Below are 122,872 nucleotides of genomic sequence, written 5' to 3' on the forward strand. Positions count from 1 at the left end.
TCCATTCCTTTCCCCCCCATAGATGCTGCTCGACCCGCTGAGTGTTTATTGCTGCATTATATTTTTCACATTTTTTTACACTTGGCGATCTAATTCCCGAAAGAACTCACGCCATCACTGCTCTACTTTAGTGGTCCCACAATTTCTGGGAGGGTCAGCACTGCTGAATAGGCTGGTGAAAGTCCAGCCCCGTTACATCTCTACTAACAAAATATAACACCTGGAATCTGATCTAAATGTCACATTACTCTGTTAATGTATTTATTAATATTTCCCAGTATAATGATTTTCCATTGATATATTTCCGGTTTTATAAGATGAATAGCAAATATGAAGCAGCATCTATTATATCATTCTTAAAATACTTGTGTAATTCTATAATAGATTACTTATAGTCAAGCTTATGCAGCTGTTTAAGAAGGATTATTAAGAAATAATGAAAAATGCAATTTGATTATAGAGATTAAAGTTCAAGGATTAACTATTAAATCTTTTCCTGTCTGATATGTTTTCATTTGCTATAGACTTTGCCTGCATTTGACCTTGGCACAAGTTTTGCCTTTGTTGGATGTGTTGTAGGAAACTTCTGCCTCCTATGGAGCTTTAAGGACTATCATACTTACACAGCTTGCAGCAAATGTCACCTGTTGAAGTTACTGGACATCACTTGATTTAAAGCTCCTAAGGCATGGTGTTTCGACAACAAACACTGCCATGGGTGGTAAGCCAGCAGTTTATATTTCAATACTATTTTTTGCAGTTTATGATCTTGCATGCTATATTTTGTTGAGTGTTTTCCTATTATTTAATTGCAGAACAATTTAAAGAAAGGTGGATAATAAACTGTTATTTTTTTAAAATACTTGAGTATGTTTATTATCATTTGAAAGAGCAAATTAGGCAAGGTGTAGTATATTTTGAGTAGTTTATTTGCATTTTAAAACAATCCAGCACAATGCAAAAATCATTTATTTATCTTAGCAGAATTAGAATCTACAAGCCACTTATTGGTTGTATATTTATTTACAGAGACTATATTATGCACCCAATTAAAACACAATTCAGAAGCTGCTTATATTAAACGTTATATCCTTTGTAGTTCTGTGGAGTTCTGCGTGTTTTAAGACCAAAAGATGTTGCTTGTGGCATAACATAAATTAACTTCTCATGCATTACCCATTATTTTTGGGAGAGCCGTCTCATTATCACGGCACATGAACAGGCAAATCACTTGTGAAAAGCTGGGCTGACATATTTAGAACGATTGTTATCCAGATAATCACATTATGATATTTTGGTCGTAACAATATTAATATAGGCAAAGTTAGAAAATATTTCCACAAGGTGATATACAAGAGGTCGAAACTTGGGAACAACAGAATGAAACACGCAATATTCTATTGAACAAGAGATACGGAATGGGAGGGAGTGTGAATTTGTTGTAGGACTAGCAGAAAAAATATACTTTTTGGTTTATGAGAAATGTCATGATACAGTATACCTTGAAATTACACGATGGTTACTTGTGTGGCAGTGTGTGGTGTGGTGATCCAAAATTAATTAACACATCTACAATTCATTTCAGGGCAGTGTACATTTGCACATCATGAAGTGATCTCTGACGTTGTATAAATTCTAAATAAAATACGGCCTATGCATTGTGTAGGATCAGGCGCATCATCTCATGCACCATTCAACTGAATCATCCATAATCTATTTTATGCATGTATAACACATTTCTGTAAATTGTATTTCAGTTCTCTTTACAGTGACAATCTGCATTTAATACAACATAACTAACACTTAGTGTTCAAGAAGGAACTGCAGATGCTGGAAACACTTAACACTTAAATTGATTTTTTTATTCCGTGCAAACAGTTTAAGAACTCTTCAGCACAAATGCAAGTATTATCTGGAGTTGGTTAAAGATCCGTTCTTACAATATTTAAAATACATGTCCCTACCGCGATTGCTACTGGGTTGTCCAGTAGTGGACCTTGTCTGGACCTTGAGTCTGAAATAAAGTTTAATAATAATAATAATAATAATAATAAAAATTGTGAAGATTCTATTGGAATCACCATTTTTCCTTCAGTTTAACCGTGTTTCCTGTGACATAGAAACAGAGAAAATAGGTGCAGGACTAGGCCATTCGGCCCTTCGAGCCTGCACCGCCATTCAATATGATCATGGCTGATCATCCAACTCAGTATCCTGTACCTGCCTTCTCTCCGTACCCCCTGATCCCTTTAGCCACAAGGGCCACATCTAACTCCCTCTTAAATATAGCCAATGAACCGGCCTCCATTTTGCTCCGTTTTTGCTTCAGGAATGGACTCCACTCTTTTTCCACTCTCATAGTAATGTCTTCCATGGTTCCTTGGACCTCTTACTTCATCCACCTTCCTTCATCATGCCCAACCAATCATCCACCCAACATTACCCCACCCCACCCCCATCATCTCCTTGCCTTCAATCTCCCAAACAACCTGTTTGGTTGTCTGACCTCTCCACATTCCACCTCTGGTTTCTCTGATCTCTATCACATCATTGATACATCTGCTCCATGTGCAAGCTTCCTTCACAGGTCATTCAGGTCTACAGTACGATAGAAACATAGAAAATAGGTGCAGAGTAGGCCAGCCTGCACTGCCATTCAATACGATCATGGCTGATCATCCAACTCAGTATCCTGTACCTGCCTTCTCTCCATACCCCCTGATCCCTTTAGCCACAAGGGCCACATCTAACTCCCTCTTAAATATAGCCAATGAACTGGCCTCAACTACCTTCTGCGGGAGAGAATTCCAGAGATTCACCACTCTCTGTGTGAAAAAAGTTTTCCTCATCTCGGTCCTAAAAGATTTCCCCCTTATCCTTAAACTGTGCCCCCTTGTCCTGAACTTCCTTGTTCTGGAGGGGTCCTCTCTGCCTTTCACGGCCTAATCTACTCCTATCACATAATCTTCTTTCCAATCACTCATTCACATTCTGTCGATTGCCACCATGACCATCTCTGTCTGGATTGATGCCGCTCCTATACAATCTTCTCAGCACTAGTTTCCCTGTTGCCCTCTGTTATTCAATTATCAGCTGCTATTCCAAGTCAAACTCTGCCTGAAACGTTAGCTTTGATGGTTCTACCATGCACAAACTATTGAATACAAGGCTTAAGCAGCCTCAATCCAAACTGGAACAGATCAGTTGCTGTTTTGGTTCTAACCTTGGAAACATTTGTAAAGGAATGGAATAAGAAGAAGGGTCCTAACCCAAAACACCTATATTCTTCAGAGATGCAAATTACTCCAGCACTGTGACTTTTTTTGTAAACCAGCATCTGCACTTACTTGTTTCTTCTTCCTAGCTCATCTTGTTTTGGTACAGATGCATTGGAGTTAATACAAGAGTGTTATACACTGTAGATGGATCGTCTTGTTCCATTTCGTACACTTTTTTGTTCCGTTTATAAAGTTTATATTTTACTTGCGTTGTGGTAAATTTGTTTGACAATGCTAAAGAATTGTGAAAGGGATTGGTTTCCTCAATACATTAGTTTCTTCAGTGTTGAGCAGAGTAATAAGACTCCTTGGAACTACAGAATGGAACTTCATCAAGATAAAAGCAAGGGCCAATCTGATAACTTTGTCTGAGCTGGTGTGGAGCAGCGAGTATAAACAGCAGAGGGTCCCTGAAGAGCTACTGTCTGAACTGCAGTAAGAGAATAATCTCTGTGGTGTCAGAGAGGTGAGTGTTCAGCTGTTCAGGATCACAGACTGTTCTGCCAGTGAAGACCGAGTTCAACTACCGACTCCAAAAGCCAACGTTTTAGTGCAGAACATTGGATCAGAAATAGAGATAATACAGGAGGAATAATAAAACATTGCAAAATGCAATAATGTGCATACTTTAAATACAATATATTTACTTTAAAACCAGACACTATTTGCACAACAAAAAGCACACTACAATCTTGCATATATGCACCAAAGCCACTCGGTGCCATGAAAAATAAAATGTTACATCTTATTTGGCTCACTTTACATTAAAATTGCAAAGCTACAACGTATGCAGTACAAGTAAAATAAACCCTAGCAATGTGCAATAGCTATATTAAGTGAGGAAAGTCAGTACTCTATATGGAATTATCCATCCAAGCCAAATGGAAAAGTGCCAAGAAACATTTGATAAAAGCAATGGTGGGAAAGTATTCCATCGGGTAATTCAGCATTGATTATCTACAGATTAATTTTGGCCCTTGCTTGTAGAAGCTCTTACATTAATTGCTCAAAGTAAGTTTAGTGAAACGTTATTAATGTCTTCAGCAGTATGTAAGAATTACATGGTTGTTTCTTCCCATTCCAACTCCACATCACCTAAAATAAATTAATAGGATTATCAATGCAGTATTTATAATCCCATACAAGAGCTACCTATTCTTAAATGGCTAACGGTGCATTGTACAGTCAAAATGACAAAGGTGCGTTGCACATAAAAATATGCGGGGACTGTTACAACCTTGGCTTGTGAAGTTTAAAGGAAGCAATGTAGTTCTTCAGCGTAAAAAGGGCCTGAATATTTATAGTCCTGCAGAGTAAGTTGGCTGCGATGCTTTAATCCACTGGGGCCATTTGTGGCCTCAACTGTTTCCTACTTGAAGGCAATGAGAATGAACATGATATTGAGTTGTAATCAGAGGTGGTGGGTCATTGTTGATCAGAACTGAAAGGTGGTCCACAGAGTCTACACTTGAGGGTGTGGAGGCAAGCCTAGGCAAATGGACGCTACAACAAAGTAGACTTACAACAAAGAACTTATATGGCACTGGACCCTTAATTTTGCTAATCCTTGACACTGTTAGGTTCAATGTTAAAACCGTTGATGGGTTTTAGTGACGTAATGAGAACATAACATGGTCATGTCAAATAGACCTTGGCTTTTCTTGAGTAAGATAAGTTGAACTGGCTGGGGACATGACTGATGTGCAACCTACACATGCCATCTTCCACTCATAACCCCCTTACTAAAATTACTTATAGCATTCTGCACCAACTCAGCGATGATTGAGTGAACCAGCATTACCTGTGACTTTCAAGTCTCACAGACTTATTCATAATAATTGGCAAATTACAAATGAGATGACTAAAGCACAAGTTCAAATTGTGATACTTTAACCATTGTGTGGTACTATCATAAAGTTACTTTGCAAAAAACAATCTTAACTGAAACAAGAGTTGTTATTTTTTTTCCCTAGATCCCATCCGAATACTCATTTACTAATTTTCAACAAATAATTAGGAAAAAAGAACACCATGATTTTTGAATACCCACGTGTCTTTTAGACTTAAAGTTCATTCAAAGTAAAACACATTTTTTGATATCTTCCTTTATGTAGTTCATTATTCTCCCTTTACCCGAGTAGGAGGAATGGTCTGAATTTTAGACAGTTCACTGCTGCTGCCAGTTTCATTACACGTGGCAAGAGTAAGCCTGCTGCACTTGAATGGCCTTGTACTATTAGAATTTCTGCCCATTTGATTGATGGTAAAGACTGTGATTTTATTGTAACTCTGTCTCGAAGACTTGGGAGTCCAGCAGTCACCCCTGTGGTTATTCTCAACCGCAAGAAATCCAATATTAAGCTCCAGAAATCACCATGCTATGTTGTCGCTGCAAAGACTACATTGTAGTTAGCACTTTATATATATATATATTTATTTTTAGAGAGTAAAAAGCAGGGAACTTAGTGCCATGGGATCATTATATCAGATCACAATTTGACGTTTTATATTTACAGTATAAAGAAAAAAACATTTTAATATACGTCCCAAGTTCCACTCTCTCTCTGAACAATGGTGGCTTGAAACTGAATTAAATGCGTGATGTCTGGTTAAAGTAGTGGAGAGTGGAATGAATGTGGTTTAAATATACATTCAGTTATTTCTAGGAAATGTTTCCATATATTAGATCTTAACTGTATGCTTTGCTCTAGAAATGTTACAAAAAAGTCAAATTTCTATGTCAAATTCACACTTAGAGATAATGAGATCTATTACGATCATCTCTATTATTACCTTCCATCGTATCTAGAGAGTCCATTTTTTGTAAAGCAGCATAATTTACGAACCACAGTGAACGACTGTTTCCTTTGTTATTCAATAGATCCAAAGCGCACTGATGTAAGAACATATACTGAGCCTGCAATAACACATTAATATTGAAACATTCAAACAAAGTACAACTGAAATTGGAACCTCTGGTCAGTTATATTTAAAACTTGCACTGACTTTTGTATCACTATTAACTTACCATTAGAAATCATTTGGTTCCATATAAATTCTTATATAAATTCAAGGTATTAATGACGATAAGTTCAACACAAATTCTTGAACAGTGGACTTCTTGATTTCATTTCTTTATGATGTGTTGGTTAATGGTAACAATGGCAATTGAATGTCAATCACCAATGTCAACTAACTGTGGCAGTGGGAGGAATGGAATGGGCCTGTCCCACTTAGGCCTTAGGTGAAAACCCAGCGACTGGAACGGCGACTGTCAGAGTGGGAACACACACACATATATCACTTCCTTCACCAGCTGGTTATGCAGGCGGGGGACAGGGCAAGCAGTGGGAGTGCTGTCTGAGTGAAATTCACACAGTGCAAAGCCAATGTGATACAGACATATGCCACGATGAACAGGAAGGTTGGCGCTGTAATTAAGAAGGTGAAAGCACAGTGTATGGGAAGCTTCGCTTAAAAAGAGGGGGGAGAGAAGGGGGTGAAGGGGGGAAGACGGGGTGGGGAGACGGAGTGGAGACAACTTTTAAGAAGCCAGAGATACATGGCTGTGAAGCTCGGCGGACATATTACCAGTCAGTTATCCTTGGTTCTGAAAACTACTCTTTACGTTTTTTCCCCCCAATGAGCCAATGAAATTCACCGGTCAGCACCAGCTACAACCTACGTGAACCTGCGACCTCCTGACGACCCACTAGGACCTCCTGGCGACCCACCTATGGAATGAGAATTCTCGCTGCTCTCCATGGCGGCTTCATTCTGGTCGGCACAAATTCTTCAACGTTGAAAAATTTGTGCCGACCAGAATGAAGCCGCGACTAGTTCTGAGAATGCTGGAACTACTCACGACCATGAAGGCGACTACCTGGCAACCACCCGCGAACACGTGGCAACCATGTGGCGACCGCATAGTCTACTGTAGTCACCCAAAAAGTTGCCTAAGTGGGACAGGCCCATAAATGAATGTTTGAGATACAACTATTGAGAGATTTAAGAATGGTCAACTGCATGCTAAGTTTATATTCATTCTTCAAACAATACGCATAAAGGAAAGGTTAAACTGCAACATGGCCTACTATCTTGATCCACATTTATTTTAATCCTTAAGTTTAATAAGATTGACATGGCCCATCAACACTGATTGACAGAAACTAAAAGAAAGGCAGTGACTGAAAAAATTTTCAAAACCAAGTCAGTGACATTTTACTGCAGCAAAGGTACAGTCACAATAAACACAATTTGTTGTAAAATAAAACATTTAGAATGAGATGCTTAAAAAGGAAGTATTTTCTGTGTGGGAAAAGCTACTTAGTGGATTGTTGCAGGGATTTAAATGGAAATGTTCCCTTATATTGCTACTGAGGGAGGAAACCATTTAGTATCCTTAAAAATAATACTTAAGCAGTTGATAAAATGATGCAAAGATATAAATTGCAGTTGCATGGCTGCCCTGTTTTGCACTACTAATAGAGCAGTGGTTATCGAGGGAAAAGCTGTCTACATAATCTATTTCTATGACTAGAAATGTGGACCCTCGGAAAGTTGTCAAATTAAGGCTGTGTAGCTCTTTGATATATATACTAAGTAGATTATTTAAGCATCTTTGTCAGCCTGTTGTATTATTACATGTGCTGCTTCCTGAAGGTGCATTCACAAAACTATACATCTCTTATTTCTTAAAGTGCATTCTATATTGCAGTAGGAGCAACAAATAATTGAAAAAGTCCACACTGACATTTTTAAATGATTACATCAAAGGTTAGGGCACTGCTCCATCAATGGATGTTCATGCATGTAATTTCATCCATGCTGGATTGTAGAATGGACTCTCAATTTTTATTTTACAAATATTTTTAATTTGGGACATTTCCACCCTCTCTTTTTGTTTACTGGACAAATTAGGTATTTGCAACATTTTTATTAGGTCCAGATCCAACATCAACATTATAGAATCTATTCTGTCGCATGAAAGAATGCAGCACAAAAGAACGCCCTACTTGGCAGCAATATTGTTTCTATGCCGAGTAACATTAAGCTGCGTATATAAGTAACTGCAGATGCTGGTTTACAAAAAATAGGTTGAATACCTTTAGATATAGATGGAAGGGGATGGGAGAGAGGGCAAAAGAGGGAAAAAGTGTGTGTGGGGGGGGGGGGGGGGGGGGGGGGGTGGGAAATGGTGGAAGAAATGGCTGTGCATCTATGCGGAGCACAGAGCAGAGAGGGATAAAAGGGATAAAATGGGAGTTGGGTTGTTATCTAAAATTGGAGAATTCAATGTTCATAACACTGGTTTGTAAGCTATCCAATATGGTGGAGTTTCTGCAATTTATATGTGGCCTCACTCTAGCAATGGAAGAGGCCCTGGACAGGAAAGTTGGCATGGCAATGGAAAGGGGAGTTAACTTGGTCAGCAACTGAAAGATGCAGCAGATCCAGCAGACCTTGAGAAACTGTATGATGAAACGGTGGCTCAGTCTACGCTAGATCTTGCCGATGTAAAGGAAGACCCATTGGGAACATCAAATGCAGTAAATGATGTTTGAGGAGGTCCATGTGAACTCATCTCATGTGGAAGATCTGCTGGGGTCCCTGGATGGATGTGAGGGAAGAGATATTGGGATAGCTGTTACATTTCCTGTGGTTAAAGCAGAAAGTACCTGGGAGGTGGTAGTTTGGGTGGGAAGGGGTGAACCAAGGGGTTACTGTGGAGATCAGAAAGGATGAGCGTGGGAAGATGTGATTGGTGGTGGGATCATGTTGAAGGTGAACACATCAGAGAATGATGTGTTGGATAAGGAGGCTGGTGGGGTGAAAAGTAACACCAAGCAGTAACTCTGTCCTGAGGGGATGGGGAGCGAGAGCAGAACTACAGGGCACAGAGGAGACACAGGTGAGGGATGTATCTGCAACAGCAGGGGAGAAACTATGTTTACTAAAGGAAGAGGACATTTCAGATGACCTAGAGTGGAAAGCCTCATCTTGGTAGCAGATGTGGTGGAAAATGAAAAATTCAGAGAAAGGGATTGTGTCTTTGCAAAAGGAAGGGTGCAATAAGTCAAGTCAAGTTTATTTGTCACATACACATACGAGATGTGCAGTGAAATGAAAGTGGCAATGCTCGCGGACTTTTGTGCAAAAGAAAAACAACCAAACAAATTATAAACACAGTCATAACACACATATTATTTTACATAATAAATAATGGAAGGAAAAACGTTCAGTAGAGTTAGTCCCTGGTGAGATAGACGTTTACAGTCCGAATGGCCTCTGGGACGAAACTCCTTTCAACCTCTCCGTTCTCACCGCATGGCAACGGAGGCGTTTGCCTGACCGTAGCAGCTGGAACAGTCCTTTGCAGGGGTGGAAGGGGTCTCCCATGATTTTATTTGCTCTGGAGTTGCACCTCCTGTTGTATAGTTCCTGCAGGGGGGCAAGTGAAGTTCCCATAGTGCGTTCGGCCGAATGCACTACTCTCTGCAGAATCTTCTTGTCCTTGGCAGAGCAATTCCCAAACCAGATGGTAATGTTCCCGGACAAGATGCTTTCCACCACCGCTGCGTAGAAGCACTGGAGGATCCTCGGAGACACTCTGAATTTCCTCAATTGCCTGAGTTGGTAAAGGCGCTGCCTTGCCTTACTCACGAGTGCTGAGGCGTGTGATGCCCATGTCATATCCTCGGAGATGTGGACTCCCAGATATTTAAAACAGTTCACCCTATCCACAGGATCCCCATTTATCCTCAATGGAGTGTACGTCCTCGGATGATGTGCCCTCCTAAAGTCCATGATCAGCTCCTTCGTTTTTTTGATGTTCAAGAGGAGGCTGTTATCCTGGCACCAGAGTGCTAGATCAGCCACCTCCTCCCGGTAGGCCTTCTCGTCATTGTCTGAGATCAGGCCCACCACCACAGTGTCATCAGCAAACGTAATTATTGAATTGGAGCTGAACCTAGCCACACAGTCATGTGTGTACAGGGAGTACAATAGGGGGCTGAGGACGCAACCCTGGGGCGATCCTGTGCTAAGGGTGAGGGACTTCGATGTATTCCCTCCCATCTTGACTACCTGGGGCCTGGCGGTGAGAAAGTCCAGGACCCAGGCACACAGGGAGGTGTTGAGCCCCAATTCCAGTAGCTTCCCGGCCAGTCTGGTGGGGACTATCGTGTTGAAGGCTGAACTGTAGTCTATGAACAGCATCCTCACGTAGCCCCCCTTCTGGCTGTCCAGATGGGAGAGAGCGGTGTGCAAGACCTGGGAGACCGCATCGTCCGTGGACCTGTTCGGACGGTATGCAAACTGCAACGGGTCCATGTTCCGAGGGAGGAAGGCGCAGATGTGATTCTTCACCAGCCTCTCTCAAAGCATTTCATGACTACCGAGGTAAGGGCCACCGGACAGTAGTCATTCAGACAGGCTGGGGAGGCATTTTTTGGTACCGGTACAATGATGGATTTTTTGAAGCAGGCAGGGACCACGGACTTGTCCAGGGAGAGGTTGAATAATGTAATGAGCACTGGAGCTAGCTGCGTAGCACAGGACTTGAGTACTCGCCCCGAGATGCCATCGGGGCCTGCAGCTTTTCTCGTGTTCATCCGTGTCAGGGCACTCCTCACGTCGTGCTCGGACAGCGAGAATGTGTGCACATTCCTCCCTTCAGCTTCGGTAGCCAGCCCACTGGCGGTATTGTCGATAGTCGGCAGACCTGGAGTGGTGTTGCCCCTCTCGAAACGAGCGTAGAAGGAGTTCAGGTCGTCAGCTAGGGAGGTGCCGGCACATGCGGATGAGGGTGGGGTGCTCCGGTAGTTGGTTACAATCCGTAACCCCTGCCACAGGCTTCTGGTGTCCTGCTGCTCCATCTGTAACTCCATCTTGTCCCTGTACCTTCTCTTTGCGTCCTTCACCGCCCTTCGCAGTCGGTAGGACTCTGCCTTGTAGACGTCCATGTTTCCTGATGCCAGGCCCGAGTTGTAGGCAGCGGTGCGAGCATTCAGGGCCACACGAACAGACCTGTCTACCCAGGGCTTTTGTTTCGGAAAGGTGCTTACCCTTACCGTGGGGACGATGTTGTCGGTTACTGTTGCGATGAAGTTCCGCGAACTCACTGACGTCACTGGAACTTGCTTCGAACATATTCCAGTCAACATCACTCAGTGCATCTTGCAGCATGGCCTCTGACTGGTCGGACCACCGTTTTATGTCCCTCGTCTCTACCGCTTCCCGAACTATCCTCTGTTTATACTCCGGCAACAGGAAACTGGCAGCGTGGTCAGATTTTCCTAGGGGAGGGAGTGAAACGGCCTTGTAGCCTTTCCTGAACGGTGTGTAGCAGTGGTCCAAAGTTCTCTCCCCCCTGGTGGCACACGTGATGTGTTGGTAGAAGTTCGACATGACCTTCTTGAGATTTGATTTATTAAAATCTCCAGCCACCACCATAGCCGCATCCGGGTACTTGTTTTGATGTCGACATAGCACATGGTGTAGGGCCGATAGTGCCACGTCGGTGTCCGCCTGCGGTGGAATGTAGACGACTGTGACGATCACTGAGCAGAACTCCCGGGGAAGGTAGAATGGGCGGCATGAGATTGTCAGGTGCTCCAGGATCGGCGAGCAGGATCGGGAAAGGAACGGTGCTGACGGAACAGAAGCTTGTAATAAAAGTAACATCTCGTGATGTCTTAAATTTTGCACAAAGTTAAGGTGAAACAGAAACAATGTTTTAAATATCAACAGGAACCCAGAGTCTAAATGTTTAAATATTACTTTTCAACACTCTTACCAAGTTCTGGACCACGCACATTCGTTCACCTCGCAAATCTGTCACAAATCCAAAGATATCCACAAAGTCATGGTGGTTCACATGTTGTATAAGGTGATCAAGGGCAATAAAGACACCAGTCCTCCCCACACCAGCACTGAGGGGGAGAAATAGAGAAAAACAAATCTTGTTCAGCTATGTACAATATTCTTCCACTGGAACATTTTATTTCAAATGTTTATCCAATAGCATATTGGTATTTCAGACTCTAATTCCGAATGCAAGATGTACTGTGAATCTTTCTGTACAGAATAGTAGTTTTGTTATTTACAGTCTTGCCTCCTTAAAACGAATCTCTTAAAAATCTATATTTGGCTCTAATTTTTTGGGTTTTCGGTATTTGTGCTTCTTCATGTATTATTCAAGTAAAACACATATAGGACCAGGACGAATTTTTAAAAAAAAAAACATTTTTTCAAAACCTTTCTTGAACTGTGAGCTAAACTAAGGTCAGGATTCTTCTCTGAAGTGAAGTAAAACTGAAATGGACAACGGGGGGGAAGTTAATCGTAGTGGTTTTTGCTGTCTCACCATGCAATATTCCAACAGATTGGTCTACTAATTTCATAGATCATAGACATTACTGGAACAAAGTATTTAAGCAAGGTTCTGTCTATATCTCATTGAAAATTACAATGTACTACAACGAATTACAATGTGCAAGATACTTAAAGCACAATTGAATAACAAAACATGTATTTAATTTATTGATCCTCCAATAGTACTATTATGCATTATACCAAAATCAATTCAGTCAAGTCAAGTCAAGTTTATTTGTCACATACACATACGAGATGTGCAGTGAAATGAAAGTGGCAATGCTCGCGGACTTTTGTGCAAAAGACAAACAACCAAACAAACTATAAACACAATCATAACACACATATTCTTTCACATAATAAATAATAAATAACTACTTACCTGCAATGGACAACAATAGGAGTATTATCATTGGCTCTGTTTCCTCGAATTAGCTTCACAAAATGAATCAAAGCTGTGCTGGTTTCAGGAACACCATGCTCAGGCCAAGATGTGAAGTTGAAATGTGTCACCATCATAAAGTCACCATACTGCTTAAATAGTTATTGAATTAAAAGAATGCTAAGATCATAAAAAGACTCAGGAATGAGATATTATACATTGTTCAGAATTTCTAAATGAATTTTAAAAATAGGTTAGACTAAAATGTAATAACAACATTTTGGAAGCAGACCATAAAGTAGACCCGTCAGGAAAAGCACTATCACTTTCTAGCACTTCTTGAACTGAGATCAAGTGGATTAAATCATACTTTGTGTCACTGCAATGAGAAATAATTATTTCCTAGCTCTGACATCCATTCTCTGATACCTACAAATTCAAGCTATAAGAAGCTACTTATCTATAAGGTAGACGATGAAATTCTACAAAACAGAGGTACGAGATGTCTTACTGGGCTTTAAGATGGATAGATCCCTAGGGCTATTGAGGTGTATTCCAGGCTGCAACTAGGCAAGGAAGAGGTAACCCTGCACAGACTTTAAAATCTTCACCGGTCACTGCTCACGTGCCAGATGGCTGGAGGACCATGAATATGACACACTTATTCAAGATGGGCACCAGGAGTTGGCAGGTATTTATGGACCAGTGAGTTTAAAATTAATGAATGAGAAGTTACTGGGAAATAAATCTAAGGATGAGGACTGCGGATAAGAATTTGAATAAGTAAGAAAGTATATTTGAGAATGCAGTGTGGTTGATGTCATCTACATGGAACCCAGTAAGGCCTCTGACAAGGTACCATTTGGAAGATTAGACCATTTGGGAAAGGGAGAGAAGGGGGCATCTGCCTCGTGGTCAACTCTGCGTGGTGCTCAGATGGTACAGTCCTATCCAACTCCAGCTCTACACACCTGGAACACCGAGCTGTGAAGTGCCGTCCCTTCTACCTACCGAGGGAATTCACCTCCATCATCCTGACCGCGGTGTACATCCCACCCCAGGCAGATGTCCATCTGACTCTGGGGGAGCTGCATGCCGTGGTCAACAAGCACCAGACGGCTTACCCCGAGGTGTTTACCAACATAGCCGGGGATTTCAACAAAGCCAACCTTAAGAAATCGCTCCCTAACTTCCACCAACATGTCTCCTGCAGCACCAGAGGATCAAACACCCTTGACCACTGCTACACGACCATCAAGGATGCCTATCGATCTATCCCTCGCCCTCACTTCGGTAAATCCGACCATACTGCGGTGCTGCTTCTTCCTGCCTACAGGCAACAATTGAAGTGCGCACCCCCAAAGGTGAGGACTGTATAGAGCTGGTCGGGGGGGGGGGGGAGGGGGGCAGAACAACAACTCCAGGACTGTTTGGAGTCTGTAGACTGGGCAATGTTCAGGGACTCCACAATGGATCTGAATGAATATGCCACAGTTGCTACAGACTTCATAAAGAAATGTGTGGAGGACTGCATCCCAACAAAAACCTTCCACGTGTTTCCTAACCAGAAGCCTTGGATGAACCATGAGATCCGCATTCTTCTGCAGACCAGATCCCGGGCATTCAGGTCTGGAGATACAGAGGTCTACAAGAAGTCCAGATACGACCTTGGTAAGGCCATCAAAAAGACCAAAAGGGACTTCTGCTCCAAGCTGGAGGATGAGACGGATGTTCGGCAACTGTGGCAGGGCTTGAATGCCAGCACCTCCTAAAAGGCAGAAATCAGGAGGCAGCTCAAATGTCAGCAAAGCATCACTTCCTGATGAGCTCAATGCGTTTTACGCACGCTTTGATAGGGAGAACACTGATGTGCCTTCCCGAGCCCCCGTTCGCCATGCAGGTATTTCAGTCACAGGGGCCGACGTCAGAAGGGGTGAATCCTTCAGAGAGGTGAATCCTCGAAAAGCGCCTGTACCTGATGGTATACCCAGGTGCTTTTTAAAAACCTGTGCAGACCAACTGGCTGGAGTTTTTATGGACATTTTCAACCTCTCACTTCTGAGGTCTGAGGTCCCCATTAAAAGGGCATCAATAATACTAGTGTCCAAGAAGAGCAAGGTGACGTGCCTCAATAACTATCGACCAGGGGCACAGATGTCTGTGGTGATGAAGTGCTTTGAGAGGCTGATCATGGCACAAATTAACTCCTACCTCGACAAGAACCTGGACCCACTGCAGTTCGCTTACCGCCACAACAGATTAACGGTGGATGCGATCTCACTGGCTCTCCAATCCGCTCTGGACCATTTGGACAACAAAAACTCATATGTCAAGCTGTTATCCATTGATTACAGCTCGGCATTTAATACCATCATCCTATCCAAGCTGGTTACCAAGCTCTCAGATCTGGGTCTCTGCGCATCCCTTTGTAATTGGATCCTCGACTTCCTCATTCACAGACCACAGTGGTGGAAATGTGTCATCTCGATAATAATCAGCACGAGAGCACCTCAAGGCTGCGTGCTCAGCCACCTGCTGTGCACACTCTATACTCATAACTGCGTAGCCGGACATAGTGCGAATTCCATCATCAAGTTCGCCGACTACACCACTGTTGTGGGACGTATCACTGATGGGGATGAGTCAGAGTATAGAAATGAGATCGACCGATTGACCAAATGGTGCCAGCAGAATACCACCAGCAAAACCAAGGAACTGATTGTGGACTTTGGAAGGGGTAGGATGGGGACCCACAGACCCGTTTATATCAATGGGTTGATGGTTGAAAGGGTCAAGAACTTCAAATTCCTGGGCGTGCATATTTCCGAAGATCTCTCCTGGTCCCAGCACACTGAAGCAATTATAAAGAAAGCACATCAGCGCCTCTACTTCCCGAGAAGATTACGGAGAGTCGGTATGTCAAGGAGGACTCTCTCAAACTTCTACAGGTGCACAGTAGAGCGCATGCTGACCGGTTGCATCATGGCTTGGTTCGGCAACCTGAGCGCCCAGGAGCGGAAAAGGCTGCAAAAAGTTGTAAACACTGCCCAGTCCATCATCGGCCCTGACCTCCCTACCAGCGAGGAGATCCATCACAGTCGCTGCCTCAACAGGCTGCCAGCATCATCAAGGACCCACACCATCCTGGTCACACACTCATCTCTCCGCTGCCATCAGGTGGAAAGTACAGGAGCCTAAAATCTGCAACATCCAGGTTCAGGGACAGCTGCTTCCCTACAGCCATCAGACTTTTAAACACAACTTCAAACCAACCCTAAACTATAACAGCCTATTGAATTTTATCTGTTTATTTATCTGTGTATATATATATATATTATATATATTCTATGGTATAAGGACACGCTGATCTGTTCTGTATTTATGCCTACAATATTCTGGGGTGCTGCAGCAAGCAATAATTTCATTGTCCTATCTGGGACACATGACAATAAACTCTCTTGACCTGACTTGAAATGTTAGAGCCCATAGATCTAGGGCAAGTTGGTAAACTGGATGCAAAACTGGCTTGTTAATAGCAGACAGAATGATGGTGGAGGGTGTTTTTACTTGTGAATTTAAGCCTATGATCAAAGTGTATAACAAGGATCAGTACTGGAATCCTTATTATTGGTTACATATACATTGATGCATCATGAATAAGTTTGCAGATGACATGAAAATTGGTGGCTTTGTTGATTTTTGTTAGATAGTTACAGGCTATAGGATATTGATCAACTGGTAAGATGTGCAGACTAAGGAGAGAAGTAATTTAATCCTGAATTGCAAAGTAATAAACTTTGGGAGAAGTAATGAGGACAGTACATACACAATGAATGGTAGGACTGAGGAATATTGACGAAAGGAGCGATCTTTGAATACAAGTTCAAGAAAGAAGGCACATGGCATACTTGGCTGCATGAGCTGGCACACAAAATATCAGCCATGGAATATGGATATTTTATAAAACATTAGATCAGCAGCATTTGGAGAACTGTCTACAGTTTGTCTTGCCTATTATAAGAAGAATGCATTGGCACTGGAAAAGGTGCAGAGGGGATTCACCAGAATGATATAGACACAAAAAACTGGAGTAGCTCAACGGGTCAGCCAGCATCTTTGGAGAAAAAGGAATAGAGAGATAAAGTGCTCAGAGCTGAGGGATGACCTGATATAGATTTGCAAAATTAGGAGAAGCACAGATAAGGTAAATAGTGGGAAACATTTCTCCATTGCAGAGGTTTCTAAAACTAAAGGCCAGAGGTTTACAGTAAGGCCTGAGCAGTTCAGAGGGGATCTGGGGAATATTTTTTCACCCCTGAGAATAGATGCAACCTGGATGTCACATGTAACAAACATCCAGCCAAGCACTTGAACCTCCAAGGCCACGGAGTGACCATTGGGAAATGGGATTTGTATAGTTAATTGATGATTGGCATGGAAATTGCTGGCCAAAGGTGTTGTTTCTCCAACTATCTGAGTCCAAATGAGCTCAACGTTGGAGCTGCTCAGTGTGCAGCAACTAGCCATATGCATGCTCTTGATAGGGAAGTGAAAGTTTGTTAACATTTGCATTTCTAATCACCGCCAACAACCAAAGAGGGAAATACACACATAACCGTGTGAAGACTATGCGTAGCTACAATACCCAAAGGCAATGTACTGTTGACATGATTGCAGGCTGCAGATTAGATGGCAAAATGGTGCAGCTGGTAGAACTGTGGCCTCACAACACCCAGGTTCAATCCCGATCTCGGGTGCTATCTGTGTTCAGTTTGCACATTCTCCCTGTGACCGTGTGGGTTTCCTCAGGGTGCTTGGTTTCCTCTCATATCCCAAAGATGTGCAGGTTTGCACGTTAATTGGTCACTGTAAATTGCACCTGATGTGTTAGGAGTGAATGAGAAAGTGTAAAAACATAGAACTAGTGTGAAAGGGTGATTGTTGGTTGCTGTGATCTCAGTGGGCCGAATGGCCTGTATCTCTAAAATAAACTAAATAGAATCTCTCTGGGAAGTGAACTGTAGTTAATGATAAAATGCTGAACATACAGCAGCAGCAGTACCCCATAGTTGACTGTTACTATTCTTAATACACTTAGCAGTGTAAAGAAAATACAGATTAAAGGAAAATGTTGGGTTATTTGCGGTTTTAGACTTTGGTCTTTTTTTGGTTCTGATTATGCGAGTATGTTGATGTCTATTTTAATTTAATAGACAGATTCTACTGAAAACCATTGACATTGATCTTAGATAAAGTAGTTAAATATGTTACAGAGATTCCATTCATTTACTATATAGTTAAATGGAAAAGGATCTGGAGTCCATTTTTATAATGTTTTATAATGTTGGTTAATTTATGATACAATCAAAAATTAACCAAATAAAACTTTGATCTACTTCCGTATAAAATCAGTCAAGTACCTTTTCAATTTTCAGTTCTCGGATGGTCCAATCTGATTGTATGTTTTCTGCTAGTTTAGTGATCACAATATCTCCAAATACAGTTACTGGCTTGTTGTCCTCAGGCCAATATTGGTGACACCTTATCTGAACAAAAATAAAACATGTCAATACATATTGTTGTGAAATTTCCAGCATGTGTAGTTACCATTATGTAATATTGTATGCAAAACCATTTTTCTGAACCATTTGGCATATGATTGGCCATTTAATTACTCAACATTTCTTAAGTCTCCTTGTAACCGTGTCAGCCAATGTGAGGCAGTGATGTATGCTCATTGGTAGGAGAATTAAAAGATAGTTGAGAAAATATATATTTTTCCATAAGAAGGACAACAGGGCATTAATCATACAGTCTGCCATGATGCTGGTGCCAGAAGCATGCATAATATTTTAAATATGTTTGGAATGAATCAACAGGCCAGAACATAACAAGAACAGCATTAAGAAATGAGAATTACAATTAGTCGAGAGAGCAGTTTTGGGTTAACTAAGGCAAAATGGACAGAATTGTCCATTTGGTGATAAATATCTACAACCAGGAGTTGGGGTGGGCAGTAAGGAGCACAGTCTGAAGAAGTGTTTTAAAATATTTTTTAACTACTGGCAGATTACACCAAAGGATACTATCAATTTAGCACATAACTGATGTATATCCGAATGGCCTACTCCTGCACCTATTTTCTATATTTCCATAAAGCAATTATAACTGTATGGCTATGGAACAACCATTGAGAAATGGGATTAGTATAGTTAATTGATTAATTATATAGGAATGGTTGGCCATTCTAGCTAATCAGGTTAACCAATCTGCCTCGATGAATTGAATTGAATTGAATACATTTTATTAGCCAAATATGTATACATACAAGGAATTTGCCTTGATGCTTTGCTCACAAGTAACAACACGATATACAGCAGACAATTAAAAATAAAACATTATCATTTAAACATGTGAAGAATGAAATAAAATATCAGAGCACAAGGAGGCTACAGACTTTTGGTGATTGAGTAAAGCTACGTGAAAAAAAGCTGCTGCTATGTCTGACGGTGGCAGCTTTGACAGTCTGGAGTCACCTTCCAGAGGGAAGCGCTTCAAAGAGTTTGTGGCCAGGGTGAGAGGGGTCAGAGATGATCTTACCCATTCGCTTCCTGGCCCTTGCAGTGTACAGTTCGTCGAGGGGGGGGGGGAGGGTAGGTTGCAGCAAACAATATTCTCGGCTGATCGAACGATGCGCTGCAGCCTCCGGATGTCATGCTTGGTGGCTAAGCCAAACCAGACCATAATGGAGAAGGTGAGGACAGACTCTACGATGGCAGTATAAAACTGGACCATCATTGCCTGTGGCAGATTGTGTTTTCTCAGCATCCTCTGCTGGGCCTTTTTGACTGTGGAGTTGATGGTGGCCTCCCATTTAAGGTCCTTGGAGATGATGGTTCCAAGGAACTTAAATGACTCCACAGATATGACTGTGGTGTTGTTGATGGTGAGTGGGGGGGGGGGGTTGGGGAGGAGGAGGGGGGGAGCTCTCCTAAAGTCTACAATCAATTCCACTGTCTTAAGAGCAATGAGCTCCAGGTTGTTACGATGGCACCATGTCGCCAGCTGTGTCACTTCCTGTCTGTAGGCAGATTCCTAGCCATCCTGGATCAGTCCAATCAGGGTTGTGTCGTCCACAAACTTGAGAAGCTCGACAGAGGAGTCTGTGGAGCTGCAGTCGTTGGTGTAGAGAGTGTAAAGGAGAGGGGAGAGTACGCAGCCTTGTGGTGCTCCTATGCTGAGGGTCTGCGGGTCCGAGATGTGCTTTCCCAGTCTCACATGCTGCTTCCTGTCTGTCAGGAAGTTGATGATCCACTGACAGAGGGGTTCAGGCACAGTCAACTGGGAGAGTGTAGTAGGTCTGGCACAATGATGCTGGAGAATGAAGTGCAGGCCTAGGTTGACTGTGTCATCCACTGATCTATTGGCCTGGTATGCAAACTGCAGGGGAGTCCAGCAAGGTGTGTGCGATATTTTTCAGGTGGGCCAGCACAAATCTTTCAAGGGTCTTCATGATTCCAGAGGTCAGTGCGACAGGCCTGTAGTCATTAAGATCAGTAATCCTTGGCTTTTTGGGTACGGGAACAATAGTGGAGACTTTGAAGCAGGCAGGGACAGTACAGGTTTGCAGGGACCGATTGAAGTGTTTACATAGTGCATAACACATAAAGTCATGTTCCAGGAGCGACTTACTCTGCCCTTCTCAAAACAGTGTGTCAACATAACAATAGTTTGGGATCTTGTCTCCCAAATCATTCTCCAAAAGTCTGCCACTGTTCCTGGTAAGGGACCTTGAGTTGCAATGAATTCATTTGGGCAGAGGTAACCCTACAAAAACAATAAAATAATTAAATACATTAAAAATATAACGACTCTTTTTAAAATCTTTTAGGTATTATAAACCTTATATTCCTTTGCATTAAATTCCTGGGTTTTAACATCTCAGGTGACATGTCGTGTTCTTAGCACATGGACGTAATCACGAAGAAGGCACGTTAGCGTTAGCCCCTTCTTCGAGGTTGAAGAGATTCATCATGTCTCCAAATACTCAAACAAATTTCCATAGATGGACTATAGAAAGTATCGTGACTGGTTGCATTATGGCCTGGCTTGGCAATTCCAATATACAAGTAGCTGCAGAGAGTGTGGACTCAGCATGGTTCATTACAGCCCTCCCCGCCACAAAAGCATCCACATGTGGCACTGTCTCAAGAGAGCAGCATGTATAATCAAGGATCGCACCATCTAGGCTATGCCCTCTTCTCATTGCTACCATCAGGCAAAAGGTATAGGAGCCTGAGGTCACTCACCGCTAAGTTCTGGATATCAACTTTTCTACAACTATCAGGGTCTTCAACCAACTTACACAAACCTAATCCTACTTCAAAACTACGTCCATATCTTACCATGGACATGTTTTTTTTTAATTGTGTTTTGCACTGTGACTTGTTTCTTTGCACAGTCTTCTTTATTTTAGAAATTGTATGTGTAAGTTAGGCTTTGATGTGTTATCTGAGGCTCTATGCCTGTGATACTGCTGCAAGCCAGATTTTTTTATACCTGTGTCTCTCCGTGCTTTTGCATGTGCCGACAAACTTAACTTGACATTTCATTACACTCCAGCGGCAGTATAAATACAGGATCGCTACACCGAATTATTGGTCAACAGTAGGACTCTTTGATATGAAAGTCGTAGAATCAAACCTCACTGCATTGTTGCTATCATACTTATGATTATAAAGTGACTTTTATCATTGCACCTGAGAACAGATATTGAGAGGCATTCAGTGAAAAATGAAGGCAGATTTAATTGATGTGGACACCACTCTGCACAAAGTCATACTGATGGACATTTGATTAAGGGGATACAATGCAGAGAGAGAATTTCTTATCATTGTTAAGTGGTAAGGATACTGATAAAATGATACCTGGATGCAAGAGAATTTTTGATGGATAACTAATACCGAGTAAAATATGTAATCAAATAAATAATGAGTGTGAAACTGGTGTGAAAAATTAATTAGTAAATCGATCAATCAAATTGCTTAGACAAGGAAGTGAAACCCATGACATTCAAATAGTGAAGCAAACCACTATCTGAAATCAAGAATCTTATCACAAGGCAGACCCTTGGACATGTTTTGAGATAGGAAACCCTTGTTTCCTAAAGCATCCAACCCTTGCATCTAATGGGAAAGAATAGGAAGCCCACAAAATATGTTGTATGTTTTGAGCATGTTTTTCTGTGGACATCAATTCCCAAAAGAATGTGCCTTGGTTGAACAGACTGTAGAAGTACGAGTAAAATTGTACTTACCGACACGTAGCTAGCATTGATGAAATCAGATCCTGGGACTCCAGCCTCAAGCATGAGTTTCACTCGGTTGTTATGCCTGACTACAGAAAAGTCAAATAATAAAATTCATTTTTTTTTTGCATAGTTTTGCAAATAATCTTTCCCAAATTATGCTGCTGGTCTTAACACGTGGAGCATGCTAACTTTGAACACCTGTTTCAAATGGTTTATATTGCAAAACAAAGTTACATTAGATAAGGAACACTCAGTTTTCTATCCTGCACACAGCTAATGCTTAAAACAATAAGGGCAATTCTTCTTTATTAAGTTAAAACTGAAATAGCGATGATGATGGAGACACAGATCCAGTCTCTACTCTGATAAGATCTTAGTCTTAGTTCATAGTCCATGACAAACACCATTGCCATCTTTGATCTGCAGCGGCACACTCACAATCACCTTAAACACTTTGTTATTCTTCTAGGGAGCACTAGAATGCAAGCAATCAGATTCTGCATATCTTACTTTTCAATTGGACGGGTGGGGGGCACTACTGAAGAATGTTAAATTTGGATGAACAGTTGGATTGGATGACAAATCTTAAAAGCTATTAAGTATAAAGTTTCATGCACCTGTAGGTAACTATTTATGTAAAAGGCATTAAAGTTAGATTTTACAGTACTAAGCATATCTTACCGCAACAGATCTGGAGAAATCAAAATTGGAAAATATTAATTCCTGATGCTTTATCATCAAAATAAAATGTCATTATCTAAAACACAATTCATGCATTAACAACAATGTAATGGGTCTGTCCCACTTACCCAACTTTGTCGGCAACTGCTGGCACCCGTCATAGGTCGTTGCAGGTTGCCAAATATTTTCAACATGTTAGAAATCCCAGCGGCGACCAGAACAAGATAAGACTCTTTGGGCGACTACTCACGACCATACAGGCTTCACCCCGCGACATGTCACCGGGATGTCGCCTGTATGGTCGCGAGTAGTCTCCTCAGTCGCCCAAAGAGTCGTAACGTCTTTCTGGTTGCCGCTGGATTTTCAACATGTTGAAAATTTTCGACGACCTGTAACGAGCTATGATGGGTGCCGGCAGTCGCGGAAAATGTTGCGTTAGTGGGACAGGCCCATAAGGTTATGGCAGCACACACAAGATTTCTAAGAATGAGGTGATAAGAAATAATTATTCTTGGAATATTGACAGGATAGATGCAGCCAAGCTGCTTCCTCTTGCTGGAGAATCTAGAAGAATTTGGGCGGGGGGGGGGGGGGGGGGGGGGGGGGGGGGGGGGGGGGGGGAGGGGGGCAGAGAGTCATATGGCAAGGATTTCTCGATTTTGGACATAGATGAGGAGAACTGTTTCTACTTACGATGTTGTAAATCTGAAATTCTTTACCACAGATGGCTTTGATGTTAATAAGATTGGTAGGTTCTTGGATACCAAGGGAAATGACAGATATACATGCTGGCAGGAAAGCGAAGGAGGTATGGCATCAGCTATAGTCTTGTTAGATGGTGGATTAGGTTCAAGCGGATGTTTGGATTACTCTTATTTCTGATACTTTTCTGAAAAAATCATCATATAACCATATAACAATTACAGCATGGAAACAGGCCATCTCGGCCCTACAGGTCCGTGCCGAACACTCATCAACCTGAAATGTTAATCCTATTTTTCCCCACAGATGCTAACTTGCCTTCGGAGCATTTCAAGCAGTTTCTATTGCGATCTCTATTCCTTCTTAAATCAAATGCAATTTAACACATTTTTCCCTTATTCCCCAAATCCCACAATGCATTTTCTTTCAATTCAGTAAAAATGCACCAATCATACACCATTTTGTTGTACTTTACATTGAAGTTTTCAGAAATTGTTTGGGGAAACATGGCTGATTTTCCTAATTTGTTGTCACTGTAAATATTGCAGTGTTTAAAATTATTTCCGTGTATCAAGCACAGAACAATTGTGAGAAAATACTGTTGTGAAATATCATTATTATTAAGATCAGAAATTAACAGCTATCATCAAGATTTATTTGAAATAACCTGGGCTGTGGGACATGATTCATGGTAACAGAGTAATTTATCTAATCCTGTTTACCAAACAGACCTAGATAGCAAATGTGCTAACTTCATTCCTTTTCGATCTTGAATGATGAGACCAAATTTAATCTCCAACACAGATCTAAAATCAGAATAGCCAAGTTGCTATGCATCATGTCACAACAATTGCCGTGAAACTGGATTTCGTCTTGTGCTAATATATATTTATATATGCATAGCTCTAAGGCTAAAATGGGGTTCATTATAATTATTAGTACACTCTCACTTTAGAAAGATAATTGCCATAGTGCTCTTTCATTTAGTAGAATGTGACCTGCATATTTAAAGATAGCACATAATATGCATGCTGTCCTATGGGAACCGGCCATCTATGTTAAAGCATACTTTTCATTGCAGTTACTATATTATATGGTTGAAAATGGTATGTAGAAATCTGTGGCATGGGGTATTGGTGGTGGTAGTAAATAGGTGCAGGAGTAAGCCATTCGGCCCTTCGAGCCAGCACCACCATTCACTGTGATCATGGCTGATCCTCCACAATCAGTACCCCGTTCCTGCCTTCTCCCCGTATCCCCTGACTCTGCTATCTTTAAGAGCTCTATCCAACTCTCTCTTGAAAGCATCCAGATAATTGGCCTCCACTGTCATCTGAAGCAGAGAATTCCACAGATTCACAAAATGTTTTTCCTCATCTCCGTTCTAAATGGCTGACCCCTTATTCTTAAACTGTGGCCCCTGGTTCTGGACTCCCCCAACATCGGGAACATGTTTCCTGCCTCTAAAGTGTCGAAACCATTAATAACCTTATATGTTTAAATAATATCCCCTCTCATCCTAAATTCCAGAGTATACAAGCCCAGCCGCTCCATTCTATAAACATATGACAGTCTCCAAATGGGAGAAGCAGTATTCTTTCATGGAGATTTCTATTCTACAGGGTGGCATAACTATTCCCAGTGTGACAATGTGGCTCCCACTCACTATGAGGAAGTGAATCATCGGTGCCTCTTATAGTGAGGCGCACACAAATATTGTCATCAGAGTCAGCATCGCTTGTGTTGAAAAGGCTAGCAAATAAAATGTAGCATATCAGAGCCGATACCAAAGATGGTCCCTTATTTCAAGTAAGGTTCACAACCTGCCATGTCACTTCCTGCTTGCTTTACCATGAGTGAAGATCAAAAAAAGTTAGTCAAAACCTTTTGATCCAGTTTCTGCCTGAGAAAGAAGCGATGAAGCCCATACATCTTGATGAAGTCATTTGTACAAATAGTGATGGGGAAATGGCACCCACACTTGAGTGAATCACACCTGGAACTGCGTGGTCCAATTTCCCAATGGACAGGACAGGAAAATTTTCAAATCTTGTGTAAAATGATTTTTATGAGTATGAAAAATGGGGACAAATGGTTTCCAGGCATACATGTTTTTTTAGAGATACAGCATGGAAACGGGCCCTTCGTCCCACTGAGTTCGCACCAACCGGTGATTCCCGCACATTAACACTATTGTAGCGGGCCGCCACACTATCCTACACACGCCAGGGACAATTTTATTTTTTTATGATTGTATGAAGTACAGGAGACAAATGGCTTCAGTTTCTCCCTTGAAGGCATAGCAAACGATTTGTTTTTTTAGAGACGTTGTTTAGTAGAGTGACAGCATGGAAAGAAGGGCCCTACGTCCCACTGAGTTCGCACCGACCGGTGATTCCTGCACATTAACACTATTGTAGTAGGCCAATCAGACTCAATGTAGGGGAGCGTGGAACCGGTGATGCGTTGGGCAATTTTCCAACACCACCCTCTGCCACCATACCATACTGTGATGCAGTTGGTAAGGATGCTCTCGATGGTGCAGCGGTACTATCAGGATACACGGACCTTCTTCAGCCCTCAGGGACAATTTCTTGATCATTTTTATATCAAGCCAATTAACCTACAAACCTGTGCGTCTTTGGAGTGTGGGAGGAAACCGAAGATCTTGGACAAAACCCACACAGGTCACAGGAAAATGTACAAACTCTGTGCAGCCATTGCCCGTAGTCAGGATCGAACCAGGGTCTCTGATGCCTTAAGGAAGGAGCTCTATCACTACGCCACTGTGCCACCCATTTGTTTATTTGTTAAACAAAAAATATTGATGCATTGTCTATGTAAAAGGTGATATCCTGCTTGAGTTATTGACTAGATTGCATAATTACAGGTAACTAATGAATAAAAATAAGGTGCTGCACAAAGGGAGGTGCAAAACCAGAGAATGAATTATTCCATATGGCTCCTGTGCACCTCCTAGTGGTTACTTTAATAGCAGCATTGTCAAAAACTGCATGTAATTTTCCCACTAGACCTCGTAACTGGGGAATAGTGTGTGGTCTGTGTGTATAAAAGAAATTAAAAACAACTTGCAAAAATAAAGAGAATGGATAAAATAACTGCAAGCTAATTCCTGAGCACTTCCAGATGTGGAAACATTTGATTTGGAAACCAGCATGTGAAAGTGGAGATGGAACTGATTTTTGGCATAACTCTGCCTGACTTGCTGTGACAGTTACGGTTATTCTAGTTTCAACTCCAACTAAGCAAAAGTTAGCAAGAATTTAGTCCAGTGAAATTTGTAAATATTTTTCTCAATACTGACCCATGTTCTTAGCAAAAAAGATTTCTCCAAAAGATCAACATCTGATGTAATTTAGCTTGAAACTTTATTGATATGTACTGTAATTGGATGAAAAGTATTGCGAGTTGATCTTATGAGCGTGTCATTTAATACAAACACATTATAGTTTTTGTTCGGTCAGTTCAAAATTAGAATCAGTTCTAAATATTTTCTTGAAAATATACGTTAATAGTTCTACAAAATCCTGAAACCATATAATTTTATACAACTTACATGGTTTTATATTTGCAAAGCGATTCTTGGTCCGGTTCCAAGGCAAATCAGCATCAGATGATGTGAGTTCTTGGCCTAACTTGGGGAGATCCTGTAGAACAGAAAGTTAAAAAAAAAGATTTATAAGAAATAAGAGCAACATTAAGGCTTCTGACCCTTTGAGCTTGCTCATGCTTCTTAATCATTCACTAAATCTGGTACAATTAACTTCCTGAATGGGTGTTGTACTTTGAAATTTAAGCCCTGTGATATATTATACTATTTTTAAAACATATTCTGTTTGCCATTTTTGTTTTAGCCATCATAAAGTATTGTCAAAACCAAGGTAAAGAGTTTGAAGGCCATAAGGTGGAAGAATAAATGGATGAGACAAGAATGTGGGATGTGATTTCTTCATCATCAGCAAAGTACAGAACGAATTATCAACATTACAATTAAGGAAAACATATCCACAACCTAATTATGAGGACCAAAATACAGGGCGGCATGGTGGCATAGCGGTAGAGTTGCTGCCTTACAGCGCTTGCAGCACCGGAGACCCGGGTTGGATCCTGACCACGGGTGCTGTCTGTACGGAATTTGCACCCCCCCCTGACCGCGATGGTTTTCTCCGGGATCTTTAATTTCCTCACTCCAAAGACGTACAGGTATGTAGGTTAATTGTCTTGGTGTATTTGTAAATTGTCCCTAGTGTGTGTCGGACAATGTTAATGTGTGGGAATCGCTGGTCAGCATGGACTCGGTGGGCTGAAGGGCCTGTTTCCATGCTATATCTCTAAACTAAAACTACAGCCTCATCCACGCATGTACAAGATGAATTGGAGAGGTGAACTGAGTGGAACTGCTTCCAATACCAAAAAAGCTTTTGACTGAGCCTGGTAATAAGGAGCCCCGTAAAACAGAGATCACAAAGGCATCAGGGTAAAACACTTCTCTGGTTATAGTAATGACTAACATTGTTCATCAAGTTCTATCTTAACACAGTTTAATCTAAAGTTTAAGCAAGCCAAAAGATTAATTCAAATTTATTATTTTAAATTTGAAATAATCTGAAAGGTCTCGACCCGAAAGTCACCTATTCCTTCTCTCCATAGATGCTGCCTCACCTGCTGAGTTTCTCCAGCATTTTTGTCTACATTCAAATTTAATATGTATTTTATCTGTAATTAATTATTACAGTGCACAACATATAAAGCTGCCAATGGAGTTGTCAGCCATTTTGGAGACTGGAGAGCCATTATTTTGTCAAACGAAGGATGTAGGCACATAAATATATCAGTTTATGGTTTGCTGATCTTCATGAGTTTACACTTCATTTTATTTTTAAGAAATGAAACAATCCCATTAAAATTAATTGGTACATGCTTGGTATGCGGTGGATGCTTTCCATTTTCATGAGCAGAATCAAACTGCCTGACTGCATGTGCTCACCAAACATGGAAGTCCGAGATGAGCTGGAATTCAGATTCCAGTGCATCTCACCCCCTGCTGTTGCTCGTCTTAACATTGAGCCCTGAAACAGAGCACTGACATGCTGAGGTCAGGAGTCAAATGCTTTTCACATACAACTCCTCATCTTTCTGCCAGAGATAGCTGGTGACCTCATTTAAATAGGGTCACCAGTCCAGTGGAAAAAAGATAAATGTGGGTAAGTGTTTAAAATATTTTACTTTGTTTTAGCTTGTATTTAACCATTTATTAATGTTTTAAGGTGTTTTTGAATTTAATCTGTCAATTCTCTGTAAAACATTTCAAACCAATGCAGATGCCTTTTGCAGTGGCAAACTGACAACGGGCGCCAGGATGTTAATACACATAACCTCAGCACTATGTTGTCTGGGGTCTACATGCCATTTGGAGGCCGCTGCCTCACAGGACTACTCAATTGTTGCAGAGGGCCACCTTGTCCCACCGTCAGCATTGGGGGGTAACTCTGGGAGGGGAGGGGAGGGGTGTGGAGAGTGGGAGCCCTGGTGGAATAAGACATCTAAAATGATTCAAGTAAAGAGTTTACAAGACTCGCTCATTCAGGTCGCTCATCAAGTAAAGCTAGCAGCAATATAGGCCCTGTTCCTCATCAGGCATGGTTGATGATGAAACAGGTCAGTTTGACTAGAATGATTTTATGAGAAGAAAATGAACCAGGGTAGGATTCGTTTTCCCTGACAAGAATTTACACTTAAATTACACAGCTGCTATGGAACCTAAGATGAACTGAAGATAGAAAAAATGAGTAACCAGAGGTCTCTGGAGGGATGGGTGACGTTTCAGTTTGAGACCCTATTTCAGTTACTCCCAGCATTTTGGACAATCTGGCCCTGATGCTTCCTTGGTGAAACCAAAATCTCTTCATGTCTACACAGAAAGTGATTTGCTTTTCAATATTGTAAGAATGCTTGTCCTGATCATGAGGAGGGCACATCATCCGAGGACGTACAATTGAGGATAAATGGGGATCCTGTGGATAGGGTGAACTGTGTTGGGAGTTTCTCTGAATATGAAGATAGACACAAAATGCAAGGAGTTTACCACCTCAGGCAATTGAGGAAATTCAGAGACTCCGAGGCCTCCAGCATCTAACGGCGGTGGAGAGAGCATCTTGGAATGGGTGGGAATTGCTTTCTGCAGTTTGAACGCACCTTCACTACTTCAGTTACTCCAGCATTTTTGTGTCTATCTGCTTGTCCTGATGCTTCCTCCTAGTGAGAATATACGTTACACATTTTAATTTCCCTTCAAGGCGCTTGCTTAGTGGGACAGGTAAATGTGGTGGCTTGCTTTTCATCTGGCTGTCTCGAATTGTAAGGATGCCTTCTAGTGGGAGGTCACATCAAACCCTGCAGCTGCCAGCACCATGTCCAATGCCATGGTGATTGGCATTCCCAGAGTGCTCTGCTGCACATCTAGTGTCACCACAGTGAGAGGATGAGGAGCTGAAATTTGCACTTGTCCCATGAATTTGCAACCCCTTGCACTGTATTCCAGCTGCGACTGGGCACTCCTTCAGCATGTTCGCTGATCTTCATGAGAAAAGAACTGAGGGCAGCAGTAAGTTCAACGATGTCTTGGCTCAAAGTTTTCTACATTTGTTCCAGTCGGACAAGAAAGCATGATGCAGCTAAAACCTAACGCATCTGAATCTGCACCCTGAACATGCAGAGGAGCCACCCTAATTAAGATGCTTTTTGTGGAGCTTCCAATGAAGGTAGCCCTGGAAGCATCCTATGAAAAGAAAATCTTAAATAAATATGAATGCAGTAATGCTTATTTACCCACCTCTTTTCCCAAACATTACAGAGCAAAATGTATCTGTTCTATTTAAAAAAGTAATTTTCTTCTATTTAATTCCTTTTATCTGTTCCTTGGCTTCATTATCCCTTCTTAAGTCTTGACGAGGCCTGAATTTCCCCATGGCCAAATTTGCTTACTGTTGCAGGACTTGAAGTTCAAACATTGTATAATTTCAAGCTAAGGTGGCACGGTGGCGCAGTGGTAGGGTTGCTGCCTTACAGCTCCTGCAACACCAGAGAACCAGGTTCGATCCTGACTACGGGTGCTGTTTGTACGGATTTGCACGTTTTTTTCCGTGACCTGAGTGGGGTTTCTCCGAGATCTTCGGTTTCCTCCAACACTCTAAAGATGTACAGGTTTGTAGGTTAATTGGCTTGGTCCAAGTGTAAATTGTCCCTAGTGTGTGTAGGATTGTGTTAATGTGTGGGGATTGCTAGTTGGTGCAGACTTGGTGGGCCAACGTGCCAGTTTCAGCACTGTAACTCTTAAAACTAAATTACAACCACGGGCTGCATTGAATAGCAGCCTGATGTGCTGAAATTATCTTGTTGCTTTGCAGAAGAGCAGAACATTTAAAAAGCTAAATCAAACCTTTGCCTCATGAATACTCACAATGACACCCCAACAAAAAAATGTCATTATAGGGTGGTCTGCAAGGGATAAGCCTACACTGACACGGTTGGTAAATGATTCCGATCAGGTTGCCACATATAGAGAAGAATCTAAATCAGTGTAATATTACTAAATAAACAACAGACCTGGTAACTAGGTATTGATTATCAAGGCCAGTGTTCTTATCGGTCTAAAATGCACTAAACTAGACATGAATTGTGACATGCAAAGCTGCTAAATTCTTGGTGTGTTGTGACAACTGTTGGAGACATACCGCAAATTCTTCCTGAAATTTCAGGTTGTTGTTAACACACAGGTCTTCCACATGTTGCAGGAATGATTTCTTGTTAATGGGCCTGGGTGCAGATTGAAGAGGAAAAAAAAGGACAAATTTAGATCAGTTTAGTTAGGATTCGCCACCTCTGTGTGGGTTATTCTGCTGATAAGAAATTCATCTTATTGCAGCTTATTCTCGTATAAGTTCTTATACATTACAAATAAGCCATAAATCGTTCTCATAAAGCATTTTCAAATGTTCGGAAAGACGTTTATCGATACAATGAAATGATTTATATTTATTTGCAGATCATTTCTAAAACCTTAAATTCTTTCCTGTAATTTGGAGGAAATGTATGTAATCGAAATATCATGATTCTAATGGTGACATGTTTCTTGTGCTCGAAAGGATTAAAAAAAAAAGCCAGCTTTGTTTCCAAAGCTGAAACACAGACGTAGGAGTTCACTCCGGAGGGAAACAAAAAGCCCTTCTCCAATTACCATGCAATTGGTCATGCTTTTATGATTTATACTCTGTTTGGAAGTCTGGCTTTTAATCTGACAGAAAATGGAAAAGAAATCACAGATCCGATTTTATCAGACTACGAACAAAAAGACAAAGTTGGAACTACTTACTTGAGAGATTTCCTATAACTGAGCAATCTGCAATGCAAAGATTTTGTGAAGTGTTATAAGTAGTTTATGTTTGTTTTAACTATTTTTTGGATATAAACGGAAATTGCATTATCTGCATTATATACAATAAATGTGCATCATGAAAATAGAAGGGATTATATCCTCTTTTTCAGTTTATTTATTCATTTCTAAAAACTTTTATATATACAAATTTGTGAGATATAACCAGAGCATATTTTGAATATTGTTTTATGATGGAGCTTTTTACTTAATTATAAATGGCTAACATTCATTTTCTATCACTGAGTTTTTAATATGTGAATTTGTTTAATTAATATTAATTAATAATTCATATGTTTGCATTATTTATGATGTGGCATTTTGGTTCCACTGTGGTCTGAATTACAGATTATCATTCACATTAATCATTTAATCTGTAGATAAATGCACATCAGTGAATCCCGTATAAATGCTATTATTTTCTTCCTGCGATGTTCACATGTTAAATTAAAGCATGGTACTTTGCATCAAAATGGATTTGTCAATTAAGCAAAGCTACCCAGTAAATAGCTGAACATTTTTTATTTATTAATTTATGGGATACCGACATCTACTGTTTGTCTCTCATTGCCTGCACAGAGGAGGTTAAAAATCAAACACATTTGGTCTGAAGTCATGTTCTGGCAAGATCAAGATAGATTTCAAATTTTATTTCCTGAACCACATTGGTGAATCAGGTGTGTCTTCATAACACTCTGGATGTTTCAGGGTTACTATTATTGGGACCTCCAGGTTAATTTAAGATCTTGAATTTAAATTGTCCTGCTGCCAGGTCCATGGCAGATGCATCTCCCTGGCCCTACACTAGTCCCTGGAATAAGCACACCTACGTCAGGCGATACCTCTTCCTTCAGCACCATAATTACAACCAAACTCCTGGACCTAGGAATTAGCACCTCTCTTGCAAATGGATCCTTGACCTCCGAATTCATAGAATGCAATCGATAAGAATAAGTGCCAAAACACCCACCATCATAATTCTCAACATTGGTGCCTTGCAAGATGTGTTCTCAATCTCTCAATATGTTCCATATGCCTTCATGACTGTGCAGCCAAATTTTGCTCTAACTCCATCCACAGGTTTGCAGATGAAACCACAACATTGGGTCACATCTTGAACAAGAAGACAGAGTACAGGGAAGGCGAGGGACAACTTAGTAATATAGTGTCATGAAAACAACCTCTCCGTCAATGTCAGCATTAAAGCAGCTAGTTATTGACCACAGGAATCAGGGTGGTGTACAGACCCCACTTAGCATCAATTGTGCTGAAGTGGAGATGGTCGTGAGCTTCAAGTTCCCAAGTGTAAATATCATTAACAATTTTTCCCGGACCAAATATATCGACATTATGGCCAAGAAAGCACACCAACGTCTTTACTTCCTCAGAAGACAAAGGAAATTCAGCAATTCACCAATTAATCATGCCAATTTCTACAGGTGCATCACATCACAATGCATCACACCTTTGTTTGGAAACTGCTCTGCCCAAGACTGCAAGAAATTGTAGAGAGTTGTGGTTGCAGCCTGGTGTATCATTAAACCCAGCCTTCCACCCCTATCAATTCCACCAACACGTTACACTGCCTCAAAAAGCAGCCAACATAATTAAGCCCTAGCTGGACATAAAATGCTGGAGTAAGTCTGCAGGTCAGGCAGCATCTCTAGAGAAAAAGAATAGGCGATGTTTTGGCTCGGAACCCTTCTTCAGACTGAAAGTAGGAGTGTGTGGAGGGGAGGGGGGATTGGAAATAAACTGGAGGCGCAAAAAAAGCTAGAACACACCAGGGCTGGCAACAGATGACGTCAGGAAGGGTGCAGCCTTTAATGGGCCATTGTAGGCCGAGGAAGGTGGGATACAAGGATGTGGCCAGTGGAACTGGTAGGATGACTAGGAGGGGAGAGGCAGGGGGAGCCGGTTGGGGGGGGGGGGGGGGGGGGGGGCAGAGATGGGGAGGGAGGAGAGAATGTGGGACATACTTGAAGCACTCTGGTTATTCACTTTTCTCCCCTCTCCTTATTAGACATAAGTTACAAGAGCTTGTAAGCATGAACCATCCAAGTCAGGAACAGGTTCTTCCAAGCTGTTATTAGACCACTGAATGGACTTCTCATTAGCTAAGAGTGTAGCCCTGATCTTCCAACCTACCTCATTGTGGCTCTTGTACTTTTCTTTATCTGCACTTTTTCCACAGCTATTACACTATATTCTGCAATATTTTATTTTTTCCCTTTGCACTATCTGTTGTACATGTGTATGACTTGACTGTACACATGAATGGTATGAATTTATTGAATAGTGCACAAATTAAAGATTTTCACTGTATCTTGGTACACATGACAATAATAACAAACCAAAACAAACCCGCCATGGTGGGATTCAAATATGTGTCTGTGAATTAATGTGGAACTCTAGCTGCAGCTCTAACCTAGCTGTTGGACTACCACAGGCCAGTGAGGGTCCCAGGCGACTGGTTGTGCTCCATCTGGTGATCATTAAGCCGTAGGTTAGGGAAGGGGGAAATCATCCTTCTATCACAGTAATGATTGAGCCAGAATAAATGCACTTTAAGACTGACTCAAGGTTCAAACTTATGTCAAAAAATATGAAACTCAATCAAGGCTATACCAAGAAATTAAGGCACAATGAAGACTCAACTTGTGGAATTATGTTCCAATGCGCATCACGAACACAGTGAAAAACTCCAAAATGGACATTCACATTAGCAATTGACATCTGTGTTCCTGAATAACAAATCCAAAATGTTTTAGTGCTCTGCTGGCCTTCCACAATGACCTTGACCAGATTCCATCGCAATCTACAGATAAACAGTGAAGGTTCCATAAAGCTGCTCATTTGTTTTTTTTTCCCCCAATGTCTTCTCCTTAAATCTAAGTGATCGAACTTTTGCCTGCTCTTATAAAGTACATACTAGGCAGTGGGTAGATCCGATCTACAGGAATTTCGGAAGAGGTTCTTTCGTCTCCAGAATGTTATAGGAAGCTCTAGAGTCAGCTAAAGGCCTCCCAAATTTTCCCAACAACATTCTTAAGGCTGTCCCTCTAGCTCAAGACACAAAATGCTGGAGTAACTCAGCGGAACAGGCAGCATCTCTGGAGAAAGGAATGTGTGATGTTTCGGGTCGAGACCCTTCTGCTGCCAGCATTTTGTGTCTACCTTCGATTTAAACCAGCATCTGCAGTTCTTTCCTACACCAAATAGATAATGTTGGATTTGAGTGGGTTTTCCTAGAAAACATCCTGCAAGTGGAAGGATCCTAAGCCTGTGATAAGCATTGGCAAAGGGATAGAAGAGATGCAACCTTTGTTGTACTTGCACCAAGTTACCCTATCAAATACGAGTTGGTCTTCCGTTGTACTAGGAAAAGCTCCTGCAGTTAATGCCAAACGATACCACTGAAAATGCAAACCAGGGGATTTTAGAGCCAAAATATGAATGCTCAATGTTTCTAAGCTTTCTGCTTTTACAAAGAAAAAATACATTGTATTGTGTTCTTGCAACTGCAACACCAACTTCAATTACCATAGAATTTTAGACACATTCTTTACTTGAGAATTCCTGTACGGTTCTACCCTTTAAAGCCAATATGAATTACTTTATTCCCCATTTTCACAGATGTTCTCATGGCATATTTTATTTATTTTTTTCTAAATATGCATTTCACATTTAGAGTATTAATTTTACTTCAAGCAACTTTATAGCTGAATCTCACAGCTGGACGCATAATGACTTTTATTAAATTTGTTATGGCCATAAACCTTATCCCTGTTTTCCATAACGACAACACTGATGTGTCGTTCAAGAGTTTGTTGAAAAAATATTTGCATATCCACCAAATGTGTTTTATTGGCAGCAATAGGAAATTCTGAAATTTAGTACAGTAATACAGATAAATTACAATGTAAATTCCATATGCTAGCATCCATGGATATCGTTATTAGAAATAAAATACTCCAGCATTATGAACCCCTCAATTATAGTCATAAAAACTCTGATTAATAATTACTCGGGCAATTGGACAAAACACTAAAAATTAATTCAAAGGAATCATACTTACGATTTTAGTTCACACACTTACCAGAATAACATTTTTTCGTTAAAAAAATCTTACGCTTAATGAAACTAAAGTTAGATAGTTATCTTCTATTTACCTTATTCAAATCCTGTGCAGTACAGCAATTTAGTCATAGAATTTTACGCCACAGAATTGGCCCCGTCAAACTACCACATCCATGCCAACCTTGTTGGCAAATCTTATTTGACAGCATTAGGATTTTATCCTTCTATGCCTGGACTATTTGTCTAAACACCTCTTAAATGTGGTAGTTGTATCTAATTCCACCACCTCTTCAGGCAACACATTCCAGGAGTCAACCACTCACTGTGTAAAAACTTACCCCTTAGATTCCCTTTAAAACTCCCTAACACCTTAATCATCTGCACATTTGCCTTTGATACCCCAACTCTGGAAAAATGATTTTGCCTATCTACCCTGGCTATGAATCCCATAATCTTATATAATTCTATCTGACGATTCCTCAGCCACCTTTGTTCCAGGGAGAACAAGCTCAGCTGATCCAATCTCTCCACACAATTTAAGGTCTCCAATCTAGACAACTTTCACCAATGCAAACATATCCACCCCGTACTATCTCCACCAGAACTGCCCGCGATATTCAAATTCCTTAATTTGAAAAAGTTTTTGCCCTAGAAATTGTTTACTTTTAATTCATAAAGGTACAGAACTTATATAGAAGAAAGACACAAAATGCTGGAGTAACTCAGCAGATCAGGCAGCATCTCTGGAGAGAAGGAATGGGTGACGTTTCGGGTCGAGTCCTTCAGATTGGTTACGGATAAGGGAAACGAGAGATATAGGCAATGATGTAGAGTGATAAAGAACAATGAATGAAAGATGTGGAAAAAAGTAACGATGATAAAGGAAACAGGCCATTGTTAGCTGTTTGTTAGATGAAAATGAGAAGCTGGTGCGACTTGGGTGGGGGAGAGATAGAGACAGAGGGAATGATGGGGCCACCAGAAGTTAGAAAAATCAATATTCATATCACTGGGCAATAATATGTACCAACTACCAAGTTAAATATGAGATTCTGTTCCTCTAATTTTTGTTTAACCTTACTCTGACAATGGAGGAGACCTAGGACAGAAAGGCCTGTGTGGAAATGGGACGAAGAATTAAAGTGTTTAGCTACCGGGAAATCAGGTAGGTTCAGGAGGACTCAGCGAAACGATTGCCCAGTCTATGTTTGGTCTCGCCGATGTATAAGAGTCCACATCTTGGACAATGGATACAGTAGATACAGCGAGTTGCAGAGGGAATGGTCTCTACGGAATGCAGAATGGGGTGGAGATGGGAAAATATTCCCTCCGCAACTCCCTGGTGAACTCATCTCTTCCCACCCAAGCCCTCCTCAGGTACCTTCCCCAAAACCACAGAAGACGCAACACCTGTCCCTTTACTTCCTGCCTCGACTCTGTCCAGGGACCCTGACAGTCCTTTCAGGTTAGGCAGAGGTTCACTTGCCCCTCCTCCAACCTCATTTACTGAATCCGTTGTCCAAGATGTGGACTCATATACACAGTAACAGGCGGCAGGTGAAATGACAGCATTTAGTATATACATTAGTGGTTCAATGTTACAGCCCATCTTGCTGCTGTTTTGAAAGATGTTGGCGAGTTAAGGTCACTGTTGAAAGAAAGAAATGCAAGATCTGTTAAAGGACTGAGTTGTGATCCTGAATCTTAGACAGAAGGTAGACACACAATGCTTGAGTAACTCAGCGGCTCAGATAGCATCTCTGGAGAAAAGTGATGCTGCCTGAGTTACTCCAGTATTTTGTATCTATCTTCGGTGTAAACCAGCATCTGCAGTTCCTTCCTATACACTGAGACAAAAGGCGTTGCAGCAATTAAGTATTTAATCCTGTTCCAGCCAACTCAAAGAAACAGGCTAACGCCACAAGCCTGCTCTAATTCTTTAGATTACTCACTCTGAAGGTTATTTTTAAGAATTGTTTGTGTTGCAAGCCTTATTGCTTATGTTCGTGTACTTTATGCTATGTCAACGTATAACGTGAAAGATATGACAAGAAAATTATGACATCCTTCACGGAATAGAGGCTTCTAGCACAACATTTTCCACTTTCCTTTTTGTCCAGTAGAGAATTTCCACATCCTTATAAGAATCAGTGGCAAAGATGCACATGGTAGAATTCAACATCATTCAACAAAACACGTGGTAGTTGACTGTACACCTGCTTTACACCCTACCTGATTATCCTCCCCACTTTTTCTCTTTATTAAGAAATTCCAGCCAAACAAGTTGCATGGGTAGCTTTTAGGTTTTCAGATGAATAACGTATCTTGAACTGCTTAGGTTCAGTAGTGCATTTTGTTAACTCCACAGTTCCTGTCCACATTAACGAACCAAAATATGTCAGGATAACAACACTTTGAGAGACTGAATACTTCACTTACTGGATCACATAAATTTCCTTGCGTCTAAAGAATAACGAGGAATAACTGGAAGAAAGGAGCCATCATAATGTTAGTTTGGATGTAACCAGAATGTTGAACCTGAAAGTCAATATGCCAAGCATGCTCTCAACGTTTGCTGGCAACAAGCATGTACTGTTGTCAGCAAGCCAACCAATTAAATGCTGCTTTCACACAAGCAAATCTTTAACACAGCACCAACACATGGACACTTTATCACACCAGATATACCACATGCTGCAAAACAAGGTCATTCTCATATTGATTCAGCAATAACTGATTTAGTGGAATATAATTAGATGCAAATACTCATGTAAACATTTAAAGGAAATGGAAGATATTCTTTTAAATTTTAACTATTGAAAGTTGTGGCTAGCAGCTTGTGGCTAGCTATTTCCCTTGGGAAAATCTAGGTACTTAACAATGAATCTTTCATTTATTTTATTTCTATTTCAACTATTTTCCTGCATTATTATGTACTAAATTGTAGAACTGCAGTGCATAATTCCATTAATTCTAACAAGTCTATGTTATATCTGCTTATTCAATGTGAATAAAGCTGTCCCACACATGCATTTTAAATCATATTTCCATCTTCTGTGAACAGGGATATGAATGGCACCTGCATGCATGGTTATTTTGTCTTTGATCCATAAAGTGCACTTATGCACAGAGGAACTGACCCACCTAAGTGAGATAAGCTCCTTAACTTTCATACTGGTGACTGGACTCATCATTGATGGGGATCCAATGCAGCATGCGAGTTCAATCAATCGTGGAGATGAATCAATTACACCAGCTACTTAATTGTTACCAGGTGCATTTTGAAGCAAAATAAATCCCAGGCTCTATTGGGGAGATCATAAAAATGGGGACATAATTTTGACAATGGCAAATGCATGCGGCTGAAAAGATTACTTGAATTTCTAATTCTGAGCCCTAATCACCAAAGGGCTTGAAGTCATGCTCTTTCAGCCCAATGGGTGCAGATGTCAACAACATTAAAATGTTGTTTTCAGGCCATGAGGAGGCTAGTAGACCTCTTGGGCTTAATCAGGTGTTCCATGGGTAAAACAAACAGTGAACATAAATCACTAAGAAAAAAAACAAGGGACATTTTTTCTCTAAACTGCATTTCATTCACACATGCTGCTGTCGGGGTACTAGGTATTTGGCAAAAAAAGTGCAGAAACAGGGTATTTGTCTTGGAGCGCATTTCCACCCCGACTAGTCTTGGTCTTTCAAAACAAAGTTAGTAAGTATTGGAAGCAGTAGTTAAATGCTTAGGCCAACATATTTAATGGTTGCTATTCAATCTAAACATGGATTATTTTCTTTCACAAGAACCCCAATGTGGTTTAAATGATGCGTTCTCTAACTACATTTCAAATTTATCATAATTTTGATCAGTTGTCAATGAAAAAAAACGAATCTGAATATTTTCTTAAACTTCATAGTTGAATTTGAATTTTATTTCATTTATTTGAATACTTCGTTGAAGATTTAAGAGAATTAATGAAGAAAATCAAGGAAACTTTAAGGAGACAAATTATTTTATGGCAGGAGAAAAGGCAGATAGCTGATTAGATAGGTTACTAAGCACTGAAGTACACTCTGGATGACATTTTCACTTGTAAAGACGTTCTTATCCCTGTACACAGACTGATCTTCAATAAATTAATTTCATCCACCGATTAAGGCTAAGATCAATTCGAGAACGAAACTTAATTATAAACCATCATGATAAATTAATCTTTAAAGTAGCTGCTATGCATTTGTTCAATTAAAATATAGTGATATTCCATTTTAAGGCAGAAGCAATATTTTGCTGTACTTTTTCATGCCCAAGAAAGCCGCTTTTATCTGTTTTAGTGTGAAGTGTCTGAAAGACGAGATTTCGTTTTATGAAAGAGAGTTGAGTGATCTCAGGAAAGAGCAGCACTGCAAACACTTGCCAACAAGTACAAGTCAGAGTAGGGTTAGGACCCTCTGGTGACTTGGATATGTGAAGCTCACCGTGTCAGCTTCTCCTCCTTTAGTTCCAGGTCCGTCACTGCAATCATCTGGTCCAGTTTGAATTTAGTGTCAATAATTTCAGCATCCCTTGGAGAGTAAGTTCCTCCTTCCTTCTGCTTTTGTTTGATTCTGTATATGGATTACCAACACACACAATATTCATTGCAAGAACTTACAAAACAGGATATCGTTCAATACATTCAAATTTAAATTTGTCTTCATGGAGATAAAAACTGTAAAGAAATTTGTATTCTGGATACAATTTAAATTCTGACAAAACAATGTAAAATTTCAAGGACATTTCCTTGCTTAAAATAAATTTGTAGCAGACTTGACAGCTAAAAGATTTTCAAGCTTCTTCAGTACAATGGTGCAAATGTAGAGATATTCATAAAATTGCAATGGGATTTGGTTTAATATTATTACTCCTAATTAAATTTAATTAAACGCATTTTAATTAACTATACATTGAAATTATCAGAATAGTTGATGGGTAAGTTAACGTTATTAGTTTAAGTTTTAGCATCTGTAAGAATCGTCCTTCCTACCTTGCAATCACATAGCCAACAATCACAAGGAGAATGACAGAAAGCACACACAAAGTCACTGCAAGGATTATTTCAATCTTTCTTCCTGACAAACCTTCAACTGTAATATCAAGAACATAAGCATGTTAGGAAAGAACATTATATGTTTTTTAACCACAAATATTCAAACTGAAATTGGACGGAATAGCAATCTTACTGCTACTTTAATCTACAGTAGAGACCAAATATTTTGCAATCCAAAATTATACAGATTTAGATTTTAAAAAGTAATAAACTGCATGCAAAAGCATGTTTCAGGCATGTTCCTGGAGCAGATGAACAATAGCCTACATTAGAAATTTACATAGAAAAAAAGCCACTCAAGAAATAAGTACACTGGTTTCTCCTCAGATCGTATAATTCTATCCCTTGCATTTTTAAAACCCCACTGACTTCATAGGAGTATTGTTGTATTGGTATCCTTGCCGCACGTGGATGGAGGTAATCAGCACAGGTTCAAGGAAGATGAGTTATTGAGTGCCCATCCCAGGCGAGATGCAAATGATCTACTTTCAAAGATGTCAAATATCTGCTTAAAGTAGACTGTAGATACAAGTATACTGGATTTCTGTATTTAAGAAGTAGTAAAGAATGCATTAGATTTGATCAGAAATCCTATCTTTGAAGTGTAAACTATCATTTTAAAAGTGAAATGTATTGCTTGATCAGGAGCAAACACTGGTGAAAGACTCAAGGAGAGTGTGCACTTTTTACAGCATGAAGGTAGATAATGTGAGTTAGCTGTTCAAATCAGCTGTCCATTAAAAAAAACATTACAGCCTTTAAAGACCCAAATCAAGGAACACAGGGAAGAACTGCAGAAAATAATTTGAAGCATAAATGGGAAAACATAGGATGCTTGTGTCAGTATCATTAGTTGCTTTGAACTACACGAGGCAACAATACTTTGTTTATTCAGGTTCATTAAACACAGTCACATCAGTGGCCCTGTATAAACAATTTAACCCATTCTTATCCTGGTTCCTGTGACACTAGGGAGATTTCTAGTGCATAAAATTAATAATTATTAATAACTATTAGTGAACACAATAGTACAACATTCAATGTGCATAATTAATAGCTTTTAATGTTACAATTCACAGTGAAATAGAATTAGTACTGCATATACTACAGAATTAATTCTGAAATATCTTTCCAAGCCAAACAAATAGAACAATGATATTTGGCAGTTTTACTCTGGATGATTATGCTGACCTGTCAACAAGTTTTATAATAACTAATGGAACATTTGTGACTTCTCCAAGATATAGATGTAATTACATTTAAAGTGCTTTCTTTAGAGTGCTGCATGACGTTGCTTCTCAGAACCCAAAATATAACATACTTACAGAACCAATACTTTCCATTTAATTGTAAAATCTCTGATGAAGAATGCATTTCTAATCTAATTTCTGGTAATTAATCGTAATTTTACCATTTTCACATTTGATTATAATTCCCAACATTGATCTCAGAAACAAAATAGTGGACATTAGATATCAATAAATTTAATGAATTCATATCTCCCTGGCCAATGTGGAAATTTTAACCAATATTATATCTGTATCATAATTTGACCTCAATAGTAGTTTTCACGACTGCTTTCAAACTGCAATCTCCTTATTACAGGCCCACGTTTCCGTGGTATTGATAAGGATCAAACATTGGGGAGATTTACAAACTATTGAGACGCATAAGCGATTCTGAAAATAGTAAAATACATTGGCATTAAATGACATGACGTTGTTGTAGTTAAAAGTTATAACACATTTTTTTGCACAATGTGATAATTAGAATGTATAAAATAGAAACAGATTCTGACCTCTCACACTTGCTGTGACATTCAATAAGATCATGGTGGAATTTTGCCTTAGTACCATTTTCAATTTCAAACTCCATAATCCATTCATTCTCTCAGTTTTGCAAAAACATATTGATCTCGGCTTTGAATCTACTCAACACCTCCACACCTTTCTTGGGTAGGAAGTTTAAAAAATTCACTACCACTGAGTGAAACATTTCTTATATTGGAAATTGATGGCAGACACCGTATTTTGATGCTTGGTTCTGGTCACCTCAATCAATGAAACATCCTTTCTGTACTTATTGTACCGCATGCTGTATTGGGGTCCAAAATCACTTGTAAAAGCTTATATATATAAGACAAATATGGTGTAAAATGCAATCCAGACTTGTCCACTTTAATATGTGTGATCAACACATTTCTACACATGAATGATACAGAGACATCAATTGATGTGAATCTCATATTTGATATTCCCAAAACTAGGGCAATGGACCTGGGATATGTAATTAGAAATCAGCATGAGCAGGAGTGTATATGGATGGACACAAAGTGTTGGAGTAACTCAGCGGGACAGGCAGCTTCTCTGGAGAGAAGGAATGGGTGACATTTCGGGTCGAGACCTTTCTTCAGACTGATGTCAGGGGAGAGGGAGGTACATAGATAAGGAAGTGTCAGATGTGAAAACAGGACAAAGGGAATGAGGATCAAGGAAAATGTAGAATAGATCATTGTTAGTTGGGAGAAGGTAACAACAAAGCAAATAGAGATAAAATGTAGTTGGAGACAGTAAGACTGGTCGGAGAACTGGGAAGGGTGAGGGGATGAAGAGAAAGGGAAAGCAAGGTTACTTGAAATTGAATGTTACTTGAATATAGATAGATGGAACAGGTATTGATCCTCGATGCACCATCACTTTAGCACAATGTACATGCACTATAATGTTTGTTCAGTCAACTAAATTTGAGATTAACATCCTTCAACATCTCCAGGTATTGACACATGTTTGCACCATCATAAGTGAGGAATTTAAATATACATGACAATATACTATTATTGACAGAAATGAAAATATAATTTTGTATAAATTACCTAAGGTTTTGATTGGATCAGAGTAATCGGAATCAGTAAACTGTTTTTGAAAGTTTGTTGCTCGAAATTTGAATCTAAGAAAAATGACAAATTTATTACAAATATTATGTTTGTTACAAATGAGTGTATATTATTAATTTTCTCATACATTAGTAAAAATATGGATCCGTTAGATACTCTCCCAGATTCAGTAGTGTCTATTGGCAAGTCGTTTTTTTATGGATGCTGACTCATATTACCCTGAATTTGTATAATAAAAGGGACCCACTGTAATAACATTGATCTCTTGCGATCTGAGCAACTATGAGCAACTATGTCAGGTTTGGCTCAATAGCACCCATCGTTCATCTAAACCATAAGACGCTAGATTTAAGCATTACTCCAGAGACAAGCTCATATAATCATGATTATCTTCACTGCAGTGCTGAGAGTGTGGCATTTCTGTCTTTTAAATAAGATGTTAAATGAAGGCCCTTTCTACTCTATCAAATTAATTCTAACCCATGACTTGACTGGAAGATGAGCAGGAAATTCCAACTAATATTTATTGTTCACAAAATATCACCAAAAACATATTATCTGATCTTTTATCTACCTTCGCTCCCTCAGTTTCTGGAATAGTGATTCCAAAATACCTCCGTAGCTGCGAGGTGCTTGGTTGTATTGGTCATGAAAACACTACTTTCTTCACTTTCTCAGAAATGAGATTGAACAAAAAAAATTGTGAGATGTGATTGATAGAAAAAAATGACTACGTTGCTTTATTTCGAGCTGGCCCCATAACAGAAGCTGGAAACTGGAAGTATCCTGAGCTAATTCTGCTACCATCATCATGTATTGTAACAAGTGTTGGCTTCCACTGATTGTCGCCGGAAGCTTGCGTCCTTTTCAGGACGGACGATGACAGCGATGTCAACATTTGTAACAAGATGGACACAAAAAGAAGGTTTCTAGCTTGGCAGAATTTGATTTTGTTTTTGAATGATTTCGGCAGATAATATCTCCAGTGCCTTTAGTTTTGGACATTTATTTGATGTTTATTTATTTTCATTTCAGGATGGCAACAAAAACAACATTAGTATTAAGGTAGTCTAACTAATTGCTGTAGCAAACATTCTGTGTCGGATGAACTTACTCAACTATAACCCCAGAGTACTACATGAAACAGAAAACAAATTCTTTCATAGTCTCACCTTAGTAGAGGCAGATTTAGCCAGCAAAGGAAACCCCAGTTCCATTTATTATGCATTGCATATATTAACAAACTCTGATTATCAGCAGTTAAAATATTTTTATGGTCATAAGTGGGTGAGGTGAACTCATTATTTATCAAAATGTGCCGATGTTAAAATACTGTCAAGCCCATTTAACAGCATTAATCAGATTTACTTAATTTAATTGTATGATCAATCTTCAAATAACAATAACAAATTAAAGTCAAGGCTGTATTTCCCAAATCAGTGGGTTCTCCAAATTGGCTTAAGCAAGGTTGCTACTTTCAACAAGTAATTCTAACTTCATTCCAACTTTCCACGTAAACGTGGCAAACCTAACTACCCTCACAGCCTTTATTTCTTATGTTTTCTTCTTGGTAACACTGCCTCTTTAAGAAACCTTCTCTTCTCTAAACTATTTCTGAGATACCACCATGTGGGATTCATTAATTAACCAGAACAATTGTTCAATCTCTGAAGACTGCACTTATCCGAAAGAGGATTTATTAAACTTAAAATTCTTAGATTTAGAGATAAGGATGCCAGTGATTGAGTCATGATAGCAAATGATAACATCAACTGCAATTCACTATCTATTCCTAGACTATAAAGTTTTCCTTAGAACCAAATTATTTTTAATGATCACATATCTGCTCTGTCATGGAAGGTGACTTTCACTTCATGGAATGGAATTATTTGATAAAAATAATAAGTGCTTTGTCTTAGCGCATCATGTTATAGATTTTATTAATCTGTCATGGCATGCAAAGAGTTAATAATCAGATACAATTCTGAAATATGACACCTTGCCTGAAATCATGAAAACTCCAGAGTAATGTCCACCCAAAATTCTGAAAACATTTCCAACAATGCCATTTCCAAGATGTCTTCCTTTGTTCTCCATCATAGTGGACAGGTATCTTAACCATGTCCATTCCATTTCCTCTCTTGTGCTCTCACCAATTCCCTTCTCAGAAACTGAGTAGGATCCTCCATGGCCTTACTTTATTCAACATGGCTATTATGTTTCTTGGGATCATGCTTAGATTTCTGACCCCCCCAGTTCGAATGGTATTTGGACAGGCAGACGGATAGGAATGGTTTAGACAGATTTGAGCCAAACGCAGACAAATGCAGTTAGGTCAGATGGGCAAGTTGCTCAGTATAAATGCGTTAAGCTGAAGGGCCTGTTTCTGTACTATTGCTGGGAATGCAATATTTGTGTTTTTATGCCTCCTTCCTAAACATTCAAGACTCAAACACTTTTCATATGAAGCAGCAACTTAACAGTATTCCCTGTTCTGCTAGTATATTGCAGCCACGGCTCACAATGTGGTCTCCTAGAACAGAGAATATAGGAACGTACAGAAAAGGAATGGGCCCTTCAGCCCGCAATGCCTGTGCCACTCATGGCCAGATGAACTAAACACATCTGCCTGCACATGATCCATATCGCACCTCTCCCTGTATATCCATATGCCTATCTAAATTCGCTTAAATGCCACAAACATATCTGCCTCCACCACCAACCTGTGGCAGTGCATGCCAGGCACCCATAGCGCTCTGTGTAAAAAATCATATCCTGTATATCTCCTTTAAACTTTGCCCCTCTCACCTTAAAGCCTTTGACATAGTTTTTGACATTTCCACCTGGAGAAAAAAAGGTTTTGACTGTCTACCCTATCTCTGCCTCTCATAAATATAGATCCATATACATCCATCAGGTCTCCTCCCAACCTTCGGCATTCCAGAGAAAACAATCCAAGTCTGTCCAACTTCTCCTTCTAGCTTATTCTGAATCCCTAATCCCGAACCATACCATAAGCTTTCTTTAATACTCTATTCATTTGTGTTGCTAACTTCCGGGAGCTATAGACATGGACTACAAAATCCTTCTGCACATCAATGGTGTTAAATGCCAACTATAGTCATCCCTTACATTCTTCCTACTCTTCCCTTACATGCAACCTAATTTCTTTGCCAATTTCTGTGGTTGATCTACATCTTGCTGTAAAACCGCCATCCTTCCTCACTGTCCACAATTCCAGCAATATTGAGACAACAGTAGACAACATCCACCATCCAATCCTCATTGATCATCTGTATCACCTCGTCTAAAAAAACTCAATCTAGTTAATAAGAAATGACCTGCTGCATACAAAGACTTGCTAACTGTCTCTAATTAGCCCAATTCCCTTCCAAATGGGAATAAGTTCTATCCCCAAAGAATCCTCTCCAATAACTTTCTTACCACTAACGTGAGGCTCACTAGCTTATTATTCCCTAATTTCTCTCTACCTCCATTTTTAAACAAAGAAACAACATTGCTACTCCCCAGCCCACCTGGAAATCACCTGTGGTTAGAGAAGTTCCAAAGATATTCATCAAGACCTCTGTAACCTCCTCATTTGCTTCTCTTTTAAAACCCGCATAGATCCCATCGGACTCTGGGGATTTATCCACTTTAATGCTTTTCACGGGACGCAACGCAACCTCCTTCTGGATCTCAAACTGCCTTTCATATTAGTATTCTCGACTCTGATGTCACTGAACTCCATGTCCTTCTCCTTTGTTAATAGAGATACCAAGCACCTGTTTAGTACTTCACATACATCCTCTGACTCCAAGCACAAATTCCTTTCTTGACCACTGAGCCGTCCTACCTTCTCTCTGGTTACCCTCTTGGTTTTTAATGTACACATAAAAATCCTTGGGATTTTCTTTAATCTAACTTGCCAAAGATATTTCATGGACTACATTATGTAGATCTAATATAGATCTGGTGACCACTTTCAAAACATCTCTTGATAGATACTAAATGCTGGAGTAACTCAGCAGGACAGGCAGCATCTCTGGTGAGATGGAATGGGTGACATTTTGGGTTGAGACCTTTCTTTGAAACATCTCTATTTAGTCTGCAGGAGTGTGCAAAGCTGGTATTAGTATGCATGACAACAGTTTATCTCGGATTCAGCAGCTGGGATACCTTGCTGATAAATGGGATGACTGTTGTTCCCATACAACACCCTCCCTCACTATACACATCCTCGAAACATCCCTAAAATGATATACATTTTCCCCTGATGTATGGGCATAGCATTGCCTCAGTGTATCTTATCAAACATGAATACATTCCTAAATCCTACAAGTTTCTAAATATTTATTGCTGCTTTGATTCTGCTAAATGTTGCATTGCAAAATGAGTCAATATTTGTACTTACAAGTATTCTTTATCACTCTTCAGAGGGCCGTTGCAAATTTTCTCTGGATTGCCTCGACATGATTTTTCAGCTCCAATGGTGTATGTTTCTACATTACCATTTTGTCTGTAAGTGGTTGTTCTGCTGCATGGGGGGTTTGTAAAGCCTGCATTTGCAAAGTATGGCTTTGGCTTTCTCACGTAAGCTTCATACCAAGTAGAAATATTCTTATCATTCATAGCTGTTAAGAAATTAATCAGCATTAGCATACAAATCTAGCAAAATGACAAAAGATTACAAAATTATAAATCAAAAATGCTACTGCTGATTATAGTGGTTACTGTGGTGGACATTTAGCTGTTTAACTGGTATTGGAAGCTTGACATTCTTCTGTCAGCTCCCAAGTTGAAATGAATGCTGCACATATTCCTTGTGGTTGACTCAGTGGCCTAGATTTCTGCCGTTTTTCTCTTAATTTGCCCCTTTTTCCTCAGGTGATGTAGTGGAGACAGATTGATAGTCCTTTGTCTTTCAGATATTTAGTGGAAGGCATCAGCTCTTAAATGTTTCAGTGAAGCAGGAACAATGACTTGGAGATGGCTTTCAGTGTACATACAAGTATATACAAGTGTTGTCTGAGTACTGTACATCGATGACAGATGACCCATGACAGTTAATTGCAGCTAAGGGCCTGTTGCATTTGACCAATGCTGGATTACACTTGGGAAGAGTGGGACGAGGCTTGGGGTGAGGAAAACAGGTTCTTGATACCAGTCTGACGTGATTGGGTCCGAGGTGAACTAAATTTCTCTCTGGTCTTCTACAGGGGGAGACCATGCTGCTAAGCGTGAACCTCATGCAACAGGATTCTAATAACATCATAATTTCATATCATTTAGCCTCACATTTCAATTCTATGTAAAAATACATGGAATTATGTCAAAAAGATATAGTATAAGAACATAGACTATCATATTTCCGTAATAATGAAGAAACAAATAAATAATTACCTGCTATAAAATGCATGCTTCTGAGAAGATAAGTGCTGTAAAGTCTGTCTTATAAGCCAGTTACATCAATTGTGCAAGTTTGCTAACATTCTGCAGACACGGGCTTCCTCAACAAATTATTTATGCTGCTAATTCTAAATATGCTCAAAATGCAACTTCTCCTAACATTGCTTGTCCTTCCTGTGTCTTATTAATTTGATGGAGTACAGGGAAATGGAATGTTTTGAGCACTCAATACAATCCTCCATTATAGCATAATTCACTGGGAATGTTGGATCAGGCAATGAACCATTTTCACTGGTTATTATGAAATTACAATTGAGACAATTTGAAGGATTTGATTGGACCACACCATGGCAATGTAATACATTTCTGCAATGTACTTAATTTAATGGGAAAGAGTAATAATGACCTCTTATTTCAGTCACAATTATTTGGATGTTCTCGATGGATCCATGTTCATCTGTGAAGAAACACACAGGCATTCTGATTGTAATGGTCGTCGATGTGGCTTGTAATATTCCATTTTTATCTAAAGCAGGAATTGGTTTAAGGTTTGGTTTAGGTGGAGCTGTGGAAGAAAATTAGTAATAATTAATTGTAAGCCATTTACATTGTACTTCTATACTAAGATCCTAGTCTATTAATATCAACATTAGGTTCAGTAATACCGCCTAATAAATGCACACTATGTATTATTTGATACATGCGTATCGCACATGCATTTTGTGTAACTGCTGCTAAGGACTTTTTACTTCCTGGTACCATTAGAACAACATCTTAGCACAAAACCCTCCATTTCCTGAGACCAGCGATTGATAGCAAACATGGTTTGGTGTAGAGGTAATCCCATTCCACTTTATTCAGTTGATTTTTTTGAGGAACTGACTAAGAATGATGAAGGCAAGGTGGTTGACATCATTAGCAAGGTATTTGGTAAGGCCCCACATGATATGCTCGTTCAGACATTTAAGACACATGGGATCCAGGGCAAACTGGCTAATTGGGTCAAACATTGAGCATTGATGGGAAGCCGAGAGTGATAGTGGAAAATGTTTTTCTGATTGGAAGTGTGGAACCAGTGATGTACCACTGGGATTAGTGCTGAAACCTTTATGGCTTGTAATATATTAATAATTTGTGTGTAAATGTTGGCAGAATGACTGGTAAGTTTGCAGTTGAGACAAAAATTAGTGTTGTTATGGAAAGAGATTTTTTTTTTAAAGCTACAGCTGGATATAGATCAGATGAGAGGGTGGGCAGATGGAATTCAATGCTGACATGTATGAGGTGACGCATTTTGGTAAGTCAAATATGGGCAGGACATAGAAAGTAAGTTGTTTGGTGTTAGAAAGTTGATGAACATGAGGACCATGGGGTTGAAGTTCACTAATGCTAATGACAATATAGGCGAATGGGGTGGTAGAGAAGGCATTTGACATGCTTGTCTGTATAGGTTAGGGGCAGAGAATATAAAAGTTGGGAGTTTATGTTGTGATTTTACAAATCATTGTTGAAACTTCACCGGGCATTGTATGCAATTCTGGTCGGCGGACAAAAGGAAGGATGTTGTAGGCTGAAGGGCCTGTCTCTGCACAATTCCATGGCACTACCACTACTTCTTCACTTTTCTCAGGACAATTCCTAAGGCCAGCTGCTTGGTTGGGCATTCTAAGAATAGCATGCATCATAATTAAACATTCTTCCTTGGCATACAGCACAATTGAGAAAATAAACAGGGATAAGGAGGTGGTGAAGAATACATAGGAGTCCTAGCAGGAGACCATATCAAACCAGAGTTTTTAAGAGGTAATTGGATCTGAACTTCAATGAACACCAATGTTTGTGACATCTGTGCACCTGCACCTTCTAAAACTTAGCTGTTAAAATTGAGTGTGGCGATAAACATTTATTTGTCTGGTTTCTTCCACATTGGAAATCCATTCATACAATGCCATTGTCACTCATGTGGAAATATACAGTAAGTAGCATGATTAACTGTTGGAAGTTGAATCTCTTTTGGACCCATTAGTGTGCAAGTCATATTGATCAACACCACTATGCTACAGATGATGCCATTAATGGCCTGTGAGAACCATTGTGGCGTGATTTTTTCCTCAGGTGTTTAAAAGCAGTAAGTATTTTTGTTTAGAAACAAGTATATTTGCGTATATTTTTATCAGTCTTCTTCATTTGAGTCTTCCACTGCAGGTTACAATCCTATCTTCCTATTTAGGTTCAATCCCATTGTCTACCTGAGGGCAAATCGCACCCTTACAGCGGTGATTGGAGGAAGGAGATGTCCTGGGGGAGCAAAGATTATAGAGTGGGGCTTGAATCGGCCCGTTCGCGGGGCCTTTCATCACCCAGCACGGCTTAAAATCGGCCGCGGGATCTTCCTCCGCCCGCAGTCAAATTGCTGTGTCGAGGCGATCAAGGCTCCCGATGTTGAAACCCCTACCGGCCGATTTTAAGCCACGCCGGGCGATGAAAGGTCCCGCGAACAAGCCCCACGATTCGGGGAGGATGAAGCTGCTGTTGCTGGAGTTCGGAGTCAGTCACCAACCAGATCCGCTCCGATGTTACCGTCCACAGGGCCTACGTGTGTGTGTGTGGGTGTGTGTGTGTGTGTGTGTGCAATGGAGGGTGTGAGTGTGTGAGTGTGTGTGTGTGTGTGTGTGTGTGTGTGTGTGTGTGTGTGTGTGTGTGTGTGTGTGTGTGTGTGTGTGTGTGTGTGTGTGTGTGTGTGCAATGGAGGGTGTGAGTGTGTGTGTGTGCGTGCGCGCGCGTGGCCACCAAGAAATTGTGTCCCCCCTCCCCATGTTTTAATAGCGATTTCTGCCCCGGCACACAGGTGTCAGAATCATGTTGTATACAATTGTCATTATAATCTGTTTCTTGTTCTTACTTTAATCAACATCATCTTTGCAGGTTAACACCCTCATGTGAATGCCACATAAAAATGTGGTGCATACAGACAACACCTTTTTGAAGATCTAAGAACGCCCATAGTGCCCACCAAATGCCATTAATGATCTAGATTGTTTACCTGGATTGTTTGAATATGTTTCTTTCAGCATGTAGCTTCTTATCATTGTCTCTTTTGCTTTCTCGGTCATTGACATTATTGCTATACTTGAGTTACTTGAGAAGTAAATTAATAGGAATCTGAGAGGTAACGTTTTCACACAAACGGCGGTGGGTGTATGGAACAAGCTGCCAGAGGAGGTTGAGGCTGGGACTATCCCAACGTTTAAGAAACAGTTAAACAGGTACATGGATAGGACAGGTTTGGAGGGATATGGCTGAAATGTAGGCAGGTGGGACTAGTGTAGCTGGGACATGTTGGCTGGTGTGGGCAAGTTCAGTCGAAGGGCCTGTCTCCACACTATATCACTCTATGACTAGGTGATTCTAAGTCAAAAATATCATAAAGGCTACCTTTTACATCCATGGTTACTATCTGTTCTGATGTCCGAGGCCCAATTCCAGCTCCATTAACAGCACGGACCTAGGAAAATTAGGATTGCCATTTAAATAAACAGAAAAGGAAGTTCACTTAAGGCAGATAAACCTTAACTAATATCAAACACATTCTACTTCTAGAATATGATCTCATTCAATGTCATAGTCCTCTTCTAAGGATTATTGCACAATAATGCAGGGGAGCTCAGCAATGCTGACTAAAGTAACCTGATATTGTGAAATACACTGCCCAAGTCATCATATGCTCCACTTTCAAAAATGGATCAAAAACTTTAAAAGTATCGTGTTTCTGAAGCATTTCAAAATTGTTGTCACGTATATTTTCTCTTCACAAAAGAACATTAAAAATAACCTATTTTGGAGATACAAACACAGGAAACAGCTCTCCTGTTATGAAAACAAGTAAAATCATCAATCATTTATTCTGCCAGTATCTAAAAACATTTTTTATTCAACATATTGAGAGCAGCTTGAAATACAGAGGAAAATGATCACCGTGTTATTCAGTATATGCCCATTCGCTGTAGGAAAACATGTTCACAATTCTCCAAGAGCCGTCTAAATAAAGTTTTATTCAAGCTTAAGATAAATTTTCTCCTGTTCTTTTCTGTCCCCTTGGAAATGGAGTTCAATGTTTTGTTTGCTTGGCCTTATTAACGATCAATATGTTTAGGTAATTTGTGAATCAGCAGCCTCACATGTCACAACAATCGAGATAATTTTCCAATTAGAATGCTAATTACTCCTCCAAAAAATTAATTATAAGAACAAACATATATACTTTACATAATATTCTGGGCGTCTTCAACATTTTATTCATATTGAAAAGATTCTTACCCATATGGTGTATGTGTTTCCACCTCTTAAACCTTCTATGACAGCACTGAATGATTGGTTTTCGTCCACAACCTTTAGATTGTTTACTCTTTCAGACGTTTCTCCTTTTTTGTGAATGACAGCCTGGTATCCCTGAATATTACCATTTGGCATAGATGGTGGCAGGAAAGATGCAAAGACCTTTGTCACTTCATCTGGTATCTTTTGAAGGGTAAAATTCCGTGGTGCATCTTCAGGCACTGAAAAAAAAGGGTATTGGTGAGTTACTTTGGCAGCTCAGGATTGGAAAAGATTTGGGCAGAAGACATAAATTCCTGATCTTATGCTTGTGGCGGGGGCCCACGGAATGGAAGTGTAGATATACGCAGTGCATGTAGTAATGGCAAATATTGGAAATGGTTGGAAATGCAGTTGTACAGAGCCTCCTTCTGAAGTTGCACAGAGCCCTAGTGAGACCACACCTGGAGTATTATGTACAGTTTTGGTCCCCTAATTTGTGGAAGAACATTCTTTCTATTGAGGGAGTGCAGCGTAGGTTTACAAGGTTAATTCCCGGGATGACGGGACTGTCATATGCTGAGAGAATGGAGCAGCTGGGCTTGTACACTCTGGAGTTTAGAAGGATGAGAGGGTATCTCATTGAAACATACAAGATTGTTAAGGGTTTGGACATGCAGGAAACATGTTCTCAATGTTGGGGGAGTCCAGAACCAGGGGCCACAGTTTAAGAATAAGGAGTAAGCCATTTAGAATGGAGACGAGGAAACACTTTATCTCACAGAGAGTGGCGAGTCTGTAGAATTCTCTGCCTCAGAGGGCAGTGGAGGCGGGTTCTTTGGATGCTTTCAAGAGAGAGCTAGATAGGGCTCTTAAAATTAGCGGAGTCAGGGGATTTGGGGAGAAGGAAGGAACGGGGTACTGATTGGGGATGATCAGCCATGATCACATTGAATGGCGGTGTTGGCTCGAAGGGCCGAATGGCCTACTCCTGCACCTATGGTCTATTGTCTATTGAAAACCATGCACAAATAGCACCTAAACGTCCATGTATGCATTTATGGCATGTAAAGCTCCTTGATGGGAGCACAAAGTAAAGCCACTGAAGCTGCAGTACCACAGTGGAGATACAATCAAAGCTATGTCCATGGTGCTGTGATACAGGCACTCCAATCTACACTCCCATCACATGTGATAAAACTAGAAAAAAAGTAGATGACAATGCCAGTAGTTTAAAAGGTAGGTGTTCCTTTTGTTGGGAACAACAAAGAACAATGCCACAAAGATGCAAACAGCAAGAGGACACTACGTACAAATGCCTTTAACTTCATGATAATGGAAATCCCCAAAACTAGTTCCAGCAAAGTGTTACCAACAGCTCCAGCTGCCTTCCCCAACAGAAACTGCGAATCCCTTCAAGTATTGTTGCAAATAGCCAGATTCTGCTTTAAACTGGCCAAACATGTTGCAAAGGCAAAATGAGGACTCGGGGGCTGACTGAAGCCATTTGAGCTTTCTTTGCACAAATGCACAAAGTTGATGGTACACAAAAATGCTGGAGAAACTCAGCGGGTGCAGCAGCATCTATGGAGCAAAGGAAATGGGCAACGTTTCGGGCCGAAACGTTGCCTATTTCCTTCGCTCCATGGATGCTGCTGCACCCGCTGAGTTTCTCCAGCATTTTTGTGTTCCTTCGATTTTCCAGCATCTGCAGTTCCTTCCTAAACTATTATGCACAAAGTTGATGCCTGCTTCTGGTTAGACTTCTGCCCAACCAGGATTTAATAACACCCCAAAAAAATCACAATATACTTCAAAGCAGCATCTGTTCCATTTTGATTTATTATTGGCTTACAAAGGACAGGCACCTGAACATAAGTGAATCCCATGCCATATGTCTGAAATAAAAACAGAGAATGGTTAAAATGAATGAATAGCCAAAGGTATTGGCAGCAGAGGTGCTATTTACTGCCTTTTACCACTCTCTATTAAACAGGTCCACTACCACTTTGCCATCCATTGCCCCTAGGCCTCTACCTGTTGCGGACATCCTTCATTGTTCCCTCCATTCCACCTCACTTTCTCTTTTTGTTTTATTATTAACTTTTTCCAGTTTTGGTGAATGCTCATTGCGCTAACAATGCAGTTTCTCTCTCTGCAGATGCTACCTGACCTGCTGAAGACTTTTTAGCATCATATTTTTATTTCAGACTTCCAGCATCTGTAATATTTTGTTTCACGCTTTGGGATGTACATCACTTTCAACCATGTAAATCAATATAAACTGTACGTCTGTAGCAAGAAATACTAAAATAACTGAGAATCGGAGGAGAGAATGGACAATAGCATTTGCAACAGAACTAAACAAATAAGGACGAATAATATTGAAAAAATAGTGAAAACAATGATGAGAGGAAGGAAAAAACAAAATAGCAAACATCATTGATAAACTAAAAAGATACCTACATAGAAACATAGAAAAAAGGTGCAGGAGGAGGCCATTCGGCCCTTCGAGCCAGCACTGCCATTCATTGCGATCATGGCTGATCGTCCCCTATCAATAACCCGTGCCTGCCTTCTCCCCATATCCCTCGACTCCACTAGCCCCTAGAGCTCTATCTAACTCTCTCTTAAATCCATCCAGTGACTTGGCCTCCACTGCCCACTGTGGCAGGGAATTCCATAAATCCACAACTCTCTGGGTGAAAAAGTTTTTTCTCACCTCAGTCTTAAATGACCTCCCCTTTATTCTAAGACTGTGGCCCCTGGTTCTGGACTCGCCCAACATTGGGAACATTTTTCCAGCATCTAGCTTGTCCAGTCCTTTTATAATTTTATATGTTTCTATAAGATCCCCCCTAAACTCCAGTGATCTGAAGAAGGGTTTCAGCTAGTCTTTTCAATCTTTCCTCACATGACCATGTCCCGCCATCCCAGGGATCAATCCCGCTGACAGTCCCGCCATCCCAGGGATCAATCTCGCTGCACTGCCTCAATCACAAGGATGTCCTTCCTCAAATTAGGACCAAAACTGTGCACAATACACCAGATATGGTCTCACCAGAGCCCTATACAACTACAGAAGAACCTCTTTACTCCTATACTGAAATCCTCTTGTTATGAAGGCCAACATTCCATTAGCTTTCTTCACTGTCTGCTGTACCTGTAAGCCAACTTTCAGTGACCGGTGTACAAGGACGCCCAGGTCTCGCTGCACCTCCCCCTTACCTAACCTAACCCCATTGAGATAATAATCTGCCCCCATGTTTTTGCCACCAAAGTGGATAACCTCACATTTATCTATATTATACTGCATCTGCCACGCATCTGCCCACTCACTCAACCTGTCCAGGTCACCCTGCAACCTCCTAACATCCTCTTCACAGCTCACACTGCCATCCAGCTTTGTGTCATCTGCAAACGTGAAGTGTTTCTCCTAATTCCCTCTTCCAAATCATTAATATACATGATAAACAGTTGCACCCCCAACACCGAGCCTTGCGGCACTCCACTCGCCTCTGCCTGCCATTCTGAAAAGGACCCGTTCACTCCTACTCTTTGCTTCCGGTCTGCCAACCAATTTTCTATCCATGTCAACACCCTACCCCCAATACCATGTGCTCTAATTTTAGTCACCAGTCTCCCGTGCGGGACCATATCAAAGGCTGTCTGAAAGTCTAAATACACTGCATCCACTGGCATCCCTTCATCCATTTTACTTGTTACATCCTCAAAAAAATCCAGAAGATTAGTCAAGCATGATTTCCCTTTCATAAATCCATGTTGACTTGGACTAATCCTTTTACTGCTATCCAAATGCCCCATTATTACTTCTTTAATAATTGACTCCAGCATCTTTCCCACCACCGAAGTCAGGCTAACTGGTCTGTTATTCCCCGTTTTCTCTCGCTCCTTTCTTGAAAAGTGGGATAACATTAGCTATCCTCCAATGCACAGGAACTAATCCTGAATCTATTGAACATTGGAAAATGATCACCAATGCGTCCACTATTTCTAGAGCCACCTCCCTGAGGACCCTGGGATGCAAACCATCAGGTCCAGGGGATTTATCATCCTTTAGTCCCATTAGCCTACCCAATACAATTTCTCGCCTAATGAAAATTTATTTCAGTTCCTCTACCCCCTTAGATCCTCTGTCCTCCAGTACATCTGAGAGATTGTTTGTGTATTCCTTAGTGAAGTCAGATCCGAAGTGCCTATTCAACTCTTTTGCCATTTCCTTGTTGCCCATAATAATTTCACCCGTGTCTGCCTTCAAGGGACCCACATTTGACATTGCTACTCTTTTTCCCTTAACATATCTAAAGAAGCTTTTACTGTCCTTCTTTATATTCCTGGCCAGCTTCCCTTCGTACTTCATCTTTTCAGCCCGTATTGCCCTTTTGTGTCCTTCTGTTGTCCTATGAAAGTTTCCCAATCCTCTGGCTTCCAGCTACTCTTGGCTGTGTTATACATCTTTTCTTTTAGTTTTATTCTATCCCTAACTTCTCTTGTCAGCCACGGTTGCCTCCTACTCCCCTTAGAATCTTTCTTCCTTTTTGGAATGAAATGATCCTGTGTCTTCCGGATTATGCCCAGAAATTCCTGCCATTGCTGTTCCACCGTCATTCCTGCTAGGATCCCTTTCCAGTCTACCTTGGCCAGCTCCCCTCTCATGCCTTCATAGTCCCCTTTGTTCAACTGCATCACTGCCACTTCCGATTTAACCTTCTTCTTCTCAAATTGCAGATTACAACTAATTGATTTTGATCACTACCGCCGCTTGTAAGAAAATTAAATGACCAAATAATATTTATATGACAGAAAAAGTAATGAGCCATTTTAGAGCAACAGATAAAATGTGATTACTCCAAAGCCCCACATGTTTCTGACTAAAGTCCATTCTCATCAGAATCATTCGAGATTTTAAATCAGCTATTCCCCCTTCACTGTTTTGGATACATAACAACAGTCATGACCACAAAACCAAAACTTACATACCATAAAAATCCTCATTCATAAAACCTGAAAATACTTTAAAGGATTACTTGTGTTTTATGCATGAAAACGTACGAGTTTCAAAGGTCCTCACGATGATTGGTTCACTGGCTTTGCCATTGATTCGGGCTTCTTCTCCTCCTCCCGTGAATGCGATGATGATTATCGTGTAATTTGTGAATGCCCGTAAACCAGATATCTCACAGGTTTTATTTTGTTTCTCTGTTCTAACAATGGTCATATTGGTATACCCACTATCTGTCTGTAAGGAATAAAAAAAAAACATTGGTGAAATATGGACCAACTTACAGATGCTGTACAGATCTTAAAACATGTACATTCAAGATTAAACATGTGTATACATGTGATATTTTGTTTCTGTGTTTTTAATATAACGGTGGACTTACAACCATTTTCCGTAAGTGGTTGAGCCACATGCGCTGCTGCTGATCTATGAGGATGGAAGTTTGGCTTTACGTTGTGTGATGGCCCCCATTGAGATTTTTTTGCCCAGTGCCAGCTCCAGCCAGGATGCCAAGGGCTGGCACGGTGACTTTCCTGTCACTTGGTCAGTGGAGAAGGTTTGGGGAAAGTTTGTTAGCGAATTAACATAGAAAATAGGTGCATGAGTATGCCATTCGGCCCTTCATGCCAGCACCGCTATTAAATATGATCATGGCTGATCATCCAAAATCAGTATCCTGTTCCTGCTTTTCCCCCTTATCCCTTGATTCAGTTAGCCCTGAGCTAAATCTAACTCTGTCTTGAAAACAACCAATGAATTGGCCCACCACTGATGTCTGTGGCAGAGAATTCCACAGATTCACAACTCTCGGGGTGAAAAGGCTTTTCCTCATCTCGGTCCTAAATGGCCTACTCCTTATTCTCAACTGGCTCTGGACTCCCCCAACAACGGGAACATTTTACCTGCATCTAGCCTTCCCGATCCCTTAACAATTTTATGTTTCTATAAGATCACCTCTCAGCCTTCAAAATTCCAGTGAATATAAGCCCTGTCGACCCATTTTTTCATCATATGTCAGTCCATCCATCCTGGGAATTAACCTGCAGAACCTACAATGCACTCCCTCAATAGAAAAAGAATGTCCTTCCTCAAATTAGGAGACCGAAACTACACATAATACTCCAGGTGTGGTCTCCCAGGACCGTGTACAACTGCAGTAGGACCTCCTTGCTCCTATACTCAAATTCCCTCGCTATGAAGGCCAACATCCCATTTGCTTTCTTCACCACCTGCTGTACCTGCATACTTACTTTCAGTGACTGATGTACAAGCAGGTCTCGTTGCACCTCCCCTTTTCCTAATCTGCACCATTCAGATAATAATCTGCCTTCCTTGTCTTGCCACCAAAGTGGATAACCTCACATTAAGCATCACCTTTAAAAATGGTGGAAAACATTGACAGGACTAGGCCACAGTCTGTTGCCAAGCCACATTCAAACGCACCCCAAAACATTCCAAAACTAGCAAGACTAAAAAGTTAAACAAGTTAAAAGCATTTAAATTATTAACAAATTGCTGCAACAAAAATTAAAGAAAATTATGAATACTAATACTTATGTTGATACCTTGGAATTTATTTCCTGCATTAAAATCAGACAATTGCCTGATCCAGTTTAACCTGATGCAGTAATAAAAGCAAAAAAGACTCAACAGGTCAGGCAGCATCTGGTAAAAGAGAATGAGAGTTAATGTTTCAGATTGAAGACCCTTCATCAAAACTGGGAAATGGAGAAAACAAATTAGTTTTACTTTGCAAAGAGCACGAGGAATGATGGATAAAACAATGGGAATGTCTCCAACAGAGTGAGGCCAGGGTTGCCAAGATTACTGTTTACAAAACCATCTTGTTGGAAGATTACGGAGTAGTTAGACAGAGAGAGAAACAAACAAAGGTTAAAGCTGTAAAATGCAGGTCGTAGTTCTTACTGTGTCCTGAAAGCAAAGGAGAAAGTTAGAAATGCCCATCCGATCAACCAGCGTTTGTGGAGAGAGAAAAATCAGTGTTTATATTGCAGGTGGATACTCTCACAGCAGTTCTGATATAGATAGAAAACTACAGTAGATATTGAATTGAAAGGCTGCAAATGTGCCTTTATGGAAGATGAGTTGCTCTTCCTCAAGTGTACAATTGGCCTAATTGGAATAGTCTAGGGTGCCTTAGATAGATAGGTCAGAGTGGGGATGGACTGAAGAATTAAAATTACAGGTAAGTGGAACCTTAGGTACACCTTATGGACTGACTGGTATTATTTCACTAAGCAGTCTTCCAATCTGCTTCTGTTTCTCCAAATTAGAGGTGACCACATAGTGAGGATTTAATGTTCAATTGAATCATAACCTCACCTCTGTTCAGATGAAGGAGCCAGCACAAAGTTTCTACTTGCCCGCTTACTCTAATTCTCCATCCCATTTCTACTTTGAGCAATCTGTGGAAAAATTAATTATTTTGATGAGGCCCAGTATGAGCCTGAAGAACAGGACTCCATCTTCCACTTTATGATCAGCCATGATCATATTGAATGGTTCGAAGGGCTGAATGGCCTATTCCTGCACCTATTGTCTATCCGGGCACATTGCAGGCTTCAACACGCAATGTCAAATGCAACAATTTTAAATAACCCGCTTCTGTTTGTATCAGTACTGGTCAGTTCACCTGTAAAGTTATCATTCTAAAATATTGCTTTAGTTCTTCTCTCTCCACAAATACTCGTTGATCTGATGGGCATTTCCAGCATACTTCTTTTAGTTTCAGATCTCACCAGCAGCTCTGACCTGTATTTTACAGATTTATTGTCTCTCTATTGTTTTCTCTTTCTGACTACCCTCAGCAATCTATCACCCAGAGTTCTGCAAACAGCAGGATCACCTGAGCAACCAGGGTCTTATTGAACGGAGATATTTCCTTTGCTCTATACATCCTACCTATACTCTCTATGCAATTTGAAACTTTGTTTTCTCTTTTTCGCAGTATTGATGAAGTGTCTTCAATGTGATTCAATTACTCTATTCCTCTTCCTATCTAATCTGCTGAGTATTTACAAAATGTTCCGTTTTTATTTCAGATCTACAGCTTCTGCAGCAATTAAAAAATGACTAACCTGGTGCAGGTTGTTCAAGTGGATACATAAATGTAACGGCTGAGATGTATCCTAACTGTTTACTCCACTCTTACTACCATCAAGATATCTCTCACGAATAGCTCACACCAAATTGTGTACTTCATATTCCTAAATATGTTAGCACGCACAAGTTCAATGTGTGAAACTCCAAGCTATTTCTGCCAAAATCTGTCCATTGTTTCCCTCTCAATCTTCTTCATTGACTGTAGTTGTGCTTAAAATAACTTTTTTATTAACAATCATGCTGATCTTAATTTTCCCCCAAAAAAATCAAGCTCAAATATTTTTTTGAGCTGAAACATTTGGAATTGCAAGCTATTTTCTATGTCAGTCACTATCCAATATTTATTTCTTTTAGATCCCTGTTTGATGAAATCAGCTATTTACGAGACTCCACTTGAGCTCAAGTGCAGCTGCTGAAATGTTTGGGCAGCAAAAGCAAAGCCGTTTAATGGTGTTACATGGTACATTTTGGCAGATGTGCAACTAACCTCACGGAGATCTAGCCATGACTGAAATTAGTGATGCATTAAACAACCTTTAGTTTCTTACATTGACAATCACAATATTTTCTCAGAAAAAAAAAGTTAAAATCAATCATGATGGCATAACAACTGTTAGACAAAATGTAAATAAACAACATTTATGTTCCCATGTATTTAGACTAAAATTTCTCAAATGTTGTATTCAGTTTAAAGGAATTATTAGTCGGAGTTTGATTCTATAAATGCAGGTATTTTAAGAGTGATTTACAATATTCGTGAGGCTGGATGCAAAGACAAAGTCTGTGGTGCAAAATCACATAATCATCACCTTTGACATCCACAAATTAGTTGAAAAAAAGCAGATTAAAAATCAGTTGTTTTTTTTAAACTTGGTGGCAATTTTCTGGGGCTGTAGGCAAATGATCTATTAATCTGTTAATAAAATTAGTTTATTTAAACCCTTTCCAAAACTCAACTATTAGGGGAAGGAAATGTAAGGTATTGGCCAGACACCTCTTCTTATGAAAGGCTGGACAACATTGGGGAGAAGATTCCTGAACTACATGCCCTAATAACAGTCTCAAAAATGACATGGATAACAGTCTCAAAACATGCGTCCTAGCCAGAGTACGAAAATGGAAGAAAGTCACTACTAATTGAAGGATGTATTCATTTGAAGTTAACCAGTGTAAAACCAGCTGTTTGCTGTGTAGCAATAGCTAGATTGTCAATTAAATACTGTAGTTTATTTGAAAAAAACAACTTTATTGTATGCCTTCATAGGTAGATGCACAGAGTCTCTTGCCCAGTGTAGGTGAATGGAGGACAAGAGGACACAGGTTTAAGGTGAAGGGGAAAAGAGCAGTACCTTTTTCACACAAAGGGTGGTTGAGCTATAGAACAATATACCAGTGGCAGGGACTATCCCAACGCAGTTGAGGCAGGGACCATCCCAACGTTTAATAAACAGTTATACAGGTATATGGATAGGGCAGGCTTGGAGGGATATGGGCCAAATGCGGGCAGGTGGGACTAGTGTAGCTGGAACATGTTGGCTGATGTGGGCAAGTTGGGCCGAAAGGCCTGTTTCCACATTGTATCACTATGACTCTATGGCAGAAATCAAATGGATTTCAGGTACTTCTTGCAACCCAAAGCAAATCTCTTACCAGTATTACATCAATAAGATAGGAAGGTGGATCTGCAGGTATTTCCCAGGCTACTTCAATAACATTATACGATTTTACCATAACAGTTACATTTTCTGGTGGGCCATCCGCATCTGCAGAATAAAATCATTTGTTCTCAAATAGTTCCAGATGAATAATATGATGCAGTACAATAATGATACATTGTCCACATGTTCCCATCATGGTTTGATTCAAAAATGCACTCTTAATTATGGATTTAAATACATATCAGATGTATATATTGGATGAAAGTACCCCATAGACCACAAGGTATAAGATAAAGTATTACAAACCAATAATTTGTGGTAAACAATACTTTAATTCTTTAGAATATTAATTAGAAGCATAAAGGATTTGATTATAGTTAATATTTTACCAGAACAATTTCCATCTTTGCCACAACATACCTGGCTTTCACACTTGATTTCCCTCCCCCAAACAGCAACTCAAGGAACTTTGCCCAAGGATTATGATTGGAATCGGTATTAGGTGAACAGAAATGATTCAACGCAATGGATAGAAGGAGGTGGTCCAGCACCTATTCCTGCAGAAGCTTAGGATAGGGCTGATTATAGGAGTCAGATTGCACTGGTAACTGAAAGAAAGGAACAGGTCCTGAGGATGTCCAGCAAATGAACGCTATGTCATTCTCATTTGCAGCTTGAAAACTTGGTTTTCCTTACAGTCAGCAACATGTTACCATATAACCATATAACAATTACAGCACGGAAACAGGCCATCTCGACCCTTCTAGTCCGTGCCGAACACATAATCTCCCCTAGTCCCATATACCTGCGCTCAGACCATAACCCTCCATTCCCTTCCCATTATAACTACTATCAATTTATTTTTAAATGAAAAACGAACCTGCCTCCACCACCTTCACTGGAAGCTCATTCCACACAGCTACACTCTCTGAGTAAATGTTCCCCCTCAGTTACCCCTAAACTTCAGTCCCTTAAGATGCTTGTCAGTCTTTGTTTGAACCTTCCCTACTCTCAGGAAAAGCTTTTCTGTTCTGAGATGTATTTAGAGGAGATGCTTTAGCTTTGTTACCATTCTTCTGGACCACCTATCTGTGACTCTACAGATCAATGTGGTATTTTGTCTAATGTTATCTGTTAATTTGGCATGCTCATGACTTTGGTGGTGTGAGACTAGCAAAGCTTCTAAATTATCAGATGTTAATTTATCAACGCTCCAATTTACTTTTCTTCATTCACTTTATTGAGGAGTTGCACAATTGAATAATACACTTTCCAGTGAACCTAGTAAAGTTAATGGTAGCAGGGAACAGAATTAGAATCAGGTTTAAAGAGAATGCTGCAACAGAACGAGGTGTTTAAAGAGAGCCTGTGGATCAGAGCACCAGTGAGGAAAAGGACAGTGTAGCACTTAGGACAGTGACAAATGGATGGGGAGCAAGGAAACCAGGATCCAGTGGGTTGACAGGGAATAATGCAAGCATATACTGTGAGCCAATTGACGAACCATCAGGATTTCCGAATAATCAGATAGCGAATAGTTGAAGTTTTACTGTGGCTGGAAGCGCAATGTACAGCTAACATACTGTCAGAATCAGTTGGGACCATTACCTCCTTAAAGCAAATAAGGGACTGGCTCAAATACAAAATGAATCATGACTTTTCACTGCTACCATTAGAAAAGCTACCGCAGTGGTCCATAGATTGGTGGTCCAGTTGAAAGACAAAGAAACAGATGTATATCCATTAAACACACACCTCGGGACAACACTACATCTACAAACCTCACCAGTCTGGCCAATACAACTAGACTGGCGTAATCCCACCGCAAATTGAATACCACTGCAAATTGGAAGAGCAGCACCTCATATTGCGTTTGGGCAGTTTACACCCCAGCGGTATGAACATTGACCTCCAATTTCAGGTAGTCCTTGCTTTCTCCCTCCTTTCCCTCCCCTTCCCAGCTCTCCCACAGCCTACTGTCTCCGCCTCTTCCTTTCTTCTTCCTGCCCCCCCCCAACCCCACATCAGTCTGAAGAAGGGTCTCAACCTGTAACGTCACCTATTCCTTCACTCCATAGATGCTGCCTCACCCGCTGAGTTTCTCCAGCATTTTAGTCTACCTTCGATTTTTTTCCAGCATCTGCAGTTCTTTCTTAAACAGACTAGCATGAAATTCCTTTCAGAAATAAAGCCACAAGCCGGCATTCATGAGATGTGGCAACATCAATAGAATGAGCTTACTAGACCCCAGTGATTGTCAACCATCTCCTGCATTTCAACCCCTCAGTTAACTGTTTGACAAATGCCACCATATATGAATGGAATCAGGGGCGGAAAACCCGGGGGGGCCAGAGGGGACACGTTCCCCCCATGTTTTGAGAGGTGGGCGACATCCCCGCCAGGTTAACCTGCCTGGGCTTGCGGGAAATATGGCCAGCGCGGAGAAGCAGCACTGGTATCCCGTCAGTCCAGACAGGGCTGTTAGTTAACCCGGTGAGACAGGCAGTTGAGCTGCATTTAGCGCTGGATTGAGCCTCTGAAGCCTCGCGCGTGTGTGAGTGTGCGCAGGTGCGCGCGGCCTCCACAAAAAATTGTGTCCCCGTCCCCTCCATATTTTGATAGTGAGTTCCGTTCCTGAATGGAATGGCAAGTGTGACAGGAAATGAACTGATTTCAACCAATCCAATTTGTAGTAATTGTATCAAGGTAGACTGAATTTCAACTATGCTTTATTATAAAGAAAAGAGAACAGCAATGCTGGAGAGAGAAATTCCATGAAGATAACTTTAAAATTGCGAAGCCCGCCAGCAAAATCATTACAGAACGAAAAGGACTGCTCCATTATGATGTGATAAAATGGGCACTTGTTTGAGAGAGCATTTCTTCATTTACTGGTTGAAGGAAATGGAACAAGCTGCAGAGTTCAACATAACTCTCCTTTAAAGAATTTAGTAAACAGGCAGATGAATGCCCATAATGCTTCCTGGATCATGCTTCACGAATTCCTGAAAATGTTTTAAACGAGTATAGTTTTCAGAAAATTCCAGGTGATGATACGTTAATCATCTGTAGAGGTTTAAGTGGACATCTTGAGATCAAAGAAATCTAAGCATAATATGAACTTCATCTATTTTGGTACTTATTGTCTATATATGATTATAGCTAGTAGGAAAGAACTGCAGATGCTGGTTTAAATTGAAGGTAGACACAAAATGCTGGAGTAACTCAGCGGGACAGAAAGCATCTCTAGAGAGAAAGGAATGGGTGATGCTTCGGGTCGGAAGATGGGTCTCGACCCGAAACGTCACCCATTCCTTCGCTCCAGAGATTATACCTGTCCAGCTGAGCTACTCCAGCATTTTGTGTCTACCTTATGTTCATAGCTACATAGTTAGTCCAAGTTATCACGAATTGCTGAGCACCAATAACAGTGGCATGTTAATAAAATGTATGTACCAAAAAATGCTTTATTATTTTAGAGGATATCCTAAAAAAATAATTGGAAATTTGTCTGGTAAAACATTTTTTACAATAATTTTGATGAACTTTGGTTGGAACTCCACAGGGGCTGTCACTTTTTATTTAAAGCAGCTTTAAATCAAGGCCAGTAAGTACTGGCAAGGGGCACTTCTATGTCTCTTCCTTATAAATCATAGTAATTTGCTGTGTAAGAATTATCTGTTCTCGTTCGCTCATTCCTGGATAAGCTGTCCACTTCCTGTTCTAAACACTGTTTCTCTGCTTTCCACAGTAATGCATTTTCTGTAACTAATAACCATAATTTCCTGATTATCATGCTTCTATTGCTGCATTGGAATTTGGGTTGTAACAAAGGTCATGGGCTGACTTCATTGCTAGGCTGCCGAATCTGGAGCTAGAACGGGTTAGTTAGAAGGTAAATCTGGATATTATATCATTAGTGACTCATCTTTACAATAGTTTAAGCAGTCTCTTTTAAAGCACAGGCCATGTCAGTATTTTAGGCTCATGACCACAATGGAAATATTTGAACTTGTGTCACTAAATGCATTGTATATTTTGTATAACAGTATTACATATGGAGCATTTATTAATAAAAGGCACTTTAAAAAATTTCCAATTAAAAAAAAATATTAAAAAAAAATATATATATATACACATGAGCACAGTATTCTTAAAAACGTCTAGTGTGGTTTATACTGCAGCATTAGTGTTTCTGCTCTGGCTTTGTTATACATATTCATTTCTGTCTACGAGACACTATACAAAAGATTTTCTGCAGAGCTGAATCTCAAAAACCCTGTCATTCCTTCTTTTGTAAGTGGTGCCCAAGGGAAATCTTATATTTTAAGAAAAACACTTAATTTTATTGCAAAACAAATAAACCATCATCAATGTACATTTTCTGATCTTTTATTGACAATCAATTCAATCCATACTTACAGCCAATAGCCGTCTTTGCTGAAATCCAATCGGAATAGTTGCTAAAACCAGCATTTGTACCAGCAGCCAACCTAAACCTGTACCATCGCGATTTCTCTAAACTAGATATAATTGTCTCCAGTGTATGATTATCATTATCAATTTCATAATCTTCCGTTTTCTGAGCTTTGATGCATTCACCAGTTTCCCAGTCCATACAAGAGTCAGAGCGTAGTTGAAGGTTGATCCTGAGAAACCTTAGAAGGCCAGGTATAATATCCGGCCGATCCCACCTCAAAATAACCAAGGTTGATTGAGTATCAATTACCTTGAGATTCTGAGGAGCACTTGGGACTGAAAGATACAATTAAATGAATCATTCATCATGCTTTACCAGTTTATAGAAAATACAATGTAATTTGTGAAAATAAGGTCATTTCTGCTTGGCTCCATTGAAACTATATTCATTCATTTCAGATCATAGCTCTAATCCAAATAAAATGTGGTTTCCACTCAATACAACCTGCTTATTCTGTCATAATATCAGCTGATTAAGATTATTTTGGAAAGCTATAAAAAGCATGTGGTTCTTACACCTCATTGATATTGAATGACTCATAAACCTAGATTAACAATTTGATTACTATTTTCCATTTTAAAGAACTATATCATAAATCTTCTTGTAATCACATTCTTTGTATTCATTTACTGGCTGGGGTCAACATGGTCAAGGACAACATGCATTTCTCATTCCTAATTGCCTTTGGTCAGATCACCACCTTGTCCCGCTGCCGATCATCTGGTGAGAGGGCTCCAATAATCCTGCCAACGAGGGAATTTCAGGATTTTGACTCAGCACAGTTAAACCAATGGGGTTACATTTTAAAGTCATTATGGTGTGAAATTGCCACTAGAAAGTTACTTTCTTGGGCTTCAAGCCCTTATTTTTCAATGTGGCTGATGACACTAGTCTGTCAAGTGTTGTCAAATAAACCTTGACGAGTTATTACAATGTTTTTAATATCAAAGTTTTTGTCTGTGGTTGGATATTAATAGAATATAGAAGAACAAATTACAGGAACATGCCCTTCAGCCCTTAATGTCTATGCCGAACAGGACCGGGATGCTAAATTAAACTAAACCTTTCTGTATGCACATGATCCATGACCCTCCACTTCTTGCATTTCCTATCTGAAAACCACTTAAGCACCACTACCATATCTGCTTCCTCCACCATCACTGCCAGCCTGCTCCAAGAACCTTCCACTCCCCATGTATAAACTCGCCCTGCACATTTCCTTTAAACTTTACTGCCGTACATTGACAAAGGGAAGCAACTGACAGAAAGGAGTTTTCTTGTAAATGAGAAAAACGTGTTTTTCTTTCAGCTCTCCGTGTTGGAATTTCTTCCTTCTCTGGTATAAATATTGTCAAATTGTACTCAGAGAAGACTTCTTTTGTTCACCATTGTGTAGAGCATATCTCAAATATCCTAAAACAGGCAATGACTAATTTTTGACAAAATTGTCAGTTGATTCCTTTTGTCAAATTAGGGCAGTTTAGCCCTCCCACCTTGAAGCTATGGCCTCTATTATTTGACATTTCCAAATTTGGGATAAAACTTCTGGCCATCTACCCTATATGTGCTTCTTATAATTGTATAAACTTCTATCAGCTCTCCCCTAAGTCGCAGAGGCTCTACAGAAAAGAATCCAAGTTGGTCCAACCTTTCCTTACAGTTAATACCCTGAAATCCAGGCTGCTTCTCGGTATCACCTGCACCTTCTCCAAAGCCTCCACATCCTTCCTATAATGAGGCAGCCGGAATTGTACGCAATACTCCAAATGCCAAGTAACCAAGCTTTATGCTGTATCATAACCTTCTGCCTTTGATACCCTATGCCTTGCCCGATGAAGACAAGCATACCATACCTCTTCACCACTATCTACAAATGCTGCTACTTTCAGGGAGATATAGACATGCACCACAGGATCCCTCTGTACATCAATGCAACCAAGGGTTTTACCATTAACTATACTTTCCTCCTTAAATTTGACGTCCCACCGTACAATACCTTACATTTGACAGGATTAAACTTCACCTGCCATTTCTTCACCCATATCTGTAACTGAGCAATATCTTGCCATGCTCTCTCTCGGGCAGACAGTAGTCTGAAGTTGCACGCCACCCGGTTCATGACCCACTACTTCCCCACAGCTATGTTTCTGCAAATATCCCACACAACCCTAATCCTACTTTCAAAATCTGTAAAAGCTAAAAACATCCCGAGTTTTATATCATTCAGTCAGAATACGAAATAGTGGTGTCGTTAAATTACAATGAATCCTGAAAATCGGATGAACAATATGGAGATGAAAATTCAATTTCTATCAAACTGTGTGTGGTCTTAAATTTAGTTAATTAACTGAGATTTTCTCTTACCTTAAGGGAAGGAATCCAGCTACTTTTAACTGGTCTAGACCAAATGAATTTGTTCCTAACAGCCTCTTCAGTTCACGTTAATAAAATGTTATAATAAATGGCAGTTTTGCTGTATACACCCAGAACCCGTGAACAATTTAAATAAACTAATTTTAACACAACTAAATTATAATTATAGGTATACACATCCTGCAGGTTTTCGTAGTGTGAACATTGTAGATTAAATATGACAGAATTGCATACCTGCTTCTGCTAATGTAGTGAGTGTACAGTTTTTGCTTTCTCCTTGGCCCAGAGAGTTAACGGCTGTTATACTGAACTGATAGGAAGTATTTGATTGGAGTTCTGTAAAAGTATATGTATGATCTTTGGGCAAAATGTTTTGAACATTATTCCCAGATGCATGTATATAATAAGTGAGAATTCCATCTGTATTTGAGGGTGGATCCCATTCGACTATGATAGATTGCCAACTTGATACATCACATCGAAGATTTTGGATGGCATCTGGAACTGTAAAAAAAAAACCATTGTGATCCCAATTAAGACAGGAATGTATTAACAAGTTTTAACCAAGGGATTTTCTTATGTTAATAATCACTAATTTAAGTTAATTTACAAGAAGATTCTGCAGGAATTTACTTGCATTGGAATTACAACAAGAGGAGGCAGTATTTCCTTTCATTATATGCTAACCTTCAGCACCATAATACTGAATAAGATCATCCCCAAACTCTCAGACCTTGGCCTTGGGGCCTCCATCTGCAACTGGCTTTAGGACTTCTGGACCAGCAGACTTCAGTCAGTTAGAATTGGTCCTAATATTCAGTTAGAATTGGTCCTAATATTTTCTCCACCCTGACCCTCAACAAAGGTACTCCTCTGAGTCATGGGCTTAGTCCATTGCTCTTCCCCCCGTACACCCATTACTATGTAGAGGAGTATTCAACCTTTAAGTTCACTGATGATACCACTGTTTGTCAGTAAGGTCAACAATAATTGAATATAGGGGGGGGGGGGGGGGGGGGGGGAGATAGGGGGAGGGTTGCAGGGCGAACACAACCCTGTCCTCATCAACATAGTTGCTGTCCAAAGGTCAAGTTCGAGTTCCTAGGCATCCATTTCAGCTGCAACCTAACATAATTGCAGTGATCAAGAAACCATACCAGCATAATTTTCTTTCAACTAGAGACCTACACATACAAATTGCACTTCTACTTGAAGCATGCTGAAACCATGGCTAGCACGGCAGAAAAGTTTGATCCAATATTGAAAATCAAGTACTTTTGGATTGTTTTTGTTAAAATAATCTGTATTAAATAGAAAAATGTGCCTATTAGATGCTAAAGATTTAATACGAGGGAATAAAATCCAATAAGGAGCAAATTCTAAAACACCAACATGTTTGCATGCTGAAATAAATGCATATTAAAACACCAAGAGTGCAACAAACCTGTTTGGTTAGTTTTGAAAATTACAATGTTACTATATTGATCTCCATTTCCCACTTTGGTAAAAGCTGATACACTGATGTAATATTCATGCAATGATTCAAAGCCAGAGAGATTTGCTTCATGAAATAATCCAGATACATTCTTAAGACATAAAAGAGAACAGTGTTAGAATTTTTTTTTAAATCACCATTTATTATTTGTATTTGCAGCATTTTAACCAATCATTTATATTTAAGCAGTTCTTGATGTGGGCATAAAGTATATTTTTGCAGGAATAAGCACATCATTTGAGGAGAATATAAATTGAACAATTTATATTAGTTATTCATTAATTGCCCTCAAGGGATTTTATAATTAAGCATGTGTTATGGTATTTCTTTTAGTCAAATTAATATGTACATGTACAGTATTTTATTAATCTATGGGTATTATTTATTAATCTGGGGGTTTTATTCCTGTAATTGTAAAAAAGAGTAAATGCTAACTTTCAAACTTCTTTTGATATCATCATTGGAATGTTCATCCTTAACTTTGAGTGTGAAGTTAAAAAATTATATATCTTAACCAGTATATATCAATTAAAGCTTTAAGTGCCTTGATTGGCACACAGGAATAAAATGTTCAAATCAAAATTTCAAGTAGTACCTTAAAATAAATACTTTCATTTGTGTTGTCAATTATTTTGAAACTGTAGAGCTCCACAAGACCATTTGGCATGGGGCTAGGTTTCCAGCTAACCATGACCGAATCTGCTGTATCATTTATAATCACCAAGTCTTGTGGAGGAGCTGATGGCACTGAAAAAAAAGTTTAAATAAACCATAAAGTTTATGTACAAGCAAACTGATCACCTTTTATTTGATAGATTGACCGGCAAAGTACAATGTAATTTTATATTTCAGTCACGTACGTTACTTACTTCCTGAACATCTATACGGCAAACTTACCATCCTCATCAGTATATACATCAATCAGTTCACTCGACTGAACTTCCTCTGCAAGGGAAAAGCATGCGATCATCCACAGTTTATAGTGACTGAACTTGGTCAAATTATCCAGAATCAACGACACATTCGCAATGTCGCCATTACTGTCTTGTTCAAATACTGTGATATTCTGAAAAACAATTCCAAATAGCTACTGTTTGGTTTTGTTTCAAGCTTTTAACACCATAGAAGTATTGAAATAATTAGAAATGTATGTTGTTTATGTTGAAGATAGACAGAAAATGCTGGAGCAACTCAGCGGGAAAGGCAGCATAGCTGGATAGAAGGAATGGGTGACGTTTTGGGACGCGATCCTTCTTCAGACTTCAGTCTCGACCCAAAACGTCACCCATTCCTTCCATCCAGATATGCTGCCAGTCCCACTGAGTTACTCCAGCATTTTGTGTCTATCTTCGGTGTAAACCAGCATCAATCAGTTCATTAGGGTCATAAAGTGATACAGTGTGGAAACTGGCCCTTCAGCCCAACTAGCCCATGCCGGCCAACAATGCACTTGCCTGCGCTTGGTCCAAAACCCTCCAAACCTGTCCTATCCATGTACCTGTCTAACTGTTTCTTAAACAATGGGATAGTCCCAGCCTCAACTACCTCCTCTGGCAGCTTGTTCCATATACCAAACATCCTTTGTGTGAAAAAGTTACCCCTCGGATTCTTATTAAATCTTTTCCCCTTCACCTTGAACCTAAATCCTCGATTCCCCTATTCTGGGCAAGAGACTCTGTGCATCTACCTGATCTAGTCCTCTCATGATTTTATACACTTCTATAAGATCTCCCCTCATCCTCCTGCGCTGCATGGAATAGAGACCCAGCCTACTCAACCTCTCCCTATAGCTCAGACCCTCTAGTCCTGGCGACATCCTCGTAAATCTTTTCTCAACCCTTTCAAGCTTGACAATATCTTTCCTATAACATGGTGCCCAGAACTGAACACAATATTCTAAATACGGTCTCACGAACATCTTATACAACTGCAACATGACCTCCCAACTTTGATACTCAACTCTCTGACTGATGAAAGCCAAAGTGCCAAATGTCTTTTGTGCCTGCGACTCGACCTACAAGGAACCGTGCACCTATACTCAAAGATCCCTCAGCTCCACAACACTACCCAAGGGCCCACCATTTACTGTGTTGGTCCTGTCCTTGTTCGACGACCCAAAATGCAACACCTCACACTTTTCTGTATTAAATTCCATCAACCATTCCACCGCCCACCTGGCCAATCAATCCAGATCCTCCTCCAATCTTTCACAACCATCTTTACTATCTGCAAAACCACTAACTTTGTATCATCGGCAAACTTGCTAATCTTGCCCTGTATGGTCTCATCCAAATCATCGATGCAGATGACAAACAGTAATGGGCCCAGCACTGAACCCTAAGGCACACCACTGGTCACAGGCCTCCAGTCCAAGTAGTAACCTTCCACCATTACCCTCTGCTTCCTTCCATGGAGCCAATTTACTGTCCATTCAGCAATCTCTTTTTGGATCCCATGTGATCTAACCTTCCAGAGCAGCCTACCATGCGGAACCTTGTTGAACGCCTTACTGAAGTCCATGTACACAACATCTACAGCCCTGTGATTTGTGAGACATGATCTCCCACGTACAAAACCATGCTGACGTTCCCTAATCAGCCGTTGCCCATCCAAATGCCTGTATAACCTATCCCTTAGAATACTCTCTAGTAGCTTTCCAACTACAGATGTTAAGCTCACCGGCCTATAGTTCCCAGCATTTTCCCTGCAGCTCTTCGTGAAAGAAGTACTACATTTGCCACCTTCCAGTCTTCCGGCACCCGTCCTGTATTTAAGGACGACTCATAAATTTCAACCAGGGCTCCCCCAATTTCCTCTCTAGTTTCCCACAATGTCCTCGGATATATCTGATCAGGCCCTGGAGATTAGTCTACCTTCATTAACGATAGTACCTTCAGTACTTCTTCGACGGTAACATTGACTGCTCTCAGACACTTCCATTGAGGTTCCTCCATCCTACTGTCTTTGACCTGTCCTCAAATACTCATTGAGTACCTTGTCCATCTCCTGTGGCTCCACGCAGAGGTGACCGCTTTTATTCCTAAGACGTCCCACTCTCTCTCTAGTTACCCCTTTCCTCCTTATGTATTTATAAAATATTTTGGGATTGTCCTTAATGCTACCCGCCAGAGCTATTTCTTGGACCCTTTTTGCCCTTCTGATCTCTTTTTTCAGTTTACCCCTTAGCTCCTCAGGGATGCACTTGATACCAGCTGCAGCCTTCTTATTTTTGACCAAGTTCCTTCCTACACATATTATTTAAGTTGTAATATTAAATAATATTATACTCTAACTGCAATTTTAATTTTCTGATGGTATATATTCAAGCTGAGTATTTAAATCACATTTCTAAACTAGGGTTGTGAACCCTCGGTGAATTTACTGTACTCCCAGTTGTTGAGTTCTCTATTCTCAATTTCCACTGTATGTTGCCAGATGATACATTACATTAGAAAATGGCAAATAAAATCCAAGCCTTTTTAGTAAAACTGAAGTTGTGAAGATTTAGGGAATGGCCTGGAGGATGAATATAAAATTGCTCCAAGAACGGAATATACTAAAGGGCCTGTTCCACTGTACGAGGTAATTCAAGAGTTCTCCCGAGTTTCCCCTGATTCGAACTAGGAGAATTACGGTAATAGCCGCTCGTAGGTACGCGAGGCTCTCGTGGACATTTTTCAACATGTTGAAAAAACCACGAGCTTACCGCATTTCCCGAGTACCTGCCGTTAGCGTTACGAGCCGCTAAGAGATGTCCCGAGCTCCGACGTACCCGTTATGTACTTACCACGAGTTTAATTTTTATTTAACTCGGGAGAGCTCTTGGTTAAATTTGTATAGTGGGACAGGGCCTTTATTCCTCAAACTGAAGTGGAGGGTGATGGTGGGTGGGTGACCAAAGCCAAATGTGTTACCCAAGAGGCTGACATGGAAATCGCCTGTTTCTGTTGTATCAGTGATTCAGAAATGCAATCCCAGCTGGTTACATTTCAAAAGAGTCAGTGGAATCAGAGAAGACAATTTGCAAATTACAAAATGAAATGCAGACAAGTGTAAATAACTGAATAAAAATTGTAGGACATACACTCATTAAATTACTCTGAAACAGTTGAAAATACATTTAAAATAGGCTCAGATACATTTTTACATTCAGTCTTCAGCTGATACTGAGGAGCAAAATATAAAATTATGCTCTAGAAATGTCATTCTCTCGCTTAATATTTTTGCACATTATACGATAGAATTTTTTAATCAAAATACAACTTGCAACCTTGAGCATTAGAGGCACATTTTCTGATTATATTTCATTTAGGCAGCTGGGCATATACAATTGATAAACATCATTCACTTACATTCACAAGAACAACATTCCACTATGCGGCCAAGATTTCCAAATTACGCACTCTTCATACATTTAATCAGGTTTGAACTGGAGGCTTGAGGCCTACTTCAGAGTCAGTCAAGATTTTCTCTCCCATCCAGGAAGTATGACAATCACAGATCTCCACATCATTACACTGCTTCCCATGCCATCCCCTACCTATACATTTATAGTATCCACATGAAGAATGGAATTGAAGTCAACTCACTCAGGTCATTATCCCAATGCTGAATCAAACTCCATTAACAGTCTGAAGAAAGGTCTTGACCCGAAATGCCACCTATTCTTTTTCCTGACCCGCTGAGTTACTTCAGCCTTTTGTGTCTATCTTACACTAACAGCTCGTTGCATTTACTTTTGACTTTCTGCAGGCTACTGGACCCCCTGAGCTCTACACTGCTCCCATGGGACATGTAAGTCCAACCTGTCTTTATACGTTTACTTTTTAGTCATTCAAAAATAACAGTTCACTATTATGTCTAAAAGCAAGAAAATGCCATACCTGTGTAAAATCACCTGAAATATTTCTGTAGTGAACGGTGTAGAATTGAACATTTCCATTTGATTTAATTAGATAATTCCAGAAGACTTGAATGGATGTGGAGCTTCTGTTAACATAGTTGATAGCGCCCACAGGGTTCGCTGCAGAAAAAAGTGTGCATTACATAAATATGTTCTTAAGTCAGAGGGGCAGAATTAGTCCATTCAGCCCATCAAGTTTGTTCCGCCATTCCATCATGGCAGATCTATCCTTCCCTCTCAAACCCCATTTCTCCTGCCTTCTCCCCATAACCCTTGACATCGTTACTAATCAAGAATCCATCAATCTCTGCTTTAAAAATACCCAATGACTTTGCTTCCACAGCTGTCTGTGGCAATGTGTCACCATAGCAGGAAATCATTGATCCATTGAACCATGGATTCCACAGATTCAACGAAATTCCACCTCATCTCCTCTAAAGGTATATCCTTTTATTCTGAGGCTATACCCTCTGATCTTGGATGTTCCCACAAGTGGAAACATCCTCTTCACATCCATTCTACCAAGGCTTTTCACTATTTGGTAAGTTTCAATGAGGTACCCCTTCATCCTTCTAAATTCCTGTGAGTACAGACCGAGTGCCGTCAAACACTCATCATATGTTAATCCATCTGGTCCAGGTGACATCCACCTTCAGACCTTTCAGCTTCTCAAGCACCTTCTCCTTAGTTATAGGTGCTCCACTCACATCTGCTCCCTGACTCTCTTGAATTTCAGGCACGTTCCTGATGTCTTCCACTGTGAAGACTGACACAAAAAAACATATTTAATTCATTAGCCATTTCTTTATTCCCCATTATCACTTCTCCAGCATCGTGTTGCAGCAGTACAATGTCCACTCTTGCCTCATATGAATATAGTTTCTTTTGAATAATAAAATGTTACTTAATGTATACCAAACCAGGCAAGAACCCAGCTGAAGTATTGTAGCTGAAGTACTGAATTCCTGATACGCAGATGCAGGATCAATTTAATTATTTCACCGGCAGGCATGGAACAACAGTCTCCTGTGCTAAATCACTCAATAATCTAATGAACAAAGAGAGTGTATTGTCTTGTTTCTGTAACAATTACTCATTAATAATGTAAATAACAGTTTAAAAATAGGGTCATCTTAGATCGCATGGATCCGCAAGTGTGTTCTGCCATTAAAAGAAAGATCATACATGATCTGCCTTAATTCCTGATCTCCGTTGCTGAATTCTCCTGGATTACAAGAATCCACTGATCTCAAACCTCAACTGGCTCATCCACAAATCATTTACAGCTCTCGGCAATAAAGAACTTATGAGACTAAATGACAGACAAAAATCCTTCTTTAACAAAGGTTTAAGGGAAGTTAACTTAAAATAACTTTTATGTTTTAAGAATCAGGGAGGAAACTCACAACTTTCAGAGGTTCGAAATGTGATATTGTTACTTTTCATTCCACCATCACCAAATTTAGTATTTGCAGTTACAAAAGCATGGTATTCAATATTATCCAAGTCCTTCAGCAGTGCAGATGTATCCATCACATTTAAAACGAGTTGTGTTGTTGCACTCCTTCAATAAGAAAATGCAAGAAAGTGAATAAAATAACATTATTTCACTTAATAAAGTCACAGGATAGTCATCTTCATTATTTAATGTATTAATAAACCGTCCACTATAGAATCTGATTATTTCTAAAATAATACTTTTTTCACTGCCCCCCAGAAGTCTAATTCAAGAACAATTCATCTGTCACTATTTGAAAGAGGCAGGTGGTACAGATATTAAGAAGGAAGAACGTGAAAAAATAGAAATGGCAAAAAAAAACAGTGAGAGTATATTATGGGGTCTAAGATCTTTAACAATTGGGCTAGATGAATGAGCAAGGTGAGGGCTGTGGAAGAATGGGTGGAATGGGGTGGCTGTGGAAATGAAGTGGCAATTACTTTATTGTTTTCCAATCCTCATTATTGGCAGGCATAGGGCTAGAGAGCACGTAATGTGGTACCTTGTTTATAAAAGGAAGAGAGAGGGGTTAATAATTACAGGTCAGTCAGATAACATTAGTGGTGGGAGCTAAGTCAGCTAACATTAGTCCACCTCATATTTTATTTTGAAGATAGACACTAAATGCTGGAGTAACTCAGCGGCCAGACAGTATCTCTGGATAGAAGGAATGGATGACATTTCAGGAGACCTTTCTTCAGACTTTTGATCTCTTGCTCTTTTCCCACTCAGGTCCTTATTGCTAAGGATTTGGACTTTCCCATCTAGCAACCTCAAGCTGCTGGATGTAAACTAGATACATGTGATCATAATTCACAGATCAGAACTGAGCATGGATGACTAACCCCAACATCTAGGCTACTACTAGACTAAGTGGGACCCGTTGGGTCCTAGCATCACACGGGAGGGCTGGTCATCAACGCAATATCTCCACCAATTCCAATATTGCTCGCCAGTGGGGGATGGGGAGGCTTTCTGTTGTGCTAGTATGGGTGTTGCGGGCCGAAGGTACTGGTTTCCAGAGGGCTGTCAGACCTTGTGGGCCGACCCTGGTAGCCAACAATGTCAGCCATCCCAAGGCAACAATTTTGCGAACCCCCGACAACCAAAATTCATTTTGGAACACAAACTCGAGGCAAACTTCCACTTTACATAATCGAGGGGACTCAAAGTGAACAGGCTTATAAGAGCCGTGTCCCACTTAGGTGGCATTTTTTTTTATAGTCCGACCCCTGCCGGCGAGCAGAGAGAATGGCAATTAAAAAATAAACATAGATTTGTCATCGATGGGAAAAATCCTCTGTCCCGGAAGCAGGGGGGCTCAGCGAAAAACGGCCGTAGATGGCCGGAAATCGCAACTGTACCCACTGTGACAATGTACCAACGACAATGTCTACAACGAACCTGACCCACTCTTGTCAACGTCTCAAATGAACGGCAAAGCTACTTAGGTGATTTTTTTTGGCGACGCCGGCGACTATCATGGTCGTAGCAGGTCACCGAAAAACCGGCAACTGTACCCCACTGCGACAATGTTAACGACAATGTCTACAACAACCTACCACCTTGTCAACGTCAAGCTACCGACAACTGGCGACCCATTAGGACACCTACGACAATCTACATCCACCTGCAAAAAGGTAAAACAAGGTACAACCCTGTCGGTGATAACTGAAGACATCTTAAGACAATTCAGTCGCCGGTACCTGTTGCCGGTTGACGTAGGTTGACGTAGGTAGTCGCCAATGGAATTCATCGAAGTCAGCACCGGCGACAACCAATGTCATCCTGGCAACAACCTACAACAAGCCAACTGTTGCCGACTTTCGGCGATTGGCGACCAGAAGAACGCTACGACTCTTTGGGCGACTGAGGAGAGTACTCACGACCATACAGGCAACACTCCGGCGACCATGTGGAGACAGCCTAGTCGCCTGTAGTCACCTAAAAATTTGTCTCAGTGGGACAGGGGCTTTAGGCTCACAGTTCAGCTTTTTATTATCTTTAGATCTCATCCAATCCAAACTTCTGTCTCTACAATGTTAAAGCTACCCTCATTAACTTGGAGAAAACCCTAAAGGGCCACTCTTCACTCTTAGCACACAGGATTAGCTTTTCCAATTCTAAAGCTAAAATTAACAAAATTTAAAAACTTCCAGTATGTGAAAATCATTTGCATTCAAATCTTAAGGAATTGCACACATTAGAACAAGCCCTGCTTGGTCCAGTTAAGCTGCAGACTGCATTACGGAGGGAACATAGATGGTTAGAAAGAGTTACGTTGTGGAGGAGAAGTGGTATTGGAAAATTTGGACCTGGAGTTAGGGAGAACAATACCATGGGGAGTCATGTCAGGGGGTTTAATTCACATTATTAACCATTTAAGAGTGAGAGGTAGGGCTGAGATGAGGAAAAACATTTTCACCCAGAGTTGTGAATCTGTGGAATTATCTGCACAGAAGGCAGTGGAGGCCAATTCACTGGATGTTTTCAAGAGAGAGTTAGATATAGCTCTTAGGGCTAACGGAATTAAGGGATATGGGGAGAAAGCAAGAACAGGGTACAAATTTAGGATGATCAGCCATGATCACATTGAATGGTGGTGCTGGCTCGAAGGGCCAAGTGGCCTACTCCTGCACCTATTTTCCATGTTTCTATGTTTCAAGTCCAAGAGTTCAACAGACATTTATTATCACATGCACCAATTGGTACAGTGAAATTTGAATTACCATACAGCCATACAAATAAAAATGACCACAATACACAATAGAATTGAACATGAACATCCCCACAAAGTTTCTCACTGTGAGGGAAGGCAATAAAGTCCAGTCATCTTCCTCTTTGTTCACCCGTGGTCGGGGCCTTTGGACCCTCTGCATTTGCCGCAACGGCGGCCCGATGTTTCAGGCCCTCTCGCCGGGATGATCGGAGCACCGGCGTCGGAACGGAGAAACTCTCAGCGGTTTGGAGTTACGAATCGGCCACTACTAATCGGAAACCACGGCTTCCGAAGTCCACAGGCAGTGCTAGACGGAGCTCCAACACTGGCGACCCCGGCAAGGATTCCAGGCTCCGTGATGTTTAAAGTCAGCGCCGCACGTGGCTGGAAGCTCCGCAACCACAGCTCCACGATGTTCAAGTCAGCTGGCCCAACACTCTGGAGCCTCAACACGGCGATCCCCAGTAAGGCATCGGTCGCTCCATGATGGAATTCAGTGCTGCGCCGCCGCTGAAGCTCTGGTCAGTCTCCGGCAGGAAAGGCCGCGCCAATCTAGTTGGTAGGCCACGGGGGGGGGGCGAAGATGTGACTCGGAGAATAGATACATCCTCGACCCAACATTGACTGAGAAAACGGTTTCCCCTTCCCACGCCCCCACCCCCACATAAAAACGACTAAAAGACCACCAAAGCAATACTTTTAGACAGACTAAAAATAACAAAAAGGATGAAAGGACAGACAGCTGCCGGCGAGGCTGCCGCACGTGGCGCCCACACGATGCCAATCAGCAGCCTGTGGGAAGCCAACGGTAAGAAAACAAATCTGATGAAGAGGGTGATGTTTAACAATAGTAATATTCGTCTAGTGTAAATTATTCAAAGGTGTTGCCCATCTGTTTGCGCATATTTTGCGTATATTTAGGACTGCATAGTAGGAAGGAAAATACAGGATAGAAATCAATTTCTTACGTACATTTTTGATAGAATTATTTTATAATAATGGTTTACCATTTAAAAAAAATCTTACCATACAGAAACTGTGTAATACAGAATCATTCCATTTGGTTCCAAAGGAGGCTTCCATGACAAACGCACAGAGGTAAATGACAACTGCTTTGCTGTGAGTGATTGAGGAGGGGAGCCAGGAACTATGGATTAAGGATAAAAAGATAGTTCTCAGTGAATATTAACATTGGAATACAAACAATTTTGATGTAATTCTTTACATTGTATGTTAAAAAAAAAATGAGTACAGTATTGTTAAATCATAAACATTTGGAGAAATTGCTGAATAAAAACATTTATACGTAGTTCACTATCCTTACCACCTTCCCCAATCAAAATATACAGTGGTTGACTTTTAATTCCTTCGCCCTTGCTTGTACTTGCTGATATTTTCAAAGTGTAATTTTCATTTGCACTTAAGTCTGTGAAATGTAAATGCAGAAAATATTTTTATTAGAATTTTAGAATAACTATTCCAAAAAGATATACATCAGGTCATGAAAATACACTTACGTTTTCTATAAAATTGAGCTGCAAAATGATTTTTAATTATCTCTAAGTGGGTTAAGAGCATTGGACATGCCGTAATAATCATATCATTGCTAGATTGATTGAAAGATAAAACATGGAAACTTAGCACACTGAGTTCATTGAGCCCACTGAGACCATGTCAACCATCGATCATACTTTCACACTAGTTCTATCTTATACCACTTTCTCATCCATTCCTTAGTTTAGTTTAGTTTATTGTCATGAGTGCCGAGGTACCGTTTGTTTTATGCTGTCCAGCCAGCGGAAAGACTATACATTACAATAAAGCTGCTCACAGTGTACAGGATAAAGGGAATGCCGTTTTGTGCAATATAAAGTCCAGAATCTCTGATTAAAGATAGTCCGAAGGTTTCCAATGATGTAGATGGTAGCTTTGGACCACATTCTAGTTGGTGATAAGATGGTTCTGTTGCCTGATAACAGCTGGAAAGAAACTGTCCCTGAATCTGGAGGTATGTATTTTTTTTACGAATCTGTACTTCTTGCCAGAATAGAGAGGGGAGAAGAGGGAGTGTCAGCATGTGACTTGTACTTGATTGTACCAAGGCAGCAGGGAAGTGTAGATGGAGTCAATGGAAGGGAGGTTGCTTTTTGTGATGGTCAGGGCTGCAATCAAAATTCTCTGCAACTTCTTGTGGTCTTGGATGGAGCTGTTCCCAAACCATGCTGTGAAGCATCCTGATGAAATGCTTTCTACGGTACATTTGTAGACGTTGGTGCAGTTGTTGGGGACATGCCAAATTTCCTAAGCCTTTTAAGGAAGTAGAGGCATTGGCGTGCTTTCTTGACCATTGATTCGATATGTCTAGTCCAAGACTAGTTGCTGATGATATTAACTCATAGGAACCGGAATCCCTAGGGGGCAATTTAAAGAGGCCATTATCCTACAAACCTGGAGGAAACTGGAGCACCTGGAGGAAACCCATGCGTTCTTAGGGGTAACGTGCAAACTACACGCAAAGAGACCTGGGATCAAGTTTGAACCTGGCTCTCTGGCACTGTGAAACAGCAGCTCTACCAGCTGCAACACTGTGGTGCCCCTTGAGGAAAGTAAATTAATTCAATCATAAATTATGTTTTGAACGATTATTTATACGCAATATAATGACATTGTAATTAAACTCCAACAAAAACATTTTTGAATTTCACTGGTCAGATCAAATATTGAAAGGGTAGGAATATATTTCTGCTGTCACAACTGGTCAAGACCCTGGTGCAGCAGGTAACACTATTGTTGCAGTTTTAGTGCCTTGGGTGCAGTTTCCAAGTGATTGGGTGAATTTTCCCTGAATGCATTGGTTTCCTAAAAGACATTCTAATAGTTTAGTATAGAGATACAGCGCAGAAACAGACTCTTGGGCTCTCCAAGTCTGCACCAACCAGAGATACCCATACATTAACACTATTGTACACCAGGGACAATTTGTACATTTATACCAAGCTATTTAACCTACAATCCTGTACGTCTTTAGAGTGTGGGATGAAACTAAAGATCTCGGTGAAAACTCACATAGGTCACGGGGAGAAAATACAAACTCTGCATAGACAGCACCCATAGTCAGGATCCAGTCTATGGCGCTGTAAGGCACCACCATGCTGCCATTGGTAGATTAATTGGTTATTGTAAAATGGCAAGAGAATTTTGCAGATTTGATGGTTCTGTGAGTGGTTAAGGAATAATATTGATGGGACTGCTCTGAGAAAGTTGAAAGCAAATATGGCAATAACTCATGTTGAGCAAAGGGGAATGGCTCTTGATCTAAGGTGTTTATGAGCATTAAGAAGGCAAGGGTTGTTCGTATTAATGCTGAACTTTATGTTATCTATCAGCAATTTTTCACAAAATGGCTGGTCCATACCCGTCAGCAGTTAGCTGAGAAACAGTAAAGCCTGTGATAGAAAATACATCTCCTAATGCGTGTATATGGTGTGGTCAATCATTCATCCCTCAAAATGTATTAAACATGCTCTCATTACAAAGATTCACCATGTTAGATTTGTGGCCCAATAATTAGTTCTTAAAATAGAAGTCAAAAGCATTGTATCGTAATTTGAGCTCTGCGGTTGCCTCCCTGAGCCCAAATAGTAAACAATTTCTCCCTCCAGAGATGCTGTTTGACTGGCTGAGTCCTTCCAGGAGTTCTATTTTTATTCAGAATATTACTATCTGGCATTAAAATGTATGAAATCTCCCATGCAGTAATCTACTTTAATGTGTATAATATGCTTTTAAAATGAAAACATATCATTATTGTGTATATATGATGTGTATAATACGTAACCAGAGCATTACATTAAAGCAAATTCACTAACATGATTATTTAATTCTGTCCATAGTTACTGGATTGAACTAAACAAATTTAAAACACCTAAAACTATAATCAAACGTAACGATTCATCTCAATTATTTTCTTTTAACTTACCTGTTATAGTGATGGACAGATTTGTACTGTGAGCAGTGAGCTGCTTACTATTATTTTGGGCTGTAAGGTACAATGTATAATACTGTATAATTCCATTAGGTGTTGAAGGTGGAAGATAGGATATTATAACATCCAGAGGAGCAATAAAGCTATATGTGATATTTTCTGGTGCATTATCGGGAACTGTAAATAAATAATCAATTAAAAACAAATGTAAGACATTATTCAGCTATACAAGGCTAAGATACAAGAGCTTTATATTAAACTAGACCAGGTGTGGACCCGTTGGGCCTGTCTCTCAACGCACTATTCCACCACTCACCCATAGCACCCAACTGCGCAGGTGCGACTGACGGGTTCCCATTGTGACACCAGAGATCCCCGTTGTGACGCAAGTCATGGCAACCCTCCCCCAGCTGTGCAGGCACGGCCGGAAAGTGGGAGCACAACTGCGATAAAATGGCAATAATGAAAATATAAGATCAATGTGAATGCATCTTACTCTTCAGTCCCCTATTCCCCCATCTACATTATCCTCCCTCTCCCCACCCTCCACCAACCCTCCTCTGCTTCCTCCGCTCACCCCCTCCCTCCCCTCCTTTCCCTTCCCCTCCGCTCCATTACCTCGCCATCCCTCTTCCTACCCCTATCCTCCTCCATTCCCCCTTATCCCCAACACTCCCTCCCCTCCTCTTCACCCTCCCTTTTTCCCCTCTCCTCCTCCCCATCCCCCACTCCCTCCCTCTCATTTGCCCTACCCTCAGTCACTCCCTCCCTCCATAACCCCTCACCTCACTAACCCCCTGCTCTCCCTCTCTCCCCTGCTCCCTCACCTCCCCATCCCCCACTCTCCCCCTCACTTCCCCCCTGCCTTCATCTCCCTCTATCCCCCACTCCCTACCTCCCCCACTCCCCCATTCTCCCCCCTCCACCCCCCCCCTCCCCTCCTCCCTCCTCATCCCCCACTTTCCCCTCCCCTCCCTCCCCACCCCTGCCCCTCCTTCTATCCCCCTGCTCCCCCACTTCTCACCTCCCCCTATCCCACCCCCCACAATGAAAATCATGATGTGTTTTTTTTAAATGAAACCTCCCTCCTATCCAACACCCTCACAACCAAAATCTCGATTTTTTAAATCTCCCTGCTCCCTCACTCCTCACCTGCCCCCTACCCCATGAAAACCGCGATAAAAAAAAAGAAACCTCCCCTCTATCCCATCCCCCCCAATGAAAATTGCGATTTAAAAAAAAATGAGTTTTTTACAATAGAAAAAATCGCTGATGTCATTGGGTGGTGGAACGCTGCTGACGGACAGGGTAAGTTGAAAAGTGTTTTTTTTTTTTAAATGGTTTTTGTAAAGTTTAAAATGTCAATAACTTGTAAAATATGCCATCAATCTGAACAAAACTTGTTTAATTTATATCACAGGACAAAGGTGAGTAAGGTGGGCCAAAAATGTGTAGTGCTATCGTGTACCGATTTTGTGCAAATATAGGTAGAAGCTACAAATATGGAAACAAATATAGAAACAAACAAGATGAGTTTTCGAAATATACAGAAGATAGACAGGTAGATAAACCAGCAGGTGTCTGAAATAGTCATCAGAGAAAGAGTTAAAGTTTTAGGCGTTGAAAATTAAAGAATATAAAGTTGCATCTAAAGCTTTAATTCTGTTTCAGTCTCCTGCCTAATCTATTGAATATTTTCAACATTTTCTGTACTATTTTAAAGTTTCTCAGTTTGATTACCAGCATTGGGAGTATTTCAGTATCGAGTAATACATGCATTCAAGTGAAATAGTTTTGTAAAGATAGCACAAACCAATTTTGCATGATAATAAAATCTACAATTACTGATATAGCATGAATTCCACTGGTGGAATGATATATCATGAATAGCAAGGCAGTCTCTGTACATGCTGTCACCTAAGAGTGCTTGCCATAGCTGAGATTCCAGGGTTGGCTTGTTTAAATGGTTTTTAATCCACACTAGCGAAGATAAATGAGCGGGATTTCCTGTTCTTAATGCATTCCATGTCACTGTCTGAAAATGCATGTACAGGGCAATTAGCCTAAAAAATGACCAAGCTAAGCCGACAGGAAAATTTAGCGACAGTTATTGAGATATTGTGTCATAGAGCATGAAAGCAGGCACTTTGGCCCAATAGACCCATATCTTGCTGAGCAAGATACCCATGTATGCTATATCTATATTCATTTGACCATATCCCTCAAAACCTTTTGCATCCTCCACAGTGCTGCTGTATACTCACAAGTTGCAAGAAAAAATGTTTGAATTTATTTTAAGTATGTTCCAGACAATATCCATCTAGGTTTAGCATAACTTTACCTTTAATTTCTATCTCTCCGCAAATAAATCCAAGGTTTTGATTTAGTCGCTCTTCGACCTTGTTGGTCTGTGTTGCAACTTATATTTGCAATATTTGTACACAAAGATCCCTTTGTTGTTCCATCTCACCAGGAATCTCTTCTAAGCAAAATTGACAACTCTTCTTTGTGCAAACTATCTCTCCGACATGAAAAGAACCTCAAAAAAGATTTGCTTCTTTACCTTCAGTTAAAGCCTGATGCTGAGCAGTTCTCTAAGCTAGATTGTTCAGATTAATGGTATATTTTACAAGTTATTGACATTTAAAACTTTGCAAAAAACATTTAAAAAAAAACACTTTTCCACTTTCCCTGTCCGTCAGCAGCATTCCACCTCACAATAACATCAGAAATATAGAGTGAGCAATTCTGCTTACAGAGAATTCATCTCTGTCTGCATTCTCCTTCCCAGTGACGTTATGAGAAAAGCCATACTGTTCCCTCTTAATGTCATAAAACACATTTTAGAAATTGTGATTCTGTTAACCGTGATGGGATATTTCCGTGGCAGTGGTGAACACAAAAAATTATAACTGAAAGTCATTGTCAGAAGTAAAGTGCAGGACTTGCAAGCACTGTAGCTGCTACAAGTAAATGGGGAAAATAAATTCAGAGGCTAGGTAGGGCTGAGTTCTAACAACTGGAGAGTCTTTATTGCAGCAGTGTTTCTATTTAGATAACTGCTATTTCAACACAAGGTTAAAATACCTTCGCCACTGAACACAGACCAATTCCACTGGACAATGGTAATCAAGTTAAATAATACACATGAGGATAGACACAAAAAGCTGGAGTAACTCAGCGGAACAGGCAGCATCTCTGAAGAGAGGGAATGGGTGACATTTCGGGTCAAGACCCTTCTTCAGTCTCGACTCGAAACGTCACCAATTTCTTCTCTCCAGAAATGCTGCCTGTAACGCTGAGTTACTCCAGCTTTTTGTATCTTCAGTTTAAACCAGCATCTGCAGTTCCTTCTTACATAAATAATACACATGAGCAGGTGACCACTGTTGACTATGGCCAACATCTGAAAACATCTCGAGGCAAGTCATTAATTCTATTTCATTAATCTTCAGTGGGTTTACATTAAAACTGGAGTAAATACCATTGGAAAATATATTTCATTATATTGTTGGTAGACAATTGGTATTGTTGTTGAGGCCACGCGCCAACTCTCAGCCACCTCCTCCTACTTATCCCTGGACCATGACCCCACAGACGAGCACCAGGCCACTATCACTAGCACCATCACTGACTTCATCCACTCCGACACCCTGCCCCCCCCAAGCCTCCAACCTCATCGTTCCCCAGCCCCGCACAGCCCGATTTTACCTTCTCCCCAAAATCCACAAACCTGACTATCCTGGTAGACCCATTGTCTCTGCCTGTCCGTGCCCTACCTAACTTATTTCCACATACCTCAACTCCATCCTACCCCCCGTGGTTAAATCCCTCTCTACCTATGTTCAAGACACCTCAGACACTCTCCGTCGTCTCCGGGAATTCTGTTCTCTAGGCCCCCATCCCCTCACCTTCACCACGGACATCCACTCACTCTACACCTCCATCCCCCACCAGGAGGGTCTCAAAGCCCTCCGGTTCTTCCTTGACCGAAGAACCAACCAACCGTCGATAGATACTCTCCTCCGCCTAGTGGAGCTGATCCTTACACTTAATAACTTTTTGTTTGACTCCTCACATTTCCTCCAAATACATGGCATAGCTATGGGCACGCGCATGGGCCCTGGCTATGCCTGCCTCTTTGTAGGATACGTCGAGCAATCCTTGTTCAATACGTACCAGGGCCCCATCCCCGACCTCTACCTCCGCTACATCGACGACTGCATTGTTGCTACCTCCTGTACCCACACACAACTCACTGACTTCATCCATTTCACCACCAATTTCCATCCGGCACTCAAATACACCTGGACCATTTCTGGCACTTCCCTACCATTTCTTGACCTCACTATCTCCATCGCAGGTGATAGACTTCTGACCACTATAAACCCACTGACTCCCATGGCTATCTAGACTACACTTCTTCCCACCCTGCTTCCTGTAAGGACTCCATCCCCTACTCCCAACTCCTCCATCTACGCCGCATCTGCTCGCAGGATGAGATGTTCCAAACCAGGGCATCGAGAAATGTCCTCATTCTTCAGGGAACGGGGGTTCCCCTCCCCCACTATAGATGAGGCTCTCACCAGGGTTTATTCAATACCCCGTAACACTGCTCTCTCTCCCCATCCCCCCACTCGTAACAAGGGCAGAGTCCTCCTAGTCCTCACCTTCCACCCTATTAGCCGTCATATACAACAAATAGTCCTCCGTCCTTTTCGCCCCCTCCAATGTGACCCCCCCGTCTGCTTTCCGCAAAGACCGCTCCCTCGGTAACTCCCTGGTCAATTCTTCCCTTCCCTCCCGCACCACCCCCTCCCCGGGCAATTTTCCCTTGCAGCCGCAAGAAATGCTACACTTGTCGCTCTACCTCCCCTCTCGACTCCATTCAAGAACCCCAGCAGTCATTCTAGGTGCGACAGAGGTTCACCTGAACGTCCTCCAACCTCATCTATTGCATCCGCTGTTCTAGACGTCAGCTGATCTACATCGGTGAGACCAAGCGTGGGCTTGGCAATCGTTTCGCCGAACACCTCCGCTCAGTCCTCAATAACCTACTTGATCTCCAGGTGTCTCAGCACTTCAACTCCCCCTCCCATTCTAAATCCGACCTTTCTGTCCTGGGCCTCCTCCATGGCCAAAGTGAGCACCACCGGAAATTGGAGGAGCAGCGCCTCATATTTCCCTTGGGCAGTTTATACCCCAGCGGCATGAACATTGACTTCTCCAATTTCTGGTAGCCCTATTGTCTCCTTCCCTTCTCAGCTCTCCCTCAGCCCTCTGGCTCATCCTCTTTCTTTTTTCTTACCGCCCCCCACCCACCCTACATCAGTCTGAAGAAGGGTATCCGCCCGATAGATGTTGCGCACCCGCTGAGTTTCTCCAGCACTTTAGTCTACCTTCGCTTTTCCAGCATCTGCAGTTCCTTCTTAAACATTAATCATATTGTTGCTGTTATTATCAACTAGAGGTCAATCAAAAATATATTATCCCCGTTATGGCCATCAGTGATATCCAATACAAAGGGCTAACATGAAAGATGGAATACAGAGGTGACTGAATGATCAATTACAGGGAATAAGCATAGAATGAACAGATCATATATAATGCATTTAGTTTCAGGACGAATGAAAAAGAGAATTATGCAGGGCATTTCTTTCCTTTAATCCAATAAGAGCTCTCAAATCCTCCAAAAAATCTTTGAAGTTAATATTTAAGACCCAAGAATGCAACCATTTTAATCACTAGCTCATGTAAAATCACCAGTTTAAACACCAGTATGTAAATTTATACATCCCTTGTGAAATATATAAAAAGCTAAATATAATTTTCTTTAATGCAAATCCACATGTCACCCTCTGAAAATCTATTAAGAATATGAGTTTTGCATTTTTATTTAGTGTACTGTGCTATCCACAACAGCAACTGGGAACTGAGAAAAAGTAGAAAGATTTCACTTTTGTTTGGACATCTTATTGCTGTTGGTTTGAATGTAGTGGGAGACATTCCAGAAGTTTACTGTGCAGAATAATATAATGCCATTGGTATTCAGCGATGAATTCCATGAAACTGCTACTTCAGTGGAACTAATGCACTTGCAGATCATATTAAAACACAGACTGCTAGAAGCTGTAAAGAAATCAAGAAAAGAGTCGGAACATTTTCAACCGGAAAGATTATGGAAGAAATATTTTGCTGGTTTATTGTTAACCCTTTGCCCTCATTGTAAATGAAAAAGCAGGCCCCATTAAAATGAATAATTCATGGAAGAAAGCAGTACTCCTGGTTGAGCAAACAGTTAAAGGCATATCAACTTCCAGCACAGATGGCTTTTTACTGGATCAAAATTGTAACCCAGCTGCAGAAAACATGTTTGATGTATTTTCCTCATAACAACAGTGGGCTTCCACTTTTTTGGCAAAAAAACTAAACTCTTAATAGCCTAGTGCCATCTTAGTAGTAGAGAACAGTTCTTACCGCCTTGTTCCGTCCACAGAAATACAGTTAAAGATGTTTGATTCCCATGGCCATAATTGGTATATGCTTTCACAGAGATGTTATAAGGAGAAAATGTCTTTAAGTTTTCTAGATAGGTGTTAGTTGCTGTACTGTTCAGTACAAAGGAATCAGTATAATTGACATACATGACTTCATAATATATAATAATTCCATTTGGTTTCTCAGGAGGTGACCAGCTCAAGTGAACAGTTGTTGCTGTGACATTATTGAAGGTTACGTTTTCAGGCGGTGTCTCTGGTTCTGAGTGATACAAAAAAAAACATAACTGCTTTTCAAAAATTGGTTTGGAAGTATTTATTGTACTTAATCACTGGACTGGATATTTTAAATTGAATTCATGTAAAATGGAGAAATCTGCAGGTTCAACCGAGAATAAATCCAAAACTTAAATTTTAAACAGCTGAACAATAAAATTGCAATATTTATTACCAACATTCAATCCGAAGATCTCAAAACAACAGCAATGTCACATAACGAGTTGGATGAGGAAAGTATCCATTTGTAGATTGTGTTCCTTTTCATTAATTTTCTTTATTGTCAGAACAAAAGATGTCATTGTTAAATGAATTCTGCCACTTTTGACAAGGGGGGGTGAATTGAAATCCCATTTTATGAGTTTAGGTCAAATATCTCAAAGCCACATCTAAATTACTTTAATCCACTCTTTCTGCCTTCGATTGGGGAAAGAGTCTGGAAATTACATGAAAAAAAAAATGCCTGTAATGCAATATGAGGCTGCCATAATTCTCAGGAAAATCCAGAGATTTATACCGATCCATGATATTTACAAGTAAAAAGATCCAATGGAAAGCCAGTAGAATCACAAGAAGTTTAATGGCCTTTACTTTTTCAGCCGATGTGTTCAGGCTGCAGTGGTAGAGTTGCTGCCTTACAGTGCCAGAGACCCCGGTTCGATCCTGACTATGGGTGCTGTCTGTACGCAATTTCTACGTTCTCCCCGTGACCTGCGTGGGTTTTCTCCAGGAACTCCAGTTTTGTCCCTCACTCCAAAGATGTACATGTTTGTAGTCTAATTGGTTTGGTATAAATGTAAATGGCCCCAAGAGCGTGCAGAATAGCATCAGTGTGCTGGGATTCGGAGTGGCGGCGCGGCTCTGGCTGCAGCGGCTTACTGGCAGTCCCGTTTGTTTGTGTTTTTTGTGTTGTTCATTTTGTTTTGGTTAGTCTAGTTTTTGGTTTTTAGTTTGTGTTTTTTGGGGGGGGGTTGAAACGGAGTTTGCAGTCTCGCCCTGCGGGGGAATGCCACCTTTTTGTCGTATTCCCCTTCTCTGCCTCCGTCTGCGCTGAGGCCTAATGGAGCTGACGACCTCGAGGCTCCGGAGGCAGAGCCCGTCAGGACTCGCCCTGAGCTCGCTCCCGTGAGGGTGGTCCGGCTCAGGGCTGGAAGAGGTTGGGACGCTCCCGTAAGGGCGGCCAGCCCGAGGGTGGAACGAGGCTCCCGTCGGAGCGGCCGAGCTCGGGGAGGTGCGGCGCTCGCAGCCCGAGGGAGGTTCGGCGCCCATGTCGGGGCGGCCCGGCCAGAGGGAGAAGCGACGCCCAAGTCGGGGTAGCCCGGACAGATGGAGAAGCGACGCCCAAGTCGGGGCGGCCTGGTCCGGGGGAGGTTCGGCGCCCATGTCGGGGCGGCCCAGCCCGAGGCTGAAGACGGTGTGGTACTCACGTGAGGGTGGCTGGGACAGTGTTCTGGCGGTGGTGGCCTGAGTCCGGGGTTCGGCCGTGGGCCAGCGGCTGCGTCTGCAGGACTGGTGGGCGGCAGCTTCAACCACCCCGGGCCGCGATGTTTGAGCCGCGGGACTGTTTTATATCATCGCCCGGGGGGTATCGCCTCAGCGCAGAGGGAGAAGAGGAGGGAAGAGACTGCAGACCTAAGACTTTTGCCTCCATCAAAGTGAGGAGATGCTGGGTGGACTCACTGTGGTGGATGTTAATATGTGTTTATTGTTGTTTTTATTGTATTATATGTATGACTGCTGCAATTTCGTTCAGACTTCGGTCTGAATGACAATAAAGGCTATCTATCTATCTATCTATCGCTGGTCAGCATAGACAATGTGGGCTGTAGGCCCTGTTTCCACACTGTATCTCTAAAACGAAAAATAAAAAAACTAAAGGATACAATGAGGAAGGACCAACAGGTATTGGCATTCCTGTGGTAGAAACAGATCTCAAGAGTGATCATTGACCTGCAATATCTCCACAAGAAACATGCATGCACATTCATAATAGTGGATTCATAAATTAAATTTGGCTAAATTAAATGACCTCCCATCACTCACTGCCCAGGTTCCCAAATGGTCACTTGCCCAAATTAATAGAAAACAGAAATACAAGGAATCACCACAATTCATGGCACTGAATATAAATAATCTAATAATGGTAATGAGCAAAGCTAGGATTTCATTAACTTCAAGATGTTACATGGTATCATAGAATTCTAATGACACCATTGTTATGCCCAAGCCCATGCCCATGCCCACACCATCTTCTCCTGGAACAATCCCATTCTCTTCATCTTTCCCCACAGCCGAAAAAATAACTTTCCTCAAAAGCTCATCCAACTCACTTTCAAGAGCTTTAAATGATTCTTTACGATCATTCTGGTCATTACTATCATGCTTAACAGAGATTTACCTCAGATCTAACTTTTATCTTTAAATTATCTTTTTATCCCTAAATTTTAACGATGTCCTCTGACCACATATTAATGGAAACAGCTTGTCTCTGCTTACTCTTTTACTTTAGTTTAAAGTCCACGCCGACCATCGATCACCCATACACTAGTTCTATGTTATGTCACTTTCGCATCCTACATATTAGAGGCAATTAACATGAAGCCAATTTATCTACAAACCTGAACATCTTTGGAGTCTGGGAATAAACCGGAGCACTCGGAGAAAACCAACGTGGTCTCCGGGAGAACGTATAAACTCCTCACAGATGGCACCTGTAGTCAGGATCGAACTCCAGCCTCTGGCGCTGTGTGGCAGCAGCGCTACAGCTGCGACACTCTATCCAAACATGATTTTGTTTAACTCTATCACATCTTACCATCTTCGAGAGTTCGTACAAACACATCATCTTCCCCAGAGACGGCACTTTCCCCCACAGAAGTAGATGCTGTCACTCTCATTTTATATTCCGTGAATTTTTTCAAACCTACAAATTTAAAAGGAAAAACAAATGGAAGTTTCCGAGAGAAAAACACAACTTAGACTTTATAACACCAAACTGTATAATTTCTGAGATGAATACATTGAAACTAATCTGGTACTGTATTTAATGTAGTAGGTGTGAGATTAGTTGTAAAGGGTCAGGTAGAACAGTCAAGGTCAGACTCATACAGTGAGCTAAGCTGCACACACTCACATGTGAAAGCTCATATATTGCACAGAGATTTACAGCTTGAATAACTGTTTTCAAAATGCCAGGAGAAAGAAAGCAGCAGAATTTCCTTTCTCCTAGTAAAAATATATTGTTTTCCATGATAATTGAGGGTCTTGGAAACTCCTTTTGATAATCACAAATTTGACTCACGATTTCAGTTACAAGATGTGCTCAAATTTTGGATCCAAAATTTTATAGAAAGCCACACTATCAGCGAATAATCACCCAAACCCCCTGAATGGGACCTGAATGAAACCACTCCACTTAGTTTTTTTTATCACAATGCATTGACCCGCATTCAGTTCATGAATGTAGACACAAAATTATGAAGTAACTCAGCGGGACAGGCAGCATCTCTGGAAAGAAGGAACGAGCGATGTTTGAAGTCTGAAGAAGGGTCTCGACCTGAAACGTCACCCATTCCTTCTATCCAGAAATGCTGCCTGCCCCGGTGAGTTACTCCAGCATTTTGTGTCTAAACCAGCATCTGCATTTCCTTCCAACACATACATTTTATGAATGTCCTTCCGCGAAAGTTCTCCATTCCTGCAGCCTCCTTTTAGTGAAGGGAGATGCACTGCAGCTCGAACAGGACCATTTTCCTATTGTTTTGGAGAATTAGATCTTACTTTTTTTACTACAGTCTTTTATGAGGTGTGTTGTAACTGGATAATTTGCCTTTATAATCATCATAGTTAATAACTTCCTGAAGAATTAATCGATCCTCAAAATATGCTATCTTTACATTTAAATATATTTGCTTTTACGATATACCTGTTAGAGTAATGTTGTTGCTCATCACAATTCTCTGGAAGGCCTCATTTGAGCCTTGCTCCATGGCATACAGCGTGTAATGACTTATTATGCCGTTCAACATAGCAGGCGGATCCCAAAATATCAGCATTGATGTAGAAGTGAGATTTTTAAAAGTTACGTTCCGCACTGAACTTGGAACTAAAAATACCAAACAGATAGGTTTAGTCAACTTCAATGATTCCAAAGTATAACTTTAACTTATGGGACAAACATCATGGTTTGCTAAGTAACATACCATATTGCTGTGTCTTTAACGGAATGCTGCTTGGTGGTCCTTCTCCAACAATGGTGAACGCTGACACTCTGATAATGTAATCAGTATAGGGTACAAGTTCTCTTACAATGTATGACAGCTGCTCAGATGTTGGGTCAATGACCTGCAGGCTGATTTCACTCTCTGCATTATGTGGAGGGAAAAAAGAACAACTTCACCATCTCTCATTTTTAGTAAAATTCAGAAATATTAGCTCTTGGAAACAAAATTATCCAGACAGGGAAATGGAAGGAACAACAAGAAACCCAGGAAAATAAATCCAGTGTGAAATATCATTTACAGATATAAGCACAATTAAAATACCTTAAAGTTTGCTCACTGATAGTTAATAATAGAAATTGGTTTTAAATTAAATACAAATAAGGGATGATTGCAGAAAATAAACATAGTTAAATGTGTTTTATAAACCACCAACCTGCTGTTATTTCTTAAGTCTTTCTTTTGCTTTAGAAAAAAAATCAAATTTTACTCATGTCATTAGATATACATTCTCTATAAAATACTTTGTTGACTCTGAAGAGCAAGTGTATACACTAATTACATCACCATGTTACTGAGTCATCGGCACCTGTTTTAACCACATACTGGATCGGTGACCTATTTACCTTCAGTGGTATTTTGAAGGCCATTATGCTGAAGCCTCCACAGAGGAAGAAATGGTGAAGAACTTGAAGGCAGGGATATTCCACCTGCCTTGACAACTGGAATAACTGATCTTCTATGCAATAATGATCTCAGCTGGAAATCTATGTTGACAGTAGGAAGAGTCTCATGGGGCCCCTTGGGGCTGACTGTTGTGTGTTTAGTAAAGGATACAGTGGAGCCAGCAGCAGGCATTGAGTGCATTGTACTAGAGAGTGCTGTTTTGGTATAAATTTGCGGGGTAGGAAATATCTGTTCGGGCGATGGTAGTTGCCCAAGCAGAGATGCAGACAAGCTTTTCTCTTGAATAGTAGATGTTCCAGATAGTTCTGAACTAACAGTGATTCTTTTCTCAATCGGTGAAGAAGTGGATGAAGTCACTGCATGCTCTAAAGATGTGGATTCAGGAAACAGTTCAGCAGAGCCTTCATCAAAGTCTGTAATAATGACTACATCATTCTCTAAAGTCAATGCATTGGATTCTGTTACCAATGTACCAGGATATATTGATTCAGTAGAGTTGGTAATTTCCTAGAATGGAAAAAGGTTCCATCAATAAATCTCTCAAATAATTTACATGTTTAAATAGAAACAAATTAAATGGTGTTAAGTTCTCACAGTAATCAAAATAATATTAATTCCAGTACTGATGTCAGAGTTAAGTGGAGCCATTCAACTTCTGCATTTCACATATATAATATATTATTTATTTTTGCTTACCAGTGTTTTACCTTCAATTCTAATTTGATTTTTGCTGAGAATCTAGATTAGAAACAGAATAGCAATACCCAGTATAGTCAATGGTTGGAGTTGAATCCAGAACAGACATGAAGTGCTGAGTACTGTATCCAATTATAATCACTCACAGTCTAATTGGCCATGTGATTGCTAAAATCTTGGTATCTTTTTCAATTGTCATGTCTTATTTTCTATTGTTTGTTAACAGTCACTGCTATTTCCTATATCTCAATCTAAATTCTCAATTTACCCAACAACAGTCTGAAGAAGTGTCTCAACCCTAAACGTCACCCATCCCTTCTCTCCAGAGATGCTGCCTGTCCCGCTGAGTTACTCCAGCATTTTGCGTCTATCACTGCTACCATTCTTTATTACATTGCCTATAACGTACAAAAACAAAAAGGCTCAAAGAGGTTGCCAAGCCAAGGAATGGGAATATTAATGGTGTGATGTTGAATCTGGTTGAAGAGATGGGTTTTAAGAAAGGAGAGTTTGAAAAAGAAACAGAGAGCTTTGTCAGAGAGTTTCATAATAGGGCTCAACATAGCTGCTAAAGTAATTGACACATTGACAATGTTTGGGCGGATGGAATTAGGGTTACAGGGTAGACAGGATATCTTCATCAGTGTGGAAGAGGGATTCCTGCATTATAGAGGTAAAACATTTATAGATAGACCTGCCCATTGTCCACGGTGATATTTAAACATGAGTGCAATAAGCATTGAGAGTGATGGCAGGTTAGAAATGCAGGGTAATAGAAAACTTGGTGAGGAACAGAATGAAGGGGAGGCGGAGGGTACAATGGACAAAATATTACACTGGTGAATAATTAAATTAATTCGATTATTTGAGACAGTTATGAGATTGTCTGAGGCAGTAATGGGGTTGACCAATATTATGGATGTAGAAGCAAGGACTCGTTATAACTGTAGAAGATAGTGAGTCAACTGTCCACTTTGGGTTATATAGATTCTAAAGATTGTAAATGGCATGCGATCATAAATCCACCAGAATATCATTAACAAAATCTAATTTATTGATATCCCTCATGTCAGGAAATAAGGTATATTTACAAGTCTGGCACATAAAGCAATGTTGTTTACTCTTAATTAATTCTGAAACATGAATCAGTTCAGAAAGCAAAATGAAGATTTATAGATTCAATTATTTTATTGAACAATGACAAACTGTATATGCACATGGTTTGAAATAAAGCAGCTTAATGTCAATTTTTATTCTCATTTCAGAAGATGATTGCTTTGTCTTCCTTTTAGATGTTGACAGAAACATAGAAAAATAGGTGTAGGATCAGGCTATTCGGCCCTTCGAGCCAGCACCGCCATTCAACGTGATCATGGCTGGTCATCTAAAATCAGTACCGTGTTCCTATTATTTCCCCATATCCATTGATTCCTTTAGCCCTAATAGCTAAATCTAACTCTCTCTTGAAAACATCCAGTGAATTGACCTCCACTGTCTTCTGTGCCAAAGAATTCTACAGATTCACAAATCTCTGAGTGAAAAATATTGTCCTCATCTCAGTCCTAAATGGTCTACCCCTTATTCTTAAAATGTGACCCCTTGTTTCAGGACTCCCCCAACACCGGGATAATTTTTCCTGCATCTACCCTGTTCAATCCCTTAAGAATTTTATATGTTTCTATAAGATTCCCTCTCATCCTTCTAAATTCCAGTGAATACAAACCTAGTCGACCCGTTCTTTCATCTCTCTCACTCTCTCAATAGCAATAATGTCCTTCCTCAAATTAGACCAAATTTGGACACAATGCTCCAGGCGCGGTCTCACCAGGGCCCTGTACAACTGCAGTAGGACCTCCTTGCTTCTCAACTCAAATCTTCTCGCAATGAAGGCCAACATGCCATTAGATTTCTTCATTGCCTGATCTACCTGCATGTTTACTTTCAGTGACTGATGTACAAGCAGGGGCGGAAAACCCGGGGGGGGGGGGAGGGGACACGTCTCCCCCCATGTTTTGAGAGGTGGGGGACATCCCCCCCCCCCCCCACGTTTTTGTGATCCCAATTTTAAACTCTCTGCTTTTAGCGTTGGATTGAGCCTCCGAAGCCTCGCGCGTGTGTGTGAGTGTGTGCATGCACACGTGGCCGCCAATAAATTGTGTCCCCCGTCCCCTCCATGTTTTGATAGCAAGTTCCGCTCTTGTGTACAAGCACACGCAGGACTTGTTGCACCTCCCCTTTTCCTAATTTAGATAATAATCTGCCTTTCTGTTCTTGTTACCAAAGTGTATTACCTCACATGTGTCCACATTATACTCATCTGCCATGTATCTGCCCACTCACCCAATCTATCCAAGTCACCCTGCAGCCTCATAGTATCCTCATCACATGAAGGCCCACATGTGCATAAAGATATAAATGTCCAACACAGACGACAAGATGATATTGTTTTTGGAAATAGTATCCCCAGCCCTCATTCATGGTCTGCGTACATGCTGTCATATTTGTGGAGCATAAGTCGTCACATAGAAATCAGACATCCAAGTGGAAAGTAACATCAATGGCTTAACTGAAAATAATGTCCATGGGTAACTGCATTTTTATTTTCATTTCCTTTAGTTATTTTTGGTCACAATTTTTACTCGACATGTAGTATTTCAAAATAAGATTGTTATGCCGCTTCCTTGAAACAATACAATCAAAACCCACTTCATTAACCTAGTGGTGGTAATTTTATTTTTAAACACTGTTTTCCTCTTATTGTCATTGTATTCCGTTTCACAAATTAATCAATTCGGGTAAATAACATTGTTGACTCAATATTTTCTATGCTTCATTCAATCACCTTTTCATCTTTGTTTATTACATGGCCTGATAACAAGAGTCTCTAATCTGAAACAATATCTCTTTTCTCTTCCCATAGATGCTGCTTAACCTACCGAGTGTTTCCAGCAGTTACCCGTTTCAACCCATGAACGCAAAAAGTTGCAGTTGTAGATGTAGCCCAGGTCCATCGCACAGACCAGATGCTCCACCATTGACTCCATCTACACTTCAAGCTGCCTCGGAAAAGCAGCCAACATAACCATGTCCAGCTGAGTTACTCCAGCATTTTGTGTCTAGAATCAAAGATATATCCCACTCTGATCATTCCTTCTTCACCCTGCTACCATCCAGCAGAAGGTACAGACACTTGAAAGTGTGCACCAGAATACCCAGGAACAGCTTCTTCCCCTCTGTTATCAGGTTTTTGTATGGTCTTTTCGTCAGCTAGGATATTGTCCTACACGCCTGTACCCCCATTATGGACGTTGGACTTTGTCTATGGAACTGATGCGCTAAGATGCTGAGAACCATATCCTGCACTCTCCATCTTCCCCTTTCCTTTATCTATTGCAATTGAGTTTGACTTGATTGTATTGATGTACAGTATATCGGATAAGTTTGGAAAGCATGCAAAACAAATCGTTTCACTGTACCTCTGTACACATGACAATAATAAACCTAACTTCAGATTTATGGCATATAAAGATTTTGTGGCTTTCAAAGGCAACCCAGCCTACTTAGGTTCTATATTACCAATTATACTAATGTAACAATTTTATCTATATATAAATAATAGGATATATGACAAGATATCAATAACTTGTACAGGGCTGAATGTTTTAGTCTCAGCAAAGAAAAATTGGCTCATAAAATCTGACATTAGCAGAGGTATTGTTAAAAAAAACCTTACAATATCTAACTGAAATATAATGAAGTTAGTACCTGATGATTTTCCGTCAAGGTTATATTTTGTACAGATAGTTGAGACTCCAATAGAATGATTTTGATTTGATACTGAATAATTATTCCGTTTGGTTGACGAGGCTTTCCCCATTTTATTTTTGCTGATTTGCTTTCAACTTCTGTTGCCTTTAAATCAAACACTTCTCCTGGAACTAAAGAGCAGAATAATTATTTTTGACAAAACGTTGTGTGAAATTTGAGCCATAAATACCTATTAGAGAAGGTTCTCAACACAAAACGTCACCCATCCCTTCTCTCCATAGATGCTGCCTGTCAGACTGAGTTGCCCCAGCATTTTCTGTCTATCTTTGGTGTAAACCAGCATCTGCAGTTCCTTCCTACACAGTATCTATTGCAAAATTATTTTTAGTAATATACGCAGTATGTTGTCAGGCTCCTAGTCCATGCTATGATGGTTAATTTTATTTTGTGAAGCACATTTAATTAAAGGATTAGGCACGGTGCTTTGTTGGGGTGTAAGGATTTGGTACCAAATCCCAAACCCCCAATGATTTTAGTCATATTATAGGAAGATCCAACACATGTACGCCAATGTCTCTCCGTTCAATGTTAATCGCCCAGGAACCACCACAAGTTGTTCAAAGCCTCAAGGGCACAATAGAAATGATCAGATGTCCGACTCTTCGAAGCACAAGAGATCCGCAATGTTGAAATAATCAAAATTGAGGAGAAATATTCAAATAAAACAGAATAATTCCTCATGGATAATATGGATAAAAGCACAATTGTTTGATCCAGTTTAACAAAACAAAATACATGAGAATTAATAATCTTCCTGCAATCAATCTAATTTGCAGAATTCGGTAATTGATTCCAGCCATGGGTCTAAGTCCACATGTTCGCATTTGAATGATTCTTGAGAAACATTATACCGGGTCAGCCTCTGAGAAGTTGGACTGTGGTGAAGCAACAACAACTGACAGTAATTCTGAAGCTGCATCCAGAAGCTCTGAACATTCACCCCTTTCAGCGGGTTATACATGATACAGGACTACATCTACAACCTGAGAAGATTATTATTATAGTTCAGGCAGATTTTTCACACTTATGCTTAACTGGCAGCTGACATGTTGTAAGTGTGCCCATTGAAATTTCATGTTTCAGTTCCCCAGCTTCGCAGATGCCTGCAATTAATATTCCCCATGAGCTAATCAAACATATGATAACATATTAAATCCTATTTACAGTAATAATTAGAAACCTGAATATAGTTTTGTTTTAGCACGGAGAGTAGTATTCTTTTACATGAGTAGTATTATTGTATTTGTCTTTCTCTTTAATTTCTGTCAATTACTGCCATCTAATGGTGGCAGAATCTTACTCTGAAGGGAAACTTCAAATGCAAAGCAATCTCACAACAACAAAAATGTGGCAATGCTTTCCACTTGATAATTACACAAATTACATGAAAGAGAGAAAAAACAATAATGTAGAGAAATGAATTGTTGTCATTGTGTCCTACATACAATTGAAACAGCATTCTGTACTGTGTCCAAGTAAGAATTCCAGGAGGATATTTCAAATGAACTGCACACTAAGTGGATCAGAACACAGGACAGGAAGTTTGAAACACCGCATATACTGGCCAATATTAGCATGATCTGCCAAGTGTTGACACAACATAAGCACAAGAACAAGTACCTTATCTTTCTTCCAGAACCTTTGATGCATTTTTGGCTTTAACATTGATTATAATGTTCTTATCTAGAGCTCCCATTTTTCCTCTTTTTCAAGAGGGCGAGGGCAAGATATTAATTGTTGTTTGACACGTGCTTCCTGGGAATACACTGTGTTGATAGGATGGTGTGCATTCTTTTAGTGAAAAGGCTTCTTCTTCTAATTGGCTTCTCAGCTGCAGGAAGCTGATACATTTTACCCATCTCACCCTTTCACTGGTTTTCACTGTATCTCGGTACACGTGACAATAATAAACAAACCCTTCTATTGTGCTATTCACCAACAACATAATTCGTTCAAATATTCTGTGCCTCACATACATTTTCAATTTTAGTGACCCAGTCAGTGTGCCTAAGGTTGCAACCTATTTATATCATCTGCTATTCAACACTTTCCTACATTTCATGCAGATTTTCATTCACAAAAGGACACAAAGTGCTGGAATAACACAACAGGTCAGGCAGCATCTTTGGGGAACATGGATAGGTGACGTTTTGGGTCGAGACCCTTCTTTTGACTTTTCATTCAATTTACTTTGCTGAGACATGTGTTTGATTCTCAACATTTTGTCTTTATTAATATAATGTAATTCATCTGTAGTTTATTTTAGTTTCAAGGAGTCCAAACCTGAAACCTTAACTTATCTGTTTCCTCCACAAATAAAGCCTGACTTTCTGTTTGCTTCTGCAGTTCCCAATATCAGCATCCTTTTATTTTGCCTTGTTTTCTTAGGTTTAACATTAAAGACAACAAATGCCCAACAAATGTTGGTAATTTCAGAATCATATAATTGTCATCCTTGCAAATCCTGGCAAGCCATGTAAGAATGTTGTACATTCAGTGAAACACTTCTCATTCTTCTAAGCTCAATAGAGTACAGGTCTAGTCTTCATTGGTTCTCTTTGGCCATTTAATCCATCATTTCAGGAAACAATCTGGTTAACCTTTTTTGCACTCCCTCTATTGCAAGTACGTCTTTAGGAAAGAAAATGAGATGCGTACACAATATTCCAAATGTAGTCTTCCAGTGCCCTATATAATTGGAGCAAGATGTTGCTGCGGTGATGCTCAAATCTTTTGCTACAGTGGTTGCTGTACCACTTGCCTTTCTAATTGTTTACTGAATACACATTTTGACACCAGTGATTCTTATACAAAGATCATTTAGGTCAATCTGAATACAAACACCTTTCAATCCCTCATCATTTAAAAAATACTCTTTTTGTTTTTATTACACCGAAGTGGATGGACCTACCATTTTCCATATAATTTCCCATTTGCCATGTCCTATTTATTTAGTTAACTGCATATACCCTCCTCAAGTCTCTCTGTATTTGTGTCACAGCCCACCTCATTGGTAGAAATTGTATTGTGTACAGCGTTCACAATTTGCAGTTTCAGCTAATAATATAAATACCCATAAAGACCGATTTAATAACTCACTTTGTTATTATTACACTGCTAAAGCTCCATTTAACGATATATTTTATCAAGTTGCCCAAACATTCTGCTTTAAGATTGCAGATTGCATAAAGCAAGTATAACCGATAAAAGACAAACCGATGACTAACTGCTGATGCTGGTTTATACCGAAGATAGACACAATATGCTGGAGTGATTCAGCGAGATAGGCAGCATCTCTGGAGAGAAGGAATGGGTGACAATTTGGGTCAAGATCCTTCCTCAGACTGAGTCAGGGGAGAGGGAGACTAGAGATATAGAAGAGTGAGGTGTAAAAACAAGACATTAACGGGATTGTGGATCGCATTTATGTGCTCAAATAATAATATATTCTTATTGGTAACATAGAGGGGCAAAAATGAAATTAAAAAACTGCATGTGACAATGGAAGCTTTAAATGGGATGCATTGTTATTGCCACCGGTTTAGTTGTGACTTTGGGAAGCAAAATGATGTATTTTTTATAACCATAAAAGTGAAACAAAATACGAGTTTAAAAAAAAGCCTTACTTATACATTTGGCAAACAAAATTACAAAGGAACATTCTATAGATATATTTAATAAAATTTGTCATCAGCAATAATATTACTGGTGCAATTGAGGAGTTTAGAAAAAGTTGTTTGACTTTAATTCCAATCGCTAAACTAAACAAGCATACTAATTACAAAATTAATACTGTTTTTGTGAATCGAAGTAAGTTTACACCAGTTACCTTCAGATGATGTTGTGATTTTAACACTGGTCTTTGGTCCAGCTCCCACCACTGTCTCAGCAAATGCAAACACTTCATATTTTGTAAATGGTAGCAGGTTAGTAAAAATATATGCCATCTCTCTGGTGCTGTTCTGGGACATTTGCCCTAAATACAAAACAAAATTACATTTAACTATTTTCTAACCAATTATGAATTATCAACAAAAATAAAACTCCCTATTCATGTTACTTGCAATATATTTAGAGCATACAATTCTATCTTCCATCTTAAATCAAATATAATTCAATGCAAACAGTGTGGAAAAAAACCCTAAAAACTAAAGCACAGCACAGCACAGGAATGCCAACCCCCCTCACACCTCAAACTCCATCTGCCATTTGTCTGCCCATTTCCACAGCTGATCTATATCCCACTGTATCTTCTGATGGTATTCCTCACTGCCTGTAAAAGCAATTCTGCTATTGTCGGCAATCTTCCTCACCAACCCATCTACATTTATGTCTAGGTCATTTATATATATATATCACAAACAGCAGGAGTCCAAGCACAGATCCATACGGAACTCCACTGGTCACAGACTTCCAGCCACAATATCTACCTTCCACCACAACCCTCACAGTTGCAGAGCAGCTGGCATGAAATTCTTTTAAGAAAACACTATTGCCTAAATGCAACATTCAAAAGAGAAAAATATGTTTCCCCGGAAACTGCTATTTACATTAATTTAAATGTTGTAAATTGAACACACAAGTAAAACTCACACCACTTACCTAATGGGTTCACTAGTTCAACTCTATAAAAGAGCCTTCCTGTAATTGTTGGTGGTGGATCCCAGTTCACCATGAACGACCTTGATGCAATCTTACTAACAATTAAGTTTTGAGGTGGTTCTTCTGGAACTGCAAGAACACATTTAACACCTTTACAATACAATACAATACAATACGGTTTATTTGTCTTACCTTACCTTAACAATCATTGACTATTCATTGCACAAATAGACTAAAAGACAAGCTGAGATATTTCTTTGTGCCTGCAGAGGCACATTAAATGTGTAGTGAGTGTTGATTCGAGTTCCGCAGCAGTGCAATTCCACTAGACATGAAACCCAAGAAATTGTGCTGAGAACAAGCCTTGCACAATTTACATTTATTTAATTCACCTCTTCCTCACATCCAAGTGCACGAAGGCCTGATAAAGAATTTCAAGACAAGATTTTTACTTAAATTTAGGCCTGTTGAGCATTTAGAAATATTATGTAAATTAAAAAAATGATAATCATAATTTTAATTGCACAGTTAAACAATATAATAACTCCTTTGAATTAAATGAAGCTAATTTTTTTATTTTTGTATATGTAGTTATTTAAATGGCAGAAACACTGAGAAATATTCAGAGTATTTTTGAGAGTTTCAGAACCAGATAAGCTAGTGCCATTGTCCTGCTGTCTGTCAATATTTTAAAGTTTGGAGCATTGCCAGGGATATTAATCATTCCAAGGATGCTTAGGTCTGTGTAACATGGTTCTGGGTTGGGACCCCTCTAAGGTAAGAACCATGCCTATCTTTTCGCTTTTGGACCTTTGGATTCCCTCCCAACCGTACCGATCATAATACTGCACCCAAGTAGCTCCATCTCCAACCCGGCATTTCCTCCCAATCCTTGGATTAGCATAGATACATCCCAAATCCCTCACCAACCCAGCAATCCACAAAAGGCTCTGGGTGGGCCACCCTTGTCATTTCTCTGCCTGGTGACCCTATGGCTGACCATACCGCAACATACCAAGCAGCTTATACAATCCATCTAATCCAAAGCACCCTCCAAGCTGTACTGTACTCACAACCATGGACTCTCCAACCTAACTTCTGTATGTAGCAGCAGATCTAGGAAGCATATTTTTGTAGGTGAGATTAATGATCTGACTGAGGTTTGATGTTATGGACCTGAATATTACAATTGTTGTCGTCACTGCACATCCACATAATTTACCCATTTGTATACACAGGAACCCCGGGGCATCATGCTATCCAGTGAATATAGTAATGTGCAACAATCTCCAAACTGCACATAGCATCAACATTTTCATCTTCCTTTAATCAAGCGACCATTATATGTATATTTCCAGCCAGCATATTTCTTTCTCCTCAGTCTTTCCATTTCATCCCTTTCCATATGCACCTCGTCTGGACAAATCAGGCATTATTAACAAACCTCCACTGCCCTCTCTCAGCTGTATCACCACTTATGTGTCTCCCCATCTGTTCACAGACCAAAATATTCACATTTTTCTCTCCACCTCTCCCCATCCTTAGGCATAAAAAAAGGATGATTGATTTCTAACATTTGCTAGTTCTGAAGAAAGGTCATCGTAGAAGATAGAACAGAACAGTGCAAGAACTGACACTTCTGCCCACAGTCTCTGCTGAACCCGATGCCACTAATCCTTTATGCTTGCACTTGATCTGTATCCCTCCAATCCATGCATATTCATATGTATTTTTAAAAGCCTCTTAAATGCAACTATTGTATCTGCCTCCATCACCACCCTGAGCAGCTGTTTTCAGGCATCCACCATTCTCTGTTTTAAAAATAAAATGTGTCCTGCACATCTCCTTTAAAGTATGCTCACCCCACTTTAAAGTTATGACCTCTAGTATTAGACATGTTCACCCTGGGAAAAAGGTTCTGACTGTCTACCCTATCTATACCTCTCATCATTTTATAAACTTCTATCAGGACTCCCCTCAGCTACTGACACTCTAGTGAAAATAATCCAAGAGGGTTGCACTTGAATCCAATCTGGACCCTCTTTTTCTCCACAAATGCTGCACCATCTTCTGATAAATCCCAGCATTTTCTGCATTTCTTTTATAATATACACATAAATGATGCCTAAAATTATATAAATATTGTTCCAAACAGAAACAAACAAATGCCTTGCCCAAGTTACAAGCTGTGTCCTTATTTTTACGTCTATGATAATAAATCTTAATGTTTTTTATGGTCTCACTGCCTGTCCACATACATTCCCAGAGCAATTTGTGGTCCTCGCTCTTTGTAACATGTACAAAATTACATCTTTGGCTTAAAATATTTCACTGGATACGCAAAATGTTCACACTTTATCAATTGGTTCTTTAAAATAAAAAGCTGTAACGAATGCATGAAGAAATGCACATTTAAAATAAGAACACAAATTATTCATTATAGACTCACTCCATTCAGGGGTTCTGAATAGAGCACTTGCTGCTTGGCCTTCTCCTTCCTTTGTGAATGCAGATACCTCACACAGGTAAGTGGTGTAGGATTTCAGGTGACCCACCACAATACTGGCAGACTCAGGTGGTAAATCTTCATGTATTATATATCCTGATGTGGATGCTAAAAATACATTACTTGGATGAGGGGAAGATGAAGTCAATGATCCAGGGGTGGTACCTGTTGGACTGCCATCCTACATAACAGAAATTAATAATTAATTATACTGTAACACTCCTTAGTATTTAGAGCAATTGAAACGTTTAAAAGAAAATTCAGATATTGGAAACCAAAAATAAAATCAGAAAATGCCATTAATATGTGAATCATGCCCTGATGAAAGATCATCAACCTGAAATATTAACTGTTTTATTCTTCACAGATGCTGCTGGGTTTGCTGAGCAGTTCCAGCCTATTCTGCTTATATCTTAAGGGCCTGTCCCACTGTACGAGGTAATTCAAGAGTTCTCCCGAGTTTCCCCGATTCGAACTCGGAGAATTACGGTTTATAGCCATTCGTAGGTACTCGGGGCTCTCGTGGACATTTTTCACAGTGCTGAAAAAACTTCACGAGCTACCGCGTTTCCCCGAGTACGTGCCATTAGCATTACGAGCTGCTACGGGACATCCATGAGCTCCGATGTAGCCGTTACATACATGCCATATGCTTACCACGAGTTTGATTATTTTTTTAAAACTCGGGAGAGCTCTTGAATTACCTCGTACAGTGGGACAGACCCTTTAATAGTAATAAGTCTGATGTTCTGGGTTGCTTAATAAAGTATGGGGCAGAAACCATGTGCTACAGTTTGGGTTGTTATCATGAATCAAAAGTGGCAATCACGCATGTACATGTAAATTCTCATCCACTCAGAAAGCACCTTGTTTATTTTACTAATCCCAAAGTATGAACCAAGAACAATTACGTCTTTAAAACTGTTGGTTCATAAATCTGATGTTAATGGCTTAAGGTAGCAATTTGACATCCATGACCACATTAAGTATACAATGCATTCTTTGCACCTTCTACTCTGTTTCTGCAGGTTTTGAGTTTTCAGAGATACAGTGTGGAAACTTCTGTATCTTCCTTCGGCCCATCATGTCCGTGCCGACCGAAGATTACCTGAACACTAATTCCATGTTATCCTAGTTTTGCATCCGATACACTCAGGGCAATTTACAGAAACCAATTAACCTACAAACCTGCACGTCTTTGGAATGTGGGAAGAAACTGGAAAACCCAGACAAAAACAAGCGGTCACAGGGAGAACACACATACTCTGTGCCGACCACACGTGTAGTCAGGATCAAACACGGGTCTCTGGCGCTGTGAGGCATCAACTTTACCGCTGCGCCACTTTGCCGCCTTTCAGTATAACTAATCCCATTGTTTTAAGTCATGTATGAAAAAAGCTTCAAGATGGATAAGCGTGCACTAAATCCATTATACCACTGGTCAAACAACCTACCCAGAATAAAGTGAGAATGTAAACTTGACAGTAAGATTAAAAGTATATCCATTCAAGGATGTTGAATTGAAAAAATAAACAATTTTATTTTAGTATACAGGCCTATAAAAGTTATTTATTATAGTTTAACCCAGGAGAATTTCATATATAACCTGCTTTGTGAACTGGTATACAGGGAAATTCAGCAATATTCCATGTTGCCTTGAGAGATACAAAGAGACCATTTTGATCCATCAAGTCTATGCTGCCATCGCATTTCCATGTTTGTTTTCCCTGTTTCCTTCCTTCCCCACATTCCCAACAAATCACCCTAGATTGTAACCACTACCTACACATCAAGGGTAAGTTACCACGGCCAATTAATCTTCCAAACTGCACGTTTATGATAAGAAATCAGCACATTCAGTGTAAACCGACATGATCACAGGGTAAACGTGCAAACACCATGCAGACAGCACCGGAGGTTAGGGTTGAACCCACAGTGAACAGTGAAGCAATTGCAAAATGAGCTGTGCCACTTTATGCAGTGAATCATGGCATAACGATAGAGCAAGATGGATGTAATTTAGAATAAAAGCCAGTAACATTTTCACAGAATTTGACGGGAAGCAAGTATTTGTTGTCCCCAAAGTGACTGCCTAAAACAAAGACTAAGTGAAACTTCGATACAATGTGTAGGAAGGAACTGCAGATGATGGTTTAAACTGAAGATAGACACAAAAAGCTGGTGCAACGCAGCGGGTCAGGCAGCTTCTCTGGAGAAAAGGAGTATGTGACGTTTCGGGTTGAGATCCTTCTTCAGACTGAGAGTCAGGGAAAAGGGAAACGAGAGATATAGACGATGATATAGAACAAATGAATGAAAGATACACAACAAGTAACAATGATCAAGGAAAGGTGGAGCCACAATGTTCCATTGTTATTGTAGCCTAGGTGATAATGAGTTACACAGGCAGTGAAACTCAACAGGGCGACAGTGAAACTAGTATGATGACTCGGGTTGGGGAGGGACAGAAAGAGGGGGGGGGGGGGGTGCAAGGGGTTATTTGAAGTTAGAGAAATTAATATTCATTAGCTGCCCAAGCAAAATATGAGGTGCTGTTCCTCCAATTTGCATTTGACTTCACTTTGACAATGGAGGAGGCCCAGGACAGAAAGGTCAGTATGGGAATGGGAGGAGGAGTTCAAGTGTATGGCAACCGAGAGACAATGTATGCAGCTTACACCTCTTTCTGATCATTATACGGTATGTAATATCTATGTAATTTTAAGACTAAATTGTTTTAAGATATAGATTGGTACTCTAATCAATTATTGCAAAATGTTGTGAAAAATGCAAACTATATTTTAATAATCATTTTCGTGACAATGACATACATTCTTGAAATAAGTCCATGGCTTTAGCTATAAGAATATGAAATCATCTCTTCAGTCCCTTGTCACTTACCTCACATTGCAGTAATGTGCTTGGGAAAAGTGTTTCACCATTCACTGACATATTTTTTGATATCTGTCCTGTTCTCACAGACTTGATAATGATGCTGAAATGTGTAATTCTTCCATTTGGCCGTTTAGGTAAAAACCACGTCACATTGGCAGCTGAGTGATTGACTGCTTTTGCAGTAAGAGATAAAACTTGTCCAGGAGCTAGGAAACATGAGTTAGAAAGTAAATAAATAAATGGCCTGCAAATAGTTTCCTCAAATCTGACTTTTTATGAAAAACATTCTTCATCATCCATCCAGAATGAAACTAATATTTTTTATCAGACATCCGTACATTATTGCCAAAACTCTACATTTTAAAATACATGCAAGGTGAAATGAAAATATAATTGTGCTCCTATTTTAAATATGAACTCCACCCTACACATTCTTGGCAGATGAAGATCAAACTGCCTGCTCAACCTACCTGCCTTAAACCAGGCTGCTTGCTAACATCTTCTCCAAACCTACAATGACCTATTCTACATTTTCCTTGAACTCCATTCCTGTTGTCCTATTTTCACAACTTAGAAACTTTATCTATGTATCTCCCTCTCCCCTGAAGGGTCTTGACCCGAAATGTCACCCATTCCTTCTCTTCAAAGATGCTGCCTGTCCCGCAGAGTTGCTCAAGCATTTTGTGCCATGCTTGCTAACATCGATGAGTGGATAGATGCGGGAGCCACCAAATATTATCAGTAGTGAGTGGGTAGAGAGGAACCGCAGGTGGTGGATAATACTGGGGTGGATAATACAGGGATAATACAAAATGCCGGAATAACTCAGCAGATCAAGCTGCATCTCTGGAGAAAAAGAATGGATGATATTTCAGGTCGGATATTTCTTAATACTGAAAGATAATGGTGGATGGGGGGGGGATACTGGAGACGAGAAAAGACCAGAATGAAACAAGGCTGGCAACTGATGACCACAGGCTGGGTGGAGTCCATAATGGTCCATTGTTGGGGAAGATGCGCTAACAACAGGGATACAAGGATGCAAACAGTAGTACTAGAAGGACAACTGGGGTTGGAGAGGGTGGAGGAGGAAAAGGAATGCAGGAGTTACTTGAAATGAGAGAAATCAAAATTCATACCGCTGGGTTGTAAGCTGCCCAAGCAAAAATATGAGGTGCTGTTCCTCCAATTTGTTTGTGGCCTCACTCTGACAGTGGAGGAGGTCCAGGGCAGAGAGGTCAGTGTGGGAATGGGAAGGGGAGTTAAAATGTTTGGCAACCAGGAGATCAGGTAGGTGTTTCAGCAAATGAACTAAATCTACTTCACAAATATCCTTGTATGGTGCCAAAAGTTATTCCTCATTAAATATTTTCGCTGCATCAAATCAATCATAGAATTAAATATGATCAAATATCTAGGGGTTCAAAAACAGAAATATTTGAAGGTAGATGTTTAAAAAAGTTGAAAAAAATGTCAGAAAATTCATGGAATTAACACAAAAGTATTCAACTCTCATCAAGGTTTGCGCCAGTGTCAAGGATAGAATGATGATGTTTTCAGATGATGTTTGCTAATTGCACATTCAGGCAGCCCAGCCATAATCGACTCATCTACCATCCCCCCACCCCCACAACACTTAAACCAACCCTCCTCTCAACAATCAGATCCAGAATAAGATCCTGGGAAATATGGATCACCTTCCATATCTTAGAAGCCATCTCTCAACCAAAGAAGAGGTCAATGACAAGACTCACCACCAATAGGACTGATAAAAAGAGTATTTAAAAATTAAGATCTCATAACTGGACAATGGTCATAAACATCTAGACAATAGTGATCCCCATCCTCCTGTACATCTGAGACATGGACTACCTACAGAAAGCATCTCAACCCATTGAAAAGCGTAGCATGAATGCAATCCCTTAAAAATCCTCCAAATCCATTGGCTGGAATTATGAAGCAATATCGCCATCCTCTCCCAGGCAATAAATATTCCCATCATCAAGCTTCTGATCATCCTCAACCAGTTCCAACATGCAGGACATACTATCTGCAAGTCGGGCCACAAACTCCTGGATCCAGAACTCCATTCTGAACTCCAATACAGCAAGGTATTTCCAGGATGACATCTAGGTGCTTACTTACTGTATCACCTCCTTGTGAAAATGTAATACCCTCACCAAGCCATGGGAATTCCTGGCCCATAACTTTCAAAGGATGGATGAGCAATTGGGAAAACAATGAGCATCTTGGAAGCATGTGGAAGCCATTATCAAACAATGAAAGCAGCACATACCAGTCTCACCTGTGACATAATCTACACCCTGTGTGCTTCAGCCACCTTAGAACACAATAATCTTGGCAGCAAGTAAGTTATGCTGTAATTTGAGGAACCAAATAAGAAGATGGAGAAGAGAAACATGGAGTGCAAGACTAAGAAAATGATGGTAAAGTTTTATGGATTATAGTTGGAGAATTTTGTCTTTTTTCTGGCCACCATTCTATAGAAGAATGCCATTGCCTTGCCGACAAGACAGAAAAGATTTACCAAAATTATGTCTGAGAAAAAAACCTTTGTTACTTGCAGAGATGAGAGAAGCTTCCTCTCAAAGAGAAAAAGTTGAAGAGAGGTGTCCAAAATATGCAAACGGTTTTTGAGAGAATAAATAAGAAGAACCTGGTTCCATTGGAAGTAGGATCAGAGATCAAAAGACCTAAATCTAAGATAATTTGCAAAGTACGGGAGGTAATATAAGATATACACAAAAAGCTGGAGTAACACAGCAGGTCAGACAGAATCTCTGGAGAAAAGGAATAGGTGATGTTTCAGGTTGAGACCCTTCTTCAGACAGAATATGTGCCTTTTAAGCAGTGGACAGATTTAAAAGTAACTCTCTAAAGGAAGTTGGACATTAATTTGACAAGGAACAATTTGCAAGGTCATGGGTAAAGAGTGAGAAGGGATTAACTTGCAGAGACACAAGAGTCTGCAGATGTTGGAATATGGTGCAAAACACAAACTGCTGGAAGAACTCAGCGGGTCAGGCAGCATCTGGGAGGGGGGGTAGAGGGTGGAAGCTCCACAATGGATGCTGCTCGACCCGGAGTTCATCCAGTAGTTTGTGTTTTGAACTAACTTGAGACCTGCCATGTGTCTGATGAAATAAATGGTCTACTCCACTGTACCATTCCATAAATTTGAAAGGCCTTTTAAATACGATGTTATGATGTTTTGTTTTACTTCTTCATTGTTCAATAATCAGTAGCATTTGATATCGATAATTTGAAACAGTGGTGAACTAAGGACAGTTACAATATTAAAATTATTGGAATGAACTCACTGGTTTCTGCAGTTACCACATGACGAAAGCTACTAAAAGCTCCAATGCCTGCACTGTTCTCAGCTGCAACCTAATAAATGAAAAGATGTACAATTATTATATTTAATTCAATTCAAATTATAAATTGGCAGCATTTATTGTGACAGAATAAACTTTGTGACAAATAAATACTATAAGTGCCTCATAATCTGAATTTGGGTTTGAAGAAAATTAAAAGTTCATTGACATGACAGAAATCAGTTTAGTTTATTGCCACGTGTACTGAGGTACAGTGAAAAGCTTTTGTTGCATGCTAACCAGTCAGCAGAAAGACTACATGATTACAATCGAGCCATTTTATACATGATAAAGGTAAAGCCGGTAAAGTCCGATCAAAAATAATCCGAGGGTCACCAATGAGGTAAATAGTAGTTCAAGGCTGCTCTCTAGTTGTGGTAGGATGATTCAGTTGCCTGATATCAGCTGGGAAGAAACTGTCAAAAATGTGACCAATCATTTTTAGATGTTTTACAGCACAGCAGGTTTGGCGGCAATAGTTGTTGCTATAAAGATGTGTGAGGAAATGTCAGGCTTATTAATGGACTCATTTTGTAAGTGAACATTGTTATATAATGAGCAAACAGTATTCAGAAGTAGATGATGTCTGTACAGATAATGACATTATTTTGACGGCATTTTTATTGAAGTGGACCATACAGCCTAGTGATGTAGGTCAGGAATAGTGGAGTGTGTAGGCATTATGCAAAATGAACACAGCCACTGTACAAATTGTACATATCCTACCTCACTGGGCTTCATTCAAAGAAATAGAACCCATGAATTATTTTAGTACAAAATAATGTATAATTTTTTTTTCCAGACTTTTTTCAGATTATGACGCCTTCCAGAGAGCCGCTGAGAAGCCGAGGTCAGAGCCCCTCGGGTCGTAGCCCAGGCCTCACGGGCCAGAGGTGCAGCCTCGTGAGTCAATGAAGCCCGCAGGCAACAGCCCCTGGGTCTGCGGAGCCCGCGGCTGGGGCCTGAGTCGGCGCCATGGAGCCGTCTGGAGAAGGCCTGGCCTGCGAGAGTGGACAGGTGGGTGCGGCAGTCGATGGTGGTGCCGACTGACGGATGAGGACGGACCACGTGGAAGTGAAGACGCCGCTGCCGGAGGAAGGAACAATGGATGACCCAGCGTGGGGGGAATGCTATGAGGGAGGGGGAGGGGGAGAGAACAAAGAGGGACCTAGTGTGGCAGTACTTTGTAACTTTGTAAGCAACCATTATGGGCAACTATTTGCATACCTTATGTATGCAAGCAAAGAATTTCACAAAGACTTGTCACATGTGACAATAAAGTATTCAATTGAATTCAATTCAATTCAATAAAATAAACCGTTTCCCTGAGGCAAGATGAGTAGACCCAACGATGCAGAAACAGATAACACCAGCAACCAAAAATATTTCAATACATATTCTTTCAAAAATAACATTTTTTCAAAGGTCAAAGCTTTTATGATTCTTTACATTCATTATGAATGGAAAGACATACTGGATTGTTGATTTCAGATTATATTATGTTTTATTGGAAAAAACTATTAAAACTGCTCTTACACTGTACTAATCAAAGGTTAGCTCTCAGTTCATTCAATGGAAAATTGAGCCGTAGGATTTGACCAATTCCCAATTTTATTTTTAGTTGGTTTGTTTTGACCAGTTTATTGTTCTAAATAGACAATAGACAATAGGTGCAGGAGTAGGCCATTCAGCCCTTCGGGCCAGCACCGCCATTCCATGTGATCATGGCTGATCATCCCCAATCAGTACCCCGTTCCTTTTCCCCATATCCCCTGACTTTGCTATCTTTAAGAGCCCTATCCAGCTCTCTCTTGAAAGCATCCAGAGAACCTGAGGCAGAGAATTTCACAGACTCGCAACTCTGTGAGAAAAAGTGTTTCCTCGTCTCCGTTCTAAATGGCTTACCCCTTATTCTTAAACTGTGGCCCCTGGTTCCGGACTCCACCAAATTGTTCCAAATATTGATGAAAATCTGGGGATGTGTACTAATGTTCTGACTACATGTGGTCTGTGTGAGACTCTATTTTCCTGCTTCGAAAATATATAAGACATGAAGAAGCACAATTGAATTGAGCAAACAAAAATTGTTTAAAAACCATGACACGACTGCTATTCTTTGCAACACTCAGGACACTACTAGGAAAGGAAAAGACTGGGATATATATAAGGCTTTATATATATCACAGACTGCAGAAGTCCCAGCCTTGATACCTGTGGACTTTCACTGGTCACAGACCTCCAGCATGAATATTCCACCATAACCTTTTGTCTTCTATCAGTAAGTCAGTTCTGCTTCCATATGTCGAAATCACTGCTAATCCTGAGCATTTTAATTTCCAGGATCAGTCTACCACGGGGAACGTTATCAAATGCTTTAATGAAATCCATGTAGACCACATCCACCACTCTATCCTTATCGATCACCTATGTCACCTCCTCAAAAATCTCAGCCAACTCATTGTCTCTGTCAATGCAGTCTTTGTGATAAAGGAAGATTGCGAGTAAAATTTGCAGTGACTCGCTGGCGACTCGCTTTACAAAATACGGCAAAAGAAACAGTCTTACCCGAATTTTATAAGTTGTGCCCGGTTTTAGATTGTTGAGAAGAAACTCTGTAGTGTCTGCATTTGTTGAAACTTGGATGAAGTCGGCTTGCTGTATAGGACAAACCTCTTTGTACTCCACCATATAGGATAAAATTCTTCCATTTGTCTGAGAAGGGATATTCCATGTCAGCATTATAGCAGTTGCACCAATGAGGCCCACTGCCAGAGCATCAGGAGAGACTGCATCTGTTAAACAGAACATATTTCTCACCAAATAAAGAGCTTGCAGTGTTGCATATTCCTGAATTATAGACCATTGTCTCAACAACTTTACAACATACATTATGAAGAAGAACAGAATAACATTAAGGTTTAATATTGCATCATATATGTTTCCACATTATCGGAGTATTCTGTCTACCACAAAATAAAACAAAAATAGTAGTCAGATTTTTTTGTGCACTGATATACTAATAGTTCCACATAGCTAAAAATGGTTTACAAGATAGTTACAAATCATCACGCAAAAAGAACTTTAATAAAGCTTTGATCTGGCAGTTCATGACACTTTTATGTTGCCTCAGATTTTTACTGCTGTAAGACAAACCAAAACAGCACTGCTCTATATTACTCAAAGTGTCCCCTGTGATGTCAATGAACTAAATGCTTTCCTCCTTGTCCTTCCCAAACTGACTGCAGCCTTGGACACAACTGACCACACCATTTTCAGCAATGCTTCTCCATGGTCAGCAGCTACTTCTATTCAGATTTATCCATCCTCAGAGAATTATTGACAGTAATTCCTCTTCATGCATCTGCACTCTTTGTAGCTCTTCCTCAGAAGGTCATACTTGACCTCTTTCAATAGCTTATCTGTGTACTGCCCATTTGGAAAATCAGTCAAGACCTTGACATTGGCTTCTCCATGTAAAGACATAAGGTTTGTAGGTTAATTGGCTTGGGTTTGTATACTTGGTATAAGTGTAAACTGCCCTAGTGTGTGTAGTATAGTGTTAATGTTCAGGGATCGCTGGTTGGCATGGACGCGGTAGGCCGAAGGGCCTGTTTCCGCACTGTATCAGTAAAAAACCAAAATTAAAACTAAATTCAAGACTCACGACCTTTGTTGTCAAGTCTCAACAAGATAGTGTGCCACGTATGATCTAAAGTATCCTTGCTGGGATATCATTTTCATATTTTATATATCTCATGGCTCACATCCCCAGTAAATAATAATAATAATAATGGATGGGATTTATATAGCGCCTTTCTAGATACTCAAGGTGCTTTACATCGCATTATTCATTCACTCCTCAGTCACACTCGGTGGTGGTGAGCTACTTCTGTAGCCACAGCTGCCCTGGGGCAGACTGACGGAAGCGTGGCTGCTAATCTGCGCCTACGGCCCCTCCGACCACCACCAATCACTCACACACATTCACACACAGGCAAAGGTGGGTGAAGTGTCTTGCCCAAGGACTCAACGACAGTATGCACTCCAAGCGGGATTCGAACCGACTACCTTCCGATCGCCAGCCGAACACTTAGCCCATTGCACCATCTGTCGATCCATGTAGAGTCATTTAAAAATCTTTATAAGTTAATACCTAAGCCCTGGGGACAAATTAAAGCATCTGAACACTTAAGGGCCTGTCCCACTTTCCCGGGCTGCTCACGAATTCTCCTGAGTTTTCCCCTTGATTCAAACTCAGAGAATGTTCGTAACGGGTCGGTAGATGTATCGTAGCGGCTCGTTATACCAGCCGTAGGTACTCAGGGCATTAAATGTTGCAATTTTTCTCCTCCCGACTATCTTTTTACTCGTGGACATTTTTTATCAGGCTGGAAAAAACGTCCCGACTTACCTGATGCCCCGAGTACCTACGGCTGACATAACGAGCCGCTATGATACATCCACGGACTCCTACGGCCTCCTACAGACCCGTTACGAGCATTCTCCGAGTTTGAATCAAGGGGGAAACTCGGGAGAATTCGTGAGCAGCTCGGGAAAGTGGGACAGGCCCTTAAATCTTAGGCCACGCTTGCTGCAAGCTGAGATTTTATTGTGATATGCCCCTAGTGGTCACTCAATGCCATGACCAGCTGCTCCATGGGCCATAAGATTTCCAAAGCAACATTACCCTCCTCGCCCCTTTCATCCTCCCTCCATGAATTTGTCACATTTCCTCTCCCCCAAGAGTGGCCACAAGGGGCACACCCATGTTCCCTCATCTCCTTCGCAGCCTCTGGTTCTCATGGAGAGACAGAGCTTCACGTTAATTGACTGCCAATGATTTTCTTATAACTAAGTGTGTGAATGATCCTGCATGTGCCTAATTTTACTTCGGAGTCACGTGAGTGACTACGTGAAGAACCCACCCAGCGCGCAGGCGCGGCATTACGTCAGCAGCGCAACAGCGGCAGCAGCTGGAGCCAGGCTCTCCAGCGGCAGCATAAAGACCAGACTCCAGGTAAGTGTCTTTTGTGTTTACAGAGTCGCTAAACGGAGGAAATACAATGGCTTCCCGAAAGCGACCAGCAAGGAGGACTGCCTGCCCAACTCCACCCGAGGAGGGGTCAATATCTGGGCGGCAGCCACCAGCGGCGGAGGAGCTGTTTCGACGCTCCCGCACACCCGAAGCCGAGCCGCTCCCTGTGCCGCCGATTACGACGCCCCGCACAGGGAGGAAAGCAACACGCAAATCAGACCGGCCGGTGATCTCCGACTCGTCGGAGGAAAGGGAACGCTCTCCACCGGTGAAACGGGGAGACAGCCGCATCAGCTGCATGAGGCAGCTGCTTGAGCAGATGCTCGACGAGGAGATGCGGGCTAGGCATCTCCAAGGAGGACGGGCTTTGGCCTCCTCCAAACCGTCGCCACACCCTTCTGTTCCCTCTCTGTTCGAGGGCAGCAAGGGAGGCCAGGACTGGGCTGGCCTATCACAAGGGCAGGCGGACGACAGCACAAGTATGCCGGGCGAGCTGGAGAAAGAAGAGCTGCTGGGTGTTGTCAGTCGGTACGCGGTGCCCCCGACGGCCGGGATGATACTACCACCAAGGATGGCAGCCAGTATCATCAACCTCTCCAACAAGCCCTTGCAGGAGAAGGTCGTACAGGCGGCCCTTGACACCTATACAGCGCCGCAAAACTGCGAGGCGCTGCGGGTGAAGACCGTGAACGGCCAAATATGGAACCAGCTGGGGCAGCAGATCAGGACTCAGGAGGTCAAAATGCAACGAATCCTGAAGCTCCACACTGCAGCCATTACCGCCTTTGCTCGGTCCGTCGGAGACGCAGAGCTCTCTACACCCCAGCAGGATGTGCTGGCGTTAATGTGCAACACGCAGTACGAACTTAATAACCTCCGGCGTGAAAACATCAGGCCTGCCCTCAACCCCAAATACGCGGGCCTCTGCAAAGCTCCGGCGCCAGAAAGGGAGGCGCTGCTATTCGGAGCAGACTTGGCTAAAAAGCTCAAGGAATTGGAAGAGGCGGCCAAACCTGTAGGCCTTATGAGGGCAGCGCCAGGACCGAGCAGGGTGAAGACACCCAGTTGGCAGCACGCCTCGGCATCCACCAGTAGGTACCGAGCTGGTGAAAGCCTGGTGACCGCCTCCCACTACCCCCAGAGCTCTTTTTTAGAGCGGGGCCCAGGGCGGAGCCGTGGGAAGATACGCCGCCCCACCGCAGCACCAACAAGGACACCCTCGGGCCAAACCCATCGGAAACGCTCCCAGAAATAAACATGGAGGTAGGTGGGTCTGGTTCCTGTCGACATACACAGACAAAGGGTGTTGTATTAACAGGAGGGCGTTTGAGGTTCTTCAAACACATGTGGTGCTCCCTTACTAACAACGAGTTTATACTCAACAGTATCAGTGGATACAAAATTGAATTCAAATCAGGCATAGAACCGCCAGTTCAGCATATGCCCCAAAGGGTATTCCTTCCCTCAGATTTAGAGAAGGTAGAAGGACAAGCTGAACTAGACAGGCTCGTGGCCAAAGGCATCATAGAAAGGACCAGACACGAGCCGTTGGAATTTGTATCCAATATCTTTCTTAAAACTAAAAAACATGGTGGATGTCGTATTATCATTGATTTGACATCACTTAATCAGTCTGTTGAGTATCAACATTTCAAAATGGAGACGTTTGTCACTGCCAGACTACTGATCTCCAAGGGATACTTCATGGCAAGCATAGATATCAAGGATGCTTACTATTTAGTACCCATTCATAAGGATCATTACAAATATCTGAAATTTATCTGGATGGGGCAACTATGGCAGTAAAGAGCAAGGACACATGCACTACGTCTAAGTAGGGGCCATTATGACCGCAAAATGGATTTACCCGCTGAAGCAAAATCAGAACTTCAGTGGTGGGTGCATAATATTTGGCACAGTTACAGTCCTATCACCGTCACCAATCCTAACATAACCATCGCTACGGATGCCAGTGCTTTAGGCTGGGGAGCTACTAACTCTATAGCCAGCACAGGTGGCAGATGGACTAACATAGAGGCATCGCTACTTCAATCACTTGGCATAAACTACTTGGAGATGCTCGCCGCATTTTATGGGCTAAAAGCATATGCATCCGATATGCGGCATGTGCATGTCAGGGTTATGATTGATAACACAACGGCGGTGTCTTACATCCAGCACATGGGTGGCATAAAATCAGTATCATGCGACAAATTGACTACTATAATCTGGCAATGGTGTGTCGAGAGACATATTTGGCTATCAGCTGCCTACTTGCCAGGCAAGCTAAACTCAGTGGCGGACACCAGGTCACGAAAATTCAATGACAACATCGAATGGATGTTAGACCCAAAAATATTTGCTATAATTGTCAAGCAATACGGTACGCCAGATATAGATTTGTTCGCATCTAGACTAAATCACCAACTACCCATGTATGTGGCTTGGGAACCAGACCCAGAGGCAGCAGCGGTAGATGCCTTCACGCTGGACTGGGGAAATTTATTTTTCTATGCTTTCCCTCCCTTCTGCCTCATCAGTCGGGTACTCCAGAAAATACAAGCTGACTCAGCTTCAGGTGCTCTGGTCGTACCCGACTGGCCTACCCAACCATGGTTCCCAATTTTCCACGACATGGTGGTAGAGTCACCTATGGTTTTTCACAGCCACCCACAATTATTGACTCACCCAGTATCTGGCATAAGCCATCCATGCCACCAAAAATTGAACCTCCTGGTTTCCAGATTCTGAACAGACCTTACCAGGGATTGGGGTTATCAGAACGAACAATCACCACCATGTCGGCATCCCTGCGAGTTTCTACCAAGAAACAGTACTTGACCTACATCAGGAAATGGGAACAGTACTGCCTGAATGCAGGGACATCTTACAAGACAGCTTCGATCAAGGACGTGCTGGAGTTCCTGGGCCACTTGCACCATGACCTAAAGATGAGCTACAGTGCCATCAACGCAGCTCGAAGCGCCCTGTCCGCATACCTTATGCCCTCAGGAC

At 40.7% G+C, this 122,872-nt stretch overlaps 1 protein-coding gene across 1 annotated transcript; it reads right to left on the reverse strand.

The window, feature by feature from the left end:
- Positions 1 to 3,325: 3,325 nt before the first annotated feature.
- ptprq (protein tyrosine phosphatase receptor type Q) lies at positions 3,326 to 117,659 on the reverse strand. The gene is made up of 44 exons (XM_055650929.1): positions 117,256 to 117,659; positions 114,766 to 114,835; positions 111,431 to 111,630; positions 108,473 to 108,710; positions 105,972 to 106,152; positions 105,482 to 105,518; positions 105,251 to 105,431; positions 101,337 to 101,531; positions 97,987 to 97,991; positions 96,837 to 97,404; positions 96,193 to 96,354; positions 95,916 to 96,095; positions 94,806 to 94,913; positions 91,695 to 91,976; positions 85,212 to 85,394; positions 82,557 to 82,658; positions 82,259 to 82,379; positions 78,422 to 78,579; positions 76,965 to 77,135; positions 75,266 to 75,357; positions 73,010 to 73,178; positions 72,708 to 72,859; positions 72,062 to 72,203; positions 70,852 to 71,121; positions 68,187 to 68,519; positions 63,757 to 63,869; positions 59,034 to 59,220; positions 53,964 to 54,202; positions 53,082 to 53,151; positions 50,053 to 50,211; positions 48,652 to 48,871; positions 44,217 to 44,290; positions 41,282 to 41,381; positions 40,734 to 40,862; positions 32,121 to 32,147; positions 31,483 to 31,564; positions 27,306 to 27,396; positions 22,352 to 22,431; positions 20,728 to 20,862; positions 18,456 to 18,581; positions 13,036 to 13,184; positions 12,076 to 12,211; positions 6,072 to 6,195; positions 3,326 to 4,373 (listed from the first exon to the last, which is right to left on the reverse strand). Exons 1-44 carry the CDS (start codon positions 117,628 to 117,630, stop codon positions 4,336 to 4,338), a joined length of 6,954 nt encoding a protein of 2,317 aa, XP_055506904.1. The 5' UTR covers positions 117,631 to 117,659; the 3' UTR covers positions 3,326 to 4,335.
- Positions 117,660 to 122,872: the final 5,213 nt, after the last annotated feature.

Source organism: Leucoraja erinacea, chromosome 19 (genome assembly GCF_028641065.1).
Source record: "Leucoraja erinacea ecotype New England chromosome 19, Leri_hhj_1, whole genome shotgun sequence".
In the NCBI taxonomy this organism is placed as follows: domain Eukaryota; kingdom Metazoa; phylum Chordata; class Chondrichthyes; order Rajiformes; family Rajidae; genus Leucoraja; species Leucoraja erinaceus.

What these genes read in the sequence shown, in the direction of transcription:
- ptprq (XM_055650929.1), bottom strand. Translation starts at nt 117,630, where the DNA reads ATGTTCTGTTTAACAGATGCAGTCTCTCCTGATGCTCTGGCAGTGGGC. An exon ending in CGTGAGGACCTTTGAAACTC is followed by an intron (nt 54,203 to 59,033) that starts GTACGTTTTCAT and finishes CTTTTTTTTCAG; the next exon opens with TGCCTGAAGATGCACCACGG. An exon ending in CTTTGCAAATATAAAACCAT is followed by an intron (nt 22,432 to 27,305) that starts GTAAGTTGTATA and finishes ACTTTTCTGTAG; the next exon opens with TCAGGCATAACAACCGAGTG.